This window comes from Larimichthys crocea, chromosome XVII (genome assembly GCF_000972845.2).
Source record: "Larimichthys crocea isolate SSNF chromosome XVII, L_crocea_2.0, whole genome shotgun sequence".
In the NCBI taxonomy this organism is placed as follows: Eukaryota; Metazoa; Chordata; class Actinopteri; family Sciaenidae; genus Larimichthys; species Larimichthys crocea.
Window position 1 is genome coordinate 3588829 of NC_040027.1, and position 141659 is coordinate 3730487.

The 141659-nt window shown below is 40.4% G+C and overlaps 8 protein-coding genes and 1 long non-coding RNA gene across 12 annotated transcripts in view; 5 read left to right on the top strand and 4 right to left on the bottom strand.

Moving 5' to 3' along the window:
- The first annotated feature begins 8483 nt into the window (after positions 1 to 8483).
- On the top strand, positions 8484 to 15373 carry kng1 (kininogen 1). Of its 2 annotated transcripts, none has more exons than XM_010748675.3 (9): positions 8484 to 8619; positions 8841 to 8940; positions 9604 to 9744; positions 10492 to 10608; positions 10822 to 10897; positions 12975 to 13144; positions 13236 to 13346; positions 13442 to 13537; positions 14705 to 15373. In XM_010748675.3, the coding sequence occupies exons 2-9, from the start codon at positions 8875 to 8877 to the stop codon at positions 15065 to 15067; spliced, it is 1140 nt and encodes a 379-aa protein (XP_010746977.2). In that variant the 5' UTR covers positions 8484 to 8619; positions 8841 to 8874; the 3' UTR covers positions 15068 to 15373. The 2 variants fall into 2 exon arrangements, with proteins under 2 accessions (XP_010746977.2, XP_019117333.1); XM_019261788.2 differs by having other exon boundaries at positions 8510 to 8619; positions 8844 to 8940.
- A 548-nt stretch (positions 15374 to 15921) lies between these two features.
- On the bottom strand, positions 15922 to 41780 carry LOC104933269 (phosphatidylinositol 4,5-bisphosphate 3-kinase catalytic subunit alpha isoform). The gene is made up of 26 exons (XM_010748676.3): positions 41383 to 41780; positions 40869 to 40937; positions 36507 to 36613; positions 36103 to 36271; positions 35627 to 35753; positions 35208 to 35417; positions 34776 to 34870; positions 34481 to 34636; positions 33611 to 33856; positions 33099 to 33184; positions 32200 to 32305; positions 30090 to 30242; positions 29857 to 29991; positions 27400 to 27524; positions 27011 to 27092; positions 26377 to 26541; positions 25929 to 26032; positions 25605 to 25776; positions 24686 to 24792; positions 24474 to 24595; positions 23786 to 23864; positions 23503 to 23673; positions 23101 to 23218; positions 21905 to 22056; positions 21080 to 21242; positions 15922 to 20940 (listed from the first exon to the last, which is right to left on the bottom strand). The coding sequence occupies exons 3-26, from the start codon at positions 36560 to 36562 to the stop codon at positions 20833 to 20835; spliced, it is 3207 nt and encodes a 1068-aa protein (XP_010746978.1). The 5' UTR covers positions 36563 to 36613; positions 40869 to 40937; positions 41383 to 41780; the 3' UTR covers positions 15922 to 20832.
- A 1202-nt stretch (positions 41781 to 42982) lies between these two features.
- On the top strand, positions 42983 to 60227 carry zmat3 (zinc finger, matrin-type 3). The gene is made up of 6 exons (XM_019261772.2): positions 42983 to 43322; positions 48274 to 49016; positions 49097 to 49237; positions 49748 to 49914; positions 50273 to 50376; positions 53392 to 60227. The coding sequence occupies exons 1-6, from the start codon at positions 43199 to 43201 to the stop codon at positions 53598 to 53600; spliced, it is 1488 nt and encodes a 495-aa protein (XP_019117317.2). The 5' UTR covers positions 42983 to 43198; the 3' UTR covers positions 53601 to 60227.
- Positions 60228 to 62655: 2428 nt separating this feature from the next.
- Positions 62656 to 68719, bottom strand: LOC104933276 (E3 ubiquitin-protein ligase RNF14). Its single transcript, XM_010748683.3, has 7 exons — positions 67900 to 68719; positions 67525 to 67655; positions 66800 to 67396; positions 66129 to 66207; positions 65668 to 65871; positions 64976 to 65148; positions 62656 to 64858 (listed from the first exon to the last, which is right to left on the bottom strand). The coding sequence occupies exons 1-7, from the start codon at positions 68051 to 68053 to the stop codon at positions 64733 to 64735; spliced, it is 1464 nt and encodes a 487-aa protein (XP_010746985.3). The 5' UTR covers positions 68054 to 68719; the 3' UTR covers positions 62656 to 64732.
- Positions 64808 to 66243, top strand: LOC109139164 (uncharacterized). The gene is made up of 3 exons (XR_002042103.2): positions 64808 to 64882; positions 65739 to 65921; positions 66119 to 66243. It is a non-coding gene; the product is annotated as an uncharacterized LOC109139164 (long non-coding RNA).
- Positions 68720 to 68755: 36 nt separating the features above from the next.
- On the bottom strand, positions 68756 to 81324 carry ankmy1 (ankyrin repeat and MYND domain containing 1). Of its 3 annotated transcripts, none has more exons than XM_019261773.2 (20): positions 80896 to 81324; positions 80587 to 80733; positions 80318 to 80503; positions 79912 to 79956; positions 79600 to 79826; positions 79279 to 79495; positions 78903 to 79064; positions 78669 to 78772; positions 77939 to 78464; positions 77670 to 77854; positions 77401 to 77572; positions 76978 to 77118; positions 76775 to 76882; positions 76563 to 76670; positions 76334 to 76456; positions 71079 to 71180; positions 70677 to 70842; positions 70482 to 70566; positions 70222 to 70376; positions 68756 to 69980 (listed from the first exon to the last, which is right to left on the bottom strand). In XM_019261773.2, exons 1-20 carry the CDS (start codon positions 81127 to 81129, stop codon positions 69778 to 69780), a joined length of 3396 nt encoding a protein of 1131 aa, XP_019117318.2. In that variant the 5' UTR covers positions 81130 to 81324; the 3' UTR covers positions 68756 to 69777. The 3 variants fall into 3 exon arrangements, with proteins under 3 accessions (XP_019117318.2, XP_010746980.3, XP_010746979.3); XM_010748678.3 differs by having other exon boundaries at positions 77670 to 77851; positions 80291 to 80503; XM_010748677.3 differs by having other exon boundaries at positions 80291 to 80503.
- Positions 81325 to 83448: 2124 nt separating this feature from the next.
- stxbp3 (syntaxin binding protein 3) lies at positions 83449 to 93575 on the bottom strand. Its single transcript, XM_010748679.3, has 19 exons — positions 93466 to 93575; positions 91899 to 91948; positions 91633 to 91714; positions 91449 to 91525; positions 91227 to 91299; positions 90981 to 91081; positions 90443 to 90588; positions 89913 to 90003; positions 89502 to 89626; positions 89275 to 89373; positions 89131 to 89188; positions 88980 to 89045; positions 88489 to 88569; positions 88116 to 88251; positions 87286 to 87392; positions 86959 to 87057; positions 85523 to 85608; positions 84323 to 84471; positions 83449 to 84133 (listed from the first exon to the last, which is right to left on the bottom strand). The coding sequence occupies exons 1-19, from the start codon at positions 93509 to 93511 to the stop codon at positions 84030 to 84032; spliced, it is 1776 nt and encodes a 591-aa protein (XP_010746981.1). The 5' UTR covers positions 93512 to 93575; the 3' UTR covers positions 83449 to 84029.
- Positions 93576 to 96327: 2752 nt separating this feature from the next.
- Positions 96328 to 106969, top strand: LOC104933277 (fibronectin type III domain-containing protein 7-like). The gene is made up of 14 exons (XM_010748684.3): positions 96328 to 96428; positions 96641 to 96656; positions 96808 to 97059; positions 97611 to 97871; positions 99354 to 99617; positions 100437 to 100688; positions 102337 to 102588; positions 102683 to 102937; positions 103718 to 103972; positions 104204 to 104458; positions 105022 to 105282; positions 105486 to 105515; positions 105690 to 105723; positions 106585 to 106969. The coding sequence occupies exons 1-13, from the start codon at positions 96375 to 96377 to the stop codon at positions 105719 to 105721; spliced, it is 2439 nt and encodes an 812-aa protein (XP_010746986.3). The 5' UTR covers positions 96328 to 96374; the 3' UTR covers positions 105722 to 105723; positions 106585 to 106969.
- Positions 106970 to 113551: 6582 nt separating this feature from the next.
- fndc7b (fibronectin type III domain containing 7b) overlaps positions 113552 to 141659 on the top strand; it is a 35399-nt gene continuing 7291 nt past the window's right edge. Inside the window, exons 1-42 of the mRNA XM_010748680.3 lie at positions 113552 to 113759; positions 114715 to 114984; positions 115423 to 115686; positions 118957 to 119223; positions 119527 to 119784; positions 119943 to 120203; positions 121108 to 121353; positions 121528 to 121785; positions 121887 to 122150; positions 124036 to 124293; positions 124462 to 124725; positions 124979 to 125236; positions 126165 to 126425; positions 126710 to 126973; positions 127530 to 127790; positions 128031 to 128288; positions 128425 to 128688; positions 128861 to 129121; positions 129289 to 129549; positions 129720 to 129983; positions 130203 to 130463; positions 130626 to 130886; positions 130973 to 131233; positions 132188 to 132463; positions 132671 to 132931; positions 133044 to 133307; positions 133452 to 133715; positions 134058 to 134318; positions 135197 to 135454; positions 135557 to 135817; positions 136419 to 136679; positions 136849 to 137109; positions 137516 to 137773; positions 137861 to 138124; positions 138520 to 138569; positions 138676 to 138886; positions 139020 to 139280; positions 139459 to 139719; positions 139828 to 140088; positions 140438 to 140698; positions 140915 to 141175; positions 141328 to 141585. Coding sequence (XP_010746982.3) covers positions 113552 to 113759; positions 114715 to 114984; positions 115423 to 115686; positions 118957 to 119223; positions 119527 to 119784; positions 119943 to 120203; positions 121108 to 121353; positions 121528 to 121785; positions 121887 to 122150; positions 124036 to 124293; positions 124462 to 124725; positions 124979 to 125236; positions 126165 to 126425; positions 126710 to 126973; positions 127530 to 127790; positions 128031 to 128288; positions 128425 to 128688; positions 128861 to 129121; positions 129289 to 129549; positions 129720 to 129983; positions 130203 to 130463; positions 130626 to 130886; positions 130973 to 131233; positions 132188 to 132463; positions 132671 to 132931; positions 133044 to 133307; positions 133452 to 133715; positions 134058 to 134318; positions 135197 to 135454; positions 135557 to 135817; positions 136419 to 136679; positions 136849 to 137109; positions 137516 to 137773; positions 137861 to 138124; positions 138520 to 138569; positions 138676 to 138886; positions 139020 to 139280; positions 139459 to 139719; positions 139828 to 140088; positions 140438 to 140698; positions 140915 to 141175; positions 141328 to 141585 — 10666 coding nt within the window. The remainder of the gene's footprint in view (positions 113760 to 114714; positions 114985 to 115422; positions 115687 to 118956; positions 119224 to 119526; positions 119785 to 119942; positions 120204 to 121107; positions 121354 to 121527; positions 121786 to 121886; positions 122151 to 124035; positions 124294 to 124461; positions 124726 to 124978; positions 125237 to 126164; positions 126426 to 126709; positions 126974 to 127529; positions 127791 to 128030; positions 128289 to 128424; positions 128689 to 128860; positions 129122 to 129288; positions 129550 to 129719; positions 129984 to 130202; positions 130464 to 130625; positions 130887 to 130972; positions 131234 to 132187; positions 132464 to 132670; positions 132932 to 133043; positions 133308 to 133451; positions 133716 to 134057; positions 134319 to 135196; positions 135455 to 135556; positions 135818 to 136418; positions 136680 to 136848; positions 137110 to 137515; positions 137774 to 137860; positions 138125 to 138519; positions 138570 to 138675; positions 138887 to 139019; positions 139281 to 139458; positions 139720 to 139827; positions 140089 to 140437; positions 140699 to 140914; positions 141176 to 141327; positions 141586 to 141659) is intronic.

Sequence of the window (141659 nt, forward strand, 5' to 3'; positions counted from 1 at the left end):
TTTAATTAATATACATGTGAGGTACTTCAGTGAATACAAACCGCATTCTCTGCCAGCCTTCACCATTTGGTACTATTTCCTTTTTCCAAGACAAGGCAAACTGGGTCTTACTCTGATTCTAAACCCAATATTTTCAGATAGCACATATAGTCTAGGTTATGACATTTTTCTGCATAAATTAAGATCCATTACAGTGACACAGCCATGAATTGGGTTCAGTGACATCTCACAGGTAGATATCAAAAGGTGGATGTTGATGGAACAGTGCCTGGTCTGAGGGGAGTGCCCTGGGGCCAAAATACATGCATGTTACCAATCATAAATATAGCTGTCAGCGCCTTTGCCCAGGGCACTGTTTCACAGCTTGAATTGTTCCTGATGCGCTGCACAGGTGCTGGCCACTGCTACTAAATATCTATAAAATATGAATAGAACCCTGAATAGAACAATGAATAGAATCCACTAAATAGATAATAAAAAATAAATTAAATCAGGCCATACAATGTTACAATAAATAAAGGCCAGTAAGAAAAAAATGAAAACTTAAAAGAAGTTTATGAGCAGTTGCATAAAATAAAAATAAAAAACAATTCAACAATACCTGAACATACCTGAGAATAACTTTCCACAGGAACCATGTCAACTGTTACAGTCAATACAGTCAGGTCTGTTAGATGGTAGTGATGACTTACATTTCCATTTCACTGCCTCACACTCTTGCCTGGTACAGAGAACTGATTCAAATTATGAGCAACATGGTTTTACATAAGACATAGCAGCCAGCTAATAATCCTTACTAGTCTTACAGCAAGAAGCCCAGCTCGGTGTCTGCCTTTTATTTCAGCCTTTAATTGTTTGTTCAATGTGTCCCTAGAAGCTGTTATATTGCCCACTTGCACAGCTCACATTCTTGCACGACACCGGCTCTGCTCCCTGTCAGCATTCTCCTCTGGCTGAACACACACTAACAAACTGAGCTAATAGTAGCTACTGTATAGTTTTCAGCAATTAACTTCACTGTCCACCATGAACTTCTTAATTTGTTTATTTGGCCTACTTTTAACCCTCAGAAAAAATGATGGTAGATCATCTGGCTTTAACGTTACTGTCTTTAGAAGGCTGTTAGCCTAGTTTTTAAGAAAGTGATGGAGCCAGTGTTAAATTAATTTTATGATTGCAATGAATCTATTGATACCAAACATGTCATCCTATTATACTGGAAAAGTTGTCTTAACCACGAGGTCCGTGACCCCTCAGGGATTTCTTGTAATATTTGTTTTGCTGCCAGACAGCTGTTGGAAGTTCTAAAGTTAGCACCAAATTAAAAGGTTGTCTGACAGCATGAAAATATTCTTAATATGGTGTACACTTAAACAGATATTGATTTTTTTTAGATGAGTCTTTTTATGTGGCAAAAATATATTTTTCTGCTGACCCTGTCCACAGCAGTGCATACCTCTACTTCTCTACTGTAACTATAAGTACAGCTACAACCCCACTTTGAAACACCACAACTAACTATTTGATATGTGTATTTGATATGATTTTGAGGCATTCTACGTATTCATTTCATGTTTTAATCAGTTTTTATTGTTGATGGGTGAACCAGTTGTAGTGTAGCTTAAAGAACGAATGCATGAATCCATGAATTTCTCAGTTGCCAATGACTGTGAAGGACAAAAAATTTATTTAGCATAATAAATATTATATTTTTATATTCAGTTAGGATATTATCGGCTAAATTCAAATCCTGAGATAATTTTAGGAGACATGTTTCTGTAACGTCATCCTAAATCAGAATAAGACACAGACAGAGGAAGTTTCTGTAAAAAGGCCCAAGAACTGTACAGCTACAAAATCTATGAAATATAACAATATCTGAACTTTAAACTTTTTTTTTTATGCTTGTTTTTTTTTTTTTTTTTGCTTTTGGTTGGGTTGATGTTGATGAACTTGATGTTACTTTAGTCCTCCCTCCTCCTATATATGGTCTCTGGTTTCTTCAACCCCAGAAAGTAACGGGTTCTCTTCCAGACAGAAGGTGGTTGTGCTGTCCTGATTTCCCTGAGCCTCTCTCTTGGATTCGAGGGCCAGTGCAGGATTGCTGGTCTCCTGCTGCTCGCACTGCCTCTCCTCAGCAGCTTCAGTCTCCTTCGGTGGTTGGTTGTCATCACAACCGGTGATTTTTTAGAGAGCCTCTCTCTCAGCTTTCAGCTCAGTGGAGAGCTTCAGGTTGAGTGAGATCTGAACTCTGAGCTGAGTTTTCAGTTCATCCAGCTCTCTCTCAAAAATCTTCTCCTTCTCAAAGGCATTTTGCTGCAGGATAGCCATCTCCTCCGCCATCTTTTGACAGAGGGCTTCCTGCTCAGCCCTCAACTTTTGGGTCATACACAAGCCTGACACTGAGACTGCATGAGACTTGACTTCCTTTTCAAGGTCACACTGAACGGTGTCAGCCTGCTGTCTGACCGTGATGACTTCGGTTTCATACTTCTGGGTAATCTTGTGATTTTTGTCCAGTTCTTGCTCGAGAATCTTGTTCTTCTCCTTCTCTGTGTCAGCAGAGAACTTGTCCTGGCTCCGTTTGTGTGCCTCTTCCAGCTCCTCATAATTTGTCTGCAGAAGTTTCTTCTGCTTGAGTTCAGTCTCGAGGTCAGACCTAAGGGTGTCAGCCTGCTGCTTGACCTCACGGAGTGACACACTCATTTTGTCCATTTGTTCTTGGAGAGTCTTGTTCTTGTCTCTCTCCTCCTGCAGTGCAGCGATGGCTTCTTCATAGTCAGATTGCAGGAGATGCTTCTGCAAGATCTCATTATCAAGATCATGCTGAAGGGCATCAGCCTGCTTTCTGATTTTGGGAACATCATGTTCATACCTTGCATTGAGCACTTGGTATGAAATTCGGAGCCGTTCCAGTTCCTCTTGGAGAAGCTTGTTCTTGTTCTTCTCTGCCTGGAACTCGTTGGTGAACTTCTCCTCATTAATGATGTGGGCCACCTGCAGCTCCTCATAGTCCACTTGCAGTTGTTTCTGCAGTTTCTTCTTCCTCCTCTTGGTGTTGTCTCTCACCTGGTTGGCGATCTTTGCAGTGCTGAGAGTTTCTGGATCGGTGTACTTCTTCAGTCTCTCTAGCTCTTGCCTTGTCTCTTTTTCCTTGTTGATGAATGTCTCTTTCAAGGATTTCTGTCTCTTCAGCTGTGCTTTTGTCTCCTCCAGCTCTTGGTTGAGTTGGCAGCTGGTCTCACAAAAGCAGCCGCATACGGTCTGCTCTTCATCACTCCTCTGGTCACCTCTGGGGTTCCTCAGGCGCTGCATTTTCTTTGGCTGGTAGAGTCAGTCACAAAGTAATGCTGTAGGTTGCAGTTGTAGATCTCTGACGAACAGTTGTATTCTGTATCGGTCAAAGCCCCCGAGCCGTTGAGTAGCGGGATCGCACTGTGAATAGAAACCACTTGTGTTTGTTTGTCCTACATTGTCTCCACCTGAAGGAGAGGAGCAATCAACACCAGTCAATGTGCAAAAATGAATGATGTCTCACTGTCACACTGTTTTACTGGGACATATAAACCCAGCACAGCCAGTGATCAAGTTCTCAGTAACACCTGTGCTAAGAAATGAAAGACGTTAATAAATGTAGCCTTTGTCAGCGAACTATGACTGTCAATCACTGCACCCACATCTACCTTCAGAATCTATAGAAAACAACTACAGCCTCTGAAGTGCTCTGTTTCATTGAACGCTAAACATCTAAAGAACCCTGCTCCATCTGCAGCCTCTGTAAACCTAAACCTACAGCCTCTGCCAAAGAGTTACAGCCTCCTCCACCTGCAGACTAACATCTCCAGCCTTTGCTTTTATCGTGCAACCATCGCCTCCACATGCAGTTAGAAGATGCCTGCATCCCAGGGTTCCATGGTTGACGTTGCAGACTTGGGTAAGCCTATAGACTCGAAGATTTAGTGTTGTGCTGCAGAAACATGACCATAGTTTGATAAAATAGGGGCCCCCAAATAGCATCTTGCACAGAGCTTGACAGCCCTTAGCACATTGAAACAGCACCTGTGCAGCTTGCAGTTTGACCAGAGTCATATTTTTGTCTTGCATTTAAGGCACATGGGTAAAAGAGAAATGGGCATGTTATGTTCAATACTTAGTAGCTCACCTGCTAGAGCATGTGATCCATACACAAATGCTCAGGCCTTGCTGCCCAAGGTTCAAAAACTGTTAGGAGCATGTTCTGGATTAACATGAATAACAAGAATGCTGCTATGAAAAATTTTATAATGTCATATTTCAATGCTGCGAGCACTAAAGACAAAATGCAATTCATCTCTCGTTGAACTCCTCTCACTCCTTCTTCTTCTCCTTTCAGCTTTTCCCATCAGGGGTTGCCACAGCGAATCAGTTGCCTCCATCTAACCCTGTCTTCTGCATCCTCTTCTCTCACACCAACTACCTTCATGTCCTCTTTCACTGCATCCATAAACCTCCTCTTTGGTCTTCTAGGCCTCCTGTCTGGCAGTTCAAAACTCAGCATCCTTCTACCAATATATTCACTATATATATTCACACTTAAAAATGGGCACCATCACACTTCTCCTCCATTCCTCTGGCATATTCTCACTATCTAAGATCATGTTGAACAACCCAGTCAAAAAATGTACTGCCATCTCTCCTAGACACTTCCATACCTCCACAGGTATATCATGAGGACCCTTTCCACTCTTCATCCTCTTCAATGCCCTCCTCACTTCATCCTCACTAATCTTTGCTACTTCCTGGTCCACAACAGTCACCTCTTCTGCTCTTCGTTCTCTCTCATTTTCCTCATTCATCAACTCTTCAAAGTACTCTTTCCATCTTCCCATAACACTACTGGCACCTGTCAGTACACTTCCATCCCTATCCTTAATCACCCTAGCCTGCTGCACGTCCTTCCCATCTCTGTCTCTCTGCCTTGCCAACCTGTATAGATCAGTCTCTCCCTCCTTACTGTCCAACCTAGCATACAAGTCATCGTAAGCCCCTTGTTTGGCCTTTGCCACCTCAACTCTCACCTTATGCTGCATCTCCCTGTACTCCTCCTTCCCTGTACACTCCTTCACCTCCTCATTCCAGCACCAAGTGTCCTTATCTACTTTCCTTCCAGATGACACACCAAGTACACTCCTACCTGTCTCCCTGATCACATTAGCTGTAGTTGTCCAGTCGTTTGGAAGCACCTCCTGACACCTCCCACCCAGAGCCTGTCTCAACTCCTTCCTAAAAGTCATGCAACACTCTTCCTTTTTCAGCTTCCACCATTTCGTCCTCTGCTCTGCCTTTGCCCTCTTCATCTTCCTCACCACCAGCATCATCCTACACACCACCATCCTATGCTGTCTGGCTACACTCTCACCTACCACTACTTTGCAGTCACTGATCTCCTTCAGATTACACCGTCTACACAAGATGTAGTCTACCTGTGTGCTCCTACCTCCACTCTTATAGGTCACCCTATGTTCCTGCCTCTTCTGAAAGAAAGTATTCACTACAGCCATTTCCATCCTTTTTGCAAAATCAACCACCATCTGTCCTTCTGCGTTCCTCTCCTGGATACCAAACCTGCCCATCACCTCCTCATCATCTCTGTTTCCTGCACCAACATGTCCATTAAAGTCTGCACCAATGACAACTCTCTCACTTCTAGGGATGCTCTGCATCACTTCATCAAGGTCCAACCAGAATTTCTCCTTCTCCTCCAGCTCACATCCTACCTGTGGAGCATACCCACTAACAACATTGAACATCACACCTTTGATTTCTAGCTTCAGACTCATCACTCTATCTGACACTCTTTTTACCTCCAGTACACTCCTAACAAACTCCTCCTTCAAGATAACTCCAACTCCATTTCTCTTCCTACCTACACCATGATAGAACAACTTGAACCCTGCACCTAAGCTTCTAGCCTTGCTACCTTTCCACCTGGTCTCCTGGACACACAGTATGTCTACTTTCCTCCTCTGCATCATGTCAACCAACTCTCTACCTTTTCCTGTTATAGTTCCAACATTCAAAGTCCCTACTCTCAGTCCTAGACTCTTGTCTTTCCTCATCTCCCTCTTCCTACGAACACGCCTTCCTCCTCTCCTTCTTCGACCAACAGTAGTCCAATTTCCACCGGCACCCTGTAGGTGAACAGCACCGATGGCGGTCGTTGTTAATCTGGACCTCGACCGATCCAGTATGGAAGTCATAAATTCGATTCACATGTTTAATTTGGCAAGTTTTACGTCGGATGCCCTTCCTGACACAACCCTCTGTATTTATCCGGGCTTGGGACTGGCACAATAAGACACTGGCTTGTGCCCCCTTGTGACTACATTTGTTGAACTCCTCTCACTACAGTTTATATATCCATCCATCATCTATAACCTACTACCCTCTGCAGGATCGTGGCTTACTGGAGCTGATTCCAGCTGACATCAGGCGAGAGGCAGGGTACACCCATGACAGGTCGCCACTTCATAGCAGTGGCTAGCAGCTTTATAGCTTTATATTTAACAAACATTTATGAGCGCTGTATTGATCTTCTCATCTAACTCTTTGCAAGAAAGTTTGAGTAATTTGTAAGTCACATTAGTAAATGTCCAGTGTAGTGTAGGATTTATTGGCATCTGGTGGTGAGATTGTAGATTACACCCAACTCAAACCCTTTGACACTAAAAAGTACAAAAACACAAAAATCAGGTGAAAAACCCAAAAGGTACTATCTAAAGTCTGTGTTTGCTTAGTCCATTCATCATAACGTAGTTACATATTTACATAGTGCATATTATATTCTGTAAAGACAGAAACCTAAATCTCACTGGACTAATTAAAAACAAAGATTCGAGAAAAATATACTTGACTTTTTGCCTTTGTTTATTGTTGACCCCATGGTTCCCCCATTAAAGTTGATGCCACAATGCACACCAGCATGTTATAGGGCAGGGGTGGCCAACCCGCAGCTCGGGAGCTGCATGCGGGTCTTGGCCAATAAGAACGTGGCTCTCCAACTTTAAAAAAACAACAAAAAACTTTAAGAATTTTTTGTGTGTCTTCCCTCTCCTTTTAATTATTGTTATGCTCGTGTGTATTGGGCTATTACTGCTTAAAAGAGCCACAAACATGCCATCGAACCAATTATCTTGGGGTGGGGTGGGGGCAACCTGACGAGCACAAGACAAGACAACAGACCCAGATGTTCCAACAATATGCCAAGCATGCTGAGACAGTGACTTTTGCCTCCTACAAAGTGGCGTGGAACATTGCCGTGCTAAAGAAAAAAAACATACGACGAAGTAAATTTTATTAAACTGACGTGATTGAAATATCAGTGAGTGATTGAATAAGTGAGTGAAATAACTGGACACTGGTCTTGGTAGGCAGAACTTGCAGGGTGATGTGAATCTGGCTGAGCAAAAGTCTGGCCTGTAGTCCTGGGATGAGTTTAAGCCCATTTTTGTCAATCTCCTGTTTCATAGTAGGGGTGTGTGACATTTGTGAATTGTAAATTGTTAATATTTCATTCTGTGTGTGTGTGTATTTGTATATGAGGGAGAGTGAGGGTGTGTGTGTGTGCACGCGTACATAATGTGGGTCTTTGCAATACCACAGTAAAAAGCTCTAAGTCCCTGGCTGGTTGGCCACCCCTGTCATAGGGTCTCTACTTTTAGCTGAATTTCTTCATAGTGCATGTGTAAGCACAAGAGGGCAGAATTATGCTCTTATAAATCTGCTCTGAATTTTACAAAATTATTTTCTTTTTATTTATTCTAAAACACATATGTAATAACTCACTTTGTATCTGTCCTTACACAGCCACACACACTGGAGCTGAAGAGGTTCTTTAAGTAGAACATCAGTGAGGGACACATGGAAGATTTAGACATGTCGTCATCAGGTGACAGTTAACTTGTTGTACTTGGTGAACTTAATCCTGTACAGTAATTACACACAGACAAAGCAAACACAATGTCTGGAAGATACATCTATGTATATGGAGTGTAACATTCAAACACATTTCACCTTATTTAACAGAGGAGCTGTGGGGAAATCACAGTGGTATAGGCTAAAGGTCGACAGGGACAAAGTACCACTTAAAACACACAAAACTCACCAAACACACACACACACACAACAGTAGCCCCTACATAAGTACAGTTAGGGATGTTTGACCATATAGTAAATCAGCTCTACTTTATATCGTCTAATTTATGAGTATGTATCTTGATGTGTGTTTATGTGGAGTGTTTGCAAAGTCACTAATGAAGGAAGTTAGAACATCTCCTTACATGCACTCTTCTCTCTCTGATACTGTTATATTGACTCGACAGGTAGGAGGGCAAACAAAAGAGCAAACATTTACTCTCCTTTTATCGACTGAGCATTTTCAGAATTAGTGTGTGTGTGTGTGTGTGTGTGTGTCCTCTGTGCCCTCCTGTCCTCTGTGTGCGTCTATCAATGTGTCATCATCTCAGGGTTCCCACCTACAGTTTCAGGAGAACTTCAGTCTGTCGTCCATCCCTCTGTAGACAGGAGTTGAGTCTCTTTAAGCTCGGCGGGATAGACAGCAGGCCTCTACCTGCAGAAACTGTGAGTACTGTATCGTAAGACTCTACACTTAAGACTTGTTCAGTTTTATTGGAAACCTTAAAAATGATAAACCTGCTCATTTTACAGCCACAAATAAGAAATTTGAGATTGATCCAGCAGGAAATAGCCAGTGTTAGGATGTGATTTGGACATGAAATGTGTGTATATTTATTAAGTGCTCATCAAATGCCGTGATATTTGCCATTTTCTTTTCTTTGTAGCAGAGCAGAGCCAAACATCCATCAGGATTGGACGATGAGGAGCGGAGTGGGGCTGTGTGTGCTGGGCCTGCTGGGCCTCTACAGCTTAGTCTTTGGGGAGGTGAGGAGAGAGAAAGTATCAGAGACCATAACTTAAAACTCTGATTACTCTGTGAGACCAGGTGAACTATTAGGCTGCAGAGTCTTACAGCAGTGCTAGTTAGCTGGGTTGGCATCATATTTTATAAGATCATATTTATCATACATAAACTGATTATGGAAAGTAGCCAATATCTGTGAGATAACTGTAGTTGTAGAAATATCTTCCTTTAAAATGCAGTGGAGAATAAGTATAAAATGATAATGCTACTCAAGTACAGTACTGTCAAGTACACAAAGTCTAATTTAAGTTAAAGTAATTATTGTCTGCACAAATTTACTCATAAAAGTCATCATTGTTCAGCAAAATGACCCCTTTAGAAGCTGTATTATTATGTAAGAAATATTTTATGTTATGTTTAACTACAGTACCTCATATACTTTGCAGCACTTGATGGCAAAGCATCATATTTCATTAGATGATCATGTGTTTTGTTGGTTAAATTGTATCTGTAATAAAAGCGGTCAGATAAATGTAGAGGAGAAAAATACAATATCCCTCTGAAATGTAGTGCAGTAAAGAAGCAAAGAACAAATCGCACAACATTTACTTTGTCACGTTCCCACTCAGATGTTTTCATTAAGGCAGAATTTCATTATAATTCTCCTTTTCTTCCTCCTCCAGGCCAAGGTCCAGCCTGGTGTCTTGATCTTCTGTGACGACCCATCTGTAGAGAAGGCTGCCAACAGCGCTGTGCACAAGTTCAACAAGAAGTTGACCACTGGAAACATTCTGGCCCTCTATCAGATACTAACAGCCAGCAAGGTACAGTGATTATAAAAAGGGTGTGACTTTCTGCATATTCACTACGAACAGCTTCGTCTCAGTACAGTCATCAAAAATACTGATATTCCAGTAATATATAAAAGTGCAGAGTGTTTTTAACATACTGTAGGTGTTTCTGATAAATGGTTGCTTTTTATTATTACTGTGATTGACTCTCTTAGCAGCTCCTATGCTCCTATTGTCATCATATCTGTAAAAGGGCAGAGGTACACAGTGCTTTTTGGCACTGACAAAGCATTATATGAGATTATTAAGGTCCCCCTTAATGGAAGTACTATCAAGAGAGATTCAAATGGTGACTAAATAAAATTAAACAGAATGTACAGTTATATGTGAAAATGTACAAGACATCTTTATTCTTCACTGATTAATGGAGTGGAAAATATTAATAAGAGCCCTTTCATACCAATTCTACCCCTCTGTATGACTGATATCACTGCCACAGTGCACACCATTTTTTGAGCTTATTGTATGTTTTGCCTGTATAGCCTTAATCTGAAATGAGAGGTTGGATTTGCACAAAACTGTAGTTAAATCAACTGGAGTTTATTTATTTGGATGTGAACAGATGTGATCCACCCATCGTATTTCAGAGCTGAAACTGGAAGTGACGATGAGAAACTAAAGCTGTGGCACGATTACCAAAAAAATTCTAAGAAAACATGTTTAGACACTTTGACCTCTGGTACACTCTAATTGTGTGCGCGTGTGTGTGTGTGTCCACAGTCAGAGAATGGCTCAGACTCGGTGTACTCACTGCAGTTCACCACCAGGAGGAGTGACTGTCAGGCTGGGAGCAGTAAATCCTGGACAGACTGTGACTATCTGACTACTGGACCCAAGGTAATGATCATGAGACTGTCCTCTGATTAAATTAATCTATAACCAAAATGTAAATAAACAAATCTCCAAATCTCCTGTGTACTCAAACCCTGGGAGATGTAAAGCAGATGGTGCTGCTTAAAGTTGGGAGCATTAATGTAAAGCTTTGGATTATACAGTATTAATAACTCAAATCATAATCCTGACATCCTCTATCCTGTAATTCTCCTCCAGGAGCCAATTTCATGCAATGCCACGGTCTACGTGACAGAAACTGAAGCAGACACTAAACAGGTGGACTGCCTGCTCGGTGAGTGAATGAAGAAATGAGTTTAGGTGGATGAACCCAGCATGGATTGTTGATTTCTACTGCAACACAATTACAACCATCAGAATTAACTGAATACTTAAAAAAATAAAAAAGATGTTGTAGAGAGTTAGATGAGAAGATATCACTCTCATGTTTGTAGGCTGAAGCTGGAGCCGGAAGGCAGTTAGCTTAGCTTAGCTTAGCTTAGCATAAAGGATGAAAACACAAGGAAACAGAAAGTGCAATAAAATCTGCCGACAAACATCTCTAAAGCTCACTAATTAACTCATTATATATCTTGCTTAATTGTATAAACAATCAACTTGTGGTTTCACTTCCTGGAGTATTAGCTGGTTGCCTAGCAACTGTCCCCAGTTCACCACAACAGTAACCTTCAGTAAAACCACAACCTTTTTATTTTCTTTTTTTTAAATTATTATTATTATTTCTACACTTTAATTTTTGTACATATCAAACAAAAGAGACATAGCATGTCCATCAGTGAGCTTTAATTAGCTGTCGTTGCCTTCAAACAGAGCCAGGCTAGCAGCCTTTATGCTAAGCTAAGCTAACTGGCTATAGCTTCAAACTTGCTGTAGGAACCTAAAGTGGCGTCAAACTTCTCACACTTAGTAGAAAACCAAATACCATATTAACCGAAAGTTTTTGGATTATCGGATGATTTATGGAGGGTTTTCTCGCAGCATGAATCTCTGGTATATTGATTTGATCCACCATGACTCTGTTTATCCCAGGACAGCATATTTCTTACTGAGAAATCAATGAGTCATTGAGGAAAATGTACACTGGTGGGTGCTGAGGATACAGAGGGGGGTCTAATGGCGTAATATATCAACACTATTTGCAGATAGGATAGTGCACTATTAACTTATCACACCATAAAAGGCAGTGACAATTTAGACTTTAATCTGTTTGCCTAACCAGCTCACTGTCAGCCTACAGTAAATGGGTTCACTTTCCCTATCCAGCTTCTAAAGTGTTTTGCAACTCTTCAGGCTTCACTCAGAAAATTAAATTAAAGTAGAATTTAGCTGCTTCAGTAACGATATCAAAGTTTGAAAGGTGCTGTTAAAACAGACTGGATGCAGCATAAACAAGTTCTTCCTCCAATAATCATGCTAGACATTCCCTCATACTCCGTGTGTGAATAATGATTTGTAGTCCTAATATTTCTAAATAAATATATAAATCAAATGTTCTTTTAAAGAACAGCACGTCCAACACACACACACACACACACACACACACACACACGCACGCACACGCACACCCAGCAAGCAAGACAACAAGACAGTCATTCGAGGTCACTGGACTCAAAGTTTCAAAAACATATCAGCAGCTTCCTCTGAGAAGTTCCTTGGCATGTCATGAAACAGAAAGTTTATATTCCGCCCTCGTCTTTAGCATTATGGATTATTGTAAAGCAATTTGGAGGTTTTCAAAAAAAATCTATAAACTTCAGTTCATTCAGAGTTGTTGTTTTTTTTCTTGCTAAGCTGCTCTGACTGTCCCTGTCTGTCAGAACTGAATTTTGAAAACTGAATTATTTTGCAAAATGAATAAATTATTGTTAAATTCCAGCACACCATTTTCGTGAAAACACTTTCTTTTGCTCGTGTCTGTCAGGATGCAAAAAAACATTCAAAGTTGTTTCCTTGCACACAAAGAGATGTGAACTGGTTTTGAACACATCATATTGGAGAATTTAAACAATAGTCTTTGTTAGAATTAGAAATCACTACCTCACTCAGAGGAACAGTTGTCTCATTTAGATATTAGAAAACTCTGCAGCACATCACTCATTTTGACACATTTAATGAACCTTTTATATAAATCTCATTTTCATCAACTGATTTGTTTTTGGTATATGTATATCTTATTTATAAATCAGTATTCTAGGAGCAAAGTTTGCATGTTGTTTATACGGTTTTTATTCTCTGTAGCATCTGTTGATTTAGTATTTTCCCTGCTATGTCTCATATTAAATCTTTTCTTTCTTTTGCAGTCATACTTTATCTCAGTTTCATTGTTTCTCCACTTTTCATGATCTTTCCAGATAATTACATCGTTCCAGAGAAAGCTCCCTGTTTGGGCTGCCCGGAGGAGATTGATCAGTACTCAGATGACCTTAGAGGTCCTCTTACTACCTCCATCTCCAAGTATAATACCATGTCTGACTCTACTCACCTGTTCACCCTGCACAGCGTCGGCCATGCTACTAGACAGGTAGAGATGGGGTGCTATAAGAACAGAGGAAGCTGGAAGAATGTCAGCTGGAGAAAACGTTTCTACCTGCTTTGTGTATGTTTCCTTCTAGGTGCTTGCAGGTTTAAGGTTCCGGGTGAGATTTGATATGAGGAAGAGCATCTGCGCAAAGGACGAACACAAAGACCTCACCCTTCAGTGTGTCCCTGATGAAAACAATGTGGTAAGCATGAAAACAAGGCATGTCTCACCTTTGACATAATGTGATCTTTTCAAAAACCTGTTTGACCTGATGTGTGTTTGTATTTATGTGTGCAGGAGTTTGCCAACTGTAACTCCACTGTGGATGTAGCACCGTGGAGACATGAGCCCCCACAGATCCAGATAGAGTGTGAACAAGGGGCATTGGCCTCGGTGAGACCTGCTTTTCACAACAAGTCAAACATGAGACAGCATTTTGCCTCTTTTAGAAACCAATCCATGAGTGTGACCCAAAACTCTCAATATATAACATGATTCTTCCCTGCTCTGGTTTGTTCTTACTCTTTCTTAGACTACATTTCCTTGCACTGTATGAATAAAATTCTACTCATCTAGTAGTCCTGGCAGGCATTTTCTAACATCACTGTCAATCCCACATAATAATGTACACCATTAGTAAGCCATGCACACAGCTTTGGCATGGTGAGAAATCCTCGACAGACCTGCTTAATTATGACTGCTTAGCTATGATAATGGCAATATCTGTTTTTGTTCTGACGGTTTGTATGTTTTTGGCCTCTTGGGGGCAGAAGAACAACGCACAGTCGTAACATGTTGTTAGCTTCTTGTTATGGTAACATGTCTCTATTTAAACATCAAGCACATAGTGAGAATTTATTTGGAGTCATGTTTCTCACTAATATCACTCTTAGTTTGGCGCTTCATCAGCTAATTGTTAACTTTTGTAAGCCAGTGGCTAATATTCCTGTCATGAGCCTTGCATTAATTTGCAATTTTTCATATCTACTTTAATTACTAACATTGCAGTTTCTTACATTCCTGTTTAAGATTTTTGAAGATGAATAGACATATTGATCACAACACAACAGTGTGCTGCCATAAAAATATAACATAAAGCTTCCTATTTCATTTCTTCAAGGCCTTAAAAAAGTCAACCACTCTGGATTCAACACTTTAATTCACCTCTTCTTCTGTTGGCTTGCAAACACTTTTATTACATAAAACATTTTATAAATAGAAGTCTGGATTACTCATCAAACAGGTTTAAACTAAGGTCCCGCCTCTGACCGGGCAGATAGCCCAGCAGATCATAGTTTAGGATAAAGGGGTGGCACCTGGGGTGGCCAATCAGGTTTCAGGGGTGGTGGGACATCCCAGGCCACCCTCTTGATACGCCCCTGCTTTCTATTTGTGACATTAATGCTGCTCCAACTCTACACCAACTGGCTACACCAACTTTTAACCTAAGATAAAAAAAATTCTGCTATCAGCTGTAACATGTCATAGGCATGTGTCAATGAAGTCATTTATCAGTCCATCCATTCATCCACATGTTTTACTCTGTATTCTTTTATTCAGGTGTTTGTCAGGCGCCGTCCTCCTGGCTGGTCTCCACTCAGGAACTTTCTGTTTGAGGTTCCCCCTACACCCTCACTTCCCACTATAGCAAAGCCCACATCATCGTCCTCTGCAGCGTCCCCCTCCAAGGCCTCAGCTAAAGAAGAATCTTCTGAAGAGGACACCACAGCCGCCAAAACATTCGGCTCCCCTGATGTAGTAGTCTCAGCTGCAGACGACAGCCCCTTCCACTGCCCATCCAAGCCCTGGAAACCGTTCAATCCAGTCGACGTGGTGGCTTTAGCTCCTACAGAGGCAGCCGCAGAGGCCTCCCCGAAGCCTGTAGCAGACGGGACCTTCAGTGATGCAGACCTGACAGGATAAATCTTTCCACAAGGGAATCACATTCATATTCAAAGATGCACATTTATTTTGTAGACCAGTCCTGTGCATTGTAGGGATTTGTCTTTTGGAATAATCATCTCTAGGAGTGCTACGCAGATTTTTAAGTTAAGGTAAATAAGTAAAAAAAAACAACAACATATTTTTGGGTCCTGTAACTCCTCAGAAGAACACTGTGTCAGTTTGACGTTGAGTGAATCAAAGTAATGTGAGGAAATGGATAAAAGTACATTGGAAACCTGTCATTATTAAAGGGAGAGATCTGCAATAAAATCAATTAAAACCTTGTTCTGCATGCTGGTTTTATTTGTGAACAATAAATGCAGCTCATCAGTAATTATCTTCAACAGGCAGCTTTCTTGTAATCACTTACTGTCACACAGACAAAGAGTATTCAGCTGTTTTAAAGGGAGATAGAGACCTCAGTGTGTTTTTCCCTTGACACAGTGTCCCATGACTTCTTTCATTGACCCAAATGATCTTTCTCCTCCTTTAATATCATTGCTGTTTTTTTTAAAGGAATAAATAAGCCATTTTCTTGTGAAATTACATTAGTAGTAGTTTGCATCTTCTCCAAAAATACAATTCTGTGAAATTCCCTTTCCAGGCATATGTCTTTACTTTACTAACTTAAAAAATATTATATAATATATTCCAAAGATTTATAAAAATGTAAGAAATGGTGAGAATCCTAGAAATAAAACAAAATCAAAAATGTAAGTCCTTATGGTCAAACTTTATAAAACACTTGTTCAGTTACACACTACATTATTCAATAAAGTAAGAATTTGTCAAGAGACCTGCTGTAAAGAGAGGACAGTGCAAACACAGCCGGGTGAATGTTTAACAAATTTATTTGTACATCTTCACAGAACACTCAGATGACCAGTCAGTCAGTCAGTCAGGGTACAAACCTTTAACTCTGTGACCAGGGAGCCAAAACTGCAACACAATGTACATTTATAAATAAAAAACGCAGGTTATTGTGAGGATGAACGTGTCCTAGAAACTGTTCCTACAGGGAGCAAACTTAAGGCATTCCTTTATAAACATCTGTATGGCTGCTTAGCAGACTAAAAAAAAAAAAAAAAAAATGTAGCAAGAAGAATATTCATTTTTACCCAATCTCATGCAGGTAGGCTGTGAAAAACAATACATTGGCCCATTGTACATTCATTCATAGTATAGTTCTGACAGCATGGTATGTTGGAAATATATTACTGACACAGTTAAATGGAGTTTAGAGCACTGCATACAGAAAAGACCATGAAACCACAGACCAGTTAGTCAATAAAGTGAAGAGTTTGGGACATTTCAGAAGCCTCATAACTGACCGCAAATGATCAATAAATCTAATAATTTCTCTTCTCTTTGATCCGATGCTGATTTTTTCCAGGCAAATGTAAGAGAATAAAACTCTTTGAAATTCATAAGTTTCAAAAGCTTTCTAAAAAAACCTGTGAGTTTTGACTGCTTTACAGAAAGAATTCATCAGGCTTCATATTCATACAAGGTGGTGGACAGAATAACGAGAACAGGAAAAGAAAACACCTCAGAATAAAGTGTTGTCCAATGCTCATCAAAAATGGAACACTTGCTGCCACAAAATAGTATTTATTTTATTTTGCACATTGAATTGCATTATATTCTGTTATAATGTCCACTGTTGGTTGGAATCAGATCAGATGATTGTATTATCGAGGGCAAACAGCAGGATTCTCCGCCTCTTAAACTTCACACATCAGTACTTCTCTGCATGTGTAAATGAGATCATCTTCAACTTCACCTCACTTAGTTAAACAGCATGCACAGAGATTATATATCATTATGTGATATTCAATCTCCTGCACACTGTTGATTCATGCAATCAGATGAGCTGGCTTAGTGACAAAAGACAGACAAAGCCAGTTCACCGGGTCCTGTGATAATTAGATTTGTAACTATGGGCCTGCGTTTTCATTGTTAAAGCCTTCACTTACGAAACTAGAGCAACAATTCAGTGCCGTAGTTGGAGAGAACTATCACTTAGACGTTCTTATGATTTTGAGGCTGAGGATGAAAATTTAAGATTAAATCCTGTGAGACAGTTCTCACTGCACCTGATCTTAGAAGTTTTCACTCTGAAATTCAGGACTGTGGCATCAGTAACATTCATGACTAGTATCAAACAAACATGCCTGTACATTATGCGTGAACCTTCGGTGCTTACGTAGTTAAATACTCACTCACTCACTCACTCACACACACACACACACACACACACACACACACACACACACACTCACACACTCACACAATCAGTACTAAATAGACATTAGACCCCCCCTGCCTCCCAACTTTAAACCAACAAAACACAGCTGTGGTTCTGATTCGTGACATTTCAAGTAAAACATTTACAACTCATGTATGAAAAAAAGTTTCTCCGTCTCCTCTCGTCTGTTTCCGGTGCAAAAAACTTCAGCATATTTCTGTTTTTTTTGTTTTTCCGTCTCTGGCACAGACCAGCCAGTGAACAACGAAAAAAAAAGAAAAAGTTTTACAAAACACTTAGAGACACAATCACTTCAACAGCTAAGTGTCATCACACACAGACACATGGACGTGTACATACTGTACATACGTAGTGTGGGTATTTTCATTGGGACCTGCCAATGAAGCTCTGCAACCTGTACAGAAGGACAATTAATGCATATGAGCGCACGCAAACACACTTGCACACACACACGCTATCGATTTAGAGAAGACTTGGGAAAAGATATTAAAGAGAACAACACTATGGGTTTGTTTGTCACACGTGAAGCCTCCCATAGAAAAAGACTTTTGACTGTAACTGTACATACATACTGGTAATGCTGCTTGAGAAACATGCATACTAAGCTAACTCTTTTCTTACAGAGTCCTTTTGGACATAAAAGGCATTGAGATCTTGATTTTTTTTTAAGTGCATACCCCAACCTTTGTCTTTTTTCTTCTTAGAAATTCTGTAACTGCGTGATGCACTTCCAGCATTAGCTTTCGCAGGCCTCGGTGACGCCTGATTTGGCACATTGAGAAAAAGAAGGAAAGGGCGACGAGCTCTTTGCTGACTACCTACTGTATGTTTAGTGGCACTGCATCCGACATTAAAAAGAAAAACAAACACGAATGATGCAAAAACATAAAAAGATGAGTGCACATAAATGTCCATGTTAGCAATCCAATACATTCTAGCTGTTAATGCTGCAATAATAAAAGGTATAACACACGTGTGCCACATTGGAAGTCCACAACTTTGGCTTTTTGATACAATCAACAGTTAAACTGGCAAAGTGCAGACTTTCTTTTCCGCTGGCAGATCCGAGTTTCATACTGAAGGGTTACGAAGATAATTTAGCTATGCGCACATCCATATGTCTTCCTAGGAATACTGTGAGGGCGTCAGGGGGTGCTCGTGAGGAGGCACCGTCTCTTCTAAATAACTACATTCTTTCCTCAGCAAAGCACACAGTGCGAGTGTTTCTTAATGCCACTGAAATATCTGTAAAACTGCCACTCAAGAGTTCATTAAAATACCTGTTTTAACAATGATTGTTGAGATAATTCCAAAATGAACATATACTTCCAGAGACGAGTCAGCTATGGTCTCTAAAATGCATTCTCATGCGAAATCCTTCCCTTTTCTCTTTCTGTGAAACCTTTTTGATGACTCATCTTTAACACAAATGAATCCAATGAAATGTGACTGTAATGATTATCTAGCCCATCGTATAAAACTGCACTTGACTGTTAGCTAGTGGCTCATATTAGCTAGCAGAGTAAAATGACAGTAGGACACATGTGTCCAAAGAATGAAGCTTGTTTGTTTGAAAATTATATTTGTATTTGCTAAACCACACCTGTTTTTGAGCGATCCAATCAAATTTGAAAGATCAGCCAATGTGCCTGGATTACTAAATCTCACCCACATGCGCTGTTTCACTTGATTTGCTAAAGATGCCGTCACAAGCTACACGCTCAAAAGGTTCCTGTTGGAAAAAAATCTTTTGATTTAACAAAAAAGGGTTAGAGCATGGCTTTAACGGTGCCTGGCAACAGGAAGCAAGGCTCGAACACAGCCAGGGTTATGGGATCAGTGTGTAGAAAATTCCACCAAATGTGCGCACGCTGTCCACGGGTCAACACACTAAACACCATCAACCTAACGTTGTTACATCAAATCATACACAATGAAGTTGAAAGCTAGCCTCTTCATGCTTTTCATGTTAATAGTGCTGATGGTTTGCTTACTACAGCTTGTTTAGGCAGACTTTGTTGGGCTTAGGAGTGTGCAGTGTTGTGGAGTGCTGTGCTGTGACGCCAAGGCATTTTCTCAACAGGAAGACGCGACTTTCCTCTGGGCCTCTGCTCACCATCAAAACAGACAGCCAGGGGCTTAAAATAGGGCCCGTTATTCATAAAATATGAGACTGGCACTTTGACTCTTGATGCCAAATTAATCTTTAGAATTCCAAGTAGGGCTGCAAACTAGACACAATAAAACAAACTGGCCTACTGCTGATCGGGTCAAATGAGATGTTTAACTTAAAAGTGACTGAGGCAAAAAAAAAATTTAAAAAGGGGGGAATCAGCAGTACGTGAGCAAAACTCTAACATGGAGGTAATGGGAACTTGCACTCGTGGTTCAGAAGAAGATAGGTAAGGCAAACACAAATACAAAAAACTCGAAATATATTTACACAAACGAAAGGCGTGTTTCCGGAGAGCTGAGTTAGCGTTTTGCCCGTGTAGAAACTCAAAGAGACTAGATACATAAATAAATTTAAAAAGTCATAATAAATCTGTATATTATTCTAAGTGCTGTTTTTCTGATGGAGAGGCATCATCACCCTGAAGTTTACACAAGAGTCTAAGAGTTGCACTGCCGCCGCCAAATGTTCCAAATGGCAGGTGGAGTGCTTTTTCATTGAGGCCGTGGGAGACTGCAGAGCTGCGCAAAACAACCCAGAGACTCGTCTGCAGTTTTTGAGCTTTTGAAAGGGTTAAAAGCTGACACCACCACTGTGCGGTGGTACTTCATCACAGGAGCCGAGTCCCCATACTCCTGTAATCCTGCACTGTACAACAAATTTGATAACATTTATGTCAGGTAAGATAATTTAGACAGTTCCTTGTGCCAGCTATCTTCTCAGCAGTGATACGATTTGAAAAAATAAAATAAAATAAAAAGGTTTCCCCAAGCACCTCCTTTTCAGGGTGGAGCCACAGTGCAGCACTAATACAGCAGAAGAGCAGCAAGTTGAACTTACTTTGTGGCTACATTTAGAGATTGGCAGATACATCTTCTTTACGCTGCTTTGTCCGTTTTGTGTTTTTCCGGCAAGAGCAGCAGGATAAGGGGTTTCCTTGGTTACCCGGTGGAAGTTTAGTAGCCAAGGACACAAGCATCAGCCAGGTAGAGTACATTTTCACAGGGACATGAAGACAACACTCTGTTGTAGATGCAGAACAAGGAGAGGGTAGTGCGAGGGCATCATTGAGACCACACAAAAAGGCAGATGAAAACAGGAACCTCGTTTAACAGAAATGATGCCGGTGTATAAATGGGAATAAAAGCTGCAAACTTCCATCATCAGTGAACTGTTTGTGGTGTCTGCCGTAATAAAGAACTGAAATTCCTTGAACGACTGATGCTGTGTGGTTCGGCTGGCTAACAGAAGTCAACCCACCCACCGTGTGGGACTGGTGGCTTTTGTTCTGTGTGCAGGAGATCAGTTTAGTGCATGCTGCCTAATTGTGTGGAATATCCAGTCCATCTTGGTGGTCCATCCTCCATGGTGAGCATCGTTCATCTGTTTCATAAAGTAGTCCAGTGCCTCCTGCACAAAGCAGAATAAGATAAAAGAGATACATTAGTAAACCTGCAGATAAATGTGAGACTTGAGACTTCTAAAAGTCTCCAAAAGAATTTTTAGAACAGACCAAACAGAATTTGAACACAGGAAAAAAACTTGTTACCTGTTCGCTTTTCTCCAGGGCCAGAGTCTTCCTAATGTAGGCAATGTCATCAAATGACTGCAGCTCAGGCATGCCAGAGCCCAACATCATGGAGAACAGGTTGATGAAGAGATTTGCATGCTGCCGGATGGCCAGGTAGGCTTTATAACACATCTCCTGAAACCTTGAAGGAAGTGGAAAAGGGAATGTGAGGAAGATGAATAAAGAGTAGAAAACTGTGTATACACTTTGTTTAGTGGCTGCGGTATCAACAAGAAAAAAAAAATTGTGACAGAAATCAGTTAAATTTTTTTTAGAAATGTGTCAAAATAAAAGCAAGTGGAAATGATCTCATGTTGCAAATCGCAGTCTGCATTTAGCAAACTTTGTGGTTTGCGCCCGAGACCTGTTTCCCAGACAGGAAGGATGCTAGCCAATCGCTATGTGATGCAAAATTTTCCCACAGAGTTCTTGAAGAGGTTCTCGTGGTTGGGCAGTTGGGCAAGTTAAGTGAAAAATTACCCAACTGAGGGAAGAAAGGCAAGAAGAATGCTCTGTGCTTCCTGAAGTGAAAAAAATAATACAGTATATTCTGCTAAACAGTCAAAGTGTGTGCTCTCCAGTTTGACTACAATGGTAACAACATAATTTAAACCCACCCCCAAAGAACAACACACCTATAGGAAATCTTTTTTTTTTTGCAGCAGCATCTCATGACAGGAGAAGTCAGGCAGCCACCAAACCAACAGACTCACTGATAATATTTGCAGGTAGCAGATAAAAAAAATAAGAAGAAGATGAGAGAACCAATGATAAGACAAAAGAAGAGGTAAGATGCTGCAGTACCTCTCAAACTCTTTGGTCTTCGCACACTCCTGGGATCCCTTGCTGATGACGATGAGGAAGTCTTGCGTCAGTACAAAGGGCACTCGCTCTCTCTTGTAGCCAAATTTCTTCTTCTTATGATCCAGGAAATGGCCAAAATCTATATGAAACAACTGGAAGAGAGCGAAACAAAGAGGAAAAAAGGAATAAAGAAACCTTAACCTGTATATACTGTATACTCAGAGGAGAAAACAAGGCATCAACAACACTCTCAAGTTATTTTTAAGAGATGAGCACAGACATTAAGTCAGTTTTGTATGGTCAATAACAAATGATTATGAATTCATGTACTAATGAAATAATAATATAATAGCTACAACAGAAAAACACAGGGCAACATGGAAATGATGGTGGTTTTATTGTGCATGCAAAGCTAGGTGTGTATTCGCCTGCCCCTGATTGGTGCCAGCTGATGAGGCGTGTCCACCTGAGTCATCCCTTCCTGGAGACCTGGAGGATCCTGTTTTAAGTGGCACCCATTTCCAAGAACTACAATATTTTAATTACAGCAGGCCAACAGTTGTGGCCCGCTTGGTTTTTGTGTTGAGTTCGCCAGTGTGCATCTTTGTGTTATACTCATGAATCAGTTGTGAATGTTAACTTTTGTGGTCACTTGTATTTTTGGCGAGGTATTTTTGTTCACTACCTGGAGACTGGGCCAGGGCTATTTGAGTTTGCGGATTAGATTGCTGATAGAAATATTTTTGTTTAGAATTACTTGATTCAGCGGTGCTACATTGTGTTTTTGGTTATTAGATAATAGATAGATATTGAGGTTTTTCTTTTTGGTTTCATTTCGATAGTCAGGACTCTGACTACTGATTTACAGAGAGTACTCTTTTGGTTATATTTATTTCTTTGGCATCCACTCACCCTCTGTTTCCCTTGTACACGCTTTACCTCTTTTTGTTGTGTTTTAATTACCCTAATTTTTGGAAATAACATTGTTTTACCAAGTACAACTGGTTTTATGTTACTTCCTATTCCCTATATAAGCTTGGTTATAACAGACAAGGATTGAAACATTGTGCAGTCATTATTAGTCATTAGGAGTGTGAACTCTGCATGTATTTTATTCAGTTGTATCTCAGAAATTGTAACCTGTCCATCCTTGTGCAAAATTGTGTGCAGTGTATTTACGTACGAACAAAATTTACCTGTCCATCGTCTTTGACCATAATGTTGCTGTTGTGCCTGTCTCCTATCCCCAGAATAAATGTAGCTACACAGTAGCCAGCACAGGACCTCGTAAACAGATCCACAGCCATGTCATACCTGCACAAACACACAAACACACACACACATACCACAGTTAGCAGTGACACCATTCATTTTTTGTAAAAAAAAAAAAAAAAAACACATTCAGAAAGTGTTTGATTTTTACAGAAAGCATATACATGAAACTAAATCCAGGAAGATGTAAATGGGCTGTAACTCTAAACGGCACCAGATCTCCCTGAAGACATTTCTCTTAGTACAGACACTCTAATGGACTTTACTCTGTACTGTCTAATGATGTGAAGATGCTGTAAAAGTAACATCAGGAGTGAAGAACTCACATCTCGCCCTTGTTTTTGTCCTTGAGCCACTGATGCAGAGTGTTTGAGTTGAACTGCAGGGCTCCTTTCAAGCCTCCTTTACACTGAATCTGCATGATGGTGTGTGAGCTGCGAACCACCTCAATGAGCCCCACACAGTCTCCTAATGACAGGCAGCCGTAGGGAAGCATCCTGGAGACGCACAAAACAGACTCTTAGCCCAGCTGTACTGAGGCAGCAAAGGAAGCATTGAAGCAGAAACATACGGAGAGAACGAGAGTTAACAGGAGAGAGAGAGCAGTACCGCAGGTCCAGTCCCTGATTCTGCCAAATATTCTCCATGATTTTAATAATCTGCAACGTCAGCATATCCTGCCGCAAGTCTACAACACAAACACACACAATGAAGACAGTTCCAGTTAATAACATCCTGTGATGCTGGCAGATTATACACGAGTTAGTGTTATTACAGCAGACAAACATTACCAAGAAGCCCTGCAGCCTCTAAAAAACAAAGTTTGTGTGTGTGTGTGTGTGTGTGTGTGTGTGTGTGTGTGTGTGTGTGTGTGTGTGTGTGTGTGTGTGTGTACACTGTGAATTGCAAACTAAGCTAAAGCTTTCAGAGTTTCTTCTAATGGCACATGGTGGTACGAGTGAGAGAAAAAATATATTAGTATGTTGTTGCCCACATCTTTGCAAGAGTTTGCCATTGATGCATTTATGAGAAATGTGGTCTGAGTCATAAGCACTAATGATACCACATATACCTCATTAAAGGCACAACTTGTTTGGCAAATAACACACACATCTGAAATGCTATGAAATCAAATAAGCACAAGTTGTGTTTAGATTTGTCATTACAGTGTGTGGAAAGAATAGAAAAGTTTCTGTTTCCTGCACACTAAGAGGTAAACAGAGGTTAAAACGAGGTTTAACAGGCCATGTGCATATTTATATATGTGTGTGTGTGTGTGTGTGTGTGTGTGTGTTACCATCTCCATTTTTGAAGATTATCTCGTTATTCTGAAAGAGGAGCTCAGACATGATGTCAGGATTCTCCCAGTTGAGCCACAATGGTCTCTTAGCTGATGACATGATCCTGCATTCATCTAACCTGTGAACAAATAAAAAAAACAAAACGTTATTGTCTCTCTCACATCACCACATATAGACACACAATATATCATTCACTGTTGCTTCTAACCTCAGGTTTCCCAGTTGGTGCGCCGGGTTAAGAGGAGAAGTGAAGTTCTGCAGGGCATCCATGTAGTCCGGTCTCTTCATCTGGTCCACAAGAAACCGCATCTGGACCTTCACAAGGCACACACACGCAACCACAACAACACGCACACACACATGTGCATTTACACAAAAATGTGTGTGCAAGCACCCACACACACACGCATCCACAGAGAAATCTTCTAAAAATGGCTGCATTTGTGTGATGATACAATGCTGAGTGTAAATCATGAATTAAACAAACACATTACAATGAATGAGTGGTCTGTCATTTGTTGTTATTCTAAGAATGAGTAACAAACCACAGATCCCACATAAAAGCCAGAAAAAGCTGGTTGTTTAATAATCTATTTTAATACAATGCTTCCTTTACTGACAAAAGCATGACACGCGCTTATTGTACTTCAAGACTTACTATGATTAACACAGCTAAGTGAGGAATGTGTGTGTTGCAGTTACAAACATGCAGAACGCTGGTCTTTGAAGTAAAACCGAACATAAACCCACGTGACGTCTGTGGAGCACTGCAGTGTAGGATGCTGTGCAGCACAGACTATCAATGAATGGAGCCTTACGACTGGACCCCAGCGGGCACATCCCTGTCACACTGTATCTGTTCTCCACGCTTCATATCGCACTAGCAGCATTGCAGAGGTGGAGCTTTATCTGCCAGACTTTGTTAACTTGGCCAGATTTGTTCATTTGGCTTTTGTCTGTTTTTACAATCGGAACAGTTACAAACATTGACTACAACAGCTGCAACCTGCTCCGGAGGCTGCAGTGTACCTGGAACATGTCGCAGCTGGTGCGTTTATCATTTACACCAGTTTTGAGATGTGAAACAATAAAATGCGTTTCTGTGTGTGTGCTGTCATCCTCCTTACCTTTTGTGTCTCGTCCTTTTTCTCCTGTTTCAGGATGTCAGTGAGGTTAATGAGCTTCTCCATGGCTTCCACCTGTCTGCTCAGGTGTTTGAGGTACATGCCACAAGCCCTGCAGTAAGCCTCTAACAGCAGGCCAAACCTCTGGCTCACTGTTTTATTGTGCATTTCTGACCTGTGGGGAAGCCACAAAGAGGAGGGGGAGACGGGGAGTGACAAACATGAAGGTGAGATGAGTTTTTTTTTTTTTTTTTTCACTTTTAGGAAAGCCACAGAGAAAGGAAAGTACATAAAGCAGAAGAAAATGCAATCTGGATGGGGTCTCACTTGAGATGCCAGAAGAAGAAATGTCCTATCCTTTGATTGGTCAGGGCTTTTTTGAGGAGAAAACGGGCCAGGGGATTGTCAAGATACTGCTCATATTTTAATACCTAGAACAGGAGGAGAGAGAGGAAGGAAGGGATTGGAAGGAGAGAACAAGAGGAGATGCAGAGAGGAGGTTCAGATTAGTCTTTTCAGACTTCACACCATGGAGTTTCTGTACACAAAATACAACCTAAGGCATCACAGACCGGAAAGACTTAACACAAGCGCAGGCCGAACAAAAGCTGCTTTCCAACTGGAGACTGGCAGCCAAGGACACTCTTGAGAGAGAGGTAATCCACAGTCCACTTGAGTCATAGTACTCTTAGTCCCTCATTGTCTTCCTTTTTACCCCATTCTTTTGTCAATCAGTTCCCTGAACCCAGTAGCCCTGATTGTAGGTTAGACCTACCTGTACAAGCTGGATGAGGTACTGGGAGAGCTTGTCATCAGTCAGGTATTTGTCAAGGCAGCGTACAGCAAAGTGCCTGACCATGGGGTCCGGATAGTTGCAGTCCAACAGCTCCATGGCCTGCTCAGGACGGATAGATGGCCATTCCTTCAACAGACAGTACATCTAGGAAACAAACAAACCGAGACATATGAATTAATACTCAGTATACAGTTGCGGCTCAGTAACTAAAATGACTCTAAAAGTATACAGTACACAGTCCTTTTCTAACAAGCTGACATGAGTGGAAATGGATAAAGATGATGGAATATTCGTTGGTAATCCCTTGGTATTTTGAGGGATTTTTGAGACCAATTACCACTATGGTGGCTAACATAGTGAATTTTTGAGCTGGAATGAACATATACATTTTCTATGTGGATTTTGCATAAATACAACTATGCAAATGTGTTCCGAAGGCAATAAATAACCTCATAATATAAAAGGCTCTAGGTAAAAGCCAGAAAACCAACAAATTACTTCTATTTTTTGTACTTTGGGAAACAGCTGAGCTGCTTAAATCTTTCTTCTACTCCGTTCCTCTCTCCAAGGATGTATTTACATAACAAGCAGGTATGAAATGGCACCTTATTACCTGTGCTACTTCATCTCTGGAGTTCCATTTGACAGCGAGAAGGATCTTGGGAAGGATCTCAGGGATGTTCATGCAGTAGTGCCTGGTAGAGAATGACAAAAGGGACAACTACTGTGTGTTGCATCCCGGTTTAAGTACGCGGCATGCTGAACTTAGTTACAGTTAATCAAAGAAATATATTTTGTTTTAAAAGGAAAAAGCCAATAATATACAAGTATAGACCTCTATTGAATCTGATTAGGGACTATGCAGGTAACAAAGTCAATGAAACCTTAAACCTATGCCGTTCTATCTATGACTCTACATAAAGTAGTTCTTTTAGTGTTATATGATAATATAGTTATAGATAGATAGTAGTATACTGTTATATTTGCTGGTTGGTAGTTTACCTGTGTCTCCAGAGGAAGTCTTTCTCCTGCTCAGTGATTTCTGAAAGAGGGTCTCTGTTACTCAGCTGTCTCAGCTGCTCAGTGTCGCTCTCTGTCAGTGCGTGATCTCTGGCCACACGGTTGCTCTGAAACACAACAGAAAGAAAACACTTCATTATTATACATAAAACACAAGTGGTTTATTATCAGCCTCGTTTACCACAACGAGCAGCTTTTCTTTATCACTTCTTGTTAGAGCTTCCGTTTCTTTATCTTTATACCAGAAGTCTGGATATTTGTTATTATTCCATTTGTCTGAACATCCAGCTGTGCAGTCATTATGAGAAACAAACATAACTTGGGGCATTAACATTTGTAATCCATTAAGACCCATTACTGTTAGGGGAGCATCACAAACAACTCGAGTTACAGATAAAGGGATTACACATACACCACATTACACTATCCTCATGAATAAATGAACACTGGACAGTCCAGCTCTCCTCTCTTGCATTGGACAATTTCACACCGTAGTTTTGATCAGGAGTTTAACAGAAGTTCTAAATCAGTGCAGTAAAATAAATGAGCTGAGATAACCACAGCAGCAGTACTCCAGATTAGTATTTCTTTCACATAGCCTGTTTTTTTCTATATAAGGACATCCTCGGGTGTGGAATCATGTTTTTAGTTGGCAAAATGAGAAGCTGTGTTCATGCTGTGTTCAAATCATCATCTGTTTTTGTCAGATCAGCTTGCATCTCTATAGCCTGAAATTCAGTTTTATTCAAATGTCTTTATTATATTTACTGGCTATTGTCTTGAAATACATTTTTAATGATGCATTTCCTGTGTTGACTTTATCCTTACAACTAGTTTTTCCTATTTGGAGTTGGTGAGATGGAGGGAGGCGGCTTGTTAAACCTCTGTTGGATCTCCTTGTGCTCTCTGTAATCACAGCCATTGTGTTTTTGGACAAATTCATTACCAAGCTTCTGTGCTGTGGATAAAATATTATTTTAAGATCATGACATTGTCGAACAAATTAAACATGAATGCAGGTTAATGACAGGAGCTGTGCTGTGAGATGGGCTACACTGACATTTAAAATGAGTGATGACAAAAGAAGGTGTAGAAGGAACAAAAGGTTGTCATGTTCAATACAGCCAAAATGCATCTGTTCACACATCTTAATGAGCTGCAGACGTGTATTTATGCTTGCAACACAGGAAAAACTATAAATGTGTCAGCAGGATAACACACGTAACGAAACCAAGTACAATGTCTATCTGTTTAAACATAATGTTCATATATGTTTAGATATGATGCTCTGCTCGAGATCGCATATCCAGTTATATTCAACATTAACCTGGATGAAATAATCATCACGCCATGTATTGACTTGGGAGCTCTTCACATTTGACGCACACATCATGAATAACTTAACACGTCGTCTCACACTCTTCACATCCTCTCACATGGCGGAGTAACTCCAACCAGAAGTCACATCAGAAGTCATGACCTCTGATGCCATACATCATCTAGAAATGTGATAAGACTCCACCACCACCATCATAAATAACTGAGCACAATAGCTCACAGTGGCAATACTGAGTCACATAAGTGTGTTGGGACCAACTCAGTTAACAAAATTAATGAACCACATTCAATGAATGACTTATTGATCTAAATTAACTCACATCAACATTTTCAATATATAAAAGAGCTTTTGTTGACATCTGAACAAACAGCTCACTAACTGCCATTAATCTATGTTATAAACATGTCATAATACAGTAAGCCGGTCATTGTTGTGAAATAAACCCCACCAGGGCAATAAAGGTTTTAAATCAAGCTGGAGTGGTTTATTTCACAATAATGACCCTGCTCACTGTACATTACCCCTCTGCCATTACATGACAACCTAAAATAGAGATCAGTATGTTGTGTCAAATCATTCATTTAAAAATTATTTTAGTGTCCGCTGTGGTTCTCCAGAGTCCATGCTCAGGACAGCCTCCATAGCAACGGTCTGTTATACAGAAATAACAGACAGTAAAATGCTGTCATTGACTAATCATAACTGAACATTCAACAAAGCCTTGTAATAATTACATACAATGTATTTTAAGATTTAATAACACCAAGCTACAATTACACAGATCTGTTCACACAAACTATCATTACAACTAATTCAGCAGATTGTGTCATGACATGTCATCCATTTAAGCAAGGATACAACCACGCCTTGCATTAAGGCTTCATAGATCAATCTCAAAATATCTCAAAAAAAGTGGTGTGATTTTAAGCTCATGCAACCTGACACAGCTCCCTTCTGGTCTCTGAGATGTCACCATAACAGATATTTCTCTTTCTTGTGTTTGTGAATTTTAAATTCAGCTTGGGTTAAAACACAGGGCTGTCTTTAATGCAATCAAGCTGTGTGGATAAACACAAGTACATAACTAAACAGGTTATTACCTGTCCAGAGAGGGTGTAGTTAAACCCCAGTTCCCTTGAGATGGTCCAGTTTGCATGATCCTCCACTGCGTTCATATCTGGGTATTTGACTGGACTACTAAAGTGGTCAAACTCCAGCTCCAGACATGGGGTTTCCTGGATGACAGAGAAGAAAAGAATATCACTGAACTGTGTCACAAAAAAGAAAAAAAAAATCTCACTTTCTCTACAGTGTGAAAGCTGAATGTGAATACCTTATTAGGGTTGGATCCAGTGACGCCTATGGCATTGAGAAGGTCTTCAAGACCATGAGGGACAGGCCAGAGGTTCAGAGCCATCTTGTTAGCCACCAGGGTGTGAGTGTAGTCAAACAAGTTGATATTACCCCAAGCTAGTGGACAGTGCTCCTAAGATGGTCAGACACAAGCAGAAAAAAAACAGACAGAAAGCCAGTGATTGCAAATGTAATAAGATTTTAATGTAAGAAGCTCATGAGAAAAACACAAACACAGATTTTTCTGGCACTCTTAGTGTTGAAGTATCTGATCTCATTAACGTTTCCTTATGCTAAGAACATAACATTAAAAGCACTACCTCAGAAAAAAGTCTATATGAACACAATAAGAACACCATAGTCAATTGTATTAATAAAAACAAAAAGGTAATTTAGCTAATTCAGACAACATATCCGCAGGTTAAAACGTAGAACTCTAGTCGAGCCAAACTCATTTCATGTCTTTAAACCTGTTTAGATGCAACTTAAAACTAATCATGCACTGCTCATTCTGATGGAACTCGACTGGTGAGGGGTGCAGGGTGTTTCCCTGATCCAAAGGCTTTTATAGAGTTTTATTTTCAGTTAAGCAGACAGAGGAAATGCCCTTCGGTGGATGCTGCATATATGCCTTGAATGAAATGAGTTACTTCAGGTTTCAAAAAGATTTGAAGGGGTCTTAAAAGGTTTAAGTAGGGTAAAATGATGCTGGTGAACGTCTAACTGCTGTATTAATTATTAAAGATTTTAACAAGGTTGAAGAAGATGCGCGGTAACAGTATGCCATGTGTACATGCATTCATCCTGAAAGGTTAAGTAGGTAAGTGATGAAATCTCCCTGTCATCTGGTGTCATCAGCCTGTTTGTTGTTTCTTGGAAATATGTACATCTCATCTTGAGATATAAAGGTTATCAAACAATCTTTAAACTGCAGCACTCTTCTACCAAAGCTACCATGTAATCCTTCACAAAGGCTAAGGAAATGTTCAAGATAACATCTTGATCTTCACTAAGGGGCAGCAATGGAACCAGGTGACAAAGGGCAGCATGGTGAGGCGGACAGAGTTACATGTAGACGGCCAGTCAAAACGCACCTATTTATAGTAAGTGCTGGAACAAAAGGCTGCTGTGGAGAAGTGTTTATCTTTAATTCAAGTGGGGCATGAAAGAGCATCCGCTAACCTGACCTCAACCTAGCATGGCGCGGTATGGGACGGGACTCACCCCAGGTGTCTGTTACAATATCCATGTCTGGCATTCATCGATACACACACACACACACACACACTTCTTTCTTTGAGCTTTTCCAGCAGAGAGAGATTGAAGAAAAATCTATCAGTGTGGGAGTCTCTTACAAATATTATGCACCAAAACACTACCAAAATACTTTGGTATGAGTTTGAGTAAGAACAATTAGCCCCTTTCATAACATTTCTTTATTGTGGTTGGCAGACACTAAATATATCCTAACATTAATGGAAAAGTTCCTCCTGCTGATTGTGTTTCTGTTGAGCTTTTCTGCCAACACAATGCCCATGGCTGATTAGTAATTAAACAGAGCCAAAGACGATACCACAGCTTCCATTCACCTTGGACACATATACTCAGACGGACTGACACATAGAGTAGGGTAGGTTCATGTACCAATACTGACACATGCCAACAGACACACACACACACACATACCTATACACAGAAAGGGACCTATACCAAGTAAATCCCTTCAGGTTGGGTTAGCGTTCCAGTGTTAAAAGATTTAGACACATGGAGGTCATCTGCTTTGTGCTATCTTTAGATTGGGACAACCGCAGCACTGTTTGTCGATCTGTAATGTGCCATATACTGCTATCGCTATTTGTACGATCAGGTATTAGTTTACTAAGGCTAACATGAGGTTTTTTTCAGCCACGTTATGGTTATTTTTTACGTCTAATCTAATACATGGTTGCATTTTCCCTCCATGAATCTTTAACAGTGATATCCAAATGGCCTACTGTAGAAAGACACTTCCTGTTTTTGCATGTCCAACTTCCTCTCAAGTGAAGTTCCACTGCAGGGGTTTTTTTCCCCCTCACTGTTTTCTATCCTACCTCTTTGGCTCCCTTCCTGCCCTTGACAGAGCAGATGGAGAGGCAGAGTCTGGCAGCACGGGGTATGTCTGGGATATACATGTCGTATGTGAGCCACTCATTCCACCTGTAGATAAAGAATGAGAGTCACAGAAATCATGTATGAGACTCAAGCCACCAAAAAGAACCAGAAACTATCTATCTATTACTAGATAATAACTATCTCAAATGTAGGCCTAGAGGGAAAGGTCCAGCCATAATATATGCTTCCAGTAAAAAAAACAACAACTGAATGCTCAGGAACCTTGCAGTGCTCTTACATACATATACTTTCAGCATTATATATATACTTTCAGCATTATATATATACTTTCAGCATTATATATATATATCTTTTTTTTAAAGATATATATTTATATATATACAGATATGGCCAAAACTATGTTGAGACTGTTCTGCCAGACAAAGATAGTACAGACAGCATCTTTTTACCTCTACAGAGGGTATTAGAGTGGACCACGGCTTAGGTTCAACAGTAATGTAATACACCAGTTTAGTGTTACTAGCCAGCACTAAACTGTTATCTTTACCCTCCTGCCTTGCACTGCTTAAAGTAAATTAGCAGTAAATTGTCTTAAGCACTATTTCAGTGAAATTAAGAGAAAGTGAATTGAAGTCTTTTACATTATCGGGTACCATGCATGATTTTATTTCTCTTTTCTTTTCACGGTCTCTGTTTCATCTCTCACATTGTTTAACGGTTATAACTAAACACATTAATTTCTAAAGTATATTTATATTAAGTGTATATATACATATATATAAATTAAGCTGTTGTTCTTATTATAATTAAAAGAGTCCTGTGTTTGAGAGCTGCTGTAGTGAATAAAGAGTTATTGTAATGATGGGTGGACAGTTACCTGGGGTTAGAGCAGGGTACTCTCTGTGTGTTAACGTTGTCACACATCTGTTCACCTCCATGGTAAATCCCTGTTCTCACATATATCTATAAGTATACAAAGATGCAAAATGCAGAAAGCAAACATTAATAAAAAATGTGATATATCTTCACTGCAACATTGTTAAGACATTGGCCTGTTGGACAACTTATCTCAGGAGCACATGATTAATAGCATGAAACAGCTGTCATGTTAAATGATCATTACACTTTGTGCAGTCAGGCAGTTTTGTGAAGACTGCTCACATTTACACAAATGATTCATGACACTAACGTGAGCTACCAGAACGAGTTTCGCTTGGTAAAGATCTCTGTCCACAAGAGACCTGGACAATGAGTGTTTCCAGGAAGTTTCCTGGAAACCAATTGTAGTCTTCTCTTACCATCCATGTAAGAATAGTCAATGATCTCGTTGTGTAATTTGACTGATCAACACACACATTGGTATACTGCTTTAAGCACTGTGCGTCCCACCTTGTCTATGTCCCGTATGTTCACGTTAACGTAGGTGGCACAGAGGATTCGTATTCGCAGAGTTCCGTTGATGGTCCACAGCGACTTGGCAGCTGCCTCGCCATTCATATAGGATGTTGCCGTGGAGATGCGTCGAGAGTACGACGGCATGACAAAGTTATCTGTAGGCAACTGGGTGTAAAGGCTGTCCTTTGCCATTAGCATCAGGTTAGGCATCCTGCCCAGCATGATGCAACTACGGATATACTAGAGGGAGACAGACGGAGAGAGGGAATGACACAGAGGAGGACAGTTAGAAAAACAAGTACACAGGGTTGCTAGAGTTACACCGTGCGTAAGTGTAATCAATGATGCCAACTGGTCTTTTTCCAAATGCAGAGTAACCGTAGAGCAAACAGTGACACATTGTGCATCTTCTACTTTGATCTGGCTCACGTCGCTGTGCATGAGGAAATGGTCCCAGTGTTTTAATAAAAGTACGAAAAGGGATGTTGTTTTGACATTTTCAAAATAGCTACAATAAATACAGGATCTGAGATGGATCAGGCTTCAGAGTTTGATCCAGCAGATTAGCTGAAGACTTACAGAATCCATTTAGAAATGTTGCAAAAAGGCATGGTTGAGACTCGTTTTTTTCTCTTTTTCCATCTTAGAACATAGTTTGAAGCAGACCTACCCAACTAATTTGTCACACCGAGATATGAAATTGGGTCTTTCCTACACTTCATTCATTAAAAAATACATTTTAATGGCATATAGAGTCTGAATTTTCTCAAATTCAATGTTTCCTTATATATTTTATATATTTTACATATATATATTTTTCATAAACTGGGGAAGCCCTATATAGATTTTTGGCATGTCTCTTACCTTATACTGGCTGATGGGGTACTTTTCCAGCAGGTACTCATCACAGCCACAAACTTTGAGGATGTATTTACCCTGATATTCCTGAACACACATCTTCAGCTGCTCAGGGGACAGCAGCATGCTGCGTGTCTTCTTACGGATGGCCTCTGCTATCACCTTTAAAGACAAGATACGTACGACAGCCTACATTAGACACCCTTCGATTTCCTCATGTTGAATTTAAAAATTAAGGTGCTACACGGCATGGCTCATGACTGATTTATGGTCTTGTCATTTCGGTGCATATTCACCTCACCTGTTCAGGCACACAGTCATGGTTGATCTTCAATGTATATTTTTGTTTGTCGTTGTTCGGAGAAACAATCACCCAGATCACAACAATGATCTGACCTACAAAAGATATGACAGAAATACAGAAGGAAAAAAAAACAATCAATAAATCTTATTCTACTCAAGCAGAAACCAGGAAACAATACCTATGTCTAATTATTCTGAGGTCTGACGTTATTATTAAGTACTGCGCTTCCTTTCTAAGTGCTGTTTCAATACAATAGCATCACAGTAATAGCACTTGCAGTTTCTATCCATCGTAAAGGCTGGCTATCAGCGATTAAGTATTGATGTGAGCTAAAATGTTCACTTCTTCAGACAAGCAGTAATACAGTCCCGTGATACTCATTAGATTCCACAGTGAACAAAAAATAATAGGACTGAGACTAAAGCCTACCTTTGTCCAGTTTGCTATAGATGTGTTTGGGAAGTTCCTCTGTGGATTCTACGTTGGGTGGGTAAACATACAGCGCTCTACTGTGGGGCCCGCTGGCATCTCTCAGTTCCACAGAGTCTTTACAAACATTCAGGATGTTTCTCCTGAAGTCCTGGACCTCGGGATCCTTCACAAGGTCAAACTCACACACAGGCATACCAATGGCGAAACCTGGCAGGATAGAAAGCAGAGAGCTTTTTTTTGTCTTTTACAGCAATTTTGAATTTAATGACACATACACCTACAGCTGCCTTCGTGTAAAGACAAAGCTCAGTTCAGCTTTTTCCATTCTAAACCTAACTCATAGATACCAAATATTGTAATTAGCTTGTTTCAGCTAGTAGTCTAGTAATGATCATTTGCTGTCCTGAACCTCTTACCAATCTCTCTGTTGAGGATCTTTTCCTCTCTGTTGCCAACTGGTTCAATGACCTTGAGGAAGGGCTGAAAGAGTCGGAGGTCACACAGTCTCCGGGTCTCGTCATAGAACTCCTCCCGCTCTGCTTCCTGCAGGCAGGACAAAAAAAAAAACAGAGGCCGTGTTCAAACTATTACACTTTCTTTTTTCATGAAAGGTGACTTGCAGTAAGGCTCATGGCCTTCCTGCAGGTGAGATGTTTTGGAAAAATGCAAAGCATGGTGTGTTTTTCCATACGGGGAAGCATTTTCTAAAAGACGTGTTCAGCTCATTGAGTTGTGATTGCAGTATATGAAGTTCCAGAGAACTGTCCACTTACCAGCACAAATGTCTGTTCTCCTTTATAAACAGCTGATTGGCATTGTTCCATCAAACTTTAAATAACAGATTTTCCATCTGCCTGCTAGATATTCAGACCAAGATTTACAGAGTTCTTACCTGTGTAACACTGACAAAGATGTAGGACGTCTCCTCCTGTAGGAGGTGATGGAGGGGATATTTCCTTGCCTCTTTGAACAGCTCATGTTTGATGGTGATGAGCGTGGCCTCGCGGAGACACTCCAGGGTCAGAATCATCCCATTGGGCAGCAGGCAGTCCACTAGGATCCTGCAAACAAAGTCAGCATCATTTTAAAATACTGATGACTTAGTAAGGCATTTCTTAACATTCAAAAAGGAATATATATACTAAATAATATAATACCAACAATGCTACATTTTATATTAAATATATAAGCATGTCACTTTGGGTCTTTTTTAATTTGCAATAATGTTAATTAACAGGCTAATCGTTGCTAAGTGCACATGAATTTGTATCCACAGTGGAATCCAGCGTGTCATACCTGGGAGGCATCAAGTGGATGCCCCATAGCTCCCCTGAGGACGGCCTGGGAGGCATCTTGCTCTCTGTCTCCCAGCTCAGTCACACAGTTAAGCTGCAGAGCACAACCTGAAAGATAATAACACTTTTAAGCAGGTTCTGATCCTCACAGTGTGTAAAACAGGCTGCATAAAAATCCTGTTCAACTTAAGGAAGAAAAAAAACAGAGGTGAAGTTAGTTCTCCCAAGTTCATTTGATTCTTCTGTTCAGAGTGTCAGAAGAAGGGCTGACCAGCTGAAACACACTGTTCAAAAGGTGCATGCGCTACACTTTCAAGGTGACCCAATGGGTGCACATGAAACCACCCCACAGTGTATGCCAACGGAGCAGCTGTTGATGTACCCCGTGACTTTACAAAGATTAAACAATAAAAATATAAATGTAACAGCAAAATAAGGCAACTGCAGTTTCATAGATTTAACAACTACTTTCTAGTTCTGGTAGTTTAAAAACTTTTCCTATCAACAGATCTGATGACTTTTGGCTCAACATGAGCTATAGTACATTCAGAGTCCTGTCTGGTCAGTGTGGATGAGGTTCAGCTGTGCTCACTGACTTAAAAAGGAACAAGCATGTTCAGTTAACCACACAGCAGCAAGACTAAAACAAATAGAGTGACTGGCTGCAGAGTATGCACAGCATGTGTACAACTTAGAGACCACGCATGTTTGTGTATATAGATTAGACTCAAGTTTAATCAGAAAACAGACTTGAGACCCAGATTAAGTGACTCAAAGTATATGTATGTACATATATCTATTCATGTAAAAACCTTAAGACCAGACTGGAAGACATCTCAACTCTTCCGCAAAGTTAAAACAATGTGAAACACTTTAGGGTGGGTTTACACCTCTGTGATGTTACACATGTACTTTCTCTTACCACTGTCGTCACACTGAACAATTTAACTGAAGGTACAAACGGACAAATAGATTCCTGGTGACCTCTTGAAAGAAAATAAATTATAACTCATCCTAAAAATCATGTCTGTTTGGACCAACAATCCCATGTGAACTAAATTAACTAAATATTTTCACTCATGTTTTAGGATGAGTTCAAGTCACATCGCTTGGTCCGATCAATGGACCCAGTATTCAGTCTGGAATATCATTTACTGGTAATAAGCATCACCGTGTGGCACGACCCTGCTTTTGTACGACTGGTTGACAGATATGGGGAGCTGTGCATGAGCCGTATACCCAGCTGATGTTGACCTATCTTCCTGCTTAGATCCAATTCAATTTGAACAAGTCCTTTGCCCACTTAAACTTTGATGGGTTCTTTTGATGAGTAGCACTTGGCTCGACACTTGACACTAAATGAAAAAGACAAAAGAAGTCAATTCCTTTTGGGTAATTCATTCCAGTTAAGTGCCTAACTGATACTCCAATGGTGAGATCAAATCCCGTAAAAGAGCGTCCCAGCCCATCCTCTCATATCTGGGCATTAAGTATGTTATATGTCTCTTATTCTACTATTGTGTCATAGCACCAGAATAAATCTTGTAATGTAATTTTAACTATTCTCAATGCTACAACACACCCACACCAGTGCTGTCTAATGACTAGTATTCCTGTAGTTCTTATGGGAAGGTGAGTTCATCTTTTCACACCAGAGCCAGTTAGACCTGCATTCAACCCTCGTCAAGAGTAGCGAGGCCAACACTGCTTCCAAACCTCTACATCACTGCCAACAGTCTTTTTTTCAGCAATCCAATAAGAATTACATGGCAGTTCAGTCTGGCAGCTCAACACAAAAGGTCTTTTTCTGCAGAAATAAGTTGGATGTCTTTTTTTTTTTTTTTGAATGGATATCATATCAGTACTGCAGTTCGGTGCATAAAGAGCAGCATGACTTTTATTTATACTGAGCAGGGCACCAGAATATTGAAAACTAGAAAGGCCTAAACAAAGAGACCTGAACCCGAGGAGAGAACGGCCTTCAGTTAGTCGAAACAGATCTTTTACAACAAGCTTGACAGTTTTACTTTCACTTCTCAACACAGCTAAGCTCTCCAATTTAAAGAACAAAATAGTTCAAATGCAGGTCCAAAACAGGTTCAATTGGTTACTTTTTGGCAATCATGTGTTTTGGGATATGAAACTTTTATTCTGACAGTAATTTGACACTTATATTGACCCAATATATAATGACATGCCTAGCAAACATAAAACATTATGAAATGTCAGTTATTACCACGTACAGTATTTTTTAACTAAACCTCCACTGATTGACAGTTCATTTATTTTTTTCACACAGGAAAATTAGCTGCATTAGCTCGAGCTGTTTTACCAGCCAAAATTTGCTCATTCACTTCTCTGTCATGGAGTTCTGGAAAAGGAAAATAGCACGGTCATTGGGGACTTCTTGGTCACAACTATTTTAGATAGACTGCTCAGGTCCAACACTCACAGACACAGAAACAACGCAGTGACTCAACTGTGGATTGTGACACAGTGATGGGAAAGAATGTGTTTGTGCGGCCTCTTAGAAAATTACCATGAGGCCTTCATTTGAACTAAAACCAACTTATGGCCATAAACAATTCTCAGAAATGACGAGAAGAAAACTGAGAGTGATTATTATCATATTACATCATTCATCAGGCCAATGTATGCTACATTTTTCACCCATACTTATAAGATATTTTGAGCACTGGCATGCACTTTCTTGCTGTTTCCTCACTCTTACTGGGTGTAAAACTAAATAATGTCATGAAATCCTTAAAGAACATATCACTGATTACTCAATCATTAAACTACATTACTGCAACACTTTGAATGACAGAACAGATCGAGGAAGTATTGTTGCATTTGAACAATATCTTATCTAATCTTTTCAGCTAGGAGTAGAAGATACTTTCTCTGAGAAATGATCAGCACAAGCATATAGCAAGAACACTTAAAGAAGTCATCGCCTAAATGCAATGCAGGCCAGTTAATACCAACATTTAAGATCTGTTGATATAATAATCAAAATCCCTCCCTGTTGTCTCCCTTTAAAATATCCAGGAGTCTAGGTACCCAAATACATGGCTCCTACACGGTCAGATGGAGTGGGTAAATCACATGGCAGCATGCCCCCAGCACCAGACTTCGAAAATGTTTTGGAGTTTGACTAGCTGGGAGGACACCACATGGCATATTCATGACATGCTGGTAGGTTCAAATCTCCTTGCTGGCTTTGAAGTGCTTTAGCCTCTGGATCTCCACCCATGTCTCATATTTTTTGTTCAGTGATTCAAATAGGTGTGGTGCTGTGCTGATTGACAACTGTTTCCCTGGTTCGAAAGGCAACCAATCCAATCAGAGCTTTTTTGTAGGCATGATTAAGAAAGGGGGACATGCCCTTCCTGTGCCAGTGCCAGACAACTACCCACACAAATAGCAACAAGCATAGATGAGATTGACACAGCTATATTGACTGTCTTACAGCTGACATATTCTCAGAAAAAAATATCCCTACATTTGCCAATTTCTTTGATTGATTTGGTCTGATTATCCGGGTAGGATCAACTGAGGATCCCACAAAAGGAATCCACCCACCAGGTGGAGGAACGTGCCATGTATATGGCATGTATATATCTGCTTGCCTTGTTACAAATACAAAACTGTTAAACACCCAGGGGATGAACGGATAGATGGCTACATGATGTACAAGGAGAAAAAGAGAGAATAGTGCCACCCAAAATGCTGACACCAATCCTCCGACTGGTGGAAAATTGTTCACCTAGTTAAAGTTGAGAGATGTGACTGGGACAGAAGTGCGTGAAATTGACAGACAATGAGAAAGAAAAACAACAAACTTTGTTTACAAAGGAGGGTAGCACTGAATGTGTACAAAAACAAGCCAAAACAGAAAACCCTGAGCTAGAACAAAGCACCCATTGAGCAGTCCTGCGATCTGTGACCCTGATCAGGATGCAGCTAAGCACTTTAGGACAAAAGAGGAAGCTTCCTCACAACACAGGATGTGGGAGTGGGGAAACATTGGCCTAGGCACAAGCTTGCTTTGAATACCGAAACACAACTAGTTGTGTAGGCTAGCAGCGGCAGGTTGGCAAGATCGAACATATGCTCAGTCTCTACCAGCTCATAACACACTTGTGGTCAGGTGAAGGTTTGGCCAGTTGCACCACATAACACAGCAAAGTGGCTCTGAGAAAAGACGTGTGAAACCATGATGGATATTCAATTTCATCTCAGTCTATTAAATTACCTTTGCAATAATAAGAAACAAGACAACATTAGATATAAAATGTCTTAGCTGGGGAGTCAACAGAAGATTGAGATGGAGAGAGAGAGAGGAATTTGTGAAGCATACCCAAGAGAGAAGTCCTCCTATTGTGATGATGGGACAGTTCCGCCCTTCATGTTTCAAACCATCTTCACACTGTCACAGAAATATGTGTTTGGGAGGAGAGGCGATTAAAAAAAAAATACAGAACAACAACAACAACATCACACTCACACTGCATCTATAGCGTGATTCACACCGGCTAGCAGCAGGTTAGCCAACGTTGGCTGTTTGGGAATGACAGCTCAGAGATGACAGCTACTGCACACTGTGAGCTCACGATACACACATACAAATGAAATAACCCAAATGATCATTTAACAGCCGCTCTAAGCATGCTGGCTCTGTCTGACCACAAACATCTCATTTCAAACTGGTGTCCACCAGTTTGGGGATGGTTATCGTGAGCTAGCTCTCTTTCTTATTCAGCAGCTAACGGCTAACACTGAGCCTGTCATCCCTTTGTTGGGAAATATATTCACGTTAAACTATTTGTCCGCTAAAAAGGTGCAAATATGACTATTTGAACGTGACAACTTACCCCGTTGAGTTGGCGTCAACGCAGTGAAGTGTTTGAGGGATGCTGCTCCAAGAAGCTTTCCCAGGCTAATGCCAGTTAGCTCGCCTTCCCTGCTAACCACCCACCCCCCGGTCCCCTCCGGCCGGCTGGTGGCTCCCGGTGCCGGGCAAAGCAGGCTGACGTTTATCAGCCTTTTGTGCTAGCTGTCTGTGACAAAAGCCGCTCTTCCACAGCGACAATAAATCCTCCTGTGTTGTGAGTAGTGAGATGCACAGTGAGAGAAGAGATGTCCAAAGTGTCCAGTCAGAAGGGCTCAACCTGAGGATGTTATGAGCAGCTGAGCCGCTTGGTCGACTGGACAAGTTGACTTGCTGCGGCAATGCAGCCACGCTGTCTGTCTGGGGCCCTCCTCCCTTCCTCCTCTCTCTCACACACACACACACACACACACACACACACACACACACACACACACACACACACACACACACACACACAAAAGTGAAACTGTGTGACGGTGTGATATATTAGTAGCATAACATGTCGCCATAACATGTTTTCAAACCACACATACACACACACACACACACACACATCATATTTTCAGTTCATTCAAATGTTATCACAGGGATGCAAAGCGTCTTTACAAACACTGTGCAGTGTTGGGCTCCTTCAGTGTCACACCTACAAACACAGTGTTTGTGGGTGTGACACTGAAGGAGCCCACAATGAGATGAGATATTATTGATCGCCACGGAGGGAAATCCACACTTTACAGGGCCATAAAAGACGGGCTGAAGGTCTGGAAATTTATATATATATATTATCTATAATATATATATATATATATACTATATATATATATATATATATATATATATATATATTATATATATATATATATACCACATGCACACATGTATGTATGTATGTGTGTGTGGGTGTGTGTGTGTTTTAGTGTGGGGTGATAGTATATATATATATATTAATATTACTTATATATATATATCTATTATAAATATATATATATATATATTATACCTATATATATATTACCTTTCTTTAACCACGTTCAGTACTATGTGGTAATATTGAAAATATATGAAATATTTGAATAGTAGGCTATAGTGTTGTAAGCTACAGTATAATGAACTCTACTACTACTATAATAATAATAATAATCACCATCATCATCATCATCATAAGAAGAAGAAGAAGAAGAGGAAGAAGAACTAATAATATAATATAATATAATATCATATAATATAATATATCAATAAAATACTTGTTTTTACTTTTTGTTAATCTAGTTTTCAGTTCTTTTTTCCTTTTCTAGCCCCTCTTTTAAAAAAATATATATATATTTATTTTTTTGTCTTTTCGTAGCTTATTTCCATAAAACGTTCATCACTTCACCCGCCCGGCTGTTGAGACTCATAAATAGCCCGCACGGGTGATGCGAGCGTATCACAGAGGTGTAACATATTTATACAATGTGTCATGATTACCACCCATGCAAATCAACAGCGGTGGCATCGGAAATGGGCTGTACCAACTAGCGGAGGGATGCGAGGGGAAGCACGGCAGGGTTAGTCTCTTCTTAAAAGCTAGTATCTCGATTGAGAACGTGCCTGTCGACGTTTCTCACATACAATATGTTTACATAATGTGGGTTAACACGTTTTGTCTCTGACTGTCACTTCCCGTTTCTCGCTCTCCTCTGGGAAACACCCCTCCCGTGAACGCCACACTGTCTGAGCGTGTGGTAGGGGCTGTCATCCTGCCCTGGCCGCCCGGTTTTTTGGAGAAGAGAAGTTGGCAAAGGGATGTGACTGCGATGATGGCGCTGCAGCTGAAGAACGGGGATGCAGCGTACTACCAGAGTGCAGAATACTGCAGAAATTACACTTCGCCGCCTGTCAGCTACGGTGACAGCAGCCATTATCTTGCTCGATTGCCAGGTAAGGAGAGGCTTGCCATACAAGATCTCCCCCCTCTCTGACTGTCAGCGGTCTTTTGCGCTAATGTGCAGGGATGGAGAAAATCTAACCAGAGACATTTGCAGATGGTACAGGGAAAGGTGGATGTTGAAGCCGGTTGCCCTGGTGCTGCTGTCATCATCATCATGTCATGTAGAGGGGTGCACCAGCCATCAGTTTATGGATGCTGCGATGCAAAATCTGAGGTTGTCGAGATACTCGCACTGTACTGTCGGAAAAGCTCCAGGTTTGGGCTGATGTCTAACTGTAATTTCAAACAGTTTAGAGCATCTGTGCAATGTCCACTTTCATCAATCAAGTAGTCTGTCAGGACAAGTGAAGAAATAGAAACTGAGTCGTCGCTGCTCCCTTCACTCTTGCTTTTGCACTGCTTGATCTGCACATCTGATGGTGGCATATGGCAATTACACAGTAAAGTGTTTTTTTCCTTGCACCTGTACAGTCTCTGCCAAAACTGGCTTTCCTTTAGATTTTAGAGACTTGAAGCCAGCATATGTCACAGTCATGCACCTACATAGATTATCCAGATTTACATCATGTGACTGGTTCAGTTCACCCAGAAATGTTCCTGCCATTAAACTGTCATGTCACACGGCCTCTGGCATGTTGAAATAGAATGAAGTCAGTGGAAGTGCAAACCATCACCACATTTAAGTCAATCGAAAAGTAAACTAGTAAATATTTGCTAGATTTAATTAATCAAAACTGAAGATTTGTTGTCAGTTGAATTTTCCAGTATTTTATCAGCTAAATTTAGAATTTTATTATTACTATCCGTAATCCATTATTATTATGTTTCAGGGAGTTCGATGTCTGTTCCTAGTTTATATAGTGATAACTGCTCAATGCATAGGTCAGGTGACTAGTCCTTTAAAGGAGGTCACAACTCACTTTATGGTAACTACTACTGTGAATAATTTCTGAACCTTCAGTGAGACCGAGATGTAAAAGCAGAAGCCAGGATTTACTTTAATGGCACAGGAAAACGTATCTGGTCTTTCTGCGTTCGTCCAGTGCCCAGTGAAGCAGATGGAATTAGTGCAGGAGGCATGTGCTTCTCATCGCTCCATAATTGATGTGATACAACACAGTATGGCGAGAAAAACTCTAGAGAGAACGAACACTTGGCCTATTTAGAGATTCTCAGTGGAGGCCATGAGATGATCAGACTGCAGGACAAGATTTTTTTTTTTTGTGGCTTGGTTCGAAACCAGCAAACCAAGAAATCTTGAGCCAAGCTCAAAAATATCTATGGAACTGAACTAATACAGTACAATATCTCTCCAAAAATATGCTGCACATTGCTGTGTTGTATCTACTGATCACTCGCTGCCTTGTAATTCAGAGCAATATTACATAAGCCTAATTTTGACTTGCAAAGTTGATTATGTCCTTTCCAAAAGCTCAAATGCAAACCAAGGGTTTTTTTTGACTTTGCAGCAAGGTCCACTGATGTGAACATGCATTGGTTGCTGCAGCTCTGTAGTCTGCACTTTGCAGGCCTGGATTTGGGTCTCTGAGGAAGAGGACAAAACTGCCCTTGGCCTAACTAGCTCACATTAAAACTATGGAAAAGTAACGGCTAAAATGAAAGAACACGCTTTTGGCTTTGTCACACCTCTGTTCTGGTTCAAAAATCAGCACAGATTTTCATGTTAGCATGTACAGTGGCATAATTAGAAGCTGCACTGTTCGCTGTCCTATGATGTTCCTGTGAGCGGATCCTATTTTGTATCATAATAGACGGAAATGGTGGTATCGAGTACCACATTGTTGACTAAGAACTATTTGCAATCTGCATACTAACAGCTAATAATTAATTTTTTTGTGGCTGCTGGTTTTCTGAGTTGCCTCCTGAATAATAAGGGCACATTTTGCTTTCTTATACTGTCACCTAGGCAGAATAAAGAGATTTAGTCAATCATGGGCCATAACATTTGATATAAAAAGCAAATGTGCTCACAAATGTGATCAAAGGAGCTTTATGATTTCGCCCAGTTTCCCTCAGAACCAATCAATCATTGCTCACAATGCATATTGTGATCATAGCAGGGTGTCAGGTTATGAACAGATTGATTTTTGCTTAATACACTGGAGCAAAAACTGAGACAAAACAGAAATAATAATAATAATAATAATATACATGTGCAAATAAATGAGGCAGTTGTAGATCCTTTATCTTGTTGAGACGAAGACAAGAGAGGAATTAATTGAAGTGAAAATATCAGCATGTACATGGAATTCAAAAACAAAATAGAGAGGTTTGCTGTAAGGCTTGAAGCATGTGACCTTGTTTTAAGAGTTTACTTTGATGATGGAGCCTTAGAAGTGTGGGGATTTGAGTCAGGATTGAAGGGAAATAGGTCTGTCAGTTAAGCCTAACAGAAGGTGTGAAATGCCGAGAAAATAAGATTGGGGCTCATGTTGAAATATATAAAATGCAAGACTAATAAATTCATGGAAATTAACTCTTAAAGATGTAATTTAGAAGGAATATGTTGCTGAATGAGATTGTATCGATCACTGTCATGCCAACAGCTCATGCAGTCCCTGTCTGACCCCTGTTTTGTTTGCAGACACAGTGATGGCTACGTAATATCAAGATGCAAAGTACTTTTACATATGGTAGTGTCACCAATAGATGAAGAAGAACAGGTCAGTGTTGAGAAAACAGCTGCCAAGCTTTTATTGTAACTGATGTACAGCCAGTGTCCATGTATTTAAATAGTCTTCCCTTGTGCGGTGGCACAATGTGCTCTCTGAACTACTTAATGGATAATATGAAGCAAGAAGGGTCAGCTGTCCTTTTTGCTTATAATGGTTGCTGTGGCGATGTTTCTGGCCTGCTGTGCAGGCTGTCTCAATCAGGGTTGAAGTGTTTCTTGAGGCTGCTGCTGCAGCAGCTGAGGATGATGATGTGCAGTATGTTATTATCTGGTGGATCTGGTTCTCAAAGGTGTTAATCGGGAGAATGTGTCTGATTCAACAGTGATAAATGTAAACATTTATAAACACAGTCTTCTCAAAACTTCAGAGCATGTAGCATTAAAACCATGTTTTTCTCCATCTTTATTGAAGCTGTCATTGCTGTAATGGTCCTGCAGTCCACTTTATGTGTGTCTGTGACTTCTCTTTCTTCAGATGTTCTGTTAATGAAGCTGTTAGGACTGCTTTTCTTTGACTAGCCAACACTTTCAACCCAATTTCTCACTGTTGCTGCCAGCAAATATAAAACCTGTGATGAGCAAAACATAAAACTCACAACACTCGCAATGTGAATGGAGCAGCAAAACTGATACTTACTTATATGCAACTGCTGCATAACATTACTTGATACATTGATCTATAGGGTACTCATCCAGCTCTGCTGAATCTTCCACGGTCTCGTCTTGCAGGCGACATAGCTATAGTAAGGTCAGTGCCTTGTCCAGCATACCTTTCTCCTGAGGTCAGCCAGGCCAGGTGACAGACAGGCAACTAGACAGATGAGACAGACTGACAGCGACCAGCAGTCGGAAACACAAACACTCCGAGGTGTTATTTTGGGTTCATGAATCACTGCCATTGGCCGTCCAGTTGGATTCCAGATAAAAGCTTCCAGCACAGTGAGTTTTGACACAGCTGTTGGCCTATTACTGACCTAAGAATATATGGAGTTATACACACACACATACACCAAATGGTGCATTAGAGCGACACAAATGAACACACACAAATCAGCACAGGGCTTTCTTTCTGTTTTTCTTATACATGCACAACCATGCCTACCATGAACATACACGCACACATACAGTGTATCAGCCTACTCAGGCAGTCACACTTCAGGCTGTGATCTCTTCTGATCGCGGGGAAGCTTTTACTGTCAGCGCCTCTGTTTGTGTGCGTGCACATGCATGTATGTAACATACCGTATGCATGACTGCAGGCGCTGCAGGCTCAGCCTAATCTTTCTGATGCCCACTGGAGTGTGAAGCTCCTCTGTCCGAGAATGTGTTTCCATTCACCAATCTCTTCACATCTCCCCTGCCTCAGGGCGCCATGAAGTAAATGTCTTCTCTTAGTGTCACTGTACATTGGTCGTTGGATTTTCAGTTGCTTTTCAGCGTTCATTTGATGTGCAGTATCTGAGGCATCGTGAACAGTCTAATGCAAAACTGCAAAATTACATATTTATCTTTATCTATCTGATGTTTTACTCACAGTATGTTTGTTTTTGTCTGTCAGTCAGTAGGATATCTTAAAAACATATTTACAGTTATTCAGTGAAAGTGACGTGTAATGATAAGAAATGTGGGCTCGGTTTCTGGTTGATTTATAAAGCAATTTCCTTTTTTATACGAGACTCAAACCCAGTTCCCTAGATGCCTTGCTTGAAGACAAACCTACCAGAAGAGATCACACCCATGTTAGTGGATTGAGCTCTTTCATTGTAATGCTTTTCCCCGATTCATACTACAGATTTGATCTCATCTTTAATAAATTTGGTCATACCAAATTATTAAAACTAATGTTCTCAAGTGTGTTTTGATGCAGTCCCAGATAAAGATGCAGAATAACAAGTTCAACCCATACAGTGCTGCCAGAGGAGAAGTGAGGGCGTTGTCAAAAACACTTGTGGATAATTTATCTGAGAACCATGAATGTCTGTACCAAATTTTGCAATCCGTCTATTTAGATATTTTACTGGATAAGTAAACATTTGACATGTTTGTGGCACTAGATGGAAAGTCAGGAGATCATCAAAGTCATCAGTCTTCTGTGGAGTGTTAAAAGCCATTAAAGTCCCTTTTGCTGTACAATATAGAGTGAAATTGTGCAAATGCTGAAATATTTTTAATTTCCTTGTAATTAACGTGTTTGGTTTGTTATACATATATCTAAATGTAATGTGTAATGCCTCTGATGTCAACAGGTCCAGAAACCATGTTGAAGCCTCCTCTGAGTCTCTTCAGCCACCCCCAGCAGCCATTCCAACACATGGACTCTCTGCACCAGCTGGGACCTCCGCCAATGGCACCTACACAGCCTCTCGGCCCACCACCTCTAGCCCCTGCTCAGGCAATGGGACCCCCAACTATGGTTCCTACCCAGACTCTAGGGCCCCCTCCTATAACTGCAACCCACACGTTAAGGCCTCCCCCCATTACCCCACCACACAACTTAGGCCCCCCTCCAATGGCCCCAGCTCAGCCACTGAGGCTTCCCCCGATGACACACACTTTGGGGCCCCCACCTGTAGATCACACACAAGCAATAGTGCCTCCAACAATGGACCTCACACAACCATTGGGGCCTCCACCTTTAAACCCTGCACATGCGCTGGTGCCCCCACCTGTAGTGGCACCAGGAGCTGGCCGATTCGCCCTCCCTCCAAGCCCACTGTCCTCCCCTCCTGCTCCAAGCCCAGACCCCTCACAGATGCCCCCAAGGCCCCCAGGACCAGCCCTCATCCCTGCCCCAGTGTCCTGCCTCATCCCTGGTCCTCTCCTAGGTCAAGCAGCCCCAGCCAGCGAGCAGCCCCAGGATGAGGGCTCCCCGCTGGGTATGGAGGAGCAGGAGGACTCTCTGGGGCTGGGTGAACTGTGTAAACCGCTGTACTGTAAACTCTGCAATGTTACCCTCAACTCCGCTCAGCAGGCACAGGCTCACTACCAGGTCAGTTAGAACACACATTTACACATGTACAAAACATGTAAAAATTTTCAACAGACGTTTCTACTTCCTTATCTTTCTAGGGGAAGAACCACAGTAAAAAGTTAAGAAATTTCTACGCTGGCAGTCAACAGCCTCCAGCCATAAGGATCCCTGAAGTCCTCGAGGCGGCTGGCCAGACATCCCTCAGCTCAGGATCCAACGACAGTGACGCAGGCAGGCAGGTCAGATACAAACTTAGCAACTTAGCAACCAACCTACCTAAATGTTACAGTTTTAGTTTAGTCAGTGGGTGTACTGCTTCTAAAGTGGCCAATCTGCTGATAGAGGTCGTTTCCCTCTGAGGGGGAACTGCAGAGTCACTCTGCTTCATTTGAACAGTAGAAACTCACATCATCCATTCACTGCTAGACAATTTACTGTCTCTACACACTCTCTGTGCACTCCCTCTCCCTAATTCTCTTTTATTCGTTGCTACCAAGAGCTAAAGTGACTCATGTTTTCATAATCTTATAAATATGTCAGACTAATAATATGGCTGTTTTGGCTTTTAGCACATGAATGTGATTCCTTCCACGATGTAGTATCAGTGTGTATTTTCCAGTAGAAAATCTTAAGAAGTTGTTGTTCTTTTCTTCTTCCCACTGGACCTAAACATTTCTTTCTCTTGCTCACTGTTTACTCCCTAACTCTTCTCTCCACAAACACTGCATTGCTTTGTCCTGTGCCTGCAGGCGTTGTACAAGGGGGCGACCCGGGTCATCTTGGCCACAGAAAATGACTATTGTAAACTGTGCGACGCCTCATTCAGTTCACCGGCAGTTGCACAGGCCCACTACCAGGGCAAGAACCACGCCAAGAAACTACGGCTCGCTGAGGCCCAACAGAACTCTGTTATCATGTAGGTCTAAGTATATTAGTATTTGTTTTGCAGATCTAATAAAAGCTTGAGCTGAAGCCATGATTTGTTTTGCAGATCTAATAAAAGCTTGAGCTGAAGCCATGATTTAGATTTCCTAAATGAATTAAATGCATCCCAGAAAAATATGTGTATTAATGTAAATCAGAATGAGCCAACACAGTATTTGTCTCTAGATTTAAGTTATTCACGAGTGGATTGGCCTCAAATTAACTTAATAACTAAACATGAACACATAGCTGGTTTTGGCTTTGATAATTACAGAAGTAGCCAAGCTAAACGCGTGTAGACCATTTGGATTGTGTGAAAATGTTTTTGACTCTGGCTCTGTCTGTTTCAGAGAAGGCAGCAATGAAGCAGCCCCAAGACGAAACAGGAAAGATGGCAGTGAGTACAGGCTGGTGAAAAACCGCCGCAGCCCGCAGCTACCTGCTTCCATGCCAGGTAAAATCGTAAAAGCTATAAAAAACACACTCATCTCTCTGACGCGAATTTAGATGCAAATTTCTAGATGCAAAGCAACTAGACTCTTTTAGCTATTATAACCACAGAAATATCATGTGAAAACATACAAAGTGAGTTCAGAGAAACAATCAGTTGTCAACTGTTTCTTTGTTCCCGGTGACACAGGCTGTTTCTTTTGGAGTGTTCTCAAAGGAAATGTAGCTCCTCTTGACACACTCCAGTACTTCCTTTGCACTCGAATCTACAGAATCCAGCAGTCCCCACTAAAACTGACTGAGCTGTAGTGGACTCCCTGAGGGAAAGAAAAAAGTCAAAAGTAGTACTTCCATCCACTGATGTCATTGAAATATGTCAGTGAAGAAGTGCTGCAGCTGACCAAAATACATAGCACTACGCTAAGAAACACTAGAAAATGACATGACTAGAGTGTCTCAATAAAATTGCACATATTTTTATGGCTATCTTGGCAAAGTCAGCTTTGTATTTGATTTTAAGTCCACTCTACCAGCAGTTACATTACTTTCAACAGCCTTTGAGGCTTTCTCTGTGTAAAGGCTCAGTCCTTGCTGCGGAAGCCCTGTGTTTGAATCTGACCTGTGGCTCTTTCCTGCATGTCATTCCCCATCTCTCTCTCCCCACATTTCCTGTCACTCTTCAGCTGTCTCTATCAAAATAAAGCTTGAAAAGGCCAAAAAAATAATCTTAAAATCATCATTTGATTTTTACACTTTCTGGAGCACCCACTTATTGACCTCCTCTGATGTGTTTGGAAAAGCTCACACAATGCAGTGAGGGCAGCATGGTTGCACACATTTTACCAGGGTTTAAACTGATGTATGGATTCACAGTGTCTGCTTTCACCTTTGTGTGTGTGTGTGTGAAAACAGATACAGAATAGGTAACGTCAGACTTTCTGCTGACGTCAGACAACTATCTCTTTCTTGCCGTCCTTTTGCTATGTCTATGTCTGCCCATTGAGTACCTCAGCTGCAGATAAAGCAGGATAACTCATACAGTGGAGCCAATTCCCTCCCTCTCTCAAGCTCTTTCTCATCCACTCAAACACACGCACACACACACACATGCATGCACGCACACACACACACACACACCACCACGTTCTGCTGATTTAATCAGTTTTCTTGATGGACAAACCCCAAAAATAGCTTCACTCTCTCCTGCGGTTTCCTTCTCTCTGTCTTTTTATCTCTCTTCCTATCTTCTTCTCGTTTTTCTGCTGTGTTAACACACACATGCACAGACACACACACAAACACAAGCAAGCAATACTCTTTTTCAAATGATCCACCTAGTTGTAATCCCAGATCACCGAAAGTCTACAGCCATGCAAGCAGCTGTGTGAACAGCTAAAACGCATGCTAACATGCTCATTATCACATTGTTGACATGCTGATGTGAAGCAGGTCTAATGTTTATCACGTTTATCATCTTAGGTTAGAGTTCATCCTGAGGATGGCATGAATGTCAGGACCAAATTTCATGTTACAGTTTTGTCCAGTTGCTAACACACTGAAATGACATGGATAGCACAAATATTTAAACTGACACACAGGGAGCAAAACCTCATCTCAGATCTCCAAAACTTTAAACACATTTTCTGCTTTACACACATTTTGCAATTCGAAGTGGCTCTTTTTAAGTGTACTGAACGCGGCTCTCTGCATAAGACACAACAATCCGACATAAAGTCACATGTTTGCAGTTTCAAAACACTGCCATTTAAAATGACACTACATGAGTTCATTGGACACTACATGTGCCACCTGGCCAAACAGGTGTTATGTAATTGTTAACACTTCAATCAGGAAGTAAGCAATAAAAGACCAGAGGTGAGCATCTTTGGAAGACATTGCTGAGAGAGGAAGAGGAAGAGGGAGGGTTTGAATGAGAGGGGGAGGAAGAGTGAGAGGTCGGGGTAGAGCAGTGTTTTTTGCTTTCCTCTTTATTTTTTTATTTTTTCTGACATTTTTTCTGCAATTGTATTTTTCAGCTTACTGTTTTGTGAGCATATTTTAGTTCACTCTAATGTAAATATATCTGCTGTGCATATGTTGCACTGACCTGTTTGGAGAAAAATAAAATAAAAAATAAATATTTCAATAGCAGGTGTGTGTATCTGCAAATATTTCTGTGCATGTGAACAATCTGAAGAATTCTCCACAGTTTGAACTATGTTAGTATTATGGCAAAGCATACTAAAGATGAGAGTGCTTTTCATTATGCCCAACAGTGTGTGGTTGGTTAGACAAAAATCTACGAATACGAATGAAGTGTGTGCCATCTGGTGCAAAAGTTTGATTTTGGTTGCAGTGCTTCATTTTGCGGGATATATAAGGTGTTTTGCAGTTTGGGTCTGTGGTTTGGTGGATTGTGTTAGTATTTTGATAAAACCAGCCTAGTTTGCAAAATTGCGTTTAAGCAAATGGAAAAAACTGTAATCCACACAAAAGCTGTCAAGACGTTTCACTACAAACCATAAATGGGAACCTCATGGAGGTCCTGGAGGAAAAGTCAGGAGGACAGCAAAATTATTTGGATTTATCCTCATGCCATCATGGATATCTGCTCCAGATTTCATGGCAATCAATCTACGGTCATAGTTGTTGAGATAGTTCAATCTGGACCAAAGTTATGGACTGGAGTTGCCAAACAATGTCATGATTGTCTGCTTCTCTGTTTTATATGAGTTCAAAATGATTATATTTTTTAATTTGGGACTGCTAGTCGGACAAAACAAGCAATTATAAGATCTCGGGCTCTGGAAAATTCAGATTGTTCACAATTGTGTTGACTAAAAAAATAGAAAAAAATATATAATTTGCTGGCCTTCATCTCACATAATCCTTCCCAACCATTATTCCTACTTTGAAGTATCCTTCCAGCTGTCATGAGAGATAAATCTGGTATGAATCAGCCACTTACTGTGTAGCTACCACTAACATTTTCTCTCTCGTCTGTCGTCTCACCCTTCAGGGCCGTACTACAACCCCAGGCCGAGGCAGCGCATCCCCAGAGACTTGGCCATGTGCGTGACTCCCAGCGGACAGTTCTACTGCTCCATGTGCAACTGCGGAGCCGAGCAGGAGACGGACTTCAGGCAGCATCTGGAGAGCAAGCAGCACAAAGCTAAAGTGTCGGAGTTGAGATACCGGCATGAGATGGAGAACCTCGGCTACAGCTAAGAGACATGAGAGGGAAGGGGGAACAGAGATGAGAGTAGGACAGGATAGACGGTACAAGACCAAAGTGCAGGAAAGCAAATACAGGCCCGTGTTTGTGGGGAATATTTAGCGCAAGGATTAGCCCTAATGGCCTCAAGATCTTGTTGCAATTCATTTGATATATGGATCAAACACTTAAATCCTCACATTTGACATAATGCTCTACCATGTGGAGTCATAATTGGATTTGATAGATTTATTTGATGCGGGTATTATTCAGTTTGTATAGTGAAGCATGCAGCAACATGAAGAAATCTGAGAAATGGTGGATTTTTGGCTCTGATTCAGATTGCATTTTAGACTCACCACCTTTCGTTTTATTTTTAGATATCGTTCAACTTTCCTTCAAGGCTTTGCATTCTGACTCAGAAGACAAAAAAACTGCTAATTAATTGCAAGTTCATCTTGAGCTTGTTTATGGTACAGGTAGAGGTCTAGTGGAGCACAGAGAGCCAACACGACAAGTGAGGATGTGCAGGAACATTTGGCGAAGAGATTGGTTATGGTTAAGAGAGAGTGCAAAATGTGGAAAACAGAAAGTACGTGGTTTGAGGGAGGACATAAGCATAGAGGCAAACACTGCTTGGGAAAACAATCCTCGGCGATGATGAAGTTTGAGACTTGTTTTTCACTTCTTGTGTGTGACTCAGCCGTACAGGTATTTTTTTTTTTTTTTTTTTACAAACCCGACAGCAGGGACTTCAGGGCCACTTAGTGACCACAGAGCCACACAGGGCACAAAAAGAGAGCAAATTCAACATCTATCTTTTCAACCTGACACAGGTGATGAAATCCAAAGCACTATTTGCTAATTTAAGAAAACAAAGCACAACAAACAGCACTGTGTGGTGGAAACAGTGTTACGTGAATCTGTTAGCCTTAGCTGACCTCTTAGCGGTCCTCTGGTGTGTAACGGGCTGAAGGCTACTGCCTGGCCAGCCTTGTTTGTGCCTTTAGTGAGAATTAGGCTAAAGAGTGAGCTTTGGCTTGCCATTTTGGAAATATAGTGGAAACCAATCTATAGTATTGTGTTTTTCTATATTCTGTCACCTCGCTTGTTGTTTTGAATCCACAGAAATATTATGTAAATGTTTCCAAATTACATTATAGATGTAAACATATTATCGTATAAATGAATATGATTGATTATTTGGTTAATGTTAGCATAGCAAATATTGTAAATACTTAATGATTATCAGGAATCTTGTACAAAGTGTGCAATGACTGAATGTCTATGAGCACTGTTTGTTTGTGTGTGGATTTTACTGTAGGCCCTCCATACCACTTCGGGTGATGCCCTTCTTTGTTGGTGATTCTGGTACCATCCATCTATAGCTAAAAGTCATCATTTCTGACTGTGCTGGAGGATCACAGGCAGCATATAAGCTGAATCTTTGTCTCGACAATACAGCCAAACTGGCACCGTGAGGATGAAATGTGCAAACGGGTTGGAAACGCATAGTGATGCGTGCAGCCAAAAGCATTTAACTCCAAACTTCTAATTAGTTTGCAAATGGCAAATGAGTGTGTGCAGAGCTTGTGAATGTTTTTGGTTGTAAGACATCATTTAATTCTCCCAATCAATCTCAATTCCTAGAGGGGACATAACTAGGTTTTACTGCAGTGTGGAACAGCTGCAGAGGAGTGACATGTGTTTTGTCTGGATTTGCAGACAGATTTCTTTGTTGTTGTTGTTGTTTACCCCATATGACCGAGGTCTGGCTGTTTTTCAGTCTTTAACCCAGACTGGAAAGATCAATTATATAATAGAGATCAAATTTAATTTTCTCTTTCTGTTTATTTGATTTTCTGTTCAGTGGTGCTCAGCTGAACACAGTGAAGTCACAAGGCATTTGGAGATACATCCAGTCATATGCGAAATGACTAAAAGTGTTTATTGTGCCTTTAATTGTGTTCAGAGAAGACAATGAAAACAATACAACATTCTGATTGCTTGAAACACAGAACACACTTTTTTTTATTTTTAATCCTTTAAAATGAAAAACATTGTTTATTTCTGCCTCAAAATCATTTTATGTAGCAGTTAAAAGGATATTCCATGGAGATTTTTAGATGCCAACATGTTTCACCTTTCCAGTGTACAGGAATAGTAGATATTTAGTTCAAAAGGGAAAAAAACATCCTTATTTCACTTTTAATTTGCTCTTCCAACTTTGTGTGCATGCACACACACTCCCACACAGTTCAGTCAGTGTCACATAATTAGATGTGTGTAGAAGTGAAAGGAAGGCATCCTGGCTTTCTCTCTGGTTGGTTTAGTTAGCAGTAGGGAGAGGCAGCTGTTCACATCTTACATCTGTCTCCAGAGCACAAACACATCTGATCACACACACGAGGACACTCAGGAGAAAAGCACTGTGAGGACAAAGTACTGTGGTGGTCTGGGATTTAAACATGTGAGAGAGGGACAAATACAACATAGAAAATAAAATGCTAGGCTGTTTTATTAACTCACCATGTTCTGTGGTTTAATCAAAAAGGAACAAAGAGGAGCTGATGAAAGCAGAGCTGTAACCAAAGCTGTGGGTGAGACAGCTAGTCGAGGAGTTCTTCACATTAGACAGAGTTGCAGTCTGATAATAGCACTCCTCCTCCTCCTCCTCCTCCTCCTCTTAGAAAAATAACACGCTTTGTATTACATGAAAGCATGAGTAGCATAACCTTTTATTATGTTGACAGGCTCCTGGATTGAAAATGAGAGTCACACTCCAATGCAGCTACTGAAAACCTTCAGCAAAATGCATGAAATAATAAGCTCGATAGGAATGAAGGAAATGAAGAGATCAACTTTAAAACTATTTCTCTCTTTGCTCAGTCATCTATTTGGACTGTCAAAACCGGTGGATCACAAACCTTTTGGCTGGGGACCCCTTAAAACTTGAGAACCTTCATCACTTACCTGTGTGGTGTGTGGACAACCAAAGATTGATGTTTTTCTTGTCAGAGTGTTTCTTTGAACAAGACGGGCAACTGTCCTGGGGTCCCAAACCCTCAGAGGTCCCAGAAGTCCCGGGTTCACTGCATGCTGATTGGATTTTGTACTTTGATACTTACTGAACATTTGTTAGGGAGTTTGCACAGCTAAAGTACATCAACTAGGCAGGTTTTGAATTATTAGCTAATAATGTGTCAAAACCTAGTTTTAAGACCTTTTAAAGTTTCTCTTGTGCTCACGTGTTGCATATTCTTGCATAATGTTTGGTTTAATCAAATTAACTGAGACATTTTCTTTAATATTATTTTTTGGCAGATGATTGTGGAAAAGCAGACAGGAAACAAGAGGAGAGAGAAGGGGTGTGACACGCAGTAGAGATCCTAGCCATGTTGGGTTTATGTGACATGCACTGTAACTATTTGGCTACCATGGTGCTCACCAGGTGGTGTCATTCCAGTGTGTATCAGTGGCTGGTGTCTGGGTCTCTGGACAAACAATGAAGCTACCATAGGAACCTTACTGGACAGAGGGTGGGAGATAGGGGGCCCCAAAGCAAAAATATGACAAAAAGTACATAACAGATCATGCTTTTGTGGTAGGTTCTTCAATTAAATGTTGACCCCTCATACCTACATTGAGGCCCCAGGTTGGAGACTAAACTATAAAGGCATTTCCATGCGTTTTTGTGACCACATATCACAGCAGTGGCTCTAGATTGGTTTCATTTTTGGAAACATAAAAGACCACTGCTCCTCTACTGTATGAGTCAAGACACAGAAAAAGGCTCTTACATGATTAAATTTACAAGCATTTATGATAATAAACATTTCACCCAAAGCCTCTTAAAGAAATTAAATAGCCTAAAATAACATCGTAAATGCAATTTGTAGTTAATGAGCTAAAACGTGCCAAACCGCCAGCAAACTGGTATTTTTCTACAGAACTATTTTTGGATGGATATTGTTGCAGTGAAACAACAGTCTGCATCTAAAGGATCTCCATTGGTAGCGCAAATGTTTTAAGTAGTCCAAAGTCAGCAAAATCAAGAAACCACTGTGGTAAATAAAGGCATCTACATATGGCCATTAACTGTTAACAGATTTATTATTTTAGCAATTGGCACTTTTGTTTGCTCTGCGTTGACTCAAATTGATAAGATTCCTTCTTAGAAACGACTGTTTAGTTGTTGTTGGGTCTGGTAATATGTTGAAATAGTTCAGATACCTGGGGTACCGTTTCTGTTTGCTTCGTTCCAACTGTGTTTACTTGTAAGACACTATAAAAGTCGGTAACTATAATATACTGATAATTATTGGTTTCACTGTTATTAACCATGCTGCTGATGTGTTTCAGCACCATTACTTCTAAGTTGAACTTCAGTACTTTGTTGTAAATGACAGAGAAGTGTTACATATTGCACCATATAAAATGTATCTGGTTTATTTTGTGCATGAGTAAAGTCATACTTAATAACTGTTGAGATGTTTCTACTATTGAGAGAAAATATGACACTGAGGATGCTGTTCAAGAATGTTTTTCTGAGCTTTATATGACTGGTCGGTTGGAAATGTCTGTATGCTGTGCTGCATCTACAAAAGGGCATTGGAAAGAATCATGATTTTGCACTGAATATACAGTAGAAAAATACAAATTGTGTTTGTAAAGAAAGTTATGCTATCATATATTGTTTAGTTCAAGTGAAGACCATTGTTTTTGCCTCTCAATAATTTATATCCTAATGTTTACAAGGTGAGAATTTGGAGCTGTTATGGACGTGTATCATATTTGTAATTCTGTGTGTTTATCCATGTGTTGCACTGTTGGACTGATCAGACCAGGACAGATGGGAAACAGTGAGTTTAGAAAAAAAAAAAAAAACACTAGAACCTGTGAAAATAGCTTCACCATAAATTATGTCAAAAGTTGCTGCAAACGTTTGCAACAGCATAAGTTGTGCTCTTAAATTCTAAAGGCTGCCCAAATCAGTTGTCTGGCATCTGGAGAAAGTTTAGTCCAAATTATTGGGTCATCGCTTTTCTGTTTATCTGGAAAGTTTCTTCAGTCCAGCTGTTGTGGGGAATAGTGATGTCCGGTAACCATTCTCACCAGTAGCACATTCGCTGTTAAAATGAGGTCATGTAAGGGTGCTTGGTTACAATCACGTTCCCACAATAATTAGAGCTGAAGAAGCCTTCTGGCTGAACAGTGAAGTGTCTTCAATCAAAACTCTTGTTCGGTGATTTTGATTTTCTTCAGATGCCGTGCCACTTAGGTGATTGAGAACATTCACATATATTGCAACTGCAACCAAAATACAGGCTTTGCAAAGTAGCATATGTTAAAGGCACAGGTTCTTTCTTGCCAAGGGTTAGAAGAGAATATGAGAAGAAGATTGATATCACTCTCAGTACTGTGCATTGTGTGGAGCTAGTGCCAGCAGGTGATAGTTATGCAGTGCAACTATTTCTTGTCAAACAACAGTTCAACCATAGAACCAGCACTTTTGTGCAGCTTTCTCCACTGTGACAGCAAGACTCTGGGAAGTCATTGGTCCCAGTGTTTCTTCAACAAGTAATGGTTACAACACATAACTCCTTGTAAAGCCACAAATAGTTGACCGTGGAGGTTCATTCTTGACTTTTGGATGGCCATGATAAGCTTTCAGCCAAAAGCTTCAAGAAAAGCTAAGGGAGTGAACACTAGAGGTTTTTATATGTCACGGATATGTGCTTGATTTTTATATTACTGCTTATGTATGGATGTAAACAAACAAGCTACAATGGTTTAACTACTAAGATTCAACAACGCTGGTGGGCAGCTTTTTTTAATTTTATTTTAGAGAGAGGACAAAACTAGCTGTGTCCTTGCTTTTAGTCTTAAAGCTAAACTAATAGCCCGTTTATTTCCAGCAGCCATTCTGACATGAACTAGTCGGGTCAACACAGGTGTTTCCAATGATCCTAATAAAGGTTCAGTTCCATTTATAGCAGCAGAGACTTTCCAGTGAGTCAACATGCCCCACAGCAGCACCCTGACTCTGTTTGACCTGAAGGGACCGGAGCCTTAATTATTTTCATTGGTAGCATCTGCGTTTACCCGACTATTTCGTGTCAAAGTGACTGCTGTAAAAAAGATCTATCACCTCTTGGCTTCATATTGAGCCCACAGATATGAGAGTGGTATCAGTTTCCTCATCTAACTCTCTTCCAGAAAGAGAATAGAAGTATTTCTTTCGAAACTGTTTGTTTTGCCTGTCCACTTCAACTGTATTGATTTCTAATGTCACTCAATCACAACATATAGAACAGGTTGCCTCACATCAAAGCCCATGTATCCTGGTCTACAGACAGAGTCAGTCTTGTACACTGACAGAATTCAGGACCCCTCACCTCCATCTACTGTCAGGGGCCCCAAACCTCCTAGCAGCGCCCCTGCGGGACAGTATATACTCCTGTACTCTCTGTGGAAACCTCAGCACACTTTCAGTGCCTCTGAACAATGTTGCCAATATACCACTGACTGACTGAATGGATGCCTGGACGACTGATATACTGATACACTGATTTCTGAGGCTGTGTGTGTGTGCGTGTGTGTGTTTTCTGACAGATGAATAAACGTGCAGATGATATTAATAACCGAGCCGAGTTGATGATTATTGCACTGAATGAGTGTCTCATGTGTTCTCTTCCACAGCTCAGCTAATTCTGCTCCGGGTGAAATAACTGCTCTGTTAGATGATGCTGTTATTGGCTCGCGGGGGGAAGACGCCCTACATAGCCTAGTTTCCACCGCACTGATAACCAGGCTTTGCTCGATATTCTTGAAATTACTTCTGCCAAGAAAGCTGTTCTTCTGCCCCTGGTACTTTGTTTGTTTGCCTGTCAGCAGGATATCTCACAAACCTTATGAACAGATTGCCTGAAATGTGGTGTACTGGTCTCAGGTTTGAGTTTGTTTTAGTGAGGATCCTCAAACTCTCATTTCCTCCATTTGTTCATTTGCAACTATGAAATCAGTGCCAAAATTGGGCACCAGTATGCAGTACTGGCACATTACATGTCTGTCTAACTTCCATATTACTCAGTACGGCTACGTTTTAATTAATATATGTATGTACTATTGGTGTATTTATATTAAGTGTTGAACAAAATAGAGATCACAAATCTGTTGGATTAAAGATTAGGTTTCTGCTTTCATCTTCAAAATCCTCTGTTCATAGGTGTCTTGTTATCAGGGGTACCAGCTCACAGTTTTTACCATTGTGGTCCAGAAACACTCGTAGGCATTTGCTTTAAACAGACAGTCCAAGTAGATGACTGACAGTTGCCTCTTTCACATCAATCTTAACCCTTTCTACACAGCCAATTGTACAAACACACACCCACTCTGAGCTGTCGGTGGCTATCAGTTCATCTGATTTGTTAACTGGAAAATGCAGCAGTTCTTCTGGACAAACGTATCCAATTATTCGGTAACTGTACAAGTAGATTTCACTATGATTGTACTTCTATGATTTTATGTAACAATTAAAACTTTACATAATTTTAATTTATAGTAGGAAATAGTTGATGGAATTGCTCAATAAGAGCACAATCTATAAGAAAGAAAGGTCTGAAAGCAGCTTTAGATTTGGTTTATGTAGGCTGTTCGTGAGTCTGCAGAGATATCGAGCAACGTCCTCATTGAGTCACTAACTCGTTGGCCTTTTCACTTCACGGTAAGGAAAGCACAGACGTCACTAATAACATTAACAGGGGCAGAGGAATTCACAACACTAGGATCCTGAAACTGAAGCAGCTAAACAGAATTCAGCTATATTTTTTGATTTCAGTTTGACATTTATACAGGATATATATCAAGAGAAGAAAAAACATTATACAACACTAGTGATGCACTAAATGGAAGGCAGTCTTTAATAATGTTACACCTGTGTGTTTGCTGCAATGACATGCCAAGTGTGGAAAAAGACCAGCTGTTTCTGACAACTTACCTTTGACAAATGGTTTTTCGTGTCACAAGTACAGAGTTTGAAAATGTAGCTTTACGCCCTGTGTAGTTCAGTTTGGATTTAGAAGCCATTTACAGGTGGCAGGAGTGGTGTCTGTAGGTGTACTACCAAGCTAGGGGATTGATGACAGTTTGCACTCTAGTACATTTGAGTGTTATAGCTCATCATTGCACGTAAAAATGTGGTTTGGAGGAGTGATTTTGGAGGGATGTCTGAAGGGAGGAGTTGGGATTTTTCAAATCTAGCTGTTTCTCGAGCTGTCTCCAGGGTTAGGGTATCTAACATTAATATTCTTGATAATCCCTACAAGGGATTGAACAGTCTTTGGTGTAACATTAAATTTAAAACAGGTACAGCAGAAACACATTGTGAAAACAATGGTGACACTTAGCAAACAGTATTTACACATACAGCAATTGACGCATTATCATTCATTTGGAGTCTTGTGTCTGGCCACCTGGTTAATTTGGGCACCACCAACTCCTGAGGGAAATATATAATTCAGTAGCCCTATGTTTGTCACTCTGTGTGTTAGCAAATATTCAGGTCACAGAGTTAAGCATTAGTTAATTCAATTAAAAGGTAATAAACACTAACCAGCGATGTTTGAAAAACCCAGAGGTTCATTTAAAATAATTACTTCTGGTGGTAATTTCAGAATTCTCAAAGACACCACCAGGATGAAAAAATGGTTCTGCACAATTAAAAATATTTTCCCAAGTTGTTTCGTACTCATGTAGGCACTGGTGGACTGCCATATTCAATATGTATTTTGATTGATTGATTGATAAAACATGAGAGGCACAAACTGGGGGTTACACCTTCAGCAACTAAATGCTCCAGTTCAGATTGTCACACTGTTTTTACATTGTCATTTCATACAATTATTAAAAAATACTGATTATAGTCAATCTAAAGCTTAATGGAGCATTTACAGAAAGCAAAAGGAGCTCTTGTGCTTTTGTCTCATAGCTTTATATAAATATAGCTCATGGCTCTCATCGTTTTATAAAACTCATCACTGCTTTGTCGCAGTATGCAGTAGTCAAAAGGAGCTCTGTATTGTTTCTTAGCCCCATTTTAACTTTCAGTTCCAGTTCCAGTCCTCCAGGCCCTACTACAGAACTGTGAGTCAGAAAAGCAAACAGTTGTTTAGACATTTATGAGGAAGTGATGACCTGTGTGTGGAAACTGCTGGATTTTTCTTGGAGGAGATATAGCGACACAGAGAGAGAGAGAGAGAGAGAGAGAGAGAGAGAGAGAGAGAGAGGGCCAGTATTTTTTGGCTTAATATAAAAGACAGCTGTAGTTTCCCGATCATGTCTCAGACAGAGTCTGGGGACATGCAACAGTGGTCTTTGTTCCACTGTTATGACAGAGCAGTGGAGGAAGGGAGGGAAATGTTTCAAAAACAGGAAATCAGTGAGTAGATGCAAAAGAAGAAAAAACACCCAAGAACTACCTGCAGGGTGACCTTTGAAGGAACTTTTGATTTTCTTTATTTAAACAGGAAGACAACGCAGAGTTGCAATATAGCAGGTTTTAGCAAATTGCTATTTTCTTTCTATAGTTCTTGGGCTGGTTAGTAAAATAATAAAACATTGATAATTTACAAAAGTGTGCAAGTTTGCTGTATAAGCATCCAGTGTTATGTGAAATGGGGGAAAAAAAATGTTGTTGTTGTTAATCAGTTCTTTTGGAAGAATTGTATTTGTTTTATGGCCATAAAAGTGAAAGATGATTCGCCCTAGGAGGTCTTTCATTGTGTACTGTGCTTTTCTGAAGAATATGGAGCTGGATATGCAGCCATATAATGTAAAAGCTTACCAGTTTGAGGCTGGAGGCTAAAGATGAATACTTTGCAACTGATATCTCTGACTGTGTATGATAATCACAATTTTTCCTCTGTGCTTAAATAACAAAGTAACTCAGAGGACAAAAAAAGACAGTTAAGCACACAAAGTTGCTGTGGTTACAGTGCCACATGAAATCTATTTAAAATACAATACATTTACAATGTTGCAGTGCACCTCTTTAACTCTCTAACTCCAGGTACTGGAGCTGCAACGCTTAGTTACTTAATCAATCAGTCGATCAATAGAAGAAAAAACTACAACAATTTTGATACACAATTTATTGCTTAAGTAATTTTTTAAGCAAGTTTTGTTGGTGTCAGCCTCTCAAATAGTCTGATAAACAGAATATGGTAGAATTATAGATTATTTTATAAAGAATATATATTTGAAAGGTCTCCACAGGCACTGAAAACTTTAATGGTCATTTTTTACTATTTGCTGAGTTTATATACCAATAATCTAATTAATGATCACACATGAAAGTAAAACAAGAAAGCTAAATCAGCTGCAGAACCACTAGATACCCTGAGCATAACTGAGGTAGCAAACATGTCACATAACAGTTTGACTTATTAAATACTGAACTATAAGTCATGTTCTGCAAAATGCATTTCTTGATAGAACCAAAAGAAGATCTCATGTAAAGCTATGCCAGTGTGTTTTGTCATTCTTGTTATTTAGCGCCCTCTACTGGTCATGACACAGTATGTCACAAGGTTCGATTTTGTGAATGACTGCAAAGCTTCAGTGGAAATCAGTGATGTTAAGATGTTAAACTTAAAAACAGAGATCTCTAAAGTTAAACGAACAATGCACTTCTCTGTCTGTCTGTTTTATAAAACAGCAGCTTGTTTAAAGTGTGACTAAACCGTACATGTAATGGTCTGCCAACAAATACCACATAACACATACCATCTATTGTTTTTAGTGTTCAGATGAGAAAGCATGATTTTTAAGTTATTTACATTTACATTTATAAATGCATTACATTTATTTATGTGTCTGTTAAAAGAGAACTTCAGGAGCATAAATATTAGAGTCTGACTGATATGAACTGATATGCACAGATGTAAAAACTATGTGTGTGTGTTTATGTGTGTGGTTTCCAGTTCTTTGCAACATTCACATAGAAAAAGTCAAATTTTTTTCCAGCTCAAAAATTCACTATATATGTCGCCATATTGGTAATCAGTAAATTTCTCCCCCTCTAAAATCTGTACCAGTATCAGCTTCAAAAATCCCATAACAGTCGTGTTCAAGAGAAGCTGAAGGACTAATGGTTGCAGGTACCCTCCGCAAAATGTGAGCCTGCATGAACTGATGGCAGTCTGGCGGCACAAACCCAGCAGAACATCTGTCTACACTGAGAGCACGTCATCATGTTACATCCTCCGTTCTTCTACACAACACAAAACACAACAATGTATGTATTAGCAAAGACACAACAACACAACACAACATCATGAGTTTCTGTCTACATGTGCCAGTAAGCAGTAATAGGTGAATAAATAAATACCTGTATTCTGGAGAAACAGTGAGGGCAGGTCTTGCTATTGCAGATTTTCCAGTTCTCGCTGAGACAGTCCGACACAGTGAGCTGCAATGTGTTGCGACCGTATCTGCTCTCCAGGAGCTTCTGCCTCTGCTTACTGCCAGTGCTATAGTCGTCCCACAAAGCTTTTATCCCCTCTGAAACACACACAGCAACACAGAGCACCGCTTCAGAGACACATCTGCATCCATACAAACTGGAATGAATGTTTGTAGCCAGGCTTGAAGAGCTGCTGGTCATAAAACAACTGCTTCCCTGCTATAGCATGTTGTTGCATATAATTTTTATATTTTTGTTATTCTCACGACTTTACAGCTTCAGCTCTTTACATCCAGTCATCCAGTATTTAGGGCAAAGTTCAAACATGGTTTTTATCATGTCAGTTTTTAGTACACACAGCTACTGGGATGAAAAAATTCTTCTTTTCTTCAACACTGTTCTTAGTGATGGTTCTTTTTTTTTTAACTTCATATTTTGTTTCTAAAAAATGATGTCGAGCTTATGTTATAATGAGAGACTCATACTGTAACATTAATGAACAATTGTACTAGTAAGGAGGCTATATATATTTCCAAATTTACACACTTCGTGCAAATTTTGCTAATTCTAAATTAACACAAAAACACAGACACACACAGACACGTATGCTTGTGCACCTTGTGACTGAGGCAGATCCACACCACTTCCTGCTGTATCTATTTCTGTTACTTTCTTCTTTCCCTGACAGTCCTCTGTTCCATGGTAAGTCTTTTTGCAGACGACACAGAAGGCATAGCTGCACGCGGAGCACATTGCTGCTTTGCTGGACTTCTCTTGAATGACGGCCGAACCACAGGAACGCCGAGGACAGTACACAATATCTGAGAGGAAGGGGGATAAGAAGAAAGGGAGAGTGTTTATTGATAAGAAGGTGTTCAAATGTTATTTCTATGTGTTTGTTATTTTGTAGTAGTCTTTGTTTTTACAGTTGGTTTGAGAAGAGCCGCTGAAAATCACATGCTTGAAATGAAACAAAAAACATTTTAATACACTCCTAAGCAGTGACTAATTGTTTGAGTTCCTCAGACAAATGTATGTTCTTATTCTTATCTCTGGTCATTTTGTCAGGGAAACACACCAGACATGCAGTCCAGTGTATTCTGTAGCAGGAGACGATCGTAGCGGCTGAACAGCTCCTCTCCTACCAGACTCCTCACCTACCAAACATAGACATAGAGAAGAGACAAAATGTGTCAGGGAAATCAGTTAATAAAAATTAAGATACAAGAGGTTTCTTTTTCCAAGTATTAGTTACAATATATTGCCTAATATTAGCTTATTGCAGATATGTTGGTATTTAGGGGTGTCACAGTATTGTATTATATTATTGTAAATTGATCTAAATGAGCGTTTTGGGTATCAAAATCAAAAGCAGGATTGTTGAGAGTGGTTGTTGTAAAGGGTCCTCCTGCCATCTAGTGACTCTTCTTATTTGTTCGTTCACAATTGTAAATTATTGTTATTTGAATAAATGATTCAAATTTGACCATATGGACTCAGGGTGGTACATTACAAAAAAGATATGGCAGTTACATTGGTTATGGTGCTTAATATCATGCAGATTATCTTTTTAGAGAAGAGTTTAAATGAAAATTAAATGACAGGTGCGTCTTAAAATCAAATAATGAGACAGTATATATCCACATATACCAAATATTACATGTGAGAATATAGACAAACATATAATTTTACAAAACATGAAGCACTTGCAGTCGGCAGACAGAGCAGACAGACAGGTCAGGACTGTACCTGTGCAGGCGTAGGAGTGGCAGTGCATTCTGCCTGAGGACAGGTGACACCCTGGACGTTCCCATCTGTTATTTGGAGCTTACAGAACTGGCCGAGACAAGCCTGGCAGAAGATGTGGCCACACTCAGGCAACTGCACACAGTCCGAACCGAGCCGGCGCATAAAACACACACCGCAGTCAAACCCTGTGGTGGCAAACTGTTTCTGTTGCTGAGTGGCGTTGTAGATCAAGAGCTGGGACAGGAGAGCCTGTGATGGAGTCAGGCAGAGAGGAGAGGGGGTTTGGTCTTTGTTTGGAGTGGATTCTCTGGGGTGGATTGGCAGAGAAGAAGCTCCTTGCTCACTTTGATCTAATGGGCCTGAAGAACTGGAAGGAACTGAGACTGAAACACTCCCTTTATTTAAGAAATCTGCAGCATTTAGTGAGTCCTGGCTTTCGTTTTGGGTGCTGTGTTCATCAGAGGGAAGCTCCAACAGAGTATGGATGTCCAGGAACCCGAGGGCATCTTCTTTAAGAAACTGCACCCAGGTGAAGAGCACCACGGCGCCTCCAGTGGCCTGGTAGAGATCAGTGAGCTGGGCAGCCAGTGCAGAGAGCTACAGGAGGAGAGGACCAACAGACTGATGCAATCTGCATTCAATTCTCTATCTGCCTTTGCAAGGCACACCTTGTAAATATGACCAATAATGTTTTGACTGACCCACGTTTTGCCTGTAGTGATTACCTGTGTGTCTGTGAGCCAGCTGCATGTGAGGGTGAAGGAGGGAGGGGAAGAGGATGGGTAGTCTGCAGGGAGTTCAAAGGTCAGAAGCAAAGGAGGTAGGAAAGATATCTCATACTGCCTCAGGGAGTCACCTGCATAACGAGATAAGATAACCAAAGTAAATAACCAGGAAACATTTCTGGTTTCAACATTCTTACATAATAAGCACCACTTAATTTTAGTTTTTATTTAAGCATCATTTTGTGAGAAAAATTGTTCCATATTTAGTTTTTAAGACAAGCCACACAACGTGGTTCATTTAGTTCCCAATCTTTTTTATATTTTTATAATCCACATCCTTCAATGACATAATCGTTCTCTAGTCGCTTCATTTACCTTCTCTCAGAGCCACAGTGAAGTCAGTAGGAAGCTCAACACACACTCGGATTTCTCCGGCAGACTTCGTCTCATTCCGGACGAACTCCTCCGGATCAAAGATACTCTGGAGAGCAAGCAGTTCGTCTTCCTGCTCCTCGCTGTTCGCGGACATACTTCCAGTCCTAAACTTCCACCTCCTCCTGCTCGCGCTGCTTTGCCTCCTCGACAATAAAGTTTGTTTCCTAGTTGACTTTATATTTCCGTCGACATTTGTTCGTGCCAGCCTGCACCTGCTCCTGGTTCACGGTGCTCCGTCTCTCTGTTGACAGGTGTGTGATGTAAAAGCTCAGGGATACACAGCAACGTCTGCTCTTAAGACAAACACTGCCATCGTTAGTCATGTGCCCTTTATGTTACGTCATCACGTTAAATACAGCTTTCTTTGAACAAACAAACAATATATTATAATGTGGTTGAAAAGATTAAACCCTGGGTGCAGTCTGCAAGGAGCCACACAGTTAATACATACACTGACATTGTTTCTGGCTTGAAGTGTTTTTATGATGCAAGTGTAATGTAACTCCTGAGGGTGGTGCTACAGGAAAGGCCCATACAGTTCTTTACAGCTGATGGTGTTTGGTGCTAAACGAAAGCTCATAGAGTGACAAAGATGGAGATGGTTCATTCTGTTTATGGATTATTATGCTCAGTACATTGGATTTTTATATTTGTTGTGTCTGGGTGGGAAATGTGGCATTAGAAAACATGGTTCACTTGAGTCATTATGAGTCACCCTCCACAAACAGTATATATTGTTCATGTAATCCAGCCAGTAGTTTATGGATGAAAGCTACTGGCTGGATATTGTTGGAAATTGTGTGTGAAACCAAAGCTTTGTACAGATAATTAATCAACAACCTGAAACCAGCTTCTGTGCTAGAAGGGCTACAATGCGCCTGGCAATTGGTGACACGTGGTATCAACAGTACTTAGCCTAAATGTGTGTACAGCCACATTTACATTATACATTTATAATGCTAGATTCAGTGAAGGTAAGGTGAAACATAAGTATATAAGTAGTCCATCAGAAGCAGGGATGAGACAGACCGGGGAAGGCAAAAAAAAAGATTTCATCCAGTGAGCAGAATACAAACAATCATATAGACCATACGTACATACTTCAGCTTAAAAGTCATCTTGATTTTAGGAACAGTAGTTTGACAAGAATAAAAAATCTTGACTCAATGAGCATATCAAAGCTTTCTGGAGCTTTCATTCTCATCTCAAGGTCTTCATCAGTAACTGGAGTTTACTTCTGTTGGAGTTGTCATCACATGATTTAAGTATGGAACATACCGTACTGTAAGATGCAAACTGAACCGTAACAGGTGAGATGACTTTAATTGCTGAAAACCTTGAGATGCAATTAAAAGCACTGGAGACAAAAATACCAAGAATGAGGTTGCTGATGAAGACCATAAGATGGAATTAAAAGCTCTGTCTCTTAAAATTTTAAACTAAACGTTAGCATAACCACATTAAATTAGGAAATTTAGATTAGTCAACTTTGTCCTGACATTCTATGTGTGTGCTACCTCTACCTCAGACATTTAGTGTTCAATATTTGTGTGACAAACCCAGATAGATATAGATATTATTACACTATAAGGACAATACTACAACAAAGTGCAAACCTACAGTTATAAATAATGATTATGGCACAAAATATTCAGCCAAACATATAAAGTTAAGAGTCAGAATCAGAGAACAAAGTTATGTGACAAAAGTGCATTGTAATGTTAGGTAGATAATCTCGTTGTACCTGTGACAATGGCAATAAAGATCTATTCTATTCTATTCTATAAAGTTATTTAGTGTATGAAATGTTAGTGTCCATCAGTTGCAGCTGTAGTTTTCCTTCAGGTTGACTTGGCTCTCCAAGACCTTCTCTGCCATGCTCAAGGGCTTGGAGACTCTCTGGGGTTTCAACTTGACACTCATGGGCCTGGGTACTGTTTTGGATTTCAACATGGCAGTCAAGGGCTTGGGTCCTCTTTGGGACTTAAACACAACACTCTTCTGGATTCCATCAGCAGATGCTGGATTGAGAGAGACAGACAGACAAAGTATTTACATGCTCTGTTCATCCAAGGGATAAACACAAATTACAGCCTAACTATATCCTACAGCCATCACGATTCAATACACAATGACAAAGGTGCACATTGTCATTTTATTAAAAGCTTATTCAGTGGTATTTCTGAGCATCAGTGCTCCTGGCGTAGGGTTTTGTTTGGCGCTGCTGTTGTTTGGGTTGGATGGTAAGGTCCTCATTCCCACCTGACACCCGGATACACTCGTCCTTGTGTCTTTCGTCCCATGCCTTCAGCTTGCAGTTCCTGGAGCAGTAGAAGACCTTGCGGCAGCGGCTACAAGCAGTCAGCTTCACGGACACAGAGCGACCGCAGTGATAGCAGAACTTCAACACTGGCTTCCTGAGAAGAGATTCACACACATAGAGTTGAAAACAGGCTCCAGGAAGATTTGATTTTCCTTATTTTGTCCTCAACTCTGTGTGTTCAAATTGTGTGTGTATATACCTGTATAGTGGTAGACTTTCAGAGCTGGGGAGTGGCACGTTGGCACCTGCCCCCGTGTACACAAACCTCTCTGTGCTGCTGGTACCTTAGAACACATATGCAAACACAGACTATGATTTACAGACACACTTGCAAACACAAAAGAATAGTCACATGTTTATGTTTCTGCTTTCAAAAAACATAAATCCATTGTACTGTTCAGTGCAAGGTGTTGTTCTCTCTCTAAATTCTCTTGTTCCCTCTGGACAGCAGTCTGTCTCAGTAAATCTCCCATCATTTTCAGGAGCTGGCGCCGTGCTTTGAATGTTTCCCTCTCACACATGTTCAGAGCATGGAAGGGAGTTTTGGCAATACGTGAGTCCTAGACAGTAACATAAGACATACAGGCAGCTAATCAGAACCTGTGTCCAGCACCACTGGCATGCATGTAGGGGGCAAAATATTATACATAGTAATAAATATTAACACCGGTCAAGATAATGCAGTCCAGTGAAATTTGAATCAACAAAAACTAATCCAAGAATCTGATTTATTGCAAGGAATTGGTATTTGTATTCAAATGAAATGCGTACAACGTTTTTACAGATGCTGTGTTACCTGGTTGAAGGAGTAGTGCGCATAGTCCACTGCAGTTCCCACAACATCACCCACAGCAACTGGCATCATGATGTCGGCACCGGCCTTGGCTAACATGTCCAACTACATCGAGGACACACACACACACACATACACACACACACAGTTGCAATTCAACCCTATACTGTCCAATGACTCAAAGAAACAGTGTGCAGGATTTAGTGACATCTAGCAGTGAGGTTGCAGATTGCAACCAACTTGCCTCACCCTCCCCTTCCAAGCTTGTGGGTGAAACTGCTGTGACTATGAAATTACAAGGCTCACATGTCCCAGGAATGGGTGGACCATTTTTGTACATTACCTATTTCTGTAACCTGTTTTTCTAAAAATAAAATAAAATGTCAAAGACAAAGCTATTCAGTTTCTTGTGTGTTTGTATGTAAATTGGCAGTGCAGCGATGCAAGGGGGCGGGGGCACCACCTTATATCTTGCCTAGGGCACCAAATTGGTCAGGACTGCTTCTGAAGGTTTTTCAGAGGGTTTGTTCAATGGGGGTCATATACACTCAGAGCCTGATTTATATAATATATTTAAAAATCATTTTCTTTTAAATAATAAACTTTTACCTGATTTGTCGACAAAATCTATGACATTTGATTTTGGGTTTTACTTAAATGCCAAATCTGAATATTTCTAATACGTCACATAAATTGGACCCACTTGTTTTAATGAACATTAATAAATCAGTAAAGGATTTCTAGGTTATATAAATCAATAAATATATGACAGTAATGGATTTAAAAAAGATTCCTCTTAATAATGTTTAGTGGTGTTTGTGTGGATTGTCAGAGTGAGCATTTTGATGGTTCTGGACTCATTTAGATGTCTTTCATATGTAGTAGGGACTTTGTCACATATATAGCAAATACAGCGTTTTAAAAATAGATATGTTAATATACCGTGCAATGACCATGTTCAACATGCATACATCAAAACATTGATTTTTTTTTTCTTTAATTTTTTTTTTTTTTTTGGGGCAAATTTCTTCAAGTCTTTGACAGTGGGAGCCGGAGACCCGGAGAGAAACCCACGCAGACACAGAGATGACATGTGCCGCTTAAAGTTTTTTTTGGTTTTGCCAACAGTGTGGCTCAAAGTCTTTTTATTGAATCGTGGGAGCTGGAACACCCGGAGAGAACCCACGCAGACACGGAGATGACATGTGCCTAGTTTAGTTTTTTTTGTTTTAACCCAGACTCGCAAACAGGTCCCCAGACCAACCTCTCTAAGAAGATGAGGAAAAACTCCGCTGGGAAGAAACCTCGAGAGGCAATTCAAAGAGAGAGGGCTGGGTGTACACAAGAATGTTGACTGATGTTAATTGTGTACATCTCTGTTTGTGGTGGTCGAATTTGAAAAGATCTTTCTCCACCACTTCTTCTTCTTCCTGGCAATATACACCAGAAGTTCCTCAATTTTAGTCTTTAAGACAAGAGGTGGCAGAGGCGCTCGATTTTAAGGAGATCCTCTGCCTTTTTCAGTGCAGTTATACTCTTATGGAGCTCACCTTTGTGCTCTTCCATTTCAGCTTGATGTGAAGCCATAGTCCTGTCTTTTTCCTTCAAAGTTGCCTGAAGGCATTGCATCAGGGAGGGTTTGTCCTTTTGCCATCAGTCTTGTAATTGGACAGCTGCTGCTCAACGTTCTTCAGAGCGCACGATTTGTAGTTTCTCTGTGTCTGCTCTTCAAGCTGGCAGCAAGGACAGACTTCGACCTCTGAGCCTCTGCTACTGGAGGTCTTTTCCTGAGGCAAAGGAGCTGAGTTTCAAGGAGATCCTCTGCCTTTTTCAGGGCAGATGTATCTTCCTAGTTTCAGTTCATGGGAAGCGTGAGATTGCTTGAAAGTTCTCTCCCTTCCTCTTGCTTTTGGAAGGCAGTCAGTTTCTGTTCCGGTTTGTAACTCTATTTCTCTCAATGCAAAGCTTTTTCAAGAGCCTCTTCTCTGTCTTTAGTGTGTTGCTTTCATTAGAAGTCTGCTGCTCAAGCTCATGCTAAGCTTTTGCGCAGCAACATGACTGATCTTCTAGTTGTTGTTTTAGATCATCAGTCTCCTTCAAAGACAGTTTTTTCCATTGCCACAGCTTCATGAGTTTGTTTTTAAGTTGCGATTCCACTTTTTAACTCGCTGATTGAAAATCCCAATAGTGATAACTGTGCCTATCTAATATTCTTTTAGTGACTCTTTCTCATATTTAGGTCACCCTGGGGTCGGTCGCGATGGGTGAGCTTCAAGCTTTCATCATCAAAGTTCATACGTGTCCATTTTTCCAGGTCGCGGTCAGGTAAGTATTCACCTCGGAAATTGTACCATGTTGTCCACCATTTTCTCCTGCTGGTTGTTTGTTCTCTGTATTCTGTGTTCTTGATTATTGGTAACGTATTCAACTGTGACAGAAATTTGTGTCTCAACCCAACTCTGGCAGTGTCTACTGATCCCGGAATGGAAATAAGAATTTGGCTTCTAGGCTCCTCCTTCTGTCCTTATATAGATATATATATAAAATATATGTTTGATGGTTCGTAAGCTTATACTGCAAACTTTATTAAACCACACACATACTTGCCTTATTTCATACTTGATTCACCCGTAATTCTTTCAATTTACGCTTTACGCCATTTAGCCTATGGTCACTGTTTAAATCAACAACATCTAGGCTATTCTGTCCTTACATAATTACTGGCTCTTCTCTCGCGCACTCTCTCTCTCCTCTCGCTCGCTCCTAATCTGCATGTAGTGAAAGCCACAGTGGACATCAGTATCCATCATACGTACAGTATACTGTACTATCAATATGGCCACTATGGTTCAGAGGATACTCAGAATGAATGTGTTTCATACTGCCGGCTTCAGAAAGCCATCAACAGATACAGAGTTCCACCCAGGATTTTCATTTAGCGTAATGGGTTAAGGCGAGGGGAGCGTAGCGACCGGAGCGGGGGGATGGTGCGGAAGGGGGGGGTCCCGACCCCCCTTCCTTGATGGCGAAAAATTTGGAAAAATTGTGCCCAAAATGGGCCATATTTGAGGTTACCTGAGAATAGAATAAATTGCATTTTTTTTGTTGTATATACTTAGTGGAAAATTGTTACTCTTTGGATCTTGGCCAGTGTGTTACCTGCCAAAAGGGTGTTGTCAAAAGATATGTAAACTCAGAACAAACAATAGAGATACTACCGTTTTATCTATTAAGAAATAGACATATCCTGAGCAGCATGTTATTTCGGGAGCATAACCTACAACACAATTATTAGAGACATGGAAAAAAGATTGTCCCTAAATTGTGTCAACAACAGAACAGATAATGAAAGTGGTTAATAAAACCGCCAGCCAACAGGAAAACAGGACCTAAATTAGCACTAAAAACATCCGATAGGCCTACGTCGCATGTCATTGCCAAAACCTGCTACAAGGTGAACGTTTCCATTCATCAAGTGGGTTAAGTTTTGCAAGCGTGATGGAAAGCCATGGTATAATGGTGCACTTACCATTCTTGACCATGAAGAAAGAACGAATGTCTTCTGTTTTTTGCGAGGGGGTTCCCGTCATTCATTGTTATATTATGACATTCACCGACGTCAGCTCAAGTCCAGCTCAAAAAGAAAGCTATCACTGGAATCGAGCGGGAGTTTAGTTTGCGTTTTTTCCTCCTCTCTCTCCGGGGAAACTGATTTCCAGCGCGGTCTCCTAGCAACCTAAACATCAACAAGCGCAGATGACGCATGTGTAGTTCATCAAAGGCGGCTTACACCATTTAGGAAGACAGCACCAAGGCAAACGTCAGCGAATTTTTACACCTGAAAAACTGTGAAGTGCGCAGGAAAAAAAAACAACTTTTGACGATGTGACAAAACGGAAAAACAGCCGTTACGCTATATTAAAAATACACGTAACGGGGGGGAATTATTGCCGTTGCGGTCTTAAATTGTAGCGTAGCGGGCCGAAACCATATAAGCGCTGGCGAGAACCACTGAGTATAAACTCTTAAAAAAAAACAGTTACGGGGTGGTCGGTAGTGTGGTGGGTTGTGCAGGCGCCCCGTGTGTAGAGGTTACAGTCCTCGCTGCAGTCGGCTCCGGTTCGAATCCCGCATCGGACGGCCCTTTACTACGTGTCATTCCCCTCTCTGCTTCCTGTCTCTCTTCAGCTGTCATATCCATAAAAGGCCCCAAAAATATATACTTAAGTTTGAGTTTTCTTTAATAACAAGTTTACGTTGGCATGTTGTTGTGTGTGACGCAGATACGAGCGGCTGCAGCACTGCCTCAGTCTCACTTATCACAACTTTTTTTTTTCCATCAACCGATCCGCGGAACACTTGGTGCTGTGGGGGGCGATATGAACGGATCATGATGATCGTTTGCACCACTAGCCACATCCATGACTGTGCTCTGTCTCAGCTGATCGGCTCACCCGCTCACCCCAGCGTATCTGTTAGACAGTCTACGGTGAGAACGGAACATCACTGCTCCTCCCCGTGGACAAATGAGGCATTGCAGCTGGTTTTCACCCAGACTGCTTAGGGACAGACCTGCGAAGGACCAGCCAAGGACCAGTCAAAGACCAGTCAGGGCCCTGTCACGGAAACACGGGAACTTTTGAGTTGCTACATCTGTATAATTACATATATGCATATTTATTTCTGAATATTTAAGTATTATATTATTTTTCTTCTGGTACATCCTCCTAAATGTTACACCCGGATTGTTCATGAAAATTTGAAACTTTAAGAACATATTTCTATGCTTGTATTTTTTTTTAACTGTAATATTGGTAGATAAAATCCATTTCATTGATGGTTTTTGAGCTAAATTAAATGTGACTCATTTGAAGCCACTTTGAAGATCACAGTTATCTGTGTTTTTTTGGGATAGCAGTATATTACAGAAAATGACAGGGCATTTCATGTATTCAAAGAATAGATGATCTTTAGACACCTGTACTGTTTACAGACTAAAACAAGTTTGTGTTTGAGGACATAAAATAGACATTATAAACATGGTGAATTCATTAGGCAGCATCACTTTGGAAATTTAGAAATGCCTGACAAATGTTGCTGTACCAAAAGTCAGCTGCTGACTGTACGTGCTAGAAAACTATTTTCTTTTTTGTGTGTTTCATGTCTAAAAGATGAAAACAGTATGTCTTAAGGATAAATACCTATCTCTCAAAACCCACGTATAGTGTATGGATATTTTTCTGTGTTTGTGTGTGTACCAGCTTAGTTCTGTTGCCACCTAAGTGGTAGTTGATGTTGGCGAGGGCACAGAGAGCACTGCCCACCCTGTGACCGAGGGGGATGTTGGGATTTGCACCTCCATTCAGCAGCTGCTCCACTGCCTGTGCAGGGAAACAGAACAGCTCAAGGTTCAAGTTCAAGGTTTTGTATGTTTGTGTGTGTGTGTGTGTGTGTGTGAGAGAAAGAGGGAGAGAGGGCTAAGGTTACCAGATCATTTCCACTTGCTATAGCCAGGGAGAGTGGCGAGTGTCCACTCCAGAGGAGATCTGTGCTGGCTCTGTGCGAGAGCAGGAGGGCTACCACCTTACTGACATTCTGTGGAAAAAACAAACACACACATCATTTTAATGGACAACACTGATGTGGTGAGGCAATTTTGTGGAAGGTTTCATTTGTGTTGATGTCGAGTATCTGCTGACCCGGTAGTCACTGTCTCTCTGGCAGGCCACATGCAGAGCTGTTTGGCCTCCTTCTTTGAGATGTGGGTTTTTATCTGTGCTCAGTGGTTCCTGGTCCTTCATGGAAATCTGCAACAACAAAAAAAATAGACTGAAACTCTTTTATTGCAATTAGTAGTAATTATGCTTGAAAAACCTTATAGGATAAAGCCACACACACACACCTTATCCGGTTCATAGATCTCGTTCTCATCACATGCCTGTGCGTCTGGATCAGTGAGAGCATGGAGCAGCAACTCTGTGATTTTAGGACCTGCAGGACCTGGCAGAGCTGCAGCCACATGCAGAAGATACAGGCCTTTTCTCTGCAAGAAAGGATGAGAAGTTGAGGAGAATTGTATAGTTTAACTGAACAATGAATGACGGATTATGGAGGCAGGGAAAGGTTCAATAAAAATGCTCTCATATTTTGTTTTGTTAATGGATTTTTGTTTGATTGACCTTTGAGGCATCATACATTTATTTATTTTGAGGTTCAATAAATGTGCACCCCCCTACCCCCCTCCTAAAAAATTTGTTATTATTAATAAAAATATGCAACAAAGGGAGGCCTTCAACCTCCATAGTAAAAATAAATAATTTCCTGCCTCAGGTGGAAGAGGAATGTCAGTGCGAGCTCCAGATAACAGCAGCCTCCTGACAGCCTCAGTGTCAGCCGCCATGATGGCTAAAAAGAGGACAGGCATGGGGACCTTGGATATGTTGGGGTCAGCTCCACGTTCCAATAACAGCTTCAGGGTGCTCAAACGAACACGGTGTCTGGACAGACGAGCACACAGCACATCAAATTTACAAGTACACAAACAAAACAACAGAACAGAGCAGACAGCACAGCAATAGAGAGGACAGAACTGACTCTGTTTTCATGGCAGCCATTTTGCGTACAGTCTCCTGCGTGTCAGAGCGCTGAGGAATCCCTGTGCGACTCAGCGCTTCTGCTGACCGCTGCATCACTTCCTCTGTGACCTGGATTTTGTAGCTGCTGACGGAGCAGGCAGAGTCAAAGGTCGAGTTTGGGGACAGTTCTTTGTCTCTGACCTGCTGCAGACAGATGAGTTGAGTGAGGCCACAGTGAAAACAAACAAGTACTAACTTATCAAATCTATTATATTCTGCACCTTATACCTGAACTCTCCCTGCTGCCTTAGCTCGACATTCCTTCCACTGCACGCTGCCCAGGGCGATGTGACCATCCAACACCTGAATGGAACGCTCCACGTGAGGCATGTCCTCACTTCCTCTCCGTTCTCTTTCCTTCACATCCTCTTCACGAGTATTCCTTACTCTTTCTCTTTCCACATCTTTGTCAACCTCCTTTGTCACTTCTATATCTTCTCTTCTTGACTCTGTCTCTCTCCCCTCACCAAGCTCTAAATCTCCATTTCTGCATGTTTGACCACATCTGCTCTCTGTCTCTTTTTCCGCCACTTTGCTCTCTTCCTTCATCTCCCTCCTGCTCCTTTCATTTCTAACCTGTCCCTCTTTCTCTGTCTCCTTGCAGTTTCTTTCCCCTCCATCTCTCCTCTCTTGTAGGTGTTCAGTGTCTGAGGGGATCTCATTTAGGCCAGACCAGCGTTCAATGATGAGCTCACTGTCACTGGACACTTTACTGCTGTGATGTAAGATGTGCTCAGATAGTTTTTCTGCTGTCCTGAAAACACCACAACAGATAGGAAACTTAAGTTAGGAATAGGACTTAAATCAGCTTGTTTTAGAGACACTGTTGTAGGGAGCATACATGCATGTTATACCAACATATTTACCAACATATTTAAAGCATAATATCCGTATGATACAATTAATAAAGTTTCTGCTGAATGATATGTTAGAGAGGTGATATCAGCTACATTCTTACAGGTCAGAGTGGGGACTTCTGTTGTTAAGTCTGGGTGTGTCTGTTGTGAAGTCCACTTGGCTGATCTGGAGACTATTCCCACATATAGATGGGGACCTCAAAGTCTGTTGACACATTACAGGGCATGCTGTGTCATTTCAACTCTCTGTACAAAACACAGTTTCATACATGTGAACTACAGATGCAGAGGTGATGAGGAAACATAGATTAAAACAACATTCGGCAGAATCTTACTAGAGTTTTGGCAGGTGGTTCAGTGAAAGTGGCGTGCAGAGAATGAAAAGGGTAGTAGAGGACATGACACACGGCCAGCGCAGACATGCCTTCACAGTTCAACTTGTCAATATCAGCACCCATGTCCAACAACAGCTGTATCACGTCATTATGGCAGTTTACCTGTCAGGTACAAGAAAGAAAGCACAACACAAGACTAAAACCAAAGAATAATAATTTATTTCCACATTTGGGCATTTGTTGTAATTGTTAAATATGATCGTTGAATATCTGAGTACAGCGCAGGTTTTCCTATATGGAATGGGAACCAATCAAAGAGCAAATGAATGACAACTATATCAATAAACAAAGGGCAAAAATAATGATAATGTGTTACTGTGGCAGCGATGAGTGCAGTGTGTCCCTGTGAATCTGCTACATCAGGATGGACCAAACCAGTCTGGAGGATCTGTGACACAGCGTGCAGTTCACCTCGAGAGGCGTGCTGGATCAACAACTCTGAACTGACTTCCAAAGGTCCTTTTGGACCAAAACTTTCCCTGTTCAGAGTGATAACAGCTGCCACGTCCCAGCCCACATTTTCAGCCTGGAGTCTGATAGAAATAAGCACACAGATACACACATTATTGACATATTTTCTTTTACTTAGTGTTTTGGTATCAATACTCAAACAACACTTTTTTGATGCATGACTGACCTGTGTTTGTGTATGTGAGCCTGCATGCGGGCCTGTAAGGGCAGGGTGGATAGTGGATCTCGCTCACAGCCCTGGTGCTGGTAAGTATCTGGCTCCCACAGCTCTCCATAAAAGTGTTGATCCAGCTCTCTTCTTCGACCAGGGGGTAGCGGTAAGTGTTCACCATCTGTTGAGTAACTCTCAATGCCAGGAGGGAGGATAAAATTCTCATCTGACAGCAGATCCACCTGAGGAGGATGGGGGTATTTAACTTTATCTGTTTTGAGTCAAGTCACAAATATCATATAGTTTTTCATTGTAGCAGTACTTTACTTTAGAGTCTGCCCTGGCTTCTGTCTGTAGAGCACTAGTAGGAGGCTGGTAATGAGAAGAGAGGAGCGCAGAGGTCAACTGGAAATATTTTGCAAATCTCTATTTATTTAGTGATTTAATTCAGTAGACACATATTTTACAGGTCGGAATAAAGACTCCAGCAATTTAGGTCCTGTTATAAGTATTATACTTGTACAGCATGTGGGATTGGACAGTATAAAGACAAAGAGAACATTACCGTGAGAACATTAATCAATAGATCCTTTAAAAAAATCAAATACACTAATTTGCTTTATAGAGATAGTTTGGGTCAGTACAATAGTAGCAGAGACATGATCATGTTAAACCAATGTTGTTTTAGGCTGCAGTACCTATCTACCTGAGATAGTGAGTGGTGAACATGCACCTGAATGGTGGTGGTAGTTGGGTCCATGTAGGCAGCATATTCAGGAAAGCGCTTCAGGCTAAAGCCCTCTTCTACGGAGGCACAGAGCTTTAGCAGGCGCTCCCCGAGCCACAGGCCCACATCCTTACGCCCATCTGGATAACTAACCACGCCTGGACCAAACCTCTGGTCTGTGTGGTACAAACCCTGAGAGGAGGGCAGAGGTCCATTGCTACTTTCTGATTTTAAAAGTGCTTTTAAAATGCCTGTCATTCCTCCATGTGGTTTACCTGAAAGGTGGTTCCATCAGGGAACAGCTGTTGTCCGTAACCTTCCTTTCTGTTGAGGTAGAACTTGCCGGTGAACTTGTGGCCTGTGGGCCAGCAGTACAGTCCATCCCCATGTCTGTAGTCCTTGTAGAAAGAGCCCTCATAGTACTAAACAAAGCAGCAGACAGGGAATCAAAGTGACATACCAGAACAGAACAACCTGATTTGCAATATAAATTCCTAAAATGAACTCTTGCCAACATAAACTGGAAAAAAAAAGTCTCATATACTAAAACATTAATATTTCTTATCATTTTGATTTCACATCACCTCTCCGTTCCTCCAGCTGTATTTTCCTCTGCCGTGTTTGAATCCGTTCACAAACTCTCCCTCGTATCTGGATCCGTCGGGCCACTCCTGAACACCGAGCCCTTGTCGTCTCTTTTCACCGTCTTGAGCTCCTCCGTGGCCGTCGCTTTGCCTCCCTGCAGCCGTCTCCGGACGACCTCGCCCCGGTGCCGCCGCCGCCGCAGCCGCCACAGCACCTTTGCAGGTCGACAGCATTGTAACCGGGGCGTACCTGTTCTTAAAACGACTCACCTGAATCCATTTCAGTACAGCAGCTGGTGTAGTATTAACATGTCGGGAATGATGAACTATTTAGAGTATTTAGAGGCTAAAACTTTAGCTGAGAGAAGTCAGATTTGAGTTTTGACTCTCCCGTAAGCGTCGGTTGCCATGACGACAGTGGGATCCGTGCGAGCACCCACGCATGCGCAAAGTAATAAAGTAAGAAAAGTTCAACACCTAAGTTTAATTTTTAGTCTCTCGGCACATTTAAAAAAAAACCCTAAATTACTAAAAAGTAATATAAATATAAATATAGATGAAAAAAAAATTATTAAACACATTTCTGAATCATTTATCAACAATTCCATAGCTTCAAGAAATAAAGATTGATATCATTAACTTATTAGTATTAAAGGTTTTTAATGCCCTTTTATTCATGAGTTTGAGTCAAATCTGTTCTATGTCTTTTAAATAACCTGTGTTTAATTACCTTCCCTTTTTAATTCTACTCAATTTACTCATTAAAGTAAATTAAACATAAGGGGATTTTGAATCATTAGAAATTAAACATTCACAAATGAATTTATGCTTATTTGGAGATTCCTGACAGCAACAAGAAGGAAACCACTTACAGACTAAAGGCAGATTGGTCATGAAATATGAATACTTTAGTAAACTTTTAGTCATTGACAGAGAGAAGGGTTACCCTTGTTAAGTCTAAGTGTTCATCTATATAGGGTCAGTGAAGCAGGACCACCCTGTGAGTGTGTCTGAGCTCATATGTCACCTGACACTTTTTCCTGTAACTGACACTGCAAAAGTGGGTTTCAGCCTATATGTTGCAGCGGTTAGGTGGTGGGGGGTGCGGATGATAGAGGATGGAGTTGACATCACATTCATCAATGTGGCCTTATTAGAGCTGTGTGGAGAATTAATATTGTATTGTAATCTCAGTTATTGATATTGTATAGTGTAGTGTCCAAGAAGCAGAAACAAGGCTGTAAACACTGAATAACTCTGGAGAACTTTTTTGCAGTTACAATAAATCAATAACAGCCCAATGGAAAGTCTGCAATGATACTCTTTAATCCTGTAAATGTGATAAATCATAAAAGAAAAAACATTTGGTTACACTGGTTCCTTTTAAACTTAACCACCAATTTAAAGCACAAATCAGAAAATCAGTGGTGTGTGGTGCAAAAGTAGTCAGGGCCAAATATTAGAAGCATAATTTCTCTAACTTAAAGCTTTTAGACTATACTACAGCACTGGTTTAGTAAATGAACAACATATCCCTGAGATCATCCTCAGTGATTAACTATTTTATATTTATATCATACAAAATGTGTCCTGAAATCAGAATAAAAGCTATATTCAAATAACTTTCTTTATAAAAATCCTTGTTTTGTCAAGCTGTAAAAGAGATGCCCTGCTCTCTTGTTTATTCACACCTGATGCTCTGGTGTGCTCTCCTTCCCACAAACAGGACACCCTCACAAGTATCGTGTTTGCATTTTGCACACACAATCACAGATCAGATCATGATTTGTGTCCTGCCCCTCTGGCTATGCCATAAATGAAATTAAACATAAAGCAGTTCTCCTCTTATCTGTACTAATCCCACGCTGTATAAACACATTAACACCCTCTTTAATTGTTTAACACACTTTAAATGAGTCGGCTCTATTACAAAGCCTTCAATTCATTCACCTTTCTTATCGTTAATATTCAGTTACACTATAAATTGAGGGAAAACATCCCTCTATTCATTTTCTATAAATCCAATCGCCTGTATAGTGTTTGCTCCATGAATTTATGGGTACAAAGGCTCACAAACACTTAAACATTCAATACCCCTTTCATGTTTTCCCTTTTCATACACACAGGAAGCATGTGCACTTACCTGCATTGTGTACAGTCTTCACTATGTAGTTAACAATTGACATGCCGTGCAACTGAAGCATAACGCCTGTAGGAGAAGTAGGGCAGACGTGATCTATAACATTACAGCAACCTCATATCTTCACTTATTGTCTGTTCAGCAGGTATGAGTGCAGTGTGTTCATTGAACACCCACTGCTTCTATATTTCTTTTCTATTTTGTCTATTTTGCTACGAAGCATTTACTCAGTGCAAAATTATTGCATCAACATGTCAGAAATATTAGTATACAGCTGACTGAGGTCAAAGCAAGCAGAATATTAAGTGCTTTTAAGATCAATCTGCTCATCAAGTATTTTCCTCTTTGTTCTCTGTGTTTCACAGTATGGATATTTTTAGCTCTATGGAACATGGCAGCATTAACTGTAAATATTTGAACCACTTCATTCATTTATTAGTCAGTTGTTCAATTCAAGAAAAAACGTAAATACTCTGTTAAAAACATTCTTCAAAATTACATAAAGTGTTTACAAACAATAGTGACAAATATATCAGAAAGACACAGCAGGGACTCAGCACTTAGATACAGTATATACACATTTCCACCATCATTCTGCCTCTGAAGAGGTCGTTCAACATGTAACATAACAAATATTTTCTTTTATGGACAAAGGCAAACACAAATAGACAGATTAGACAAGTTTTACTTAAAATTCTCATAGCAGGTTGAGGTCAATTATTTTTAATATGATCTATATCGTCAAACGTCAATTATCCAATTAGAAATTCCTTAAGGCCATATTGAAATGACCAAGTTAAAAGAGAATTTGCCTCATACCTACTGCAAATGTGCACCAGATTTCAAAAGAATATTAAAACATGAAGATAAGTATACGGTAAATTCCCTTCAGTCTTCCGTTCAGGAAGTTGATTTGAGTGCACTGTACTAGGAGATACAAGATGTAAAGAGACAGGGGAGGTCTGGGGAGTTGTTAGTTGCAGGGCCAGACTTCTCAAGCGTTGCTCCTTTCATCTAGTGTGAAAGTCTCCATGGGGCCTTTGCTCAGAGCCTTGATGTCTTCCAGGAGACTGGACGGGGTCAAAATGTGAGAAGACCCTGGAATCAAAGAAACATTAACATTAACAGTCATCAACTGGATTTAATAAGAACTAAAGAAATGTTCCCTGCATAGTCAGGGAGCACAAATGACTCAGAAAAAGTGCAATCAAAGTTCTGTAAGATGAAAACATTTATATGTTCAGAGAAAGAGGTGATTTAATCCGTTTAATCTCTATTCATGCTTACCTATGATGACCTCGCAGGATTTTACTGCTTGGGTGACCTCGTAGGCAGAACGCATCTCCGAGAAGCTGATTCCCCCTAGAACAAAGATGATGAGGCGAGAGCCACTCCGGCGTTCGTCCTGAGAACTGGCTTTGTTCTTCTGTCGGGCACTGTGGAGCAGAAGATGGACAGAAGAAATATAGAGAGAAACATTAGAGGGAAAAGTTGGAGCAAACAGTCTGAGCTGAAAGTAGAAGCACAAATGATCACTGGGGGGCGCTAACTGTTTAACTGTGTGTAAAAACGTCTCTAGGTCTGTTTTCTCATGTATTAAAAGACAATCTATTTAAAGTTAATAACTGTATAAAATAAGATTGTAGTGTAGAAGTGTATAACATCATACTTTGAAAAAGGCGAGTGGTAGCTTCTCATGTGGGAAACTTTGAGGCCAAATTGGTAGTCTAGGATCTAAATTTTAATCCAATCTTTGCTTTAGAATTATCTCCAAAACCACAAAGTGTTACAAGTACGACATCTTTTTGTTAGCTTTGCCTTGAGTCTCTGTATAAGGGAAACTAAGCTCTGTGGTAAACAGAGCTTAGTTAAAGAGCACTTTTATGATTTTAGGGGCATAAAATTCAATGTTCAGGAGCAAGATGAAGGGGCGGCGTTTAGCTCAGTTGGTAGAGCAGCCGCCCCATGTGCGAAGGCTCAGTCCTTGCTGCGGAAGCCGAGGGTTCGAATCAGACCTGTGGTTCTTTCCCACATGTCATTCCCCATGTCTCTCTCTCCGCATTCCTGTCACTCTTCAGCTGTCTCTATCAGAAATAAAGCTTGAAACAGCCAAAAAGCAAGAAGAAAATGGTAGGCTATGCCACAGTCACAAGACTTTAAAGTCACCACCACTAAATTTTAAGTGTTTTGCGTGACAATGTTTAACTTCCCTGGCAACCTCTGTAGTCTTATCTAGTCACTTTCTTAAGACAGATAAAAGCTTCAAAAGTCACGATTGGGGTATTTGCTGACATTTTATGTCATGGGAGAAAACTCATCACAGACCGTGTTACAGGCATCTAACCAAAAACTAATTTAAAAAAAACCCCACTGACTCCAGGACGAGGAAACTGGAAGTGCAAAGGTGACTCATTTGCAGGTTTTAGAAGTCTGTCCTGCAGCACTCTACTGACCCAGTTCTACCATGATGAAAAAGAAATACTGTACCTGACCGCACCCGAGCCATTCCAGGCAGCAGGACACTCAGACTGGTGCGGCCATTCTTTGGTGTCCAGTTTGTTCTCCACAGCATCCTAAAAGTAACACATTTTAAATGTATCTTTCATTTACAGAGGTTCAGTCTTTGGAAATGCTCAGTGATCACCTTACAACACTGTGAAACTACTTAATTAAAAGTTTAATCATTGAACTATGGATAAAGCACAGAACTACAGGACACTTCTGCTAACTACACAATGCATCAGGGGATGTCAAAACACAGCTTCAGATAGAGAAACAAAGCTACTGTCGAGCACTTCTCAGTTTTTCGGCACCGATTTCAACTTTAGGTTATGCTATAACACATCAAAAACTAGTCTGTTTCCTGCTGCAAGAGCCGTTTCCAGGAAACCAGGTGCTTAGGTGGTGAAGACTGCTCAGAAATGGAAGGAAGTGAAAATGAGGTATCATGTCACAGATCAGGTCAGGTAGTCTGAGCTGAATGACAATACTCAGTGTGGAAAAATTGAACTTTAAAGTCTCCTTTCGGTCCGGGAATTTCCTCTTCCGCAGATGTGATTAGATGTTTAGAGTTTCGGAGAGCTCGGTGTGGAATTACAGAACTGAGATCCACACATCAGGTCATAATTTAGATAGAACTTTATGTTGTAATGAAGGGGAATTTGAGTAACTGCTTGTTAGTTCCCTATCCATTCTGAGAATTGGACAGCAGACTTTTAAATGAAATAGCCTGATATATATTTTCCTCATTGCTTTATGGATTACAGCTCAACTTACCTGAGTTAAAACAAACAGCCACAAGCAAACTTATTCACAAAACAGAGTGAAAAGGTTAATTAGAGTACTGTGTGCAGAATATGTCTCTTTTCACAGTTTGAACTTTAACAAAGCAGCAGGTGACAGTGACATCCAACCACCTTTTACACGGAACACGTGTAACATACAAAAAGCATTTGATGACCCGTACAGAAGGTTCAGGCTGAAACAGAAGGATCATCCCCCTGGATCAACACACAACAGGTGTATCATTGTGCCTTATCAATGCTAAGATGTATACAAATAGATAAAAGCACACAACATACAAGTGACACAGCTTATCAGATGACCTGGATATGAAAACCTTTTATGCTGCTTTTACTGTTCAGACCCTTTCTCACGAATACCAGTTAGAGTGGGACTGTGGGGTAAGACAGTGACCCACATCGAGCTAAATGTTGAAATTTGTAAGAATAATTTATATTAATGCCCAAACGTTTGTTTCTATTCTACACCATACCCATACCCACTTCAAATTATTTCATCTTAATTAACTGTTGTGTCCATTACTGATAAACCTCCTGTGTTAAGCAAAAACAAAACAACAAAAAAGGTGGGTTTTTTTTAAATAAGTTTTGGGAAAACTGCATGAAAATAATCTCACTGACCTCCATCACATCTTTTATGACAGGAGTCCATCTGGAGAGATTGTACGTCTGCTCCTGGGAACGATCCCGCCTGGATGGTTTACGTGAGAAGAAACTAGGCTGGAAACAAGAGTACGAGAAAAAAAACAATAAACAGGATTTAGAGACTGAATGACAGAACTGAAAAGATGAACAAAACAACAATGTGACACAGAACTAAAAAAAAAAAACAGTGAATCACGGTGAAAATTCCAACAAGTAGCTACAATTTATCATCACTGGTAGTTTTATATCGTCCATACGCTCGTCTACATTCAGTCAATCAACCATTTCCTCCTCTGCTCATACCGATGTGATGATAGGGACTCCGAGTTCTTTCCAGTTCAGGATGAACTCTCGTTCGTCTTCGATCTTTACATGCTGGATGAGTTTGTTTAGGTTCTCATCTGTTGTTCCTGTTCACACACAAAACAAACAAATCAGTGTCAAAATCTGATGATAGCTGATTATTAATTATTATTATTAAGGCTGCTCAGGTTTGGCCACAGTTTAGAAATGCAATTTTGAAACCCATCGACTTCTTGAAACCCCTTTTTCAAAGTTATCTGCAACGTGTCTTTCTTGTCATTCTCACATATCAAGTTGGACTGCAGGGAAAGTCTTGACCTGGATATCTGTTATCTGTTTTCAGAATATCCACTGGCTATATCAGAAGCCCAGATACAGATTGTATTCTGGCCAACTGATTCTTTCTGCCTTTTACTGATTTCTAATTGTCTCCTGATCACAGCACTCTGAAAAGTCTTTGGAAGAATAAAACTGTTGTGGAGAAATTGCTGAAGTCAAAGGTCAATGGTGAGGTCAGAACGAAGAAAGTGTTCAGGAGCCTCTGATGTCTCATGCTGTATTATTTATTGACGCTTGGCCAAGGAGAATTAGAGACACTCTCAAAGTTCATCAGAAGTGCCTGAGTCGGTCTCACGATCTGCCGAACTCGTGCTGGTGGATCGACTTTAAACCCAACGATCACACCACAATACTATACGCCCAGAATTAGTCAAAGAGAATGTTTTTACCCATGGAGGTGTTATTGTCAGCATATTCTAGTCTGGAGACACAGATGTCTGTTTACGCAGATTGGAACGTCAACAACAAGCTATTTATGCTGGCTGGTGTACCGTTGAGACTGAAGATGTATAGCAACACAGCTCTGATCTTGTCGTGGGTGCTGTATGGGTGGAGCAGCACAGGCAGCAGGGTCCTCATGGGATCCTTCACCTTCATCCCATCCACGTCCGACCCCACTGCGAGGTCCTACACAAAGACAAGCATTTTTTATCTTTTGGTTAGGCTGGGAATATACTGAATGCTTGCATGGGGTGGTTACAGAAAAGTACTCTGGAGCTCATAGGGAGTGTCACCAACTCCCTACCACATAAGGGCAGATGTTTGTGGTCATGAGACCTTCTACCTGGTAAATGTCTTCTCTACTCACTGACTTATTGAAGCAGGTTTAAGTGGTAAAAAGCAGATGACGGAGCACAGACACACCTGTTCAGCTTTGCAGAGTTTCTCCACGTTGTTTGAGAAATGTTTCATGCAGTCCTCAGCCAACTGCAGGTGAACGGTTTTCTAAAAGTGAGACAGAGGGACACATTAAGGACAATATAAACAGTACATTATAACAACATTATAATAACATAAACAGAGAACAATGTGGTGATGAGGTATTGTTAGTGGAGTTTTTTAAAATGCTTCCCATGAATGAGGCCATAAATGCCATAAATCATGACTTTCCATTGTGTTTGTTTTGCTGCTGAAGTCAGCCCCACATAATACCAGTCCTTAGAGGCACCACACCCAACCACAGCAAAGATCACATAGCTGTAATTGCTGGTGGGAAGCAAATAATACTAGAGTTGAAGCCTCAATGACCCTGGAAGAAGCTCTGTTAATAATCTCCACCTTGAGTTGAATAAAGAACTTTAAGATGAGGGCAACATACCACTCCAGAACAACTCAATTATACTGTGACACCATACCTCAGTTAGCTGTTTACGGAATGAGGGCATCTTCTTCATCATTTGGGCCAAATTGCTAATTGTGATCTGAAAAAAAAAAAGAAAGTATGAAAAAAAAAATTAAGTATGAAATACACAGCTCATCAGTTAAGAAGAAACCACAGCTCTGTACCTTCCCATCTGGCTGCTTCTTGCTAGCCGATATTTCCTTTACCATCTTGGGGATTTGCCTGTTGTAAGAAAAAAATGTGGTTAGGGTTGGCGCAAAGAAAACAAGACCGGGACACCTCCATCCTTTAGGATCTTGCACACTTACTCTGAGACCTCAGCGATGTGCTTGTGCCTTAGCTTTACCCAGAGCATGTCCTCCTCATTCAGCTGGGCCTGCTTCTCTGAGCCATCTTTAGACTTGTACCTGGCCACAAAAATAATCAGATGATTTTAAAAATAGCTGGTCTGCCACATGAACATGGCGATGTGGTGCAATGAGCATATAATGGATGTGTGAGTAGCGTGAGATACAGTAGTAAAAGCTTGTATTACTTGTAGATGTCATTCTGGATATCAATGAGGTCGTAGGCCATGGCCTGGTAGGTCAACTCATGCAGGATGGGGCTGACGGGGTCAAAACCTCTCTCCACGATGAGCAGCTGGGCCTGGGTCTTTCCCTTATGGTAGGAGGGAAACACACAGAATAAAAAACGTTTAATAAAACAGTGATTAATTTAATACAAACAGCGGTTATTCTTTCTGAGATACTGCGTAACTGATACCGAGCAACTTCTGGAAACTTCAGGTTTCTGTAGAAGGGTAACATTAACTCAATCTGCTTAAGGCAAAGGATTATGTTGAGCTATCTCTATGAAATAATGCTAAATGTTCAGGTTCAGATTTACTCCCTGGGCTAAGACTTTGTTTGTTCTGTCAACAGTCTTTGTTCAGCAGGTGTCTCACCTTTTTCTTGCTGTCATCCAGGTCGTAGTGTGTGGCCAGCTTGCTGTCCACCAGCTCCGCGAAGGTCTTGGCGTTCTCCATGTTGTTGTCTCTAGTTATGACAGAAATTGTTCTCCATAAGTGATCAGTTATGTTGATAAGATTTCCTGCATGTACTTCTTTAAGCCATTTCTAAAAAAATAGCCCCAGTTGAGTGTTTCTAACAAAAGTTCCTAAAACAGCAATTTTTAGAATGAGTCATTTTTGGGAGGGTGGCTGTTTTATCTGGTCTCACTGTTGATTTTGTACATGTGTGTATGTGTTGCACTGTGTGTATTTTGTGTTTATTGTAAGAAAACGGAAGCCACACACTGCTCTCGTCTGAATTTACATTAAATTATAGGTTGTGCTAACTGTATTTCAGCTTCATTTATTTTCTGACGCAGTAACATATTCTATGATCTCAGTTGAAGCTTTTCTCATCAAAGGTCTCACTCTGCTTGGGGGCTGAGGTGTGTTGTAAGCTAAGTACTAACTGTGCTTTTGCTTACTTCTTGTATCTGACGCCTGGATACTCATCTAAAGTAGCACAGAGTGTGACAAGCTGGTCTGCGAGTGTCTCCAGTGTCTTCCTTTTGTCTTGACTGTTGGGACTGTAGATGCTTTGGAAAGCCCCCGGATTATCACATGTGAACACCTGAAAAACATTCGAGACACCAGTGTTAGGAAAAAACCATTAGGTGAACAATAAGCATGAAACTGGAATATAAAGCAGGTGAACCATTTTCGTTTTTAACAATTTACTTTGTAAAAATAACAGATATGAGAATCATAAGTCCCTTTTGTTTTTCTCCAATAGCCACAAGGATAAAACAAAGTTGGTGAAATCATTACATCATAGCTTAAAGCAACCAACACCCATAATTCACTCGACACACTGCAGATCTCTTCCTCCCAGTAGCAGCGTGACACAGAACACACTAAAAGAAGTGAAGTTTTCCTCAGTTAACAAGTAACAGTCTGGATTTAAAAAAGAGGAAATGGAGCATTGCAAAAGAAGCTAAAAGAACACACTCTGCAAACACTCACTTGTGCCTCTTGTGGCATGAAGCACATGTTTATTTCCTTACAGACACGGATGTACTTTGCACAGTGCAGCTTGATATTGTTGAAAAGGTCGTTGGGACAGTCTGTGGGAGCAAAAATGTTTTAGCTAGCATCTAATCCTTTAAACAAAACAATAAAAAAAAAAAATCATCAAAAAAACATTTTGATCCAGATGAATAAACATCAGTTATTTTGCTGTTATAAAAAAGTGACCTATACGTTACTCACAGTCAGTGAAATAAACATATGCTGATTTATATTTGGCCTTGGGTTTGAAGTCAGCAATAAAGGCATCCACATTCTGTGAAATTAAATCAAATTTGAGATATTACAACAGTATTTGGCAGAAAAACTTTGTATAAAGCTAAATAAAAACTAACATCACCAGCATGAAAACTCATTTTGCAGAAATATATGCAATATGATCATTACAGGGTCATAATGCCAAACCTTAGCAGTTGGTGACATGAAGTAGATGGCCTTCATTTCTGGAACAGGCTCTCTGCTTTTGTACAAATCCTCCACGACTAAAGAAACAAAATATTTATTTTACAGAGTGGTTACAAACATCCACACATGCACACTTCAGTTTGTTTGGTCTATTACCGATATTATGTGTTTCACTGAAACCTACTGGTTATTTTCTCTGACATCAGGTCGGACATTTTGCAGCATGACGAGAGGAGCTTGGTGGTGAATGGGTCCAGAATCAATATCTGTGTGGAGGATGAATTGATAGTTGCCAGTCAAGTTATGCATCGCTGTAATATGTTGCTAGGTTGTGCTAACATGCAAACGTAATTCTTGTTTGAGTCACAAGAGTTAAAAGTTGGATCTGTAATGCGGGCAACACTTTGAGGACTATAGACTGAGTGCTGAGCAGATGAAGGGTTGCCTTACCTTCCATACTTCAGACTTTCTGCAGTCTGCAATAATTGTATCTTTTATTCCTGTAAGAGACACAGAACATGACTCGTGAAAAACGGCTGAGGCAGAAATCAGAAGAAAGGTTCCTGCTCATGATTGCACTATTTTAGCTATACTTTGATTTGTTAAACACTTGAACTGGACCAAAAAAAATCAAGCGATTAGAACTTCAAAAACCCAACAGCTGAATAAGCAACAATCAAGTTTAAAAAAAAAAAATAAAAAAAAAATCACACACACACATTGTTTGTGTTTTATGTCATTTTAAAGGTGTGCACATTCATCATCATTTTAATACTAATTAATTACCCCGACTATAGATAAGAGTAAGTCTGACAAAGTACATATTTCTGCTTACACTGGTTAATAAAATAAATATAAATATGTACTGTAAAAATCAAGGCAGATGAAATGTCTTCATTGATACACACACACACACAATTGGGTCACCTCACTAAAACTTAATCAGTTTAATAAAAACTGTTTCCTTCATGAAGACACTAATGTTCATTTATGTTACTGTAGCTTTAATTACAAATATGTTAATTTAACTTCAAGGTCATTTTAGGGACCTGAACATCAACAAGAGAACTGAATATAACTATAATCTTTTAACAGACTGCATCTGTTTTAATGGCATGTAGCTAAAATGTCACTTTACTTTACATGTCACTTACTTTTGTAATATTATTTTTATTATGGTCACTACTCTTGCAATAATATTATTATTTGTATCATGGTCACTTTCTTTGCAATATTTCTTACACTATGGTCACTTTACATTACAATACTCTTTTTATATATCATGCCACGTTTATCCTCGGTTTTGAAGGTTGATTGTGTAGGTTATAGATATTTCTGTTTATTGTGTTTTTTTTGTTTTTTTTTGCCTTTTCTATTTTTCTCTAATTCTGTAGTGTATGCTACACTTTCCTCTGCTGCTGTAACAAGTACATTTCCCCGTGGTGGGATGAATAAAGTATATCTAATCTAAAAGTCGACAATTTAGTGTGACTTTTAAAACTTTAACCGGTCATCTCTGGGACATCTCAACCACACCCTGACCCAAACACAAGCAGGGCTGCGCTACAGGTGACACAGGTGGGCTGTAAACAGACGTCAAACGTTGACGTCAGGTTGGTGTCATTGAACGCGAGCTTCACACAGTGTTGTGCTAACGTTAGCCTGAGATATGAGGTGGGGCAGCAGGCGATACAAAGTGACCTCACTCCGACTATTCTCTGAGAAAGCGGGCTACAGTTGTCCGTGACAGGAAAGTTACGATAAACAGCAGTGCCTGCTGTTCTGCTACTCTACACACACCTCCACCAAACAACGTTAACAAACTTCCGCTGCGATAAACAGCAGGACGAAACTAACTCGAACCGTTCACTGTCAGTCCAAGATGCAAAGTCACAAACGAAGGAGCAATTCGTGAAAACAGCAGATAGTTCATGTCCCTTTGAGCTGTGAACACCTTATGAAAGCGTCGCGCTGCTTTACATGTGCAATAAAAGCTCTACAGGTGGAGTTAACTTACTTTTCCAAACAATTCTCTTCAGCCCGTGCTCTGAGCCCGCTGCCATCTTGTTTTTTTTTCTTCCTTCTGCCTCTTCCTGTCCCGTGTGAGCGCCTCGCACTCTGACGTCATCCGCGTCAACACGTGTGCGACGGAGATCCACTGTAGTTTTTAATAACCTTGGGACAAAATATAACTTAGTTACCAATTTTACAGCTTATCTATCTATCTAAAGTCCCAAAAGGTAACATTGTTTACCTTGTGCACACAAGACTAAAATAAAGTTGTTGAAATTCACACTTGTTGTGCACAATAGAGCACACAGTGTGTCTTTTCACTGAGTTTTTGTTTTTAAGCAAATTAATAATTTTACTACAATTAGTAATATCTTTACAGTCTGTTTTAAAGCGCACCATAGCACAGAAACTGCACTGGTCTAAGTACTAAATGATATGAGAATTAATACTGACTCAAACAAGCTCTCTGTTTTGGTCCTACTTGATCTTAGTGCAGCTTTTGATACAGTTGATCATAATATTTCACTGAACAGACTTGAAAATTGGGTTGGCCTCTCGGGTGTGGCTTTGAATTGGTTCAGGTCATATCTGACTGGGCGGGACTTCACTGTGACACTGGGTAATTTCTCATCAGATGCAAATATTATTGCCTGTGGAGTCCCTCCAGGTTCTATCTTAGGGTCCCTTCTTTTTAACATCTACATGCTCCCACTCGGCAGAATTATAAGTCATAACATTGAATTCTATAGCTACGCAGACAATACACAACTGTACATCGCAGTATCCCCACACAACCTCATCCCAATCAACAACTTAGTACAATGTCTAGATGAAATCAATGTCTGGATGGGAAATAACTTTCTACAACTTGCTAGATGAAATCAATGTCTGGATGGGAAATAACTTTCTACAACTTGCACAGGAAAAGACAGAAATAATAATATTCGGGCCCAAAGACCAGAGAGAACACCTCTCCCAGTATTTTCAATCCCTGGCCCTAAGGACAAAAGATCAGGTCAAAAACCCTTGAGTGACCCTTGATTCCGACCTCAACTTTGAGACCCATAAATAAACCATAACCAAAACATCATTCTATCACCTTAGAAATATCACCAAAGCCAGACCATTCATCAACAAGGCTGACACAGAAAACCTAATTCATGCTTTTATCACCTCAAGACTTGATTACTGTAATGCCCTAGGACACTAGGCCCGCTTACAATTGATACAGAACTCTGCAGCCCAAATACTGACAAAGACCAGACAGAGGGCACACATAACCCCCATTCTACTGACAAAGACCAGACAGAGGGCACACATAACCCCCATTCTAAAAGCCTTGCACTGGTTACCCGTTAGTTTTAGAATTGATTTTATGATTCTCTTATTGGGTTTTGAATCACTGAATGGCCTGGCACCGACCTACATTTGTGACATGCTACAGAAGTATGTACCAAGCAGGTCCCTCAGGTCTTCGGCATCTGGACTCCTAGTTGTCCCCAGAACCTCCACAAAGAAGTTTGGTGAGGCCGCCTTTAGATACTACGGCCCCCATCTCTGGAACAGCCTGCCTTTAGATCTGAGGGACTGCGCCTCTGTAGACATTTTTAAAAAACAACTTAAGACATACCTCTTTAGCCTGGCTTTTACCTAAGCTGCCTGGCCATTCACTGCTGAGTTTGTATGTCCTGATTACTCCCCTGTTACCTTTATCTCTGGTTCTTATTTACTGTACAGGTCATATCTACTTTTACTGCAACTGTTCTTAAATTATGCTTTTTACCCTATAGGTTCTTTTCTTATTTGTTTAATTGTTGTAGTTTTATGTTTTTACTTTTCTTTTCATTTCTAGTTTTTCATGCAACTGCTCTGTTGTCTATTTCTGTTTTTGGGCTACAGTTCAGTATGAAAGGTGCTTAATAAATAAATAATGTTGAAGTTGAAGTTGAAGTTGAGTTGTTGTTCAGGTTGGTCAAGTGTCAATTACATTATGTAAAGAAGCCAATCACAGTTTTCACAGTTAAGTTGCATTGCAATAATGGATGTTGGAGCATTTTAGGTTGCTTAGCAATTTTATGATGACTTCCATGTTGCCTTCCTGCTGCGACCTGGCTTTGTTAAAGACTAAAATAAATAATAACTTTGCAATAATAGCTTTTACCATTAAGCAAAAAGTTAAAAGTCAAAACTTCAAAGTCACATTATGAGAAACTATTTCACAATACTAAAATAGTAAAAAATAAATAAACAAACAAATAAACAAACAAACAAACAAATAAATAAATAAATAAATAAATAAAAACACAACAATGGGATTATAAATCAGGATTTTGATTCATATTAGTTGATTTAGTCATAATTTAGACAAATTAAAATAAAACCTAACTAATATTAAGTCACAAATGTGATGAGTTTGTTTTAATCTCATAAAGCTGACTTTATCCTTTTTTTGACTTAGTATCTAAATTTGTCCCTGAGTTTTGAGTATCTTTATTTTGACCATTTCATCTATTTTATTCCTTTCCTGGCAGACTTAGTCTTTTCCAACTGAAAATGTATTCATGCCTTTCACACCTCAGTTGCCTCAGTAAGTAAAAGGGATTGGTTTAAAGCCTCTAGGAATAGGAATCCAATTCCTTTGTCAGACCCCTACACATGCCTTTTTTTGTTGTCTGGACTATATCCTTGAATATAGAATATCTTGCCTACAGCTACAAAGGTGTCTCAATCTCATGCTATCCAACCTGCACTTGCCTCAAGCTGATTCACTGCGACTGGACATCTGCCTCCAGTGGGAGGAGCCAGATTCAGGTATTTCAACCAGCATAGACCACCAGGTATGTAAAGAAAACAAAAAAGAGTGAAGAGAGTCAGAAACAGTGAAAGGAGTGTTTTAAGAGAAGGACGCCAAGAATGGGGACTATGAAGTGGCTGGTGATCTTTGTCTTGATGGGCATAAGCTCACAGGTACAGTAACAGATTAATATTATTTATATATATTATAATAGATAGTCTCTTTGAAATTCAAGCACAAGCATTTTGTTGAGAGAAGGGAAGAGCAATAGAAAATGGAACACTTAACCACCGAAAAACAAACTTTAAAAGTAGTTAATAGTTAAGAATAACTTTGATATAATTTCTTAAAACGTTGTTAATATGTTCTCTGTCTAAATTTGCAGGCTACAGCTATGACAGGTACTGTATGTTCTCTTTTACCATGTTTATATCACATCATTGATAAGAATGAAGGGGCACAATATCTTGACTATATGATAAATGTATGTGTAAAATAATGCATGTCTCAGAGTGATCAACATCCGCTTCTTTCATCTCTCTCACCATCAAGCAACCGTGTTCGCATCAACATCTAATATGGTGTTTTTCCAATGGACCGGGGTCACTGGAGCCACCTCATACGAGGTCACTGTCACACTCAAAAGCTCACCAAGCAACCGCATTGCTTTTGCCACATACAGTCAATACACAGTGATGGGATCTATCAGTTCATTGTCCCCAGGGATCTTGTATGAATTCACAGTTAATGCTCTGGGTGATTCCGGAAATGTTCTGAGCACAGCATCTTTTGACTCAGCCACAGGTAAGGTGAACTTCTGTCCATAACTGTGCTGTTTAAGCAGTAAATAACACAATATTATTTAATGCTTCATTGTTGTTTAATTTTACATTTTAAGAACAACTGTGTTTTACTAGGTATTCTGATGTATGTGTTTAATCTGAAAATACTTCTGAAAAGTATTTTTTTCTGAAAAGGCTGTGAAATCTGTACAGTACAGTTTCATGTTACAATGTTACAATTTTACTTTGATGATGCACAGTTGCTATTGTACACTTAGGACCATTGATGTGCCCCTTAATTGTGATAGGAATATCTTCAGCAGACACTTTTATATTGTTACACTCAGTGTGTGGTTTTCTTAAGCTTTCACAGGGAGTATAATGTTTTTATATCTTACTTCATCCTTTAAATGGGATGGGATGCAATGAGAAAAGTGTCTTTCAAAGCCAGCTAATGCTGAGAAGGTGGAGGCCATCTCTCACATCTCACTACCATAAATTTCATGGATAACATTTTACAATATATGTTCTTTACTTGCTATCTCTGATCTCAAATGATTCTGACTCTTTTAGCCCCTAACACGATGGATCCCATTCAGGATGTGAAGGCAATGGATAGCAAAACTTTGATGGCGAGTTTCAGCTTGCAGGCCGACGCAACTAGTTACATCATACGAATCCAGAATGCCAATGGCTTCTACAGAGAAGACACAGTGTCTATGTCACCTGCTGAGATTAGGTCACTCACGCCATACACTGAGTACACACTCAGCGTTATTGCTGTGAACAGTGCAGGCCGCAGCCAGCCGTCATCTCCTGTGACAGCAAAGACAGGTACTGTTGTCTTATATTATCTTTGTGTGCAGTATGTTAGATTCTCATGTTTCCATGTCCACAGTTGGAATTCAATCTGGAAAAAAATTACACCCACAGGCTGGTTTATGTATAGAGAAGAAACAAAGTACTTTACTCACCAACAACCTGAGCTTTAGAAGTTACTTGATCTGCCTCAGTCTTACCCAATAGATACCTCAAGGCCCCTTGGGGGCTTCCTAGTTCGATGGTAACTATACCTGACATCTCTATGTTAAACACAATAAGTTAGTCTTATCTTGAGAACATAGCTGTATCGACTCACCTTCACTCCCACCCTCCCAGGGAAAATGATCTGATCCAAACGAATTACACATTTTTTTTTACATTTTCTTTGGTTAACTGGTCATCAAAAAATAACATAAATATTGATTTTCATACAGTAGATAACTAATGTGAAGCAGGGGACTCTAGGTCAAATTCTGAAATAACTGGTGCCATCTGTGATTACTGAAAACAACTGTACTTGAGTCACAAAAATCATTTTCCAGATAAGTTGGCGACAAAATCAGCTGGGATAGGCTGCCAGCCCCACCGTGACTCTGATGAGGATAACCTATATTGGTGTTGTCTGAAGTTATATACAGCAATATTAGGTCATAGGCTCAATTGTTGAGTGTCTATAAGATCAAGTAAAATAATTATGACACAGGCACACAGGAAATGAACAAGACTAAGCCATAGCCACCTTTGACCATGAACGAACAAGGAGAAAATTAATACTGAAATCTTTCTTAACTAATAATCGGAAATTGGATCACAGTAGTCATAGTAAGGGGTTCATTGACAAAAGTTTTTAGGGGCTTTAACTTGCATTGATTCCTGAAAGTAAAAACACTCAAGTATCAAGGTTTGACTCATGTAAATCCACAATTAATGCATGTGTGGCCATGCAGGCAAGCCTTGAATAGCCACACAGTTTTCATCATTAATTATTAGGCCTATTCTGTGAAATAATATGTAAGCATAAATGCAATCACACAAAGTAAAAGTAACCTTAGACTATAAACAGACTACAGCATGGTTATATTATCAGTGTTTTAATAGTTAGCATTCAGAGAGGTGGAAGACCTGTAGCTTGACTTGCATTTTCCTTATGAAGACTAGCCACACAGTGGCTAGTCTTCATAAGGGCCCTGCTTCCTGACTGGCCCCTTAAGAACACGAAGCCTAACTTAAAGTAAGACTTGCTCTGACGGACTTGAGACTTGGTTTGGACTTGCCCTAAACCAAGAGCTCTAAATCCACCACCACTAAAGTGACATATGTGTCTGTGTTCATTTTGTTTCATATAATTTCATAAAACGGAACTTTAGGGACTTTAACCACAACCCAATGAAGTTACATACCATGCAAGAACTATTAAAAAAAAGTATGGATTAACTGTGCTTGTAAATACTGGTATAAAACATCTTACTCGTTAAATTTTCCTTTCCTCCACAGTTTTGCCTCCTCCCGAGATCATTTCCACTTCCTCTCCCAGCAATGACAGCATCATGGTATCCTGGACACCTGTTGCTCAAGCTGTCCAGTACACCATGTCCATATACAAGTTGGGCTCAAGTCACCAGATGCACTACAACACCACCAACACCAGTCTAACCGTCTCAGATCTGGATGCTGGCTCACTCTATTTCATCAAGTGTTACGGCTGGGACCCTGAGGGTCGAAAGGGAGAGAGCAGTCCGTACGTCAACCAGACAACACGTAAGAGGACGCTGAGGCATTTCTCTGTGTTCTTATACTGTGTGAAGTGCTGTGAACAAATCTTATACAACAGGAGACAGACACACACCAGCTCTTATAATTATTAGTCCCTGTGCCTTTATAATACTCAGAACAATTATACTTTAAGAAATAGAGACCCTAAATAACTAGCCCTACAAATTTTGCACAAACTCACATCTAATGAATCAGACAACTTGGAATATTGGAAGCGTTACTAGAACTTGTAAAATGTAAAGATGGAAGACATGACAGATCCCCAAAAGTGAAGCCAAAACATCTTGATCACCCTCTGGTGGCTGGCTGTAGCATAAGGTCAGCAGATAGGACATGGACCAATCTAAGGAATCAAAATACATGTTTGATGCATTTTCCCAAAAATAGTTTTAGTCATTTTAAGACATTTTAAATAGTACTTATCATGCCTATTTATGTTTAAATGTTAATTTTTCTGACAGTAATTCAATGCTATAAAAAGGGGATTACATGTCACGATTAATAGCTGAGCCCTGCTTCCGACTGAGTCAGTCGGGTTTATGGGCAGAACCCCAATACTGCAACTCCAACCCTGATCACTAGTGTGCAAACTCGCCAGTCACCAGATCAAGGTGGTTGCAGCCATATCCAAGATGTTTTGATTCAGTCAGTCAGTTGAGTCAGCCACTTTGTGAATACTCAATAGCCCCATCAAATAATTAAATAATTGGTGATTTACATTTAAAAAGTTCCCATCTTTTTGACTGTCCCAATGTGTCTTGATATGTACATCACTGGGTGTTTTGTTCTTGTGTGTTTCCACAGGACCTCCAACGCCATCTTCTGTCAGTGTCTCTGTGGTGATAACTGTCCCCGGACTCTCTGTGTCCTGGGAACCCGAGGTCAATGCATCCATCGAGTACCTTGTACAGAGTAATAATAACCTCACGTGTGCCTCCCCATCCACCTCCTGCATCCTGTCACCAGTGGCCTGTGGACACGTGTACACCATCCAGGTCACCGCTTGGAACGAGGCTGGGCCCAGCTACCCATCCAGCCCTGTGGTGTTCATCACCTGTGAGTGGTAGAGACTGGATGGGGAATCAAATCCACGCATTTATTAACAGCCAATACTGTTTTTTAACCCTGTGATACTGATTTTGAATTTAATACTGCACAGATATCAGTGGGATCAATTTAGTTTAGAAATGTTAGACACAGAACTATGGTAAATGGTAAATGGACTGTACTTATATAGTGCCTTTCTAGTTTTCCGACCACTCAAAGCACTTTTACACTACATATCTCATTCAGCATTTGCACACATTGAGGGACACTGATGGAATTGGCTGCCATGAAAGGTGCCAACTGCTCATCAGTTTTAGGAACTAACCATTCACACGCATTCACACACCGATGGCGCAGCCTTTGGGAGCATTTTGGGGTTCAGTATCTTGCCCAAGGACACTTCGAGATGTAGACTGGATTAGTGGACAGCCCGCTCTACCTCCTGAGCCACAGACGCCTGTATATAGTTTGCTTATAGATGGTGACTGTTTCTACTAAGGTAACTAAATAGGACCTTATGAACAATAAATGAACAAACCTGTGCCGCCCTCGAACAAAACCTTTTGGAAGATTTACTATTTTTGCATTAGAATGATGATGTAATTGATTTATCAGGTATTTTATTTACTGGATTTGTCACAGACTAAGAGGCAGCACCAATGAAATGTAGATTATGTAAGAACAAAAAAGTAAATGTACAGAAGCTTACGGTTAGTCCGGCAGGCTCAGGTCAAAACCAGGAAAGGCAATCCAAACAAGCAAACAAATCCATAAAGAAGTAGGTAATATCCAAGTTCAAAAGACAGGCAAGGTTCAGGACCAAAGGGCAAAACACCCCCCCAAAAAACACCAGGGAACAAAACATGGAATAGCTAAAACACTTGAACAACGTATGAAGACAAACTGACACTGAGACTAAATACACCAGTGAGGGTTGGATGACTGAACAGAGGTGAAAACTAATCAGGGTGGAACAGATGATCAAAAGTGGTAAATACAAAAGGCAGGAAGAAAAGTCACAGATACAAGGAGAGGGCGGTATTACAAAATAAAACACTAAACATGAAGCCATTACCATTAGTTTTTTTCTCTGTAAATTATTACCAGATATTTTATTATATCACAACATACAATATATTACTGTTGGAAAATTACATTTATCATTTAATTGTAAAAACAATATGTATACCTCAACAACAGTTATTTCGTTTTATGCTAAGTTTTGCTGTGTTGTACAGCTTAATTTAGTGTGAGACAATAACTATGCTACTGTTAATCCACACCACAAAAGTTAAAGGTGCATTGTGGCTTTTTTGACCACCAGTAGTGCTATGGAGCAATGTTTTGACCAGTCGATTAACTGGTTTAGTTAAACACAATTTCAAGTATTTGAATGTCAGATATTAAATCTCTAGTATATCACCAGACACATACATTAGATCTAAACTGTAAACTTAAGATGTGCATCATATTGCTGCATTTTTGTTTGTTTCTGAGACAGCTACCAATTTATTTTAATCACATTGTGATTACTCGAGAGAAAAAGCATATTACACTTCCACATCAGTCGTAGTTAAAGATCCAAAATGACACCGTATGTCTGAAAGTACAGTCGGTAAATGAGTGTGAGTAACCCTCCACTGTCCTGTCGTTTTAGACCCCTGCCCACCAGAGTCTTTGGCTCTTGTGGAGTCAGAAGATAACTGCACGCTGACATGGGACACAATGCCTTATGCTGAAAGCTATGAAGCCTTCATCAAGCGTAGTGACAGCAGCGAGATACTCTGCAACACAACCGGCAGCAGCTGTACCTTCCAGTGCCTGTGTGGCTACACTTTCCTGATGTCTGTGTTCGCGGTCAACCAGGCTGGCAGAAGTCCTCAAGGACCAGTTCTCAATCATACCAACTGTAAGTAGCAGCTGAGGTGACATGTTTTAAGATTTTGAGTATAATCACTATAATGTTTATATCCGTATACCTTTGAATCACCCGTGTCGTTCAGTACCTTGTTGTCCGGAGGGTGTATCTGTCAAAAGCGTGGGCACTGACACTTTGGAGATCATGTGGACGGCCTCACGGGGGGCAGAGCTGTACGAGACTCGGGCTGTGGACAGTTCAGAGGTCATCCTGTGTAACGACACAGCACCGGTGTGCGCCCTCTCTGACCTCACCTGCGACAGTCCCTACAGCGTGATCGTGGCACCATGCAATGACAGGGGCTGCAACCGTACTTGCCAAGCACACACCAAAGACACAGGTGAAAAACCTCTTTCAACTGAAAATCCATATAGCATTCAATACATATTACATTTAAGTTCAATATGGATGTAGAAAAACCTTTTTGTTTCATCTTTACTAGCTAAAAATGTGTAGTTTGTAAAAAAAAAAAAAAAATACTTCTACTATTACTTCTATGAGGCAAAAATCTGGGGTCATCACCTTTTGCATGCAACTACAATAAAAGGTAATTGATACGTGAGAATGAGAAAGTAAAGAAAGGTGCATTTCTGCTAATCTCTAAAAACAGATATCTGCATTTATCTGCAGATAAAAACCCAAATAAAAAGCTAAATCATTATCAGATGACAGTGGGTTCCAAGATTGCATTTCTGCTAATGTGTTACACCTCTTTTGGTCTCCACAAGGACTGTGGCGACTCAAACGAGATTGGTTAGTACTACTAGGACTGCAAACTGAAACTAGACTGCTTCTGGTGCCAAAATGTTGGGGCCTTGCCTACAGATTCATATGCAAATATCTAGATATACACTTAATTTGCTAGGTACACCTGTGAACTTTAATACACTGTAGGCGTGCCATGAATTCTAATTTTTAATTTGTAAATCCTCATCAGAAAGGTGAAAATTCTAGTCGGGATTATTACTGATAACATGACCAGTGAGTGTGTAAAGACCCTGGAAAATAAACAGATATAGTTGTATACTTGTATATATAGTACCTCCTTAAATTACCAACATATTAGCTTTGAATAATGTAAACTTCACTTTTAATTCCTTCTTTCATTCGTCCTCATCAGCTCCTTGCCAGCCAATGGATCTGATGCTGAATCAGAAAAACGTCACCTGTGTCACTGTCAGCTGGACAGCAAGCAACAGGGCTGCTACTTATAATGTGAGGGCGTCAGGACCTGACGGCACACGTACTTGCACCACCAGTGGAAACAGCTGTGACATCACTAACCTTCCCTGTGGCTCAACCTATGAAGTCACCGCACTTGCAGAAAGTGCAGCCGGTTTGAGTTTACCCAGCTTCTCTCAATCGCTGGAAACAGGTGAGTAGTCTAAGGTTTGTGCAAATGGGTGACATAGAAAGGAGAAAAAACCTAAGTCTATATACGTATATTGCTATGATTCCCCGTTTCTTGTCAACAGTTTTCTCATTTTTCATCAAAGGCAAATGAAGACTGAAGGTTTTTTGTGATTTTTGTGACATAAACAGAAACAGATGCAGATACAGATATTAGTTTTCTGTTAGATTCCACAGATACCATCTTCTTTTACAGTGCCCTGTTGCCCGGTGAATCTAACAGTGGAACAGGTGACTCAGGCGATAACCAACGTCTCATGGTCTCATGCCAAAGGGGCACATTCGTTTATCACCTCTCTGACATCAATTCATGGTCACGCCCGCTGCCACACCCAAGACTACCACTGCCTCATGGGATGCATCACCTGTGGGACCAACTACACTGTTACCATGAAGGCCTTGAGCCAGAGTGGGCGCTCGTCCAACTGCACCTATCACGGCTTTTCATCTAGTGAGTGATGATGTTTCCTGGAGAAAGAAACTTAAATTTTATATGCTGTTCCAGAGACTAATTTTAGCAGCAATTATTTACATATTAGTAATTTAAGAGCTTCCCATTAAGTGAGATTTTTAAAACTAACTATAAGTCCCATATCAAACCAACAAATTAGTCATATCAGACTACAACTTTTATGGAAGTATTAGAATTACACCAATAAAGTGGTCATGATATATTAGCTTTTCACAGATAGATCAAAAAGTTACAGTGAAGAAATTAAAGATTTGTTTGAGTTACCATAAGATAATACTAAATTCTAAAACTGTGTAACAGTAGTACAAGTGGATATGACTTAGCTTGCTAATATTAGATAACATTAGCCATTGAAATTCTACAGCAGCAAAACTATATTAAATTAAAATGAATGTTTGTGACACAAAATTAAAATTAAATTAAACTATATCAAAAAAGAGACTCGCTCTTACTTTATCACTTAAGTAAAAAATAGCAATAATAGCAATGCTGCAGTTTAAAAATATTAATTTCAGATAACTTATCATATTTTTTTTTTGCAGGTGCCTGCTGTCCGTCAGGTGTCAGGCTCTACAGTAGGGAAAATAACACTATGCGGGTGTACTGGCGCAGCGGTAGCAGCAGCCACACCTACATCGCAGAGATGGTGGGCACCAACAACAACTACAACTGTACTGCATCTCCTGGAGAGAACAGCTGTGATATTGAAAACGTCCAGTGTGGGGAGAGCTATAATGTGATGGTTGCACCACTCACACCCGAGGGCAGCAGAGTCAATTTCTGCTCCCAAAGACAGTACTCAGGTATGACAGCGGGATCTTTAATGTGTGGTGGTAAATGTTCCTACCTTTGTTTGTAATTAATAGTAAAACACTCTGAGTATACTGTTTTAAGATGAGACAAATTCAAACATTTTAAATAATCAGGAATTACAGAAAACAAACAAAAATATAATGCAGCTGAAACACAATAAATATGGATGAATTTTCTGTTTCTGTTCCCTCAGTTACCTGCTTAGGGAATAACATTGGCACAGGTGAGTCTGTTACTGTAATGAACCTTTAATTGGCAAAAAAAAAGTCTATAAAGCTATTTGAAATAAAAATCAGTGAAGCTACCCAACATGTTCTAGTACTTACTGGTAAAATTTAATCAAATTTGAAATGTATGATCTTTCTAATATTTCTACCTCAACCTGTTTTTTTTCCAGTGCTTTACAGAAGCAAGAGAAGTTTGGACTAGCAGTAAGTATATATTCAATAAATAAACAGTAATGTATTACATGTGGCCTGTGATAGAAGCTTTATTTATTGGCAACTGATAATCTGATTGACTGAAGAGAGTATACAGTTTGGTGTTGTCAGTGAGAATACATACTACCTTAAGGTCATGAAGTCATACTCTTATTTTATTTTCTTGTCTTATCTTAAAAAAACAGAATGATCTTTTAAAAAAATATTCCCAATATTTACATATTCACATCATATCATATAAAATAACATTAAATAAAAAAAGAGAGATTGGTCCAACATACATTCATTTCATCAGACAGTAATTCTACTGAAAGCCCCTTGGCTCAGATGAGTTTAATCATAATCTGTGCCCATGAATTTGTGTCACTGATCAGGTAGCCGTTAGCAGTAGGTCTATATGACTTTTGGCCAGAAGGTGTCTCTACACAACAAGAAACACATTGCAGACGTCTATACACTAATAACTACATAAATGTTACATCTTATGACTAACATTCAAAAGAACAATTTCAAATATTTAAATAAATCCATTAAATCCATATATAAATGATACCACCGATGGTATAACATAATGCTCTCTATAAATCCATTTGTTACACAAGTTCAGGTTTGATTTTCACAATGACACCATTTCTTCCGTCTTCTTCCATGGTTTCAATTCCAAGTCTGGGATAGAGCGTAGTCATCATGCTGCTGTATGTTGTGTCTTCATCTATTGGCCAATGAAACACAATGTAGAATTTTAAACAAACTGTTCTGCATAAAAAAAATAGTCAGTGTCCTACAATAAATATATAATCCCTGCAAACTGATTGTGATTGAATCTTTGATGTTTTGTCTTCTTCTCTACAGACACACCAAACACTTCCGTCTTATTCCGCCTCCTCCACCTGCATCACCCCTACCCCTGATGGAATGAAGCCGTGCTCATAGCTAAATAGAAGAATAACTATTAACCAAAAATAAACTATGCTATGCTATGATACGCTATACTATACTATACTATGCTATGCTATGCTAAAGATGTGTCAACCTGCCTTTGAATTATGTTCATCTATCATGGCCAAACAAAACCATCATTGTACCCTTAACAATCATGGTAAAGCACTTAAATATGATTTTAAAAAATAGGGGCAAGTGAACAACAAGAGCACATGTTATGTGTGAGGTCACAAAATCATGGATTTGGTAAATGTAAAAATGTTTCTCATGATAAAACATTTCACACAACACTTACACAAAGTAACAGAAATAAATTTGTAGTAAAAAGTTGTTAAATATAAATAATTAAATTAAATAAATTAAATAAATAAATTGGCAAAACAGCGCCCCGACCAATATTTAAATGCCCCTTTGTTGTTTAATAATTATTAATTGGAATATTGACCAAATTGAAATAAGTTTTCTAGCTCCGGCCCCAAGTAGGAAGCCTCCTAATAAGTGGCAGTCACTAATCTGTTCATGATCATCTGATCATGTGTCAGTCTGTAGCATACCATGTCTACAGCGTGCTGCCGCTTGCTCTCAGGATGTTTTTAAACTGTTTGTGTCACTGTAGTTGTGTAAACGTGATGCATGTTACAGTTAATAAAAAATTCCCAGCATTATTTCTGTGTTTTGTGGTTTGTTTTGCACATAAATGTGCTCTACAAAATAAAAGAGTAAATCCATAAAGTTATAATACTGTATGCTGTCAGTACTCATCCAAATCATGTTTATTGTCTGTTTGTGTGCTGTTCCCGACAACAAGACGTTTATGGGGTCATTACAAAGATCTCATTTGACAATAATGTTCTTTCTTTCTTTCTTTCTTTCTTTCTTTCTTTCTTTCTTTCTTTCTATCTAACTAACTAAAGAATGCTGCTTCAAAGGGAAAAATAGGTGTTTTGTGTCCAGCCAGTGTGCTCGAGCCTTTCATAACTTTTCTTTGTGCTCAGACACTTTGGTGAAACGTTTTGTCCTAGTTTCATTATTGTGGCAAGTGAGTTAAGCCTACCTGCTATAAGGAAACACTGAGGATAATTGCTGTTATAGCAGCTGCACGTGTGGACTAGGACTAGAAGATGAGCATCATTTTTAAGTCCCTGCATTGGCTACCTGTCAGCTTCAGAATCAATTTTAAGATCACTTTATTGGTTCATGAAGTTCTTAATAGTCTTCCTCCACATATTGATTAGATTTGCTTTTAACTTATAAATCCCAAAAGTCGGAACAAAACCGACAGTGAGGTCAGGTCGTACGGTCCATGTGTAAGGATATAAAGCTAAGGATATAAACAGTCCTTAAGCAGACAGATACTGTAGAAAGAAAAGTCATAAACAAAGGTGTATAAATAAATAAAATGATGTGAGGAGATTTTCTACACAGGAAAATCATTTTCTAACATGGCCCTGTGAAGTAGTTTATTTGTTTTGTTTTCAGGCTACATACAGTATTTGTCCTTTTTCACCTGCAGAAAGTTATGGGCTCCATCCATTTCCCCTAACCGCTTATCCTCATCAGGCCCATCCCAGCTAACATTAGGCAAGAGTCAGGGTACACCGTTGAGCAGTCGTCAAGGGTAAAAACTCCACATAAACTCACAAAATAAATGGCTCTAGTTGCATAGGGGGCCTCAGGAACCTTGTTGCTATGAGGTGACAATAACAACCACTGCACCACCATGTTAACTAGATTTATGTCAGTCACGTAAATTCAAGTTGTGCAATTAAATCCATTTGGTGACAACAACAACAACTAGTTGAAGGTCATCAGCATATTGGTTGAATATGGGCGGTGGCTTCCCAGTATTACCAGAGCTTGTGTGCACTTATGTGTACTGGAACACACAGGATAATATTTGAATGTTATGACAGTCCTCAGGACGAGCATTAACCATCAAAGTGACCTCAAGGTATCAAATTACACCAGAAAATGTCACTTATTTTTTTACATCTGTCGATGAAAATATCTCTAAATGTTTCAGTGCATTTTTTCTAAAGGACACCCAGGCTCCAGCTTTACAGGGCACCCATCCCAGAAGCATGTGCTGTCCAGCCTCCTTTTCACAACACAAGTTTCAGTTGGCTTAAGTCCCTTAAAAGACAAAAGGAATAGCTCTGGTATTATTCCCACTGCACTGTCAACAGGATAGGTTATCAGTAAAGACACTGCGGTTTAGTGGCTCTCTGTGGAATACATGCAACATGACTCAGCCAAATGAGACACATATATCTTGAAAATCTCCCCACCCAAATCTGAAAATCTTTTAGCAGTTTACGTAACATCAGTGGGATTGTTAATCTAATGTTTCTTGCTATGAATGCAGACACTTCACTGCATAGTTTCCTTACAAGTCAGATGCACATAGTCCATAAACATGATATCCCATAGACATGACCATCATTCTTTTTACTGTCTGAAATCACTATTTTCCCTGAAAACACATTTGTGCTCTATTTCCCTAAATCTTTTTTAACCTTCTTTTGACAAGTGATGGTATCCTGATGATTATGGAGGGTATCTGATTTGGTTTCAAAACGTCATGGTGAGTCACAGTGTTGTGCAATTTTTTTTACATATTCCTTGCGAAAATCATAATAAGAACAATCATTTTTGACATATTCCTTGTGAAAATCATAATAACAACAATCATTTTTGACATATTGCTTGTGAAAATCATAATAAGAACAATCATTTTTGAGATACTCCCTGTGGTGTAGGGTTTTAGGCAGGTCTTAGGAAAACTAAAGAGGATGGGTGGTAATGGTACCTCCCATTTTGGCCAATTTGTTTAATTTCTAAGGAGTAAATTCTGGGAACACAACTCAACAAAAACAGGCAAATATGACAGCTGATTGGCTAGTTTGATCATCCGGGTTTGAAACAGACCAACACTCCCAAATCTACTTCGGCTGTGTATCAGCTGGTTGTAGGTAGCAAAAAATGTTCTTGATCGCAGCAATCACTGGTACTGGCAATATCTGGACCTTTGCTACAGTATAATGAAATCTGCCCCTCACCTGACATCAAAACATTACAAAAGGACACGACAAAAAACTTCCCACTAATCAGCACAACATATGCCATGGAATTTTAAAATAGTGCTCAGGTACCCTGGGGACTCTTTTAACCCCAACACCCCAGAGAGAGAGGAGATTGACTGAAGAGAGTATACTTAAACAGAAACAGTTCACTTGATATCTTTGCAAAGTCACACCACATTTACCACTATCCTTTTGGTTGAACTTTACCGTAATGAGCATATTTTGTTCAGGCTACCATACTAACCAAACCAAATGAATGTGTCTCATACAGGCTCAGCCTCCAGTCAGTCCTAGCTGAGAGGCAGGACAAGATCTCTAAACACATTAATGCAATTAAACAGTTAAACAATCTCAATAAACATTCATCCCTTTGGTTTGTGTCTAATTACTTTTAACAGTATTTTCTACCCACAGTGTTTCCAAATATTAGTACAACAAAATATAAGCAATGAAGAAAACAGGATTCCATGTTTAAGAAATAAAGCCACTGCGGAAGTGTGGAAAACTGCAGTACCTTGAGTGGCCACTTGAGGCTGGCTACAAAACAAGTCAGTCTCCATAAGTCCCTATGTTATATTGTCCAACTTCACAGCAGAAATAAACATGTTTACAGCCTGGTACAAAAAACTGTTTTGGTCTCTATAGCTAATTTCCTCATTTATGATAAATGCACTGAGTATGAATTTCTATATAACTCACTTGTTCAAATATTATTAAGCTAGAGTCAATCCCAACCACAAGAGCACTTTTAGGTTCTTGAATTCATTGTGAAACTGATTGACATGGCTTACTCTATTTGTATTCTGATGATGCTGTAGGTGAGTCAGCAGAAAAAAAACCCAACCAAACCTTTTTGTCTTGATATGATTTAGGAAGCAGGTCCTGTGACGGTGCTGTGACTTCAGTTTGTGGGAAGACGCATCATAAGATGCTCAGTACCTGTGACCTGTAACAGTGCCTACTTCAATATCACAGCCACATAAAAATACAATGAAATATCAAGATGTTCACATCACCTGTCCTTATTCACCGCCCTGCAAAATTGCTCTATTGTTTATGCAGGGCAGCTAAGGTTTCCTGGAAGGTTTATGGCCCATATCCACTTTCATGTTGACTTCCTTTTCTCTAATACACGATGAGGTACGAGGAGGTGATAGCCCTTTATTCTCCTGTGATAAAAGATCCCTTTCAGCCCAGCTAGTAGCCTACATACAGGCAGCTTAGGGACTAGTCTCGGAAAAATGGAACTTAATTTTTTAGCGAAATTAATGAACAAATCCTCAAATCCACAAAAACTGTTTAAGAAACATTCTATTTAGAAAACTTGATATGTTTGGTAAGTAGTCTATTTAAGATGGAGTCCCCATTCCCAAGTTTCCATTCTTGACTTTGGTTTCAGTGGCGCTTGTCTTCTTTTCTCAGATGACCCCTCCCAAGTCTTTATCTCTTTGGTTCAGCTCATTCATTGTGTTCTCATGTATTGTTACAGGGATGAAAAACAGAGTCATGCCCATGTGTGAACTCACGACATGCCTTCAGAGTTTTTATATATGATGGGAAGGACAGAATCAAAATGTGGACCTCTGACTAGAAATACTCAGAGAGAAAGCGGTAATGAGAGGATGACATATGTAATGTCTTGACAGTTTTTATTCAGCATTCTCTTGCATACTCTTGGCGCTATGAGTGACTTGTTTCCATTTGGGTTGTATTAGTAGGTCAAAGAGGTTGAAGCTGCGATACAAAGGTTACTGCTGATTGCTGCGATAAGATTAAGTGTGGTCAGTTTGACCTGAATGACTGGAGTTTAAAGTAAATCAACTCATGTGTTTTACCCTTAAGTCCTTTGTTGCTGTCACCAGTATTACATTATTGATAAGTATAGCAAAGTGCAGCTCACAGATTGGAGGCTGAATTAATATATCACATGTTGAGTCTATTTGTTTGGATATAGGATTACTGTGACCAGTAAATGACGATAAGATTCTTCACATAAGAATACTAACAATGCTCATTATAAAGGCCATATTTTCATGTGTGTGTTGTTTTTTCTGTGGGGCTAATACATAAACGTTGGTTGAATTTAGAAATTGTAATTTAAAGAACAACAAGAGGAATAATTCAAGGTCCACTTACACAGTGAAAAAGCGAAAAGCAAGGTTAAAAGCTCAATAAAAATATTTTTGTCACATTAAATTTGTTAGTTCTGAAAGAACCCATTAAGTTTTTTTTCTTAGCTTCATGTTTAAAGGGTACACATAAATAAACATATTCAATTTTTAGCCAAAAAGTCATTCACAGACAAAAACAATTTTGTAATTCATCAGTTTATGAGGAATTAAATTTCAGTGCCAATAAAACAATGATACGTTGATAAGCTATCAAAGAGGACGCAGGGTCTCAAGGACCCCAAAGTATTACTCGTGTTATAAATGTATTCTGAAGTCTCATTAGATGTGTAATGAAACCTGTCTGAAAACAAGCAAAGACAAGATTTATATATATATATATCTATATTATATATATATTATATAGATTAATTATATATATATATGTTTATAAATTTCAGAAATACACAAAGGAGAAACACACACTGCTGCAATCTTCTACAATAAAACACTTCAAGCAGACTGATCAGGTATGAGACAAAAAGTCTTGATGGAGGTTATGCAAAATTATAGATGCCTGAGAGCCAGTGTGTGTGAGAGAAAGAGAGCGAGAGAGAGAGAGAGAGAGAGAGAGAGAGAGAGAGAGAGAGAGGGAATATTAGAGGGACATTCTTGCAGGTGGATTCATCAAACTTTCACTAATCCATCCCGCCTCCAACCCTCCCTCCTGTCTGCCTGGGGCTGTTGGAGGGACACCCTGTCCCCATTTGGGCAATACTGATTGGTTCTCATGCATGCTGGGTTGAAACTCAAAAAAATCCAGAACACCTTTTGTATTTGGCTCCCTTGTATACTAAACTAATTGTAATCCAGCACTCAATGTCAAAGATGGGATTGTTGGGAGCCATAGGCTTTTCTTTAGCATTGGTATCTCTAACTCAGGTAAATATCACATTTTATGTTAAAACCTGTAAAAGTCAGTAAAAAGTATGGATATAATTTTGTTTGAAAACCAGCCTAGCATGTAATTTATTACTATGTTTTGCTATTTATAGATACCTCACATTAATGCACAAGGTAAGTGAACCAAAACATTCACTGTTTGTTGCATTCTCTTTAAAGGAATAATAAACATTTCTTCTGTACTATTTTTTCAGTAACTCCTGTTTGCCATAAATAAATAATATAATATTTCTATCTCTTACAGATTGCAACATTCTGTCAGTAGAGGCCACGGGCCCCTCATCGCTTCTGGTGAAATGGGAAAAATTTACTGGGGCATCAAACTATTTTTTGGACCTTCGGAACAAAAATGATACACATACTGCACCGGTTGTGGTGAACCTGCCAGCGTCCACGACAGAGAAGGATGTCAAGGGTTTGACACCAGGAACTGATTATAGAGTGACTCTGAAAGTCTTTCAGTTCTATCATGTGATATGTAAGAATACATATGATGCATCCACAGGTAAAGACAATTTAAACACCATTTACTATTTACCCCACGGGGGGACAAATTGTGACATTCGTCCATATATATATATATATATATATATATATATATACAGACAGACACAAGGCAGCTGTGCAGCATCTTAAACAATGCTTTCTCCCTTGCTCTCTCTTCCCATAGTGCCCGACACCTCGCAGATCATATTTGGCCAGGCAATGTCAAGTACTTCAATCATGGTGCAATGGACTGAAGTACCCTCGGCGGACCACTATTACCTGATGGTGCGCTCTCATGACACCGGGGTGATGTTCAACAAAACCTATACCAACACGTCCGCAGTGATGACAAACCTGCAGCCCTCTACCAACTACGACTGCTATGTGTTCACAATTAACCAAGCCGGCCGCGGATCTCCAAGTAAAGTGAGGACCATCACGACCTGTGAGTGATCAGTTTCAGTCCATCTGGAGCCTACAAAACCGTTTAAGAAAGTGTGGATGACTTACAGAGTGGTCAGCTGTAGACATGCTGATGCATATTGATAGCTTATTGTTCATTTTTATGCATATGGGTAATCAATGGCCAAGAGAAAACCTGATACAGCCCAAATGTTCAAATGATTTTATTAGTATTAATCCTCTATGTAAATTTGGATTTATGGCTGGGAAAACTGCACATAGTCATGTGGCTAGATCAAGGAGAGTCGAGTTACAATAGTTAACTGTGTTTTTTTTGGTCAGTGACTATGCAACTAAAATTCATGTATGAATGTAGCTCTTATAAAAGGTTCTTTAAAGTATGGCTCTTGATTTTCAGGGTCAGACTAAATTTGGTCGTATCAATGCTTAGATCAAAATCGAAATGACTTTTAATTTGTTCATCAAATAACAATTCTATTTATAGATTCTTAGATCAGAATCTGGGAAAACATTGTATTATGTTCCTTTAACAAGAATTTGTGGTTTAACACAAATCCCAAATTGTTGAGTTGCAGGGAGTCTTGAGTTTACTTTTACAAGACTTTTCATTTAAATACAGTTAAGCTGAATGGAATTTTGTTTGTGGTGTTCAAAAAACCAACAGCAACAAATGTGTCCATCTTTTCCACCTGAAATGACTGAATTTATGTTTGGGTGGCAGGGGCATACCTTAAAACCTTAGCATACTTTAAAGCCTAAGGACAATGCTTTGAGTAAATTAGAATATATGACTGATTTCTGATTTATGTGAACTGATCCTTTACCTTGCTGCACATGTTGGCTGTGTAATAGTGTAATATGAATGTATAAACTGAATGCTTACAGTGACTATCTTTGGTTCTTGAAAACTAGTGTATGACAATAATTCAGTTATATAAATAATCAGATTGAATGAAGTCCCTTATGTCTGTTTGTAGTGGTGCAGCCTCCAGCGTTCGTCACCGCAACAGACATTGGCCAGGGTATAGCGAGGGTGACGTGGGCGCCGGTAACGGACGTGCTGATGTACCTGGTCGTCGTCAGGAATGTTGATGAACCCACCAGCCTGCCATTTGTGAAAAATGTCTCAAGCACAATGCTGGATGTTAATGGCATCTTACCATGTACCACCTATCTTATATCCGTGAGCTCATACAGCATTTTCTTGAGGCCCAGCGAGCCCAGAGACTTCACATTCACCACCAACAGTGAGTCGGCAGAGCCAAACCTATATCAATAACTTGGTGATTAGCATCTAGGTCAGCTTTTCTCTCTGAGGTGCTCTTTTCAGACATGCAGAATATGATCCTTAGGGAAAAAAGGATTCAGATCCCTCAACAACCTACTTGTTGTCGCTGCTGTCACGAAAACATAAACCCAAGAAAAAACTATTTTTTTGCAGTATATTAAAAGATATACAACAACATATTTAGTGGTTTTGATTTTAAATGGAACAAATACATTTTTACTAAAAATTCAACAGTAAATGGTTCATGAATTATATAAAGCTTAAGTACAGCCCACAAATATTCCAATCGATATATTGTCTGATATAAAATGTATATAAAATGTCAGTCTACAACTTTGTATCTTCTGTTTTGGCCAAGTTGTTTCCTCATTACTTCAAAACACTGTGTTACTTGCAGAGCTGAAACCAATTCCATCAGTTTCTGTGGACTACGTCTGCACCAGTGACAGTGCCATGGTGCAGTGGATACCTGTGTCTGGGGCCGAGTCGTACCTTGCCACAGCAACAGCCGACGATGGCACGCAAATGTCATGCACCAGCCAGGCCATCAGCTGTGTGATCACCGGACTGGGCTGTGAAAGGACCTACATCGTGAATGTAACACCTATATCAGGGAGCTGCAAGAACATGATAAACACCACCTGGGCCACTTTCCACACTGGTAAGACACACTGACATCTTCTCCAAAGCTGAGTTTAAAAAAAAGAATGTGACCCCCTCATAACCATCCTGCTGAGACATTGTTGCAGGCCTATCTTTCAATGGGAGTGGATGGTTTTTCCTCCAGTGACTCAGCTGTATCTTGTTCTCATTTTAAACAAGGAGAGATCAGAGCCCTGACATTCAGTTAAGTCCAAACCTTTAGAAATCACCTGCTGGATATTATTCCACCAAACATTAAGTGCTGGACATGTCCAAAGTCTATATACATTAGAGACGCCATGTTCTTCACATCATGGTTTCAAATCATTCTCAAATCTCAAAAGTATTGAAAAGTTTGTGCAGTAGTGTATCCAAATCACCTTCCATTTCTTTTTTAATTGAGTCAAAGCACATAAGGAACTACATTAGAACAAAAGGCGAAAAATGAAGCAGGAAGACAAAAATACATATAAACCTCAAGAGGTACCTCAGTAATTCCACAATGCTGTGAACCTTGAAGGAAGCACATTAAAAAGAGTGAAAAGAATAAGAATAATAAAAAAGAATGGTCAAAATCAAAGCACCAGAGGCTGAGATATCTTTACAGCTCTTAACAATTTTCATAATGGAACTCAATGGCATTTTTGTTCAAACCCTCACTGCTTTATATCAGGAATTATCAGGGTTATTTTATGACTTTGGTACGCTCCAAACAATATTCCAAAGTGATTTTAAAACAGTTAATTTATGGTATATATTTTTGGATTTACCCCACTTTACAAAGGTTTGAAAAAATAGCTAAATGGTAGGAAAATATGGTCAAAGCTCTTCATTAAAAAGTTCTAAAAACAGCAGATTACACTTACTCTGGTTTTGGTTATTAGAGAAGACAACCAACCAGTCACCAACTTATCAATGCCAGTCGAATGACTTAAACTCTTAGTGTCTATTTATTGTAATAAATAATTTTTACCACTCCACCCTGCCGCCTATTTTGTGCAGACAGCTAATCCTATCATCTCACGTATCACTCTATTCTGTTAGAGAGACTGGTCGAGATTTTCTGCCCAACCTTACCCCTAGGGCCCATATTGTAGACTGATAAGCTGTTGTAACTTGGATGATGCTGAATATGATTTTATGACAAGCGATTGTTATATGTCAGCCATTTAATACTTGAGGAAAAGCATAAAATCACACCATCAGGTGATATAAAACCTTTGAGCAAATGCCTAAAGGCATAAGCAGAAGGAAGCACACTGTACATACAGTTCATATTGGGCGTTCATGGCACTTCATGAAGACATTTTTATTCACAGAATACAGGACAAACATCAACGGTACATTTAACTGATGACATTAAAATCACACAAAACTGGCAAAGAAACAAGATTACATTTGGAATTTGACCTCAAGAGTACATATTGTTTTGTGAGTTTGAAGACTTTATATATATATATATATAATATATATAGTATAAATATGATATAATATATATATATATATATATGTTAATAATAACCATCAACTTCTTTTGTGCCATTTGAATTCTTATTTTAGGATAATACACTGTTCATCTCTTTGTTTTTACTGCGGCATGAGAATTTAGGAGGTCATATCAGCCAGAACACATTTGGGATTAGCTGTTTACAATGTCTTTCACCCTTGTTTTGTTTGGTGCCTAAATTCACACGTTTATTTGAGTGCGTCAGTAGGTGGCTACCTTGAAAACTGGGTCTTCTATTGAACTCCCCTGTCTATATCATATTGTGTTGTGTTCAGTCTGCTAAGAATGAGCCTGTGTTTGTTTAAAACCTGAAACCTCATAGTGAAAAGCAACCCTGCATAATCTTCAGTATCAGGGCGTTTTAACCTGAAAAGGGATTTGAGACGCTCGCCTTTGATGTTGACATTTAACCCCATTTACTTCTTCTTCTTAACCTCTCTTGTCTATGCTATCTATTTATGTATCTATGTAGGCTATCTACATATGTATGTAGGCTATCTATCTATCTATCTATCTATCTATCTATCTATCTATCTATCTATCTATCTTTATTATCTTGATTAATGTATAAATATCTATTTCTTTCAGTTCCCTGTGCTCCCAAGGACCTGCATTTGTTACGCGATTGTTCCAGTGAAGTTGTCGTCTTTTCCTGGGAGCACACAAACAATACAAACCACTACTTTGCCAGGGCAATTGACGCTCAGGTGTGCATATTCTGCTCTAATGATTTGTGATAAAAACTTTGGGATGTAAAATATGATCTACATTTATCTGTAAGAAAATTCTCTCAAGTTAAAAGGAAAAAAAAAAAAACTGTTTTAGATGAGGAGATTGTTACCACAGCCTGTAGTGTCTGTAGGTTGAAGACAGAAATGAAGCTACAGCCAGTTACCTGTGTAAAAATTACAAGTTGTGTGATTATAGGGGGTTAATTATGACAAGTATTTCACATAATTTTTTTTTACACTTCAGCTTTTGTTTGCGGCTCAAACAAACAGGATATAATGGGTTAGAATATAGAATTTGTCAATTATAGCTTTATAAGTAGTCGTTAGCTGTGGATTCATATTGAGCATACATATGAGAGAGTGGTAATGATCTTCTCATCTAAACCCAAAATGATGAACCTTTAAAAAGCCAACTACTGGAGTCTAATTTAGTGCACATGTGAAATATTTTGTGATTCCTTTGTACTCAGGGAAGAGTCCAGGACTGTATGACTGAGGACAACTCTTGTTATTTCACACACACAGTGTGTGGACAACACTATTACTTCTCAGTCTACGCCATCTCAGGGCAGTGCAGAAGCCAGACTAGCTCTACTGTTGACATCCGCACAGGTATGATGACCTTGCCTCCACAGCAGCAGGATGTCACACAAACATAAATACACAACACAGTTATGTCATAAAGCATTATTTTGTGTAACCTTTATTTTTATTTTAGCTTTTTCTAGTGAGTTATTTGATCATTTTATCTGCTTGGACCACTAAAAAGTACATAAATAAAACAAGCTGAGACAGAAATATGACATAATATGATATTTTTTTGACAACTCTAACTTAGGTACAACATAACTGAGCTCTTGACAGTTATCCATCCTTCTGTGAGCACCATCTCGTTGATAAAGTCTGATCCAACTAACAATGACGTTCATTGACAGTGACATTATTTCAGCTTGCAATTTTAAGTCACTCTTTAATAAATTACAAAGTCTAAAAAAAATCTAAGTCAATTAACTGTATTATTAAATAACTGGATTCATTTTCTTGCCTCCAGCACCCTGTATTCCCCAGAATCTGCAAACCTCAGCTGACTGCAGCTCAGATATACTCCACAACACATGGGACAACGCTGCAGGGGCTCTTCGCTACGTTGTGGAGGCCTATGGCAACAGGGGAAACAACAGCTACTACAATTGCACCACAACATCCAACAGCTGTGCTATAGCTGGTCTTCACTGTGGAGAGTACTTGAGTATTTACATCACAGCTTTTGACGACGAATGTGCCAGCCCGAGGTCACTGGGGCCTGTTGCTGAGACAGGTGAGGAAAACCTGTTAGTGCCCATTTAATATTAGCAAAGGTGAAAGATGTATTTAGATCATTTACTTACTCCTAAAAATACTTCCTTACTTCCTACACTTACTCCCTGGTGTTTTACAGAATAAACATAGTGTAATCCAGTAGTCAAAAAAACAAAATTACTATCAAAGACAAAGGAAAGTTTAGCATCAATCAGGTATTACCTTGGGATGGACTGGCAGCTTTAGATTCTGATCGCCTGCAAATGTAAAATGCTTTGAAGGCATAATTTATTTAAATTTTGATTGCTCCCCTCTCCTCTAGTCCCATGCGTTCCTCACAATGTATCGGCAGTGAAGCATTGTGGCAATAACTCCATCACAATGACTTGGGGCAGCAGCAGTGCATTATTCTACGTCGTCATGGCGGAGGACAGTAATGGCGTCATTCACATCTGCAACTCCATGACTTTGACCTGTACGATCAAGGACTTAATGTGTGGAACCAACTACACAGTGTACGCCATTGCCTCCAACTTCCAATGCAACAGCACTGAGAGTGAGATGTTGACCGTAGCGACAGGTACTATGAAGTTGCTTGTTTTTTCTTCTTCTGGGTGTTTTATTGAAAAACTGCTCTGCTGATTTTTATTATTAAATTCTGTACCAGTGTCTCATTTCAAAAGTTTAATAATGTTTTTTTTCATTCTACTTGTTAACTTTCTCTTTGTCTTATTTCAGTTGCTTGCCCACCGGATGAAGTCACCACCTCTCTTGACTGTGCAGCCAGTGAGGCTCTGATTTCATGGCGCGATGAGGCCAATGTCAACTCCTACACCGCCACCATCAAGGATGAAGATGGAGGACTTCTCAGCTGCAGCTCCACTACTCCCAGCTGCAGGGTACCCAACCTGAAGTGTGGACAGCTCTACACTGCCACTGTCAACCTCCATGATGGCATTTGTCAAAACATAATTTCTCAGCCCATCTTAATGGAGTCTGGTAGGCGCATCCTCTGCTTGCTGATTCTTCCATGCATGTCACTGTAAAAACTGTGAAAATGTTGAGGTGCTGTCAACAGTACAAATTGTTTAAAATATAGCCTGCTGTCTGTGTGCCGCACAGAGTCCAAAAAAGAGCTTATTATATTATATAGAGACGATATATATATATATATATATATATATAATATTAATATATAGATCATATAGATAGAGATATCTATAGATATATATTATCACTCTACAAACATGGATTTGGTGACACCCTCAGGCCAAACTTGGCATCATTTCCCCCCTGCTACTAGTAAGTGCACAAGAAGATGGTCATATTTTATCCATCCTACAGTTGTATTTTTGGTGTTATATACATTACTGCCTGACGTGTAGTCTTGGCCTCATCTTAATTGCCTGTATTAGCATCTATACCTGGGGTCTTCATTTTTCCCTGCAAAGGACTGTACCTGATTTAGTGTTGGAGCAGGGCGACCTACTACAAACTGTATATTGTATAAAATTGTGTTGCATATTAAACTGGGCCTATAATAACTATAGTGGTAGCTCAAATGATTGCACCAGCATAGCCTATCATCAGTTTTGTGTAAAATATTATTATTGTGTCTATTTTACATATGACATTTTAATTTTTGGAAGAAAAAAACAAACAAACACGACCAAACTATAATTTGCTCCCTCCTGTAGTAACTCTGAGAACACACTAGGGGGAGCCAACCTCCTGTTGAAGACCCAGAATTTAGACTCAAATATTTCTTTTTCCTTGACATGCATGTAGAATGTCTGAGAGAAACATTCACAAATGTGAATCCAAAATTATACATTTGAGTGGGGTTTTTATTAGTAACCGCAATAATAAACTATTTTCTTCTTTCTGTCTTCTCTCTGTCCAGTACCTTGTGGGCCTCAAGTGACCCGCAGCACAGGCTGTCATTCACTGACCCTTGACTGGCCCCCGACAATGAACGCAGAAGGCTACATAACTGCAATCTCAAACGGCGACATGCAAATGAACTACACCACCTCAGGGCCTGCGTTCAGCATCAGCACACTGGACTGTGGATATAATTACACAGTGAAAGTGATGTCCTTCAACGGCACCTGTACCAGTGAAGCCACAGTACTACATGACAAGCAGAGTAAGAGAGAGCATAATAAAAATAGACTTATGACTTAGTTTTGTTTTTATCCCCCTTTTCTTTTCTTTTTCTTTTGTGTCTATATCATTTTCTGAAAACATAATCTGCCCAGATGTGTAGACAGTTAGGGTGTAAAAAATGTACTGAGTTGATCTGAGGTTTTCTCTCCTGCAGCACCATGTGTGCCCACTAACGTGACCGTGACGAAAAACTGTAGCCAGGATTTTGTGGAAGTGACTTGGCAAGCAAGCCGTGGCGCCCTATCCTACAGAGTAACTGCAATGGACAGTGATGACCAGCAAGTGTGCTTTTCTGACGAGCCGTCATGCAGGTTGGAAGGCCTTGCATGTAGCCAAGTTTACAATGTCAGAGTGACTGCCGTGGATAACACCTGCTCTAGCAATGAGAGCTCTCCGGTGATACTACGGACAGGTAAAAATAAGCAGGAATCTGTTGGTAATGAAGTGTTTTCCAACTCATCCTCTTCAAGTCTAGTTCATACCACCCATCTATTCTGTGTCCTTTCTTTGCAGTGCCCTGCCCTCCCTCTCAGGTTAACGTCATAATGCACTGTGCCTCCAACTCTGCCACGTTAACGTGGAACAGCAGCCCCAATGCAGTGTCCTATACCGGCAAGGCAGTGAACTCAGATGGACACATTGTGACCTGTGACGCAGGAATAAACCTTAGTTGTCAATTTAATGATCTGCAGTGTGGCAAGGAGTACACCTTCACTGTGTCAGCTTCAGGCGATGACTGTGAAAGTCCTGACAGCGATCCAGTTATGGGTACAACTGGTGAGAAGAAATAGCATCTTGCTTACTTCCTCAAAACCTGACAGTATTGTTTTATTATGTGAGCATAGTGCAATGCCATTACTTTATGTACCAGAGATTGAGTTGTACTGCATATCTATGAGTATGCTGTGGAGCTCTTTTTCCCCTAGGTGGACAAAAAACGAAATTTATAAATACATTAATTCCGCAACATTTTTTTCCTTATTATTTGTTAATATCAAACTACTACTGACTCTCACTCTTTGCCACCTGTGATAGCCCCATGTGCGGTTCAGAATGTGATGAACACCGTGAACTGTAGCACCAACGCCCTGATTGTCAGCTGGGCACCTGCATCCCTTCCAGTCAACTACAGCGCCATCGCCGTATCTAGTGCCGGAACTGAACTTCAGTGCCAAACAGAGGATTTAAGTTGTACGCTGCCTAATTTACAGTGTGGGCAGCAGTACACTGTGACAGTCAAAGCCATCAGCAGCACATGTGAAGGAGAAAGCAGTGTTCAGCAAGTTGTTAATTCCGGTAAGTTTGTCGGCTGACGCAACAGAGCAGTATGTTATGCGTAATACAGAAAATGCAGCAAAGTAAAGGAAATTTTCTCACTAACATGTTTTTCTGCTTTTTCCATTCTCCTCATGTGCCTTTGTACCACAAACATCATTTATTTTCAGTTCCTTGTGTTCCTGCAAACCTTCAGGGCTTTGTGGAGTGTTCCACTAACAAGTTGGTGGCTACCTGGGATGCAGCTGCTGGGGCGGCATACTACATTTCTACATTGAAAGGAGAAGGAGGTTTCTCTTCTTTCTGCTTTACAGATGAGCCAAGTTGCATATTCTCTGTGCAGTTGCAGTGTGCTCAGATGTATATGCTCAGTGTGGTGGCTGTAAACGATAGGTGTAACAGCTCCGAGAGTGCCGTAATCTCAGCAATAACAGGTATGTAAGCACATTAAAGGATAATGTTGGTGATATCCTATGCAGCCTATACCTTTTCTTATTATCAATGGAGCCCATGAAATGACCAGAAACCAACAATAAATGCTTCTATTCACAAGTATCTTCTATTTAACCAAATATTTCTTTTAATATAGATATCCAAAACAAATCAGTCAGACACACTGTTGCCTGGGTGACATGGTTCCTTGTTTTAATGAACATGCATCATCCTGCTGCTGTAAATATTCATTAGCATATCGTACTAGCGTATTAATCAAGAATAATGACCAACAAATTCACTATTTACTTCTGTTTGAGTAATGTTTCCTGAAAACCACAGCTATTTCAGGACCATTATTATTTTTATTAATGTCATTATTAACAATTTATTTACATATCAATCAATTTTACGAGATTTGCATGTTAAGTAGGGATCATGGGGTTTGGTACACAGATAGGGAAAGAAAGCCTGAAAGTACGAACATTGTTGTTTTAGTCTTTTCATGGGATTTGTTGACAATATTCAAAATATAAAGTAAGGACAGCCTTATTTTATCCATTACACAGCAAAACAAATACTGAATATTGAGTATATACCTATATGAATATATACCTATTAACAGCTATTATTCCCCTTGTATGACATTACTTCTTCCATATTCTAGTCAGATTTACCTATCACTCTAATATTATCTGCACTGCACTTTTAAAGGTGAGTTTTGAGCAAACTTTTTCAAGCCTGGATGTACTTGCTATATATTTATAGCAAGTACATCCAGGCTTGAAAACATTGTTAGCATTCATTTAGTCTCAGTACAGCTGAAAAAGTGAAATTTGTGCTGTAAAATGTCAAAGTATACTCTTCGATGACTTCCATAAGATGATAATAATACTTTCCATCCAGTCCTAACCTAAATATAGTCGTAATGCTCATCTTCCCCTCTCTGCATTAGCACCCTGTGACCCTACAAATGTGATGGCCGACCTCAACTGCCTCACTGGTGTAGTGACCGTGACTTGGGAGGCCAGCGCTGGAGCTAATTACTACACAGTCCTCGCTGAGGCCAATGGACGCTTTGACTCCTGTCGCTCCACCACCACTTCTTGTGACCTGACCCAGATGCACTGTGGGGAGGACTATACTGTGACCGTCCTGGCAGGGGATGGAAAATGCAACAGCTCCATACTCACCAAAACCAACGTTACAACAGGTAAAGAAACAGAGCAGATTGTCATAAGTGAGTGTGGTCTAATGGTGTTCATACATTGTAAAAATCTGGCAGACTTAGCCAAATTCTGCAATGCATGTGTGTTTAGGAGAGGAGGTTTTGCATTGTGACAAAAGTCAAATTTTTAATGTATGGCAATCTTTTGTCCAGCCCCCTGTGCTCCAGTGATCCAGGACTACTCTTTGGATTGTGCCACCAACCACGTCGTGTTCACATGGGTTGAGGACGAAGATGCTGAGGTGGTCATGGTCAATGCAACCTCCAATTTTGGAAACTTGGCGTCCTGCAGCTCCTCCACCGTCAACAGCTGTGTCCTGAATGACCTGCAATGTGGAAATACCTACACCGTCTACCTTATCGCAAGAGGAGACAAGTGTTGGGGCAAACAGAGCTCTCCTTTTGAGATTGTCACAGGTAAGTCATAATTTTACATTATCTTTGTGGTAAGGCTGTTGTGTGCAAAAGGCAGAGTGTTATTGATTCTTCTTGGTGCACTATAATTTGTGTAGTTTATATTTTATGTTGTTTAAAGTGTGTGTTTCTTTGTGTTGTGTGAGATGCTAAGCATTTGGCTTGTATGGTATTATAAGCATTTGGGGCCTCTTGATGTTGTGAGATATCAAGGAGGTCCTCACCAAGGAACTGACTGTACTCCTCTGTCATCCAGCACCCTGTACCCCTGCAAATGTGGGTTACACATACTCCTGTGAAACTGGCATCGCCTTAGTGAACTGGGATGACAGTTTGGGAAGAAAAAGTTTCTATGTCACACTCACTTCTGGAGACAACGTAGCCACCTGCAACACCACCCAGACCGACTGCTCCGTGCCCTCACTGCTCTGTGGTCAATTATACATAGTGAAAGTGATAAGCGTGGCTGACCACTGCAACAGCATTGTGCCTGGTGAAACAGAAATACAGACAGGTAAGACATCAGATTGATATGAAAAGTCTGAACTGTAATGTTACTTTAACGTAAAAAAATGTTAGATTTCAGATTTGTGGCACGGTAAATTCAAAGAGGTTCAAAAGATTTCTAGATGATTTTTATACTGTACACAAAATATATGGAAGTCAAGGGTGACTTTTTTTTTTTTAATTCTCCCGGCTAATCCAAACATGGGTAAATACATGGACTGTGGGGGGAGCTGAGGTGGACTGAAAGAAGCCAGGTTACTTAAACAAGCCACCTGTGACAGCAGCCACATGTCAATCAAGACGACCATACTCATAATTATGCACTCAATTATACAACTTCAAGACTCTATATAGTTTAAATGGATGAGTTCATACTCAGTACAGTTGTCATGAACGGGGAAATTAGCTCTAGAGACTAAAACCTTGTAAATTTTTGTACCAGGCTCTAAGCATTCAGTTTTTTTTCTGCTGTGAAGTTTAACATGGGGGCCTATGGAGATTAACTTATTTTGTAGCCCCCTCAAGTGGCCTTTTGATGAACTGCATTTTTTGGCAGTTCTGTGTTAGCTGTGTTATTGTCCATTAAAAAGGGGGTTATGATTCATCCATTGCAAATAAAATATACACATAGACTCTGTTTATCCAGGTCATGTAAATGAAGAACTAGCTACCTAATCACAGGATAAGCAGTGCTTACATATACAAAAATATACACATTTCCCATAATTTGACTGTTTAATGATATCATTAGTTGGATAAGACTGGATTTTGGTATGTTTCCAACACATACGCTTGAATCTGAAACCCTCTCAGTGGAAATCAAAAGAAATTCAAATTCAGGGCGAAATGTTCCCAAAAGATGGAATTGTATGTGAGTGAATATTTGCACTTTCACATAAAGACTAAATTGTGTTTCTCCCTTTGTTTCCCATCAGCCCCCTGTGCTCCCATGAATCTCAGTACCTCCCTAGTGTGCAACAACAACACAGGGGTGGTGAGCTGGAATCCAAGTCCTGGTGCAGTTTCTTACCAAGTTATGGCGAACGGCAGAGACGGCGACGCCAAACAATGCACCACAACCAACACAAGTTGCTCCATACCCAGCATGCACTGCGCCCAGACCTACGTGATCACTGTCACCCCTTTTTCTAGAACCTGCAAGGGCTTCACCAGCTACCCACACACTTACATTGCAGGTGAGGTGAAACTGGAATATAACACAGTTAGGTTTTGGTTTGGGATTACCCAATATTATTTTATATAAAAATATTATACAAGTAATAGAATATTAAGAAAAGTAACTTTTGTTTTGCTGTGTTGATCATTCATAGTGAATGTTGCAGTTCCTTTCAATACCACTAGATGCTGCCTCTTGACGGTTATATAAAATTGTTAGTTTGCTACATGCCAGACTTGTCATAACTTGTTGTTATATTAAGACATATTAAATATCAGTCCCCTGTCATTATTTGTCTTTCAGGCCCCTGTCCCCCTACCAACGTTCATGTGTCCCTGCAGTGTGCTGGAAACTTGGGCCATGTGACCTGGGTTGATGCCCTTCAAGCAGATCTCTATGTGGCCACTGCAGTACATCCCACAGATGATCACAACCACACCTGCACGTCTAGCGGAACAGGCTGCACCTTCACAGACCTCCACTGCAGCGAGGAGGCTGAAGTCACGGTGGTCACCATAGAGAGGGGTTGCACGAGTGAACCTAGCCAGCCTTTTAATTTCCGAACAGGTCAGAGGATGTATTCAACATTTTCTTTTCTGACTCCTTTGTGTTATGCAGTTTCATGAGAACATGAGAAGATTAATACCAACCTCAAGTCTGCATTAAGTACAAGACTGGAGTCAGGAGGAGGTTAGTCTAACTTACCATAGGAAGACTGGAAGCAGGAGAACCAGCTAGCCTGTCTCATTCCAGACTTCAGAGTATTTCTGCCAACATCTCTAAGGCTCAAAGAAACAGCATATATACATATACATATATAATGTGGTAATTTGTGAGTTTTAGAGGTGCTTGTATTTCTGAACTTTGGACAGAGCCAGACTAACCAGTCCCCCTTTCTTCCAGCCTTTATGCTAAGCTACGCTAATCACTCCAGCTCCAAAGAATAAGCATTTCATTACTGTTATCCTACATATTTATTAGTATTGAACAATTATATTACAATTAACAACTAATGTTAGAATGAATTGAATGTTGATATTGGCTTTAATTTGCGAACATCTGTATTTAAATCTGTTCATTTGCTACTCTCTCTCTCTCGCTCTCTTCCATGTCTTGTGCTTAGTTCCGTGCCCACCATCTGGTTTGACCGGAGTGACAACTTGCGCGAACAATGACATCACAGTTAGCTGGGACCAAAGTCCAGAAAGTCATACTACCTACTTAATCCATTCTTACGAAGATGGGGCCAGTGCCGACTACACCACAACCCAAACGTCCTATCTACTCACCGGGCTGCAGTGTGGCGAGTTGTATATGCTGGCGGTCGCTGTCAATGACAGTCAGTGCACCAGCAACTTCAGCGAGCCTATACAAACTGAAACAGGTTAATACATGGCTATATCACCTACAGCAATGCAGAGCTGTTATAGTGAGAAAAAGTACCTGAGTACCAGCTATCAGTGGTTAGTTTATTTGTGTCTACATCTGAAAAAATCTACCCAAGGATAACAAAAATTTTTTTTTTTATAACTTTCACTCCCTTTTTGGTCTGCAAATGCAGTTGATTTGCTGGATTTCTCTGTTGAACGCAGACTCATTTGTTCCTAAATCTCTTTCCCGCCAGCTCCATGTCCCCCAACTAACCTGACTGCCAGAGCTGACTGTGGCACCAACTTGGGAACACTGAATTGGTCGCCGAGCATCAATGCTATTTCCTACGTAGCTACAATGACTGGCAACCACGGCCACGTAGTTACCTGTTCTACCAACACAACGACATGCTCAGTGAAGCTGGACTGTGGACACCAGTACAGGGCAATTGTGATCGCTTCCAGTGCAACATGCAACAGCAGCACAGGAGCAGTCTTAACTTTTGACTCGGGTAAATGACACCTGCTTCTCCCTGCAGATGTTTGGATTGCACTGTCAGTGTTTCTTTTTGTTTTGAAGCTCAAAACCAATGCATGAATGATTCGATCATCAATCAATCAGTTTTGTGCTCTTGCTCCTTCCCACAGCTCCCTGTCTGCCTGAAAATGTGATGGCAGTGCTGGATTGCAATGCTAACACCTTTGCCGTACAGTGGGACGGGAACGCTGGCAATTTCGACTCTTACACTGCAATCGCCATTGGCAGTGATGGCAGCCGCGTTACCTGTGACTCCACTACCACACAATGCACCATCCAGAACCTAAAATGTGGCCTCAACTACAGCATTGCCGTCACTACGTCATCAATCAACTGTGGCATCATCAACGGCTCCGATTACACAATACTATCAGGTAGCAAAAGTTCAAGTTTCTTCTTGAATTACAGTGTATTTAACTGAATAGTTACTGAGTGGGCACTAAATTACTGCTGCATGCCTGTGTGCCATATGCCTGTATACCCATAATGCCTCTGTGTCAAACTAACACTTGTCATCTTCATCATTCTCCACCTCTTTATCCTCAGCTCCCTGTAAACTAGAAAACGTGCAGACAATTCTGGAGTGCAGCACTGATATACTCACAGTGACCTGGGAAAACTCTGGCCCAGACCAGAATGATGTGGTGTCAGCAGTGAACAGCAGAGGAGCTACCACCACCTGCAACTCCACCACCTCCAACTGCACCTTCGAGAATCTATCCTGCGGAAAGACCTACTCCATCAATGTGGTCGGTCACACAGACACATGCAGCAGTCAACCAGCTTTTGCACAGAGGGTCAACACAGGTACTAATAACTAATAAAAGCAAAGAACATGGTGCTGTGAAAATGGCCTCCTGTACTTAAGTACAGTAAGTGTACTTAGTTGCTTTCCACCACTTGTACTAAAGAAAACTGCAATAAATAACAAACTGAACTCTCTCTCTCTCTCTCTCTCTGTCTCTCTACACCAGCTCCATGTGTTCCCACCCACGTCACAGCACAAGTGGACTGCATGACTGGTATCACTACGGTTACATGGGATCCATCCAGTGGTGCCACATCTTATGTCGTTTATGCTCGGAGCAGTCCTGACGATGTTAGGGAATGTATCAACATAGACACCAACTGTAATTTCCCTAACCTGGAATGTGGGCAGGTCTACACCATTACAGTAGTGGCTCGCCATGACTCCTGTGTCAGTCTGGTCAGTGAGTCCGTCAACATCACCACAGGTAACAAAAGAAACAGTATCTGTTTAGAAAGTACTGCTTTAGGCCATATGATTTGATGAGCAAAAGTAAGCTTGAAACATTAGGGGTTGTGCAGAAAGATGTTGTTCCTTAGGGCTGCCACTCAGTGTTGCTAAAGAGCCTTTTACCTCTCTACATCCTTCTCTGCATAGTTCCTTGCCCTCTCAGTGGCCTACAGGTTAATTTGGACTGCGACACCAACACAGCATTGGTGTCTTGGACACCCGGTCGCGGGATCCTCGACTACAACGCCACGGCTGAGAACTCTGCAATCACACCTGTGCAGAGCTGCTCCACCAACGGCTCGTCATGCAACATTACCTCTCTGCACTGCGGAGAGACCTACACTGTGAAAGTCAGTGGACAGGGACAGAACTGCCCAAGTCCTCCTCAAGAATGGCAGAGAATCGTCTCGGGTAACTTCCATATATTTTAGAGTTTGCCTGCTGCCTGTTACTTTCAGTTACAGTTACTGAACTAAAGTTTTATACAGAACCAGCAATCATTGAAATATGTATCATAAAATGTATTATATACTATTTTTATTTATTATATTATATTTATTATGTTGTATTTATTTTAATGTATGAAAGGATGCATGTGAATGATCAGACTCACTTTTGTCACTCCTCTAGCTCCCTGCCCTCCAACCCACCTCACAGTCGACTCTTCCTGTGAATCAAATGACATCTCAGTGTCGTGGCAAGCCTCGCAGGGCTCGGCCTCATACATGGTCATGGCCGTGGATGCAGAGCAACACCGATGGTCCTGTAACACCACTAGCACCACCTGCCAGATATTTGATCTACCGTGTGGACAGCAGTACCATGTCTATGCTGTTGGTGTTGATCAAAATTGCTTTGGATCCAAGAGTAACATTGAAATATTTCGCACAGGTATATTTAAACCAAAGACATATTTGCCTCTCATGAAACTGCAAGAACTTGACATGTCATTTCCTGTTACCTGTTGCTGCAATCATTTTATCAAATCATACCCAAGCAGCAACTTGAGGTTCAGTATCTCACATGCTTGTTTTCTCTAACCACTCTCTCCAGCTCCTTGTGTGCCACAGAACGTACAAACCGAATTGGCCTGTCTGTCTGGTGTCCTCAATATTACCTGGGAGTCAACAGGTCACGTTGTTCAGTTCCATGCCTCCGTGGTGAGCAGCCAAGGACACGCAAGCAGTTGCAACACCGATGAGAATTACTGTGTAGTACCCAATTTGCAGTGCGGTCTGACCTACGATGTCACAGTGTTGGCTGAAGATGAAGCCTGCAACAGCTCCACCAGTCCCGCAAAGCAGGTCCTTACAGGTAGGTAAAGCTTCAGAGCTTGTTTGAATGTTGTTGCTTTGTGAAATCCTTGAATTAACTTATTTTTCTTCCACTTTTCCTCTCAGCTCCCTGCCCTCTCCCGACCTTCGTTCCCACTGTCGACTGTACCACCGGCGTTCTATCTGTAACCTGGAGCAACAGTGTACCAGGAGTCGTGTACACGGTGTCTGCAGTTGACACTGCAGGTCACAATTACACCTGCAGTGGCACAACCAGCGGCTGTAGTATCAGCACACTGGAGTGCGGGACCAGGTACAACGTCACCATCACACCATCCATGGACGGATGTGTGGGCAGAGACAGCCCCGTGCAAGTAGTCACTACAGGCAAGGATCAATAATATTTTAGTTTCAGTTCACTAAAGAGGCAGATGTAAACTCTCCTGTGCACAAATACTGTCACTTTATCTTTCCTCTTATGGTTTATGTCTTGTCTTGTTTTTAACATTTTAACGCATTTAACACAGCAGTAATATGCACTTACAACTTTTTTCATTTCAAATTTTTATAACAATTGTTCCAATCCTTTTAAGTTTGATTTTCTGCAGGTAGCACTAATTTCTATTTCTCTATTTTTCTCATGCAATATTTCACATTTCAAGTTTCATATTTCGTGTAATTATTTTTGCTCAGGAAACACACATTGGCTCTCCCTCTAGCTTAGGTTAGTTTAGCTTTGGGGAAACAGCTAGCCTGGCTCTGTCTAAAAATAGCAAAAATCCACGTACCAGAATCTCTAAAGGTCATTAACTAACATGATATATCTCCTTTCTTTAATCTAAACAAAAACCATGGCGCTAAAGCGATAAATAACAAATTTAATGGAGATTATAAACAGAATTATTTCTTGGCCAGGCACAGTGACTTCCTTGAGTCTTGGTGTCGTCATGAGGTTTGCAGGTAACCAGGAAGTCATTGTTCCCAGCCAAGAAATAGTCTGGTACATAATTCCCCATAAATCCACAATACAAGGTGGTTGTAGTTGGTGGATTTTGGACAAAGCCAGGCTTGCTTTTTCTTTGGTTTCCAGTCAAGTAAGATAACTGGCTGCTGGGTGTGACAGTGGTATCAATATTTTTATTTAACTTATTTAAAGCAAATAACCATATTTACTAATGTGTCCGACAAGTACAATTTTTAAATTTGCATTTCAATTTCATAGTTAATGCAGTGCTCAGTTATCAAAAACTCTTTTTTAGGTTCCAAAACAGCCAGCCACCTCTCTCAAGAAAAATCTATGACTACGCCGAGCTAATATTCTTGTTCCTTGTTAACCTCCAGTTCCCTGTGTACCTTTCCTGAATGAGGTGGAGATTGACTGCCTAACAAACTCGGGCTTTGTGCTATATGAGGAATCTGCTGGGGCCGAGAGCTATGTCGTCTCTTATTATCCATATGGCGAGAGCCCTGTCATCATATCATTTGAATGCAACTCCACGAGTGAAAACACGTGTAGTGTGCCTCCACTCAATTGCAGTAACAACTACACCTTCACCATCCAGGCCGTCAACAGTCAGTGCTCCAGTGCACACAGCAATGCTTTCACAACTGAGACAGGTAAATAAAAAATAATTTTAGTATTCATAATTTTCCGGATGTCCAACTACATTGTTGGTGTAAAGTGACTTGAATTTTAAGCATTATGACTGCCTTTTGTTTTGATCTGAATGTATTTTTGTAATATAAGTACCGATCAGAGCCATACAAGGGTGATAGTCAGGAAGTAAATTTTAAATTGACTTCACATTTCTTCTCTTTTCACAGCTCCTTGTCCTCCTGTGGACGTACAGAATATAGTGATCTGCGACAATAGCACAGTTAGTGTCTCCTGGTCACCAGTTCCTGGTGCAGTAACCTACACTGCGACCCTGGAGCACATAAATGAAGGAACTTCCTGCTGTACCACATCGGACACCAGCTGTGACATCACCGATCTGCCATGTGGAGAAATGTACATTCTACTTGTAATGGCTGAGGGGCGAACGTGCAACAGCTCCCAGAGCGCTGGAGACATCGTCAGGACAGGTATGGTATATACAAGAATTAGGAGCACAGAATAAAATACAGTCACTGTTACAGTGCGGATTACAATGGAAAAATTTATAAAGACATTTCTAAATTGACCTCTCCCCCTCAGCGCCTTGTATTCCTCAGAACCTCTCAGTGAGTCTGAGCTGCAGCAACAATGTGGCCTCAGCAACGTGGAGCTACAACAAAGGACTAGGAAATTTTTACAGAGTGAAGGCTGTGGCCGATGATGGCCACATACATGAATGCAGCTCCCCCGAGAACCGTTGTGACCTGACAGACCTGCACTGTGGAGAGTATTACACAGTCACTGTACAGGCAGAGGACAGAGACTGCACGAGCAAACCAAGCGACAGTGTGAGAATCAAGACTGGTATGTGCAGACTTTCACTTTGTAATACTGAAATACAAGTTTTTATAAGAACATAAGTTATCAAGAGCCTTTAGACATACCCAGGCTAGCTATTTCACTCTGTTTTCACTCTTTATGCTAAGCTAAGCTATTTCTTCTCAACAGTGCCATGCACCCCTGCAAGCATCAGCTCTGTGGTGGACTGTGAGGCCAACGCTCTGATTGTGTCCTGGTCTGAGAGCCTAGGAGCTGACTCCTATATCGCCACAGTGGAGGACAGTAACAATCAGGTCACAACCTGCCAGGGTACAACTGAGGGCTCCTGCAATGTGACAGGACTCGGCTGCGGGCTGATCTACCATGTATCCGTGGTCTCCTCGGATGGTTACTGCAACAGCCAGCCCACTTCGGTGATTGACATATCTTCAGGTGGGTAGACAACCTATTTTTGTCTTTGTTTTCATATTTTATACTTGAGATAAAAAGTGTTGAGTGAAACCTCTTTGTAGTTTTGTTCTCGCTAAAACTCTCTGCTACATTTTGTTGTGTAATTATGTAAAATTATTTATTAAATTAGATTTTAGTCAAATGTTTTGTCTCTCTATATTGCATTTGCACTGTTTTCATGTTAATCCTGTAGACGATACACTGTATATTTGTCATCATTAATAAGCTTGTCCTTCTTCTCTAGATCTTTTCAGGAAGATGTACTTACATAATTAAAGACAGCTGAACTCCTAACCTTCATAATTAACTTAATTGTCCTTTCAGTTCCCTGTAAACCGAGACATATCAAGGCAGTGATGGACTGCAACTCGCGGACAGCCCTGGTGGCGTGGTTCTCAACCGGTGGAGCTGAGAAGTATGTGGTCACGGCAATCTCTGCATCAGGTCACAATGACACCTGTGAGACCGTCCACACCAACTGTGAACTCCATGGAGTGCTTTGTGGCCAGAGCTACTCTATCTCTGTCGAAGCTCTGGGAGGGACATGCAGCAGCATCGGTCACATGCAAGGAGTACTGGTTACCGGTGAGCAACAGTGTGCAGGCTTAACAAACTGCATGCACGTTTATCACCTCTCTAAACTTAGTATTGTGTGCTTATTGTCACCTCACAGCACAGAAAGATTTGTGCAGTTTGTCATTAAACAACTGTTGTCACAGGCATCTTCTTCTGAAGAAGTGTTTCTCTTTGCTCACCATAAATCTGTGTTTAATGTGTGAATGTGTGATTATGATTTTGTGACATCACAACTAGTCTGGAAGCCAGTCATGGTGAGCCATATGCAACTTATGTGATGTGGAAACCTCCAGTTCATATGCATTGAGAATGGACTTTTCAAGTAAAGTAAAAGACATCTGGCGTTTTGTAAATATTCCTATTCAGAGCAGAGTATGTCTTAAAAATGTCTGGAGGGAATCTTTAAATGTATATGTTACGAAACATAACCATCAATCCTGTGGTATTTAAAATGTAAAATGTGGTGTCAAACTATGTTAGTTACTGAAAAGACATCTTGTTTTCTTTAACAATATCTAAAAATTTGCACATCACATTTAGAAAAATACAAACGGTTTCCAATAGAAATCAAGTAGAATTTACAAGTATTGGGGGGCTGTTGAGCTCAGTAGGTAGAGCATGTGCCCCGTGTACAAAGGCTCAGTCCTTGCCGCAACAGCCCAGGGTTCAAATCTGACCAGGCACTCTTCCATGCTATTCCCTGTCAGGCCTCTCTCTCCACCTTCCTATCAATCTTCAGCTGTCTCTATCTAATAAAGCTTGAAAAAGCCCCAAAAATATCTTTAAAAAAAGACTAGAATTTTTGCATGATTGATTTGAATGTTATTAACAGCATGAAAAGTTAACTCATTTACTCATCAGCACTTTCCCTCTATCCTCTCTGTCAGAGTCATGCATCCCCGAACATATCACCAGTCAATACAGCATGACGATCGGACAGGTGCAGTGGGGCGAGACGGCTGGTGCTGACTACTACACAGTTGAAGGGTTAACTTCTCAGGGCCGGAGGGTCTCCTGTAACACCACCGACACCTTCTGTGCTTTGTACAATATGGGCTGTGGCCAGATGTACAACATCAGTGTCACTGCAAACAATGAAGCGTGCAAAGGATCCACCTCGACCCAACCAGATTCGTTGAAGACAGGTGGGAAGATGTGTTTTTTTTATTATGCAACATAGATGAAAAAATATGATCAGTGTCCATTTTGCATCTACCAACCTGTCCTGCCTCTTTTTCTGCCGTCAGAGCCTTGCCCACCCCAAAATGTGGAGACCAACGTGCAGTGTCAGAATGATGTAGGAACTGTGTCGTGGGAGACCAGTACAGGGGCAGTGGCCTATGAGACAAGTCTTACCGGCCGTGATGGCCACACTCTGTCCTGCAACACTAACAACACTTTCTGCAACGTAAACAGCCTCCACTGTGGAGTCATCTACTACGTCAATGTCATCGCCATCGGAGAGACGCTCAACAGTAGCGCCTCCAATACTGTATTGCTGACTGCAGGTATGGCATACTATATACTGGCCCTAAGTTAGAAAATGACCCTCAAGACATAAATATAATCAGACAGAGAGCATGCTCTGTCTAAAAAAAGTTCATGCCAGAAAACTTGTGATTTGCCTCTCTCGTGCATTGGCATGTATTCCTTTTAAGTAACTCATAAAGAATCAGTGCTGGTGTTAATCTAAGCACAGTTTACATGACATCGTGTGACATGCAATGTTGCCAACAGAGCCAACTTTTTTAAAGGGATTAGACATTTTTAACATTTTATGGATTGACTGTGAAAATGATTGTCACACACATTTATCACCCTTCATTAAGTAGATTTTTCGCTTGATTTCCCATCTTATTTACCAGGGTGTACAAGATGTATTCACAGAAAATGTTACTTCAACGTAAATTTTTATATGGAACTCAAAATGATGCAATCGACTTTCCAAAATAGTAGGCGACACTGGTACTGTAGCATAAGTTCAACAACTTGAGTTTTTCTCGAATGGGATCTAAGATTTGGAGCAGTGTAACTGAATGTGTGAAGATCATTGCAGATTCAAAGTGTGATTCATGAAATTGCATCCATGTCCATCTCTTCTGTCTTTAGCACCCTGTAGAGCTGGAAATGTGGCAGCTCATGTGGACTGCGACAACAACACGGCCGAAATCACCTGGAGCTTCGCCAGCGGAGCGGACACCTACATGGTGACAGCTTTAGCGACAAATGGCCACCGGGCTACATGTCAGACCGAGGAGGACCATTGTGATTTGAATAATCTGCAGTGTGGTGAGGCGTATATGGTCAGCCTCACAACCATTGACGCAAACTGCCAGATTGAGACACACACTAATGTTACCTTCAGCACACGTGAGTTGAGCAGCATCTTGTACTGAAGTAGTTGGAGTCAATTAAATGGATCATTGATTGTAAATTTATTTATGATTTTTGAAATGTGTTCAAGAACATTCACCCTTGATCCTCATTCAGGGTGAATTTTTCTCAGATATGTTGACACTTACCTAAACATGTTGTCCAGGGCCCTGTAAACCTTTGCGTGTTGGAGTGGTCATGGCGTGTGGAACAAGTACAGCCAGCATGTACTGGGACGAAGCAGAGGGGGTGGAGTTATACATGGCTACTGCCCACCACTACATGGGAATGTTTTTGCAGTGCAACTCGACCAACCCCACCTGCCAGTTCCCCAACTTAGAGTGTGGGGAAACCTATGAGTTCTCTGTAACTGCATATGGTAGCATGTGCTACAGTGAAACCAGTGACACTGTGGAGATTCAGACAGGTAGGGCTCATTTTTATCAACTTAATATCTAACTGATTCATTTATCAAGGGATTGGGTTTTTAGTTGCAAACAAAAAAGTTACTGATCAATTTATCTCATTAAGTTTTTCTAATTAATAAATAGTTTCTACTCAGTCAAAACCAGCCAAAATACCAAAAACCATAGCTGAAATCATTTGTCAGTTAATCAGTAATATAATTTACAATTCATCTGCCACGATATTCATTTTTGGTATATTTATAGTTTATCATCTTTTTCTCTTTTATGTTGTGAAAAAGTCTTAGCAGTCATATTACACCATACTGCATATCAGACAAATACATGCCCATACCAATATATCTGTTTCAGGTCATCACTGTCTGAAGGACATTGTGTGACGTTAATTTCTAACTCCTTTTCTTCCAGGACCCTGTCAGCCAACTGGTTTGACAGCGAGTGGGTCATGTGACAATGATACGGTGGTGTTAGATTGGTTGGCGGCTGATGGGGCATTACGCTACGTGGTTACAGCCACAGGAAACTTGGGATACGTTGACTCTCTCCAAACCAACGAGACAACAGCCATGTTTGACTTGCCCTGTGGACAAGAATATACCTTCACTGTAATGGCTCAAGATGATCGCTGTGACAGTGCTGTAAGCACATTTGGAGAACTCAAGACAGGTATGCATCCTATTTATATTTTTGACTGATGTGGTGTACATTATAGTAAATTCGTTATAATGCAACAGCAACGCACTTCCTCCTCAGGTCCCTGCGTGCCTCAGGATGTACAGACCTTTACACACTGTGAGAACAACCTGGGTATGGCCAGCTGGGCCATGAGCGATGGGGCGGAAACCTACATGGCTATAGCAGTGGGAGAGGACAGCCACACCCATGTGTGCGTCACAAACACCACCAACTGCACCTGGGATGACCTGCACTGTGGTGACCATTACAGCGTTCACGTCATTGCTCTAGATCAATATTGCACCAGCATGCCAAGCAACAGCACGGCACGGATACGAATGGGTAAGCCAGAGAGAAATCAAAGTACCCTCGAACATTAGATGAAAACTTGGAAGTTTGTATGGTGAATTTTATTGATCAAACATGACAATGAACACAGAATGCCACAGAAATTAAAGCTCAGACAGAAGTCCAACAAGAATGAAGAAATAAGTGAATCTACAACAATTTTGATAATCGATTATTTGTTTGTCATTTTTTTAAGCAAAAATGTTAAACGTTTCCATGTTCTAGCATTTCCATCGCAATGATTTGCTATTTATCTATTTATATCTATCGATTCTGAGCTGTTTGAGGCTCTGGAAAATCATGATGAGCATTTTATACTGTTTTCTGACACTTTATAGGCCAACCTGTTGTTGCTCTACTCACAACAAAAGTTTTGTCTTTTTTTTTAGCACCCTGTATTCCTCAGATGGTGGTATCACATATGAACTGTACTATAAAGGTAAACATTTACCTTTTTTAACTTTTTTTTAATCTATTTTTTTAGCCTAATTTAATACATATTTGTATGTAAAGATTAAAATATTATATTGTTATCTGTTTCTAAGGTGGCGACGATGTCCTGGAACGCCAGTGAAACTGCCACGTCTTACATTGCGACAGCGCAGACGAACAGTGGCCACAAAATGGAGGTATCCACCGATGTGACCTGGACCTTCTTTTCTGAGCTCCAGTGTGGCCAGGAGTACTTCCTGTCTGTTCAGGCATCAGACTCTGAGTGCACAAGCCAACCCAGTCAGCCCTCAAGGCTCTATTCAGGTACATTCCTATTCCATGCACCTTAAAGCACAAGTTTTAGAAGCCTTTTATGACCTCTGATAAGGGGACCTTGAGGTTGCCTACATTAAGAGTGCATATACTCCTTGTAATCTATTCCTTCTCCTTCCCTCAGAGCCCTGCTCTCCCACTAGCGTCTCCAGTAAGATGAACTGCATCTTTAACATTGCCGCGGTATCATGGACTGGCTCGGCTGGGGCGGATTTCTACACCGCCACAGTGACGCAGAGGGATGGTCAATCACTAAGCTGCTACTCTGACGAGGAACAGTGTGGCATTCCCAATGTACAATGCGGACAGAACTACACTGTAACTGTTGTCGCCACACGCGGGGACTGTCAGTCGGACCCAAGTGAGCCCGACATGCTGCAGTCAGGTGAGAAATTCTGGACAATAGTTTTATTTTATTCTAGAGACTTCTTGGATCCATTTAATACTTCTTTAAAATGAAGACTCTGTATTTCTCAGGCTTGTTTAGATGATCTCAAACATCTTGTCACTACACAGTTACAAAATTAAACTAACTACAATCTTCTCCCCATGCCTTTTTCCAGTGCCTTGTATTCCTACTGACGTGGCTGTGAAGTTGGACTGCTCTACAGATCAGGCTGTCGTGTCCTGGAGTGCCAGTAAAGGGGCTCTGCTCTACAACGTGACGGCTTTGAGCACACAGGGAGAAATATCCCACTGTGAGACGTCCAACCAACTGTGTACCTTGACCAAACTAGTCTGTGGACAGTCCTACTCTGTCCAGGTGGTGGCATCGGATAATATTTGTTCAAGTTTACCCAGCCCAGCAACACATTTCAAAACAGGTAGAACATCTGCACAGACATTAATCTCTCTTGGATGTCCTAATATTTGGACTCGCTCTTAATGTGTGTTAAGTGTTACTCCAGTCCACTGTTTCTTGCATCTTCCAGCTCCCTGCACACCTATCCCTGGCTCAGTGGTTCTGGACTGCTATACCAACTCTGCCCTCTTTGAATGGGCCTTTGCTGAGGGTGCTGTGACCTACACCGCAACAGCCCAGTCCTCCAGAGGCCATGTTTCCACCTGCACCACCAACCTCACCAACTGCGAGCTACAGGCTCTGCAGTGTGGCGAGATCTATAATGTGAGGACTGTGGCCTCAAATGAGGACTGCAGCAGCCCTTCAAGTGCTAGTTTGCAGGTGGAGTCAGGTGAGCACTCAAAAGAGCACCATGAATCAAGAAATTAAAATTAAATGTGATTGTGTGTCACTTTTAGGTTTGTTTGTTTGCTTGTTTGTCTGTCTGTCTGTTTGTTTGTTTGTTTTTGTTAATTTAACACCTTCTGAAAATCTTATTTTCTGACCTGTAGAGGCTTCTGACAATGCAAGGGTGTGTTCAGCAGATGCTTGACCACACTGATGGTTACAAGTGCAAAACAGCTACTACTATATGATAACTGATAACACAAAAATGGACCAAATCTAGCATCTGGTTCATGACACAACTGACATTGATCAAAAGCTACCTTTCTCCTCTCACTTCCCCTTTTCTCCTCCAGTGCCTTGTGCTCCTGAAGGTCTTGCATTTGAACTGACCTGCTCCACCAACAAAGCCTCTGTGCAGTGGGAGGCCAGCAGAGGAGCTGACTACTACATTGTCCAAGCCTTTGGTGTGGAAGAAGATGAAACTGGTTGTGAGACAAGCTCACTGTCCTGCATCCTCCCGGACCTCATGTGTGGTTTTACCTACAATATCAGTGTGCGTGCCGTTAACAGTGTGTGCAATGTCTCCAGCAGTGAAATAAAACAGCTGCAAGCAGGTAAGGATGACCTTTGGAAAATATTTTGGATATATCTGGATGTTTCTGTTATCAGAGTCAGAGTAGGAGAAGATTATGCATGTGTTATAAAAATACTTTTATTAAGCTGTTTAGCATCAGTGCTGATTAACTATCAGTAATGGTTCGCCATTTGTTTATTATTAATATCCTAAATCATAATTCAAGATTAATATTTCTCCCGCTGTGTCTGTGCAGTGCCCTGTGTACCGCAGCAGGTGGAGGCCCGGGTGGTTTGTGAGTCTGGAGTTGTGGCAGTCTCTTGGGAGCCCAGCAAAGGGGCTACATCATACACCACAGTTGCACAGGGTAACGGTGGCTATGCATCAATGTGCAACAGCAGTCAAACAACATGCGATTTCGATGACTTACTGTGTGGCCTGAGCTACTCTGTCACTGTTAGCGCTTCAGATGGGACATGTAGCAGTGCTGAAAGCTCGGCTGTGGAGATCAACACAGGTAGAGTCAAGATTTCATTTGTTTTAATAATGTGGTGCCTTCATTGGACCTTTATCTTAAACTGTAATATTCAGTGCAGCTCTGCTGTTATATTAAAGCGCTATTTATATCTGACCTCAGACATACCTGTCTGTCTGTCTGTCTGTCTGTAGTGCCATGTGTACCACTAAATGTGACAGCCGAGATGATATGCAGTAATGACACCGGCGTTGTGTCGTGGGAAGTAGAGGATGGTGTTTCCTCCTACATGGTGCAAGCTTTTGGGCCCGATGGTCACAGGCCAACATGTAGCAGCACATCAAACAGTTGCCAGCTACCTGACATGCATTGCGGCCAGCTTTACAACCTGACAGTGACAGCTAAGGATCAACAGTGTGGCAGCAAAGATGCTTTTCTCAACCTGCAGTCAGGTAAGTGTTAAAACAAAGCAATGATTTCACTGTGAGTGTTCATGTGGGGTGTTATTAATGTGAAGTGAAGTAAA

Bases quoted from the DNA above. Each gene is read 5' to 3' on its own strand.
- kng1 (XM_010748675.3), top strand. From the start codon at position 8,875: ATGAGGAGCGGAGTGGGGCTGTGTGTGCTGGGCCTGCTGGGCCTCTAC. The intron at 9,745-10,491 runs GTACAGTGATTA...GTGTGTCCACAG, and splicing joins AGATACTAACAGCCAGCAAG to TCAGAGAATGGCTCAGACTC. The intron at 10,609-10,821 runs GTAATGATCATG...ATTCTCCTCCAG, and splicing joins ATCTGACTACTGGACCCAAG to GAGCCAATTTCATGCAATGC.
- LOC104933269 (XM_010748676.3), bottom strand. From the start codon at position 36,562: ATGCCTCCCAGGCCGTCCTCAGGGGAGCTATGGGGCATCCACTTGATG. The intron at 35,754-36,102 runs GTAAGAACTCTG...TCCTGCCTGCAG, and splicing joins TCTTTGTCAGTGTTACACAG to GAAGCAGAGCGGGAGGAGTT. The intron at 33,185-33,610 runs GTGGGACGCACA...GTATACTTATAG, and splicing joins ACATACGGGACATAGACAAG to ATATATGTGAGAACAGGGAT.
- zmat3 (XM_019261772.2), top strand. From the start codon at position 43,199: ATGATGGCGCTGCAGCTGAAGAACGGGGATGCAGCGTACTACCAGAGT. The intron at 43,323-48,273 runs GTAAGGAGAGGC...TGATGTCAACAG, and splicing joins TTATCTTGCTCGATTGCCAG to GTCCAGAAACCATGTTGAAG. The intron at 50,377-53,391 runs GTAAAATCGTAA...CTCACCCTTCAG, and splicing joins GCTACCTGCTTCCATGCCAG to GGCCGTACTACAACCCCAGG.
- LOC104933276 (XM_010748683.3), bottom strand. From the start codon at position 68,053: ATGTCCGCGAACAGCGAGGAGCAGGAAGACGAACTGCTTGCTCTCCAG. The intron at 67,656-67,899 runs GTAAATGAAGCG...CTCGTTATGCAG, and splicing joins CACTGTGGCTCTGAGAGAAG to GTGACTCCCTGAGGCAGTAT. The intron at 65,149-65,667 runs GTGCACAAGCAT...TGTGTGTTTCAG, and splicing joins GGATCTGCCTCAGTCACAAG to AGGGGATAAAAGCTTTGTGG.
- ankmy1 (XM_010748677.3), bottom strand. From the start codon at position 81,129: ATGCTGTCGACCTGCAAAGGTGCTGTGGCGGCTGCGGCGGCGGCGGCA. The intron at 79,957-80,290 runs GTAGATAGGTAC...TCTCATTACCAG, and splicing joins TTCACCACTCACTATCTCAG to CCTCCTACTAGTGCTCTACA. The intron at 70,567-70,676 runs GTACAATGGATT...ATGTGTTCTAAG, and splicing joins ACAACACCTTGCACTGAACA to GTACCAGCAGCACAGAGAGG.
- stxbp3 (XM_010748679.3), bottom strand. From the start codon at position 93,511: ATGGCAGCGGGCTCAGAGCACGGGCTGAAGAGAATTGTTTGGAAAA. The intron at 87,058-87,285 runs GTATGAGCAGAG...TCTTGTTTCCAG, and splicing joins GAGTCCCTATCATCACATCG to CCTAGTTTCTTCTCACGTAA. The intron at 84,134-84,322 runs GTAAGCATGAAT...CTTTGATTCCAG, and splicing joins ATCCTGCGAGGTCATCATAG to GGTCTTCTCACATTTTGACC.
- LOC104933277 (XM_010748684.3), top strand. From the start codon at position 96,375: ATGGGGACTATGAAGTGGCTGGTGATCTTTGTCTTGATGGGCATAAGC. The intron at 100,689-102,336 runs GTGAGTGGTAGA...CTGTCGTTTTAG, and splicing joins CCCTGTGGTGTTCATCACCT to ACCCCTGCCCACCAGAGTCT. The intron at 103,973-104,203 runs GTGAGTAGTCTA...CTTCTTTTACAG, and splicing joins CTCTCAATCGCTGGAAACAG to TGCCCTGTTGCCCGGTGAAT.